Source organism: Ornithorhynchus anatinus, chromosome 3 (genome assembly GCF_004115215.2).
Source record: "Ornithorhynchus anatinus isolate Pmale09 chromosome 3, mOrnAna1.pri.v4, whole genome shotgun sequence".
Lineage (NCBI taxonomy): Eukaryota > Metazoa > Chordata > Mammalia > Monotremata > Ornithorhynchidae > Ornithorhynchus > Ornithorhynchus anatinus.
This window is the reverse complement of record NC_041730.1, coordinates 112284517-112428695: the sequence shown is the minus strand read 5'-3', so window position 1 is coordinate 112428695 and position 144179 is coordinate 112284517. Positions and strand designations below refer to the sequence as shown.

Sequence of the window (144179 nt, the reverse complement as noted above, 5' to 3'; positions counted from 1 at the left end):
AACTCCATATTTGCTGACTTGGTGCTACAAGCAACCAAGGAGCTGGTTCAGAACCAGTGATGGGACCTGCAGAGAGAAGTAAAGAAGCTTCCCTTCTTTAAAGAGCCCTCCACCTCAGCTCCCAAATGTTTGTCTCCTGGGTTAATATGGCCCTGAAGTTAGGCATTTTGTATTTGCAGAAGAAAAAGGATTTCCACTGCTGGATGTAAATAGGGAGCCATGCCTTTGTTTAAAGGAGGAGAGCATAAGGCCATAGAAGAAAGAAAAGTGTATAGCCTAGTGTAAAGAGCATAGGCCTGGGAGTCAGAGGATCTGGGTTCTAATTCTGGTCCTAACACTTATCTGTGGTGTGATGTTGGGCAGGTCATTTCACTTCTCTGTGCCTCAGTTTCCTCATATGTAAAATGGGGTTTCCAAACCTGTTTTCCCTCTTACTTTGACTGTGAGCCCACATGAGATTCTGTCCAGCATGATTTTTTGTATCTACTCCAGTGCTTAGTATAGTGCTTGACACATAGTAAGAGCTTCTTCCCAGCCTAAGCCACCCCCGTCATTTCTTCTCCCACTCCCTTCTTCATCACCAGACTCACTCCCTTTGTTCTCCCCCCTTCCCAGCCCCACAGCACTTATCTGTAATTTATATATTTGTATTGATGTCTATCTTTCCCATTTCTAGACTGTACGCTTGTTGTGGGCAGGAAATGTGTCATTTATTGTTGTGTTGTACTTTACCAAGTGCTTAGTACAATGCTCTGCACACAGTAAGCGCTCAGTTAATATGACTGAATGAATGAATACCATAGTTATTCTTATCACTCCACAAGTCAGATGAGTTCGAATCCCAGCTCTGCCACTTGTCGGTTGTGTGACTGTGGGCAAGTCACTTAACTTCTCTGTGCCTCAGTTCCCTCATCTGTAAAATGGGGATTAAGACTGTGAGCCCCACGTGGGACAACCTGATTCCCCTCTGTCTACCCCAGCGCTTAGAACAGTGCTCGGCACATAGTAAGCGCTTAACAAATACCAACATTATTATTATTATTGAGTCTGCAGTTCAAAGTTGGAGAGAGATAAAGGGCCTTGCTACTTCTCTACTCTCCCCAGCACTTATTGCAGTGCTTAGTACTCAGTAAGCGCTCAATACATGCCACTGATTGATTTTCTGGTTGAGAGATTTGGGACAATAAAGTGGTGCTATGGGTAGGGAGTACAGAGAAGCTGCATGGCTTAGGGGAAAGAACCCGGGCTTGGGAGTCAGAGGTGGTGGGTTCCAATCCAGTCTCTACCACTCACCAGCTGTGAGACTTTGGGCAAGTCACTCCACTTCTCTGTGCCTCAGTTCCCTCATCTGTAAAATGGGGATTAAGTCTGTGAGTCCCACTTGGGACAACCTAATTACATTGTATCTACCCCAGGGGTTAGAACAGTGCATGGCACATAGTAAGCACTGAAGAAATGCCATCATTATTTTATTTATTTATAACGCATTATCATCCTATGTGTAATTACCCAGGTCCCTCAGCAAGATACCGTAGTTGGAAGGAAGGAGAAGGTGAACCAGGTGCAGAAAGCTGATATGAGATACAAAGGCTGAGACTCAGACTCAGAGGCAGGATGAGTTTCCAGTCCTCCAACATCATTCAGGTTACGAAGGCAAACCGCACCCCACAGACAAGGTTGGTTTTATGTAGCAATGCTGACTAAAGCATCTAGATCTGTGGAAAAATTCAGTGGGGTGTAGGTCACCAGACCCATCCTGTTTTCAGGGAGCCCCTTCCTTTCTCCCTTGTCCCACTGCCCCAGCTTCCTTAAGTTGACAATAAGACGGTAGTCATTTTCTGCCGAGATGGCTTCTGCCCACCCAACTGGTCCCTTTCTCTGCTGAGTCAGGCCCTTTGGCAATGGAACATCCTGCCAGTGATTTCCTCAGGTACTGACTGACTCAGCAGAGCCAAGGAGAGGAGAAGCGTAGGCACAGCAGAAGTGCCTGCTTTTAAGATGATTACATTTTCAAAAAGACATTTGGTGGAGGCATTCACTCACAAGCCAGGAAAAACCGATGCCAGGTGCAGAAAGAGTGTGTATTCTGAAAATGTCGCATTTGATCAATTACTGGGGAAAATCAGTCCCCTCCATGCCATCCCCTTTGGTGAAACAGATGCCGGAATCCTCTCAAACTGCATGATTTATCTCCTTGGGTTATTTCAGCTGCCAATCACTGGATTTTCGTCACTGGACTCTTGGGTCTCAAAACATTTCTGAAACTCCAACAGCAATGCTATTTCAAAGATGTCAGCAGCCCCGGCGGAACTCACAAGATTTGAAGGAAGGAAGACTCTTTGTATTTGGAACCTTTCTATCGGTTTGGGCCTAGCGTCTGTTCCTCTTAGCACCAGGCTGGAGACACCTCCTCATCCCCTCCCATGTGGGACTCCTCGTTCTAAGGGAACAGAACATTTCCAGGGACTGTTGATTCAGAGCTCGGAGCTGCCAAATGGGGCGTTGTCTGAGCATAAGCCTTTTTCTTTTATTAATTTGACATTTTTTTCAAAACCATTTGGGTGATTAGAAAAGCCATTAACACTTCAAAAAAAAACAACAAGTTGTTCCAAGGTTGAAAACATTCTGTTCGTTTTGTATCACACCCAGCCAGTTTAAATTTAAAATGTGACATTTCTGAAAGCATTTGCTCCAAAGAGCCCTTAAAAGTCCAGGGAATGAATGGTTGACTTTTTTTTTATCAACTTTAAATCATTTTTTAATGTTAAGAGACCATCACAGGCAGAAAGTTCAAAGCTTTTATGCCTTTTATTGAACGGTCTATTTTCTTTTACAACTAACATTACTAAACTGAGGATATTTGGCACAATAGGAAGTACAGAATACTCTAAGAGGCTGAAACACAACAATTTCCAGTGCCAGAGGGGGCGAAACTTAGGAGCCCACTCTGTCAGGAAGGAGCAGTGAGACAAGGTCCTGGGAGCCAAACCAAGTTTTTGATGGTCTTTTTGGCATTATCCTCAACTCATCTCTCTCATTCAACCCACTTAGTCTGTGACCAGATCCTGTCAATTCTACCTTTGTAAAATCTCTAAAATCTGCGCTTTCTTCCTCTCCATCCAATCTGCTACCAGGGTGTTTCACATGCTTATCGTATCCAACCCTGATTACTGCATCAGTCTCCTCACCCACCTCCTGGCCTCCTGTGTCTTCCCCTCTCCAGTTCATGCTTCACTCTGCAATCCAGCTCATTTTTCTAAAACAACTTTCAGTCCATGTTTCCCTGTTCCTCAAGAACCTTTAGTGGTTGCCCATCCACTTCTGCATCAAACAGAAACTTCTTACCGAAACGTTTAAAGCGTTCAATCTCTTCCCCCCTCTTACCTTACCTCACTGATTTCCTACCCCCCAACACCAACCTGTACCTCAATCTAGTGTATCTCACCACCGATCCCTTATCCATGTCCTCCCTCTGGCCTGGAACTACCTCCCCCTTCATTGTTGACAGAGCATCACTCTCCCCACCTTCAAAGCCTTATTAAAATGTCATCTCCTCCAAAAGGCCTTCCCTGGTTAAGTCCTCATTTCCCTTATTCCCTCTCCTTTCTGCTTCACCCTTGCATATGGATTTGTACCCTTTAAACACTTCATATTCACCCTACCCGCAGCCCCACCACACTTATGTTCATACCGGTGATTCATTTTAATATCTGTCTCTCTCTCTAGACTCCTTATGGGCAGGGAATGTGTCAGTTATATTGTTGCATTGTGATTATAATTAATTTTGGTACTTGTTAAGCGCTTACTATCTGCCAAGTGATGTTCTAAGTGCAGGGGTGCATGCAAGTTAATAAAGTTGGACACAGTCCCTATCCCACTTGGGGCTCAAACTCTTAATCCCCATCTTACAGATGAGGTAACTGAGGCCCAGAGAAGTTAAGTGACTTGCCCAGGGTCACTCGGCAGACATGTGGTGGAGCCAGGCTTAGAACCCAAGTCCTTCTGACTCCCAGGCCTGTACTCTATCCACTAGGCCAGGCTGCTTCCTAAGTGCTCAGTACAGTCCTCTGCACACAGTAAATAAATTAATACTACTGATTCGTTGAGTGAGTGAGGGAGTGAGTGGAAAGCCATAAATTGGGTTTTCATATATGCTTCATTCTCTGATGTTGGGAGCTCTGTGCCTGAAGGGCATTTTGAGGTGGTCAGAGGATCACATGAGACCTTTCCTAATTAATTAATTAATTAATGTTGGTATTTGTAAAGCGCTTACTATGTGCAGAGCACTGTTCTAAGCACTGGGGTAGATACAGGGTCATCAGGTTGTCCCAAGTGAGGCTCACAGTTAATCCCTATTTTCCAGATGAGGTAACTGAGGCACAGAGGAGTGAAGTGACTTGCCCACAGTCACACAGCTGACAAGTGGCAGAGCCAGGAGTTGAACCCATGACCTCTGACTCCGAAGCCCAGGCTCTTTCCACTGAGCCATGCTGCTTCCCCTTAAATGAGCCACGCTGCTTTCTGCTTTCTAGACAAAATAACCCCTGGAGCCACCTGTAAGAGATTGGATGCCTAGAAGGGGTCCAGGGATTTAGCACCCTCAGCTCTCCCTGCCAATTTCACCTCTTAAATTACCACCAATTTCCTCCAACTTTCATCAATCAGTGGTATTTATTCAGCTCTTACTATGTGCAGAGTACAGTGCAATAGAGTTGTGGTGGACATGATCCCTTCCCTCATGGAGCTCACAGTCTAGTGGACTATAACTCAAATGTCATGATGAGTATCTGGGGTCCAGGGAACCCATCTTCCCACTCCCTTCTGTCTTGCCTGGACTTATTCCATTTATTCATCCCCACTCCCCAGTCCCACAGAATTTATGTACAAATCTGTAATTTATTTATTTATAGTAAGGTTGGTCTCCCCCTCTGGACTCTAAGCCTGTGGGCAGAAAATGTGTCTGTTTATTGTTATCTCGTACTCTCCCAAACGTTTAGAATAGTGTTCTGCACATAGTAAGCTCTCAGTGACTGACTGACTGACTGACATAAGGAGGCACCTTTACCCTAATTAGGACAAAGAGATAGAAAAGGTGTTTTTTGTTCATTGTTGTTCATTGTGGAAGAGAGACTGGCTCTTCACCCATACTCTTATCCATGAATAAAGTCCACACCTAGATCTCTTGTAAGCTGTAAGCTTCCCAAGGACAGAAATCATGACTACTGACTCTATTGTACTAGTGCTATGCACAGATTAAGCACTCAATGTTATTGTTGTCTTATGCTGTTGAATCTTGTCTAACCCATAGCGACGCCATGGTCACATCTCTCCCAGAATGCCCGACCTTCATCTGCAATAGTACTGGTAATTTATCTATAGAGTTTTCTTGGTCAAAATCTGGAAGCGGTTTACCACTGCCTCCTTCCACTCACTAAACCTAAGTCTCTGCTCTTGACTCTCTCCCACGCTGCTGTTGCCCAGCACAAGTGAGTTTTGACTTGTAGCAGATTGCCTTCCACTTGCTAGCCACTGCCTAAACTAGAAAGGAATGCCTCTGCTTGACTCTTCCTTCCATAGTTGAGACTGGTAGAGTACTGGACCTGCTCCAGGTAGGACCTTGAGAGGTGAAGCACTCAATATGTACTATTAATTGTTTGATTGACCATCCTTCAAAACAAAAGACAGTTTATTTTCTTTCTCTCCCTCTCCAAATCCTCCTCCCCTCCCCACGTACACACCCACACACACACACAAACACTACAAAGAGACATTCTGGTGATGTCCAGTCAAACCTGGACAAAATAACCAAAACAGTTAAATAGGAAGAAACCCATTTGTGGCTAATATCCGTAACCTTTGCATCTATTACAAGTAACAAAAAGCCTACAATGGAATACCCAAACACACAAATAATCCAGTTGAGATTCCATAAGGAACAGGAAAGACCAAATTAATGCAGTAAGGGCATTAGTAGGAGAAGATGAATGTAAACCTTAGATTGAAATGCAAATTCAAACCTCTTGGTTCTTTTGAAGCTGTCTCCTTAAGGGGAAGAAAAATGACATGTTGAAATGGTTCATTTTTCAATTGAGTCCCCTTTTGACCCGTATCTAGAGGCTATGAATAAGTCCCAATGTAGAATTCAAGAAAACCGTATTTGCAGCTTAGCAAGTCAATGGCTCATTTATTATTAGAAGATTGGATTGATGAAATGATCTGAATTTCCGACCCGCTCCTCCTACATATGATCTCTTGAAGGCACAGGGGTGTATGTAGATGTCAAGTCTTTATGGTGTAATTTTTAATCATTACATCTTGGATCACTCTGGTTTAGCCCATTGGACCATACTCAGTGTATGTGCATGGTATGTGTCATGCAATCTAATAAACTACTAATATGTAATATATTAATACCCTGCCAATTTTTCAACTAGATAATTGGGCCGATATTATCAAATAAGGCAGTTTACTCACTGTTTGGAAAATATGGTTTCTGAAGAGCATCACTCCCCAGTAGCATTTTGGAGTTCTGATATTTGCTAATAGCCTTACAGATGATTGTCTTCTTTTCCTCACGACATCTGATATGAACTCTGTCTCTGTGCAGTCCTCTGTATTCTTTTATGGAGATGCATCATTAATTCTCACAGGCTCTTTCACAGCATGGCTGAAACAGATATATTCTTATTAGTAGCCTAATATCAGGAGGAAATTAAGCACAGTTGTTCAGCATCAATTGAATGCTTTCAATTTTGGTTCCAAATTTATGGACACAGACAAGGAAAAGGAGAGGGTGGGGTTTTAATACTAGGAGAGCCTATGAATGCTCAAAAGAGAAGAGGGAAATCAAATGGCCCCATGCTTGGGCATGCTCTTTGCCTCAGGCTAGAAATGGTCCTGATTCCAAATAGGCTGAATTTTTGCTAATGCTCAGAGAGTTAGATTTGGATCTCTTTAAGCTAATGGAAGAACTACCTTTCCCTCATGAATAGTCCTGTTTCTGGACATTAATTTCCCTCACTCTTTGATTTCCATGTAATTTAAATCCCTACATTCCTTAACCTGGAAGGGACTTCTGGGAAGTCATCAGGTCCAGTCCCCTGCCTACAGTTGATTCTGTACTTCAAACACCCTAAACTGATAGCTTATAGGCCTTAACATTTCTCAGGTAAAGCAATTTCATTAAGTTTCTTCATTCCCTTATATTCAACGTGATTTCTTCTCATCTCTGCCTGGAACTTTCCAAATTTATTGCCTATCTTGGAACTTGAAACCTGGATCAGAGATGGCATCGGGACAATGATCAGGTTTGGGGTTTATGAACCATCTCTCTTGGGGTAATAATAATACTAACTGTGGTATTTGCAAAGTGCTTACTATATACCAGGCACTGTACTAAGCACTGGGTTGGATACAAGCAAATCGGGTTGGACACAGTCGTGTCCCACATCAGGTTCCCAGTCTTAATCCCCATTTTACAGATGAAGTAGCTGAGACACGGAGAAATGAAGTGTCTTTCCCAAGGTCATAGAGCAGACAAACAAAGGAGCAGGGATTAGAAGCCATGATCTTCAGATTCCCAGGCCCCTGCTCTATCCACTAGGCCATGCTGCTTTTCTGGAGAAAGTGGGAAGTGAATGCTGCTTCTCTTGCAGGAAGTGAGCCAGGAGTTAAGGGGCTGCCCCTGACATTTTTCTCTACAACCTTCTCCGGATACATTCCATTTGAGATGTTTTTTCCTGCCTTTCCTAATTTTTTTTCTTTATCCTAAGGCACTTCACATTTCTAATCCAGGGGGCTAATTTTCATAATGTCAGAGTACTGTCACTTCCTTATTTCCCACTCTGAGCCCCAGAACTGTTTTGCTGTACATGTCACCTTCTCTCAACACTTAGAACCTCATTAGTATGCAGTGTAAGTGTGGTGCCTCTATATAACCTCGATAAATTAAAAATTGGCTTATCAATATTCAATCAACCTACCACATTTGTCCAAATGCCTGAGTTCCTTTCTGGCAGATTTGAGTTAAACAGGCATTGCATAAGTAAATGGAATTAAAATTACATATTCTCCCCTTAAACAGAAATTAAATCAGTCTGTCCCTAATGTCAGTTTAAACCCTATAGTTGGGTAATGTGGAAATAATGTATGGTGGCAGATGCTGTATAAAAAAGTGTTCATTTTCATTAGCTGTCTTCTCCTCGGCATCCATCGAATAACTAATTCAATATTTCACTTGGAAATTGTGGATATGGCAAATTCAATCCGAATGTGCCTTTTGGTATTAAAATTAATTTGTGCTGAGTTTGCTGCTTCCTACCGGCATTTTATTTATAGGTTTACAAGACATTCAAATGAGATTGTTTCAGGAATCCACCACAGCATACACCAGTGCCTGGCATTTTTCCCGGTTCCCTCTTCATACTTATATTCCTTTCCTCTGAAGTATTTCGGAATCCTATCCTCACCCAAGGACCTATTCTCCAACAGTTTCAAACAAATGGAAAACAGCCTTTCTCAGTTTATAGTTCGGCTCTGCTCACAGTCACACAGACATCCTCCAGTTGGCTGTGCATCGCAACGTCGGCTCTTTGCTAAACGCAGGCTTCACCGGTGTTTCCAACTCTAGGCTTTTTAAATGAAGATATTAATTATTCAGAAGGCTCATGGGCCTTAACCATGTTACTTCCCTTGCCATAATAGCAGAGGGGGATAACCCATCAGCTGAAAAGATTGTCTTTGCTTCCAGCTGTTTCAGGTGGGGCTGAAGTGTAACTGGGATTTCAGGATTTTATGGGTAAACTCTCAGGGATCTTTCTCACCACCTAAAAGGTGAAGGTACTAAATATTATGGTCTTAGTTTTTTTAATGTTGTATCTACCATCATTGAACCCTCCTCTTCATTCCTTCATCTTCCACTGGAGTGAACAAAAAGCCCTGCTCACCTCTGCTTAATCATAAATAACAATTATATCTCACAGAGGCCACCTCAGTACTTCTGTACCAACCATGCACTTATGTACCCACTATACTCTGTAGAATTTCTGCACCTATTAACTTCCATTCTCTGTTAAATGAACTCGTACACATCCACTTCCTTCTTCATCCTATGTGTAAATTGCTTCTGCATGGATTTTCCCTTATCAATCAATAGTATTTATTGTGCAGAGGATTTACTGTGTGCAGATCACCTAGGAAAGTACAATATAAGAAGCTTGGTCAACACGTTCCCTGCCCAAAAGGAGCTTATAGTCTAGAGGAGGAGACAGACATTAATATTAATGAAACCATTGCAGATAATAATGATGGCATTTGTAAGCGCTTACTATGTGCCAAGCACTGTACCTAAGTGCTGTGGGACTGCGGATGGGGTGGATATCAAGTGCTCTAAGGGTACAGATCCAAATGCAAGGGTGACACAGAAGGGAGAGGGAGTCCTCTAGACTGTGAGCTCTTTGTGGACAGGGATTCTCACTCTTCACTGTTGTACTGTACTCTCCCAAGCACTTAGTACAGTTCTGTTTCGGGCATGTTTACTCTGAGACATCCAGGTGTGAGATGTCCTAAATGCAGGAGAAAATATGAGGCTGCTGCAAAGAAGGAGAGAGGTCAGGGTTGAAGAGGTAGATTTGGGAAGAGGTAGATTAGGGAAGCATCTACAAAAAGATGGTAGTTGAAGCTAAGGGAGCTAATGAATTCTCCAAGGGAGTGTGTGCAGATGGAGAATAGAAAGAGACCCATAACTGGGTCGGAAGATGGGCGGCACAAGACAAGTCTGCAAAAGACACTGAGGAGGAGAGGAGTGGCTGGAGTGACAGGAAGAGAAGCAGGAGAGGACAGTGTTAGTGTCTTGCTTTAATTCTGCCCTCTCCTCTGCCTGGCAAAACTATTTCTCTTCCCTTATCGACACCCACGCCCATCACCCTGGCCAGTTGTTCCAGACAGACCTTTAACTCCCTCCTCAGGCCCTCCTCAGGCCCCTTGTGCCCCCGTCTCCCTCATCTGTTGCACCCAATGATCTGGCCATCTACTTTATTAAGAAAATTAACACTATGAGGTATGAGCTCCCTAAAATCACCCCTTCCCCTCCTCAATCCCCCCTCCTGCTGGCCTTCTCTTCAACTTTCCCATCCTTCCCAACAGTTTCTACAGAGGAGATCTCCTGTATCCTCTCAAATGCCACTCCCTCCACATGTGCATTGGACCCCATTCCTTCCCATCTTATAAAAACTCTCGCCCCTTTCCTCTTTCCTCCTTAACAACCATGTTCAACCGTTCACTCTCTGGTGACTTCTTCCCCTCTGCCTTCAAATATCCCACGTTTTCCCCATCGTAAAAAAACCCTCCCTTGACCCCTCGGCTCCCTCCAGTTATCGCCCCATCTCCCTTCTACCTTTCATCCCCAATTCCTTGAGCGAGTCATCTACATCCGCTGTCTCAAATTCCTCTCCTCCAACTCTTTGCTGGACCCTCTCCAATCTGGCTTTTGTCCCTTTCACTCCACTGAAACTGCCCTCTCAAAGGTCACCAAAGATCTCCTTCTTGCCAAATCCAAAGGCTCCTACACCATCCTAATCCTCCTCGGCCTGTCAGCTGCCTTTGACACTGTGGACCATCCCTTTCTCCTGGGTATGTTTTCCAAGCTTGGCTTCACTGACTCTATCCTCTCCTGGTTCTCCTCATCTCTCTGGCCATTCGTTCTTAGTCTCCTTCACAGGCTCTTCCTCCTGCTCCCATCCCCTATCTGTGGAGGTCCCTCAAGGTTCAGTTCTCAGTCCCCTTCTGTTTTCATCTACCCTCATTAACTTGGAGAAATCATTTGCTCCCATGGCTTCAACTACCAGCTCTACACAAATCATACCCAAATCTCCATCTCTTACCCTATTCTCTCTCCCTCTCTCCAGGCTTGCATCTCCTCCTGCCTTCAAGACGTCTCTACTTGGATGTCCGCCCATAATCTCAAATATAACATGTCCAAAACAGAGCTCCTATCATTCAACCCACATAGCCAATCTGTCACCAAATCCTGTCGGTCTCACTTTCACAACATCGTTAAAATCTGCCCTTTCCACTCCAACCAAACTACTACCACATTAGTCCAATCATTCATCCTACCTCACCTAGATTACTATGTCAGCCTCCCTTCTGACTTCCCAACCTTCTCTCTCTCCCCTCTTCTGTCCATAATTCACTCTGCTGCCCCGATTATCTTTCTACAGAAACGTTCAAGCAGCGTGGCTCAGTGGAAAGAGTCCGGGCTTGGGAGTCAGAGTTCATGGGTTCGAATCCTGACTCTGCCACTTGTCAGCTGTGTGACTGTGGGCAAGTCACTTCACTTCTCTGGGCCTCAGTTCACTCATCTGTAAAATGGGGATTAACTGTGACCCTCACGTGGGACAACCTGATTCCCCTGTATCTACCCCAGCGCTTAGAACAGTGCTCTGCACATAGGAAGAGCTTAACAAATACCAACATTATTATTATTATGTCATCCCCCTCCTCAAAAATCTCCAGTGGTTGCTTATCCATCTCTATAGCAAACAAAAACTCCTCACCACTGGCTTTAAAGCACTCCATCACCTTGCCCCCTCTTACCTCAACTTGCTTCTCTCCTTCTACAACCCAGCCCACACACTTCGCTGCTCTAGTACTAACCTTCTCACTGTGCCTCACTCTCGCCTGTCTCGCTGCCAATCCCTGGCCCACATCCTATCTCTGGCCTGGAATGCCCTCTTTCCTTAACTCCTCCAGAAAATTATTCTTCACCCTTCACAGCCTTACTGAAGGCACATCTCCTCCAAGAGACTAAACCCTAATTTTCCTCATCTCCCACTCCCTTCCACATCACCCTACTTGCTCCCTTTGCTCTTCCCCCTGCTCCCAGTCTTATAGCACTTATGTATATATCTGTAATCATATTTATTTATATTGAAGTCTGTCTCCTCTGGCCCAGACTGTGAGCTTGATGTGGGAAGGAATTGTCTCTATTGCTGTATTGTACTTTCCCAAGTGCTTAGTACAGGGCTCTGCACACAGTAAGTGCCCAATAAATATGATTGAATAAATGAATGAAAGAAGCAAAGGTTGGGTAATGTTTCAAGGAGAAGGGGCTGGTCCACAGTGTTGAAGGCAGCTGAGAGGTCTTGGAGGATTAGGATGGGGTAGGGGCTATCGCATTTGACAAGAAGAAGGTCACTGATGGCCTTAGAGAGAGCAATTTCCATGGAGTGAATGGGGTGGATACCAAATTGGAGGGGATCAAGGAGAGAACTGGAGGAGAGGCAAGAAGTTTGGAGAGGGATGGGAGAAGGGAGAGAGAGCAATAACTGGAGGGAGCCAAGAGGCTAAAGGTTCTTTTAACATAGGGGATACAGGAGCAATGTTTAAAAGTAGTGGTGAAGAAGACATTGGAAAGTGTAGAGCTGAATATATAGGTCAGGGAGGAAAGCAGAGAGAGGGAAAGTGTTTTTAAAAGGTATGAAGGGAGGGGTTCAGAGGCACAGGTGGAGAGGGTAGATTTTGATAGAAGAAAGATGCCATTTAGAGATATTGTTGGGAAAATTGGGTGAGTCGAAGTGTAGGAGGAGAGGGAGGGACTGGAGAGGAGCAGTGGAGATTTTAGGAGCTGAAGCCTGATGGTTTCAATTTTAGTGATAAAGTACATGATGAGGTCATTAGGAGAACAAGGTAGGGGTTTTAGGGGACAGGAGTTTTGAGGATGGAGTCAAATGTCTGGAATAGCTGACAAGGATAATGGGTGTGAAATCAATAAGGATAAAGTAATATTGACATAGTCCCTGTCCCTTCAGGGGGCTTACAATGTGCTGTTAAGCTTGCTCTCTGTGAGCTTAGATGGAAACCAGCGCCTGGCAGTTCTCTCTCTGATGGATTTTCAGTTGCATTACCTGTCTCATTATAAGTCATTTCCTGATTTGGACTTCAGGGTGCATGGAGTCGGCTCCCTCAAATCCCCTCCTTGCCTCCCATCCTTCCACCCCACAGCAGATCAGCTTGCAGGGAGATTAAGTTTCCTGTTGAATTAATTTGCTCGAATTTGCTATTATTATTTCATTGCTCTGCTCCCTCTTATATTTCAGAGTCTGCTGGCCATTCCACAACCAGGTTTTGTATCCAGAGGAATTTATAACTGGCCTCCAAAATGAGATGGTATGAAAGATAGCGCACATTATTTTGCAATCTTCACTTTGAAAGCATACAGCTTCTAGGTGTCTATACTACGCCTTTTTGTTTATACTTAATGAAATATCAAGCCAAATTCTGTGTATAAGAGTATAGTTGCCAGTGTGAAATAGATGTTAAGAAAGGGAGCTTCATCAATTAAATATCAATCAATTATATTTATAGTAATGTTAGTATTTGTTAAGTGCTTACTAAGTGCTGAGCACTGTTCTAAGCACTGGGGTAGATACAGGGTTATCAGGTTGTCCCACGTGAGGCTCACAGTTAATCCCCATTTTACAGGTGATGTAACTGAGGCACAGAGAAGTTAAGTGACTTGCCCACAGTCACACAGCTGACAAGTGGCAGAGCCAGGATTTAAACCCATGACCTCTGACTCCCAAGCCCGGGCTCTTTCCACTGAGCCAAGCACCCAAGCATGGTATCATGGAGTTGGTATATGTAGGCGCCTACTCACAAATCCCTTTCCGTCTAGCAGGAAAAACAGATATGAAAGCAAATTAGGCATATCTAGCAGGGAAAACAGATATGAAAGCAAATTAGGCATATGTACATAAATGCTGAGAAGTGAAGGTTGGAATAGATATCATGTGCTTAAAGGGTACTGATCCGGATTCATAGGAGTTGCAAAAGGAAGAGCAAGTAGGGGAAATGAGGGCTTGGGGAAGGCCTCTTCATGGGTTTCACCATCATCATCATCATCATCATCATCATCATCATCGTCATAATGATTTGGGGTATTTGTTTAACACTTACTATGTGCCAGGCACTGTATTAAGCCCTGGGGTGGTTACAAGCAAATCAGATTGGACGCAGTCCCTGTCCCACATGGGACTCACACTCTTAATCCCCATTTTACAGATGAGGTAGCTGAGGCACAGAGAAGTGAAGTGACTTGCTCAAGGTCACACAGCAGACAAGTGACAGAGTAGGGGTTAGAACCCATGACCTTCTGATTCCCAGGCCCATGCTGAATCCACTATGGCACTTTTTCACTTTCTTCTAGGAAATACAGAAATATAACTCTTGTAATCACGATGGACTGACTTTCCCGGCAAGTAAGCTGTTCATTGGATAAAAGTTTGGAAACTTCCTTAAACTCCACCAGGCCACTGAGGAAGTTCCTACAGCAACCTCAGAGGTTCCTTTGTGTTAGACCAAAGCACCTAGTGTGACTTGGACATCATCCTGCATTGGTGACTCCATTTCATTTCAAAGCAGTGCCATATTTTATCATTATAATAATATAATTATTATTAATAATTTGTTTAGCACTTCTCTAAGCACTGGGGTAGTTACAAGTCAATCGGGTCAGAGGGAGTTCATATCCCACATGGGGGTTACAGTCTAAATAAGAGGGAGAATAGATATTGGATCCCTATTTTACAGATGAGGTAGCTGAGGCACAGAAAAGTTAAGTGACTTGACCAAGCTCACTCAGTAGGCAACTGGCAGAACTCGGATTAAAACTCAGATCCTCTGACTCCCTGGACCACACTCTTTCCACTGGGACACACTGCTTCTCTTTGTTATGCCTCCTTTCCCTGAGAGGGCAAGCTTTCAAGCCAGGAAGTTGGCCTGTGGGAGAGCTAAGAAATCCAAGATGGCAGAACCCTGATTTGGGTTCTTCCTGCTTCAGTATTCTAATCAATCAATCAGTGTTATTTATTAAGCACTTACTGTGTGCAGAGCATCACACTAAGCACTTGGGAAAGTACAGTGCTGTATAGTTGATCAACATGAAATTAGAGGCCTCACTGCTACATAGAAAACACAGCTCTACTGTAATAATAATGTTAATAAGGTTGGTATTTGTTAAGCGCTTACTATATGGAGAGCACTGTTCTAAGTGCTGGGGTGGATATAGGGTAATCAGGTTGTCCCACGTGAGGCTCACAGTCTTCATCCCCATTTTACAGATGAGGGAACTGAGGCACAGAGAAGTAAAGTGACTTGCCCACAGTCACACAGCTGACAAGTGGTAGAGCTGGGATTCGATCCCATGACCTCTAACTCCCAAACCCGTGCTCTTTCCACTGAGCTGCGCTACTGCACTCTCCTAAGTGCTTAGAGCAGTACTCTGCACAAAGTAAACACTCAGTGAATACTACTGATTGATTGATTCTATTTTATGGTATTTGTTAAGTGCTTCCTATGTGTCAGCCACTGGGATAGATACAGGTTAATTAGGTTGAATATAGTCCATGTCCCATATGGGGCTCCCAGCCTTAATCCCCATTTTCTTGTCTTGTCTTATGACGAGTCGTTTCCGACCCAAAGTGACACCACGAACACATCTCTCCCAGAATGCCCCCCTCTCCATCTACAATTGTTCTGGTAGCGTATCCATAGAATTTTCTTGGTAAAAACATGGAAGTGGTTTACCATGGTAGCCTTCTGCGCAGTAATTTTGTTGTCTGTCTCCCCCCCTTTTAGACTGTGAGCTCGTTATTGGATAAGGATTATCTCTATCTGTTGTCGAATTGTACTTTCCAAGCTCTTAATACAGTGCTCTGCACACAGTAAGCATTCAATAAATATGATTGAATGAATAAACTTGAGTCTCCACCCTCAACTCTCTCCCATGCCACTGCAGCCCAGCATGAGTGACTTTTGACTTGTAGCAGATTGACTTCCACTCGCTAACCACTGCCCAAGCTAGGAATGGAATGGATAAGCGTCTGCTTGACTCTCCTTCCAGTAGCCAAGACTGTAGACTACTGGAAACTCTCCAGGTGTGACACTGAGAGGGGAATCCCCATTTTACAGATGAGGTAATGGCCCAGTGAGGTGACTTCCCGAAGATCACACAGCAAACAAGTGGCAGAGCCAGGATTAGAACCCTGGTCCTTTTGATTCCCAGGCCCGAGCTCTAATCATGCTGCTTGGTTGTTTGATTAGAAAGACCAGTCTGGGAACACTCACCTTCTCCTGTGCCCTACAGATTTTTTCAGGCAAAGAGATAGGGTTAGGCTTCTTAGCCTGAGTTTTTGTGTCTCCAATCCAGGGAAGAAGCCCAGACTAGTGGATAGAGTACAGGACTGGAAGTCAGAAGGGTCTGGGTTCTAATACCGGCTCTGACACTTGTCTGTTATGTCATCTAGGGTTAGTCACTTAACTGCTCTGGGCCTGAGTTCCCTTATCTGTAAAATGAGGATTAAGACTGAAAAGCCCCATGAGGGACAGTGAGAGGATGTCCAACCTGATTAGCTTGTATCTACCCCAGGGCTTAGAAGAGTGCTTGACACATAGTCAGTGGTTAACAAATACCATTATTATTATTAGGTAAAAGCAGTACATTTGGTGACCCAAAGAAATGAAGGCCGTGTTCAAGAATGCCTACTTCCTCCCTGACAGTTCCCTACATACTGGGATAATTTGGCTCACTGCAGATTTAATTAAGCATCTTCTCATTTCTATTTGCTATTTTGACTAACCCATGGTTGTTTGTCAGACTCAAACTTCTCTTTTGAAAACAGGCTGGTGACATATTTCAAAGGTCAGTGTGAGCTTTATTAAATATATCACTGCTATTTATTGGACTCTTTCTTTGTCCAGAGCACTGTACTAAACACTTGATCCCTGCTCACGAGGAGCATTTAGTGCTTCAGCACTTAGTACAGCACCTGGCACATACTAAGCACTTAACAAATACCATTATGATTATTATTATTAGAGGGTGAGCAGGCATTAAAACAAATTAGACAGGGAAAATGGCAGGGTATATGTTTATGTAAGACTGTAAGCTCTTTGTAAGCTGGGTATCTGTCTACCAACTCTGTTATATTGCACTATCCCAACAACTTAGTACAGTGCTCTGGACAACATAAGCTCTCAATAAATACGATTACATAGGTGCTCAGAGCTGAGGAAGGGGTGACTGTTAAGTTCTTAAGGGGTACAGATCTGAGTGCATAGATGATCCAGAGGGGCGGCCCCATAGGAGAAATGATGGAAGGCCTCTTGAAGAAGATGTGATTTTAGCATGTCTTTGAAAGTGGGCAGAGTGGTTGTCTGTTTCAGTAGACAGATTTTCACACAACGGATAAGACATTCCAAGGAGGAACAACCTGAATAAACATAGCCTGGGTTCCTTTGTGATCAGACTCAAGGAGGGAGAATAATGTGAATGGAAGGATGATCACTCTGGAGACAAATGGCCTCAAAACCACTTGTTTTTGTAAAACAGTCAAGGCAGTGTCACTTGTCAGCTTACAGACTGATTAGCTATAAGGAAAGGGTATGAAGGCTAAACAATTTAGTCAGGAAATCAACAGAGAAATATTTTTCTGAGCCAAACTAGGTGGTCTGAAGATCACCCCAGTTTGCAGTCTTCATTCCTCTCAAAGGAAACTTTCTCTGTGTCTTGTTCTCATCTCTCCCCCCCTCAACCCCTTATTCATGTCCTCCTGCTGACTGTGTTTGCTGACTCAATCGTACTCTCAGAAATGTTTAGTGCTCTACGCAGAATAAGTGTACAATAAATACCATTCGCTGGAATTTCTTTTCCTTCCATGTTTGACAGCCAGAGCAATCTTCAGGGCCTCCAAGGAGGCAGGAGGCTTAATCAATCAATCAATTGGATTTTATCGAGCACTTTTTGCATGCAGAGCATTATACTGAGCAATTGAGAAGGTATAAAAGAATAAGTAGAAACAATCCCTGCCCTCAAGTATCTTACAATCTTCAATTTATAATCTTCCTACTTCACATACCTTAACTACTATTTAGCACTTTCAGGCCACCTAGGTCCCTAAGTTCTCCCACCTTCACAGGAACATTTATGTAAGTATCTTATATATTGCATATACTGTATTGATTCTTCTAATCTGTAATTTATTTGTGTGTATTTTTCCCCTTCTTGATTGTAAATACCTTGAGTGTACTGTGCCTCCTATTATCACTTCTGTCCTTTCCCAGGAGTTTAGTAGTTGTAAAAGTAGAAATCCCCTTTCAGGACCGTACCTGGAGACTTTCCAGTACTCTACCAGTCTCAGCTGTGAGAGGGAGAGTCAAGCAGAGGCATACCCCTTCCATTCCTAGCTTGGGCAGTGGCTAGCGAGTGGAAGGCAACCTGCTTCAAGTCAGAACTCCCCTGTGCTGGGCAGCAGGGACATGGGAGAGAGCTGAGGGCAGAGACTCACGGAGTTTACTGCACGGAGGGAGGCGATGGTAAACCACTTCCAGATTTTTACCGAGAAAACTCTATGGATCCACTACCAGAACGATTGCAAGATAGAGGTGGGGTGTTCGGGGGTGATATGTCTTGGAGTCACTGTGGGTCGGGGATGACTTGACAGCATAAGACAAGACAAAAAAAATAGTGGTAGTGATAGTAGTAGTAGATGAGAAGCAGCTTGGTCTAGTAGATAGACCACAGGTCTGGAAGTCAGAAGGTCATGGGTTCTAAATCTCGCTCCACCACTTATCTGCTATGTGATCTTGGGCAAGTCATTTCACCTCTCGGGGCCTCAGTTACCTCATCTGTAAAATGGGGATTAAGACTGTGAGCCCCACATGGGACAGGATTGTGTCAAATCTTATTTGCTTGTACCTTCTTTAGTGCTTAGAACAGTGCTTGGCACATAGTAAGTGCTTATCAAATACCATCATCATTATTATTATTGGGAAAGAATATATAGGTGAGAATTAGACATGGTGACTGACTATCAGGGGTGCTCATATCAAAAAATATAAAGGGAGTGAGTGGACTGGTGACAGACATGTAACGGATGATGAAACAAAGCACTAAGGTGACAATCAATCAATCATATTTATTAAGCCCTTACTTTGTGTAGAACACTGTAATAAGCAGTTGGGAGAGTACAGTGGTGGGAGAGCAGAATTTCTGGCTCCTCAGCTCAGAGTCCTCCTTCACAACTGTGCCCACAGTGCCAATACAGTGTCAATCGCCACGATCTTCCCAAGGTTTTGTGGAGACGACATTCCAGTGAGTCACTATGGGAAGACAGCAGGTTTCTGGAGTAATCACTTGGTAGTTTGGGAGAGGGCGAGGCCTGGAAAGCCTTCTTTATCAGCTTAGATTCATTCATTCAGTTGTATTTTTTGAGCACTTACTGTGTGCAGAGCACTGTACTAAGCACTTGAAAAGTGCAATTCTGCAGCAAAGAGAAGCAGTCCCTGCCCACAACGTGCTCACAGTCTAGAAGGGGGGAGATAGACATCAAAACAAGTAAACAGGCTTCAGTAGCATCAAATTAAATAAATGAAATTATTGATATGTATACATCAAAACAAGTAAATAGGCATTCATATAAATAAATAGAATTATAGATATGTACATATGTACACATAGATATATACACATAGATGTCTACATTTATACCCAGACTGAGCCTTCCCTTTCCCTCTGCCCCTCCTCCCCTCCCCATTGCCCCTACTCCCTTCCTCTGCTTTATCCCCTTCCCCTACCCACAACACTATTTTATTAATGATGTGTATATATCTATGATTCTGTTTATTTTGATGGTATTAATGCCTGTCTACTTGTTTTGTTGTATTGTCTGTCTCCCCTTTCTAGACTGTGAGCCTGTTGTTGGGTAAGGATTGTCTCTGTTGACAAATTGTACTTTCCAAGCGCTTAGTACAGTGTTCTGCACACAGTAAGTGCTCAGTAAATACAATTGAATGAATGAATGAATGAATACAAGTGCTGTGGGGTGGGGAGGAAGAGTAGAGCAGAGGGAGTGAGTTGGGGTGAAAGGGAGGGGAGGGGGAGCTGAGGAAAAGAGGAGCCTAATCAGGGAAGGTCTCATGGAGGAGGTGAGCCTTCAGTAGGGTTTTGAAGGGGGAAGAAGTATGATTGCTCGATCCTCGCGGCCCAGTGTGTACAGGGCATTTGGGGAGCTGGGGCCAAAGGAGTCATGATAGGAAAGCAGTAGTTACCAGTTGTTTTGCTCAGGTATCCGTTAGAGGGAGAGGCCAAAAGGGATGGGGGGAGGGGGAGGGGGCATGCCCTGCAGCAGCTGAGATCCTCTTGACCTTGTTTACCCAGGGCATGTCAGGAGCTGGGACCCTGAGAATTGTGATTGGAAAGTCAGCATTTACCTTATGTTTCACTTCCCAGACTGAGTTTCCCCTTTTCCCTCTGCTCCCTCTGTTGCCCCTCTACCCCCACTTCACCTTCCCTCAGCTAAGCCCCCTTTTCCCCCCTTTCCTTCTGCTTCTCCCCCTCTCCCTTCCCCTCCCCTCAGCGCTGTGCTCGTCCGCTCATTTGTATCTATTTTTTATTACCCTATTTTGTTAATGAGATGTTCTTCCCCTTGATTCTATTTATTGCTATTGTTTTTGTCTGTCTGTCTCCCCCGATTAGACTGTAAGCCCGTCAATGGACAGGGATTGTCTCTATCTGTTACCAAATTGTACATTCCGAGCGCTTAGTACAGTGCTCTGGACATAGTAAGTGCTCAATAAATACTACTGAATGAATGAACTTGACCATTTAGTACAGTGCTCTGCCCTCCGTGGGCACTCAATAGATAAGATTGATTGACTGATTGATTGATTAGGGGAACAGCCCCCCTCCCTTGGACTAACCCTCCTGAGAGAGAGAGAGAAGTAAGCTAACTGGTATTGCTCAAGAGATAGATGGTAAGGATTGAAGCTGTTGGAGCATTTCACAAATTCCACTTAATTGCTTCATTCCTGCAAATAGTGTGCTGCCATCATAGGCTTGATGTCCTTCTGACAGTTTTTGTTGTTGAGTTGTCCCACTTTCCCATTCTGCAGGATTAATCCTGTGTTCTTGTCATCAGGGACAACCTTTCTTCAAAATAATTTATAATAATATCCACAGACGGAACTCTCAGCTGTGAAACCATATTTTGCCCAATGGAACCTTGAAGAATAAGAGTTTATAAATCCCAAACCAAAGGTGTTAGTCATCCCAATCAATCAGTGGTATTTACTGAGTAATTACTGTTTGTAGAGCACTGTAATAAGCACTTGAGACAGAAAAATTGATAGACATGATCCCTTCTTTTAATGAGTTTACAATTTATTTGGAATCTTATAATATAGTTTTGACAGCAAAGGGAACAAGTATTTTAACTCCTTATTGTTTTCTCAAAAATTAGCACCCCCAAAGTAGTACTAATGCTAGTGGCATTTACTCAATACCTAGAGACTGTGACACTGTACTAGGCGGTTGTGGATTAACCATATTAATCCAAACATTTATCCAACCCCACCTCCGTTACTGCATCAATCTCCTTGCTAACCTCCCTGCCTTCTGTCTCTCCCCATTCCAGTCCATACTTTACGCTGCTGCCTGGATCATTTTTTGACAAAAACATTCAGGACATGGTTCCCCGCTCCTCAAGAACCTCCAGTGGTTGCCCACCCACCTCAATCGCCTTGCCCCCTCCTACCTTACCTCTCTGATTTCCTGATTTCCTACTCTAACCCAGCTCTCACACTTTGCTCAGCTAATGCCACCCTATTCACTATACCTCCGTCTCATTAATAAAACCAACAACCTCTCTCCCACATCCTGCAATTGGTCTGGAATGCTCTCCCTCTTCATATCTGCCAGAAGATCACTCTCCCCACCTTCAAAACCTTAGTACATCTCTTATGAGATGCCTCCCTTAACTAAGCTTTCATTTCCTCTTCCCCACTCCATCAGCCTTTCAGCACTTATACAAATATCCATAATTCATTTATTTATATTGATGCCTCTCTCCTCCTCTAGACTGGAAGCTCATGTGGGCAGAGAACGTGTCTACCAACTCTCTTGTACTCTCCCAAGAATTTAGTACAGCACTCTGTAATCATAAATGCTTAATAAACATGACTGAGTGACTGAATGATTGATTGGGAAGTACAATCAGAGCAAAAGGCACATTTCTAGCCTACCCACACAGATTGTTAATGAAATTAAGGGAAGAATTAATTTTTTAAAGGTGGAATCAAAATGATTCCTATGCAGGGACATCTCAAGAATAGAACATCGTTTTGGACTTTTAAATGTTTTTCACCATTAGCAGAACTTGGTTGGACTTCTGTTCCTTTTCCCTCCATATTTCTCACTTGCATGGAAAGTTGCCATTTCCCAAACATAGATTAGAACTGAGGAATCTGATGACAAAACCAAATCAGGATGTTGCTAACAGATCTCAATGCTTTCTGATTGCTGGGTTAAGAGCATGAGCCCCATGAGATCAACATGTATCTGCCCTGGTATTTAGAAGAGTGCTCTGCACATAGTAAGTGCTTAACAAGTACCATACTTATTATTCTTGTTATTAAGGATATACAAATGTTTACTGATGCTTTAAATTGGAAAATGCCCCAGGAAAAGTAAAATATTTTGACATTATCTCTTGTTATGACGTTTGAGTGTTCTTTCGGAAGCACACCAAGGTCGATAAAATCTCCTCAGTAAAACTTAATTGATTACGTACGTAAGGGTGCTGTGTATGTATTTGAAGAGATGTGGAGTTCCATTTGACCTCCTTGTCTCTTGTTCCTTTTGAAGCTTTTGCTTGATGATAGCACCTCTTTTCTTGTTAGCAGTAGATCATGGTTTTCAATCCTCAGCAGCTGACTCTCAGTTTTCAGCTGGATTGCAACAATGTCTGAGATTTTTATTTTGCCCTGTCTTTAAACCATTTCCTCTGTCCTCCTTGCTTTTGGTTTCCCAATTTCACTTCTCCATACTGCAGCTGCTTGGGCATTCTGCTGTCACTCATTTTCTTCACACGTCCCTTAGACTTTGAGCCTCATGTGGGATAGGGACTGTGTCTGACTTTATTTATATTAATGTCTCTCTCCCCTTCTAAACCTTAAGTTCATGTGGACAGGGAATTTGTTATATTAAACTCTCCTGAATACTTAGTACAGTGCTCTGTCCACAACAAGTGTTCAATTAATATCAAAGATTGGTAGATGAATTAACTTCTGTCTACTTCAGCACTTTGAACAGGGCTTGACACATAGTAAACACTTTACAAATGCCATAATAAAAACGACCCACCCACCATGGCTGTATTAAGTTGAGCAAAGCCTACTTATGCTCATAGCTTATTCCAACACACAGTATTGAACCAAACTCTCCTAGGTGGCTCTTCTCTGTCTTTCTCAGGCTCTCCCCCTTGAAGGGAGAAAGGGATAAATTTATTTGATATTAATAGTAATAATAATGTTGGTATTTAGTAAGCGCTTACTATGTGCAGAGCACTGTTCACACTTTTTGCTCTTCCCCAAACCTCCTAATTGTACCTCCCACAATTCTGGCTCATTTTTCTTGTGTGTGAAATCATTTGCCTCTCAAATTAACCAAATCATGTCACTACATTTAAAACCCTCTTAAAAAGCTACCTCTTCCAAGAGCTGCTCACTGACTAATCCCCCACCTTTCTGGCCATGCCCCCCAGCAGCCACCCTGTTCATGGTCCTGAGAAGCAGAGTGGTCTAGTACAAAGAGCACGGGCCAGGATGTCAAAGGACCTGCATTCTAACCCTGGTTCTGCCCTTTGTCTTTTGTGTAATCTAGGACAAGTCATATAGCTTTTTTGTGCCTCATTTTCCTGTAAAATAGGAATACACACTACCTGTTCTTCCTCCTAGTTAAACTGTGAGCCCCAAGTGTTTGACCCGTTTATCTTGTACAGTGCCTTGCACATAGTAAGCACTTAACAAATACCATTATGATTAGTGCATACAGTGCTTGGCACATAGAAAGTGCTAATTAGTGCTTATCAGTGCTCATTATTATTAGTTTTGTTATTACTAGTAGTAATATTATATATGGTTGATTAGAATGCACTGTGTTAGAACTATTCCTCATATTAATCAATCAATAATTATATTTATTGAGTGTTTATTATGTGTAGAATATTGGATTAAGTGCCTGGGAGAGTACAGTGCAATATAGTGCTATGCACACAATTCCCACCCTCAAGCAAATTAAATATTGGATTGTTCTCTAACCCATTTCCATTGACTGGCTGGTGGCACTACCGGGATTCTGGGCTCAGCTATAGCACGGTTTGGGACAGGGCGAATTAGTAGCAAAACCGGAATCAACCTGGCCTTCCCTTCCTCTCAGAAATTTATTTTCCCCAAGCTCAACAAAATTCTGCCTTGCTTTGCTGTGGTGACAGCTCCCATTTCACTTAATTCTACTGCCCATTTCCAGAGCCACGATTTCTGTCTGAAACATGAACATGGTGTGGTGTATTTTCCAAGCTGCATGTGATTGGGCTAAACCTCCTAGGAAGTAGGAATGACAAAAACTATAATAATAAAAAAATGTGTCTCTGAATCCCACACAGTTAAGAGATTCTGGAAAGATTCCCTTCAACTCCAACTACATCAAAGTCTTCTTTTTTAGAAAACACTCAGCAGTCCCTTTCCTCTCTGACTTGTGCCCTTTTCAACTTTGATGTGCTCCCAATTCCTTCATTCAATCTATTTATTGAGCACTTACTGTGCGTAGAACACTGTACTAAGCACTGGAATGTACAATTCCTAATGTCACTCCACCAGAAGGACAGAACTTGGTAGGGAACCTGAGAGTCATCGGCTAGTGGGAAACAAGGGAGAAGAAGGCTGTACAGTCCTCGAGGGCCGGAAATGTTGCCTACCAACTTTGTTATATTGTATTCTCCCAAGCAGTGCTCTGCACACAGTAAGCACTCAATAAATACGACTATCTGACTGAGAAGGACTGAAGCGGGCAGCATTGTCTGGCTACTACTGCTAATAATAATTGTGGTATTTGTTCAACACTTATTATGTTCCAGGCAATGTTCTACACACTGGGATAGATATAAACTAAATAGCTCGGACACAGTCCCTGTCCCACAGATGACTCACAGTCTTAATTCCCATTTTCAGATGAGGGTACTGAGGCACAGAGAAGAGAAGCCACTTGCCCAAGGTCACCCAGCAGACAAGTGGCAGAGGAGGGATTAGGACGCAGGCCCATACTCGATCCATTAGGCAACACTGCTTCTACTGTTTATCAATCAAACCTATTTTTAAATAATTGTGGTATTTGTTAAGCACTTACTATGTGTCAAGCACCGTACTAAGAACTGGAGTAGATACAAGATAAGCAGTCCCACATGAGGTTCATAGTCTTAGGAGGGAGAACAGGTATTGAATCCCCATTTTGCAAGATGAAGGAATTGAGGCACAGAGAAGTTAAGTGACTCACCCAAGGTCACACAACATACAAGTGGTGGAGTCAGGATTAGAACCCAGGTCTTCTGACTGATAATAATAATAATGGTGGCATTTGTTAAGCGCTTACTATGTGCCAAGCACTGTTCTAAGCACTGGAATAGATACAAGGTAATCAGGTTGTCCCACCTAGGGCTCATAGTCTTCATCCCCATTTGACAGATGAGGTAACTGAGGCTCAGAAAAGATAGGTGACTTGCCCAAGGTCACACAGCTGACAAGTATCAGAGCTGGTATTAGAACCCATGATCCTCTGACTCCCAAGCCTATGGTCTCTCCACTCTTCCAGGCTGTTTCTCCCATGCTCTTTCCATTTATAATAATAATTATAATGGTATTTGTTAAGCACTTACTATGTGCCAAGCACTGTACTAAACGCTGGGGTGGGAATAAGCAAGTTAGGTTGGACACAGTCCCTGTCCCCCATGGGGCTCTCCATCTCAATCCCCATTTTACAAATGAGGTAACAGGCCCAGAGAAGTTAAGTAATAATGATGGTATTTGTTAAGCGTTTACTATGTGCCAAGCACTGTTCTAAGTGCTGGGGGAGATACAAGGTAATCAGGTAGTCCCACTTGGGGCTCACAGTCTTAATCCCCATTTTAAGGCACGGGAAAGTTAAGTGACTTGCCCAAAGTCACACAGCTGACAAGTGGCGGAGCCAGGATTAGAACCTATGACCTCTGACTCCCAAGCCCCCGCTCTTTCCGCCTAGCCACGCTGCTTAAGTGACTTGCCCAAGGTCACACAGCGGGCATGTGGCAGAGCCGGGATCTAAACCCATGACTCTCTGCTTCTCAGGCGTAGGCTCTATTCACTAGGCCAGGCTACTTCTCTATTTATTGAACGTTTTCTCTGTGCAGTACAGTACAACAGAGTCAGTAGCCACTTTCCCTGTACTTGTACACCCCTCAGCAATTGCCTTAGTATACCAGCTGTAAGGCTGCAGGCTAGAGAAAGGGGAAGAGGAAGCTGGGAATGGATCTCTGATTCAAGCGCCCTGGGCTCCTTGGAGATATGGACCCTGGTGGAGTTGAACTGGCTGAATCAGCATGTTATTATTACAGTTCTTCCTCCCCGCCATAACAAGAAATTCACAGAACAATAGTATTTTTGACTGATTAGGGAGAGATGCGAGAACCATCACCCTATATTGACAACTTAATAGCAAGGTTATTCCCGTCGCCTGTGTACTGTATAAGAGGCTGAAATATGTGGTCAATACTGTTTCATAACAGTAGAGAATTCTTTCTGTAGAAGACACAAATAAAGAATGGCTCATTCTTTCATTTCTGAGAGATATGAAATTTTTTTGAATTTTATTTTAGTTTCCCAGTCATGGGATTTCAGCCCCATTTGGACACAGACAGAAGATACATATCTTTGCTGACCTCCATCTGATTTGTGCTGGTGCAACTCCTGAAATCAGCCTTTGAGGCATTTACATAATTGAGATACCAGATGATAAAATCTCCAGAGATAGCTTGTGAGCCAGTCCGGACACACAGAAGGACCATTTAGGGCTCCAAGCACAGAAGAGCGGGGAAGAGGGAAGGGGGCGGTGGAAAAAAGGGTGTCTAAATCCCTAGATTTACTGGGAGTTTGGGAAACTGTACCAAAACTGTAGGCTTTGTTTGCATTCTATGTAAATAGATGGAAGATCTGTTTTCCTCTATTTTCCTTTGCTTTTTCTACGTGTGGTATTCTTCAGAGTCTATTACCCTGCGTATTCAAGAGCTAACACCAGTAATAATAATAATAGTAATGATGGCATTTGTCAAGCGCTTACTATGTGCAAAGCACTGTTCTAAGTGCTAGTAGCCATGGCCTGTTCATTCTCCCCCCATTAGTGGGTATGATTTTTTTTTTTTTGACAGTATTTGTTACTGTCTCTCTCTCTCTCTCTCTCTCTCTCTCTCGGCCGCTGGCCGCTTAACTTTGAGTCTGATCGGGTAGGGTCGGCTCGTCCCCCGACCCCGGTCATCGCCTGCTTATTAACACTATTGTATTGTGTCTTACTGTACCATGTTGCTATATTAGCGATTTCCCTTGTTATTGTTTATTGTCATCAGTGCTCCCACCCACCTCTCTGGCCTCACCAGCCGCCTGACTCTGAGTTTGATCAGGTCGCTCCTTAATCGAGCCTACCCCCGACCCTGGTCATCGCTCGCTTATTAACACTACTATATTGTATCATACTGTATCGTGTTGCTATATTAGCACTACCGTATTGTATCATACTGTATCATGTTGCTATATTACCGATTTCGTTTGTTACTGTTTATTGTTGTCAGTGCTGCCACCCACCTCTCTGGCCTCGCCATGTCCCTCCTCTCCCCCTCCCCCCTCCCACCCCTTCCTATCCTCCCCTTCCCCTTCCCCTCTCTCGCTCAGCTCTTTCCCGCTCTCTCCTCTGTCTCCTCCCCCCTTCCCCTCCCCCGCCCTAGAACCCCACTTTAACTAGCGCTACCCCTCTTCCCCCTCCCCCTACTCTTCCCCCCACCAAACCCCCTCCTCACCCCCTCCCCCCTTCTCTCTTCCCCACCCACGCCCCATCCCAGTCCTCCTGTCCCACCGCTACCCCTCATCCCCCTCTCCCCATCCAGGCCCCCATCACCTCCTTCCCATCCAAACCTTCCCCTCCCCCCGCCCTTCCCCCCTCTCCCCCTTGCACCCACAGCTACTTTCAAGTGTGGCCTCTGGAACCCCCGCTCTATTACAGGTAAGCTACCTTTCATCCATGACCTTTTCCTCTCCCGCTCTCTCCACCTCCTCGCCCTTTAGGAAACGTGGCTCTCTCCCGAAGACACGGTCTCCGCCGCCGCTCTCTCCGGCAGAGGCCTCTCCTTCTCCCACTCCCCCAGACTCACCGGTAAGGGTGGAGGCGTCGGCTTCCTCCTCTCGCCCCGTTGCCGCTTCCGCACTATCCCTCCTCCCCCCTCCCTCTCCTTCCCCTCCTTCGAAGCCCATATCATTCGCCTCTACCACCCCCTCCAGATACTTGTCGCCGTCATCTACCACCCTCCCGGTCCCACCTTCGACTTCTTCAACCACCTTGACCCCTTTCGCACCTTCCTTCTCTCTTTCTCTCTGCCCACTCTGATCCTCGGAGACTTCAACATCCATATGGATGTACCCGACGACTCCTCTGCCGCCCGCCTGCTATCCCTCCTCGACTCTGCCGACCTCCTCCTCCACCATACCGCGCCCACTCACCGACTCGGTCGCACCCTCGATCTCGTCATCTCCTACCGCTGCACTATCTCCTCCCTCACCGACTCTGAAATCCCTCTCTCTGACCATAACCTTCTCACCTGCCTCATCTCTCACACTCCCTCCCCCTGCAAATCTTCGCTACTGCCCCACAGAGACCTCCGCTCTCTCGATCCCATCCGTCTCTCCAAAAGCATCTCTCCTCACCTTGCCGCCCTGTCCTCACTTCCCACTCTCGACGATCAGGTCTCCGCTCTCAACTCCACCCTCTCTACTCATCTCGACTCTCTCGCCCCCCTTCCCCTCCGCCGCTCGTGCTCCACTAACCCACGGCCCTGGATCACCTCCTCTGTCCGCCTCCTACGCTCCTATGCTCGAGCTGCCTAGCGCTGCCCTCTCCTCCGCCAGGCAAAACTTCTTCTCCTCCCTCATCGACACCCATGCCCGTCACCCCCGCCGATTGTTCCGGACCTTTAACTCTCTCCTTAGGCCCCCTGTTCCTCCCCCTACCCCATCTCTCACCCCCAATGATCTGGCCACCTATTTCCTCACGAAAATCAACACGATCAGGTCTGAGCTCCCCAAAGTCACCCCTCCGCCTCTCCCCTCCCCCCCACCAACCCTCTCCCCTACTTTCCCATCCTTCCCTGCAGTATCCTCAGAGGAGATCTCCTCCCTCCTCGCAAGTGCCACCCCCTCCACCTGCGCCTCGGACCCCATTCCCTCTCACCTTATTAAAACCATCACCCCTGCCCTCCTCCCTTCCTTAACTTCTATTTTTAACCACTCAATCTCCAATGGCTCCTTCCCCACTGCCTTCAAACATGCCCACGTCTCCCCCATCCTAAAAAAACCCGCTCTTGACCCCACTTCCCCCTCCAGCTATTGCCCTATCTCCCTACTACCCTTCCTTTCCAAAATCCTAGAACGAGTCATCTACAATCGATGCTTAGAATTCCTTAACTCCCATTCTCTCCTAGACCCCCTCCAATCTGGCTTCCGTCCCCTCCACTCTACTGAGACTGCTCTCTCTAAGGTCACCCGTGACCTCCTTCTTGCCAAATCCAATGGCTCCTACTCCATTCTGATCCTCCTCGACCTCTCTGCTGCCTTTGACACTGTTGACCATCCCCTCCTCCTCCATACCTTATCTCACCTTGGCTTCACGGACTCCGTCCTCTCCCGGTTCTCCTCTTACCTCTCTGGCCGGTCATTCTCGGTCTCCTTCGCTGGAGCGTCCTCCTCCTCCCATACTTTAACTGTTGGAGTTCCTCAAGGGTCAGTTCTTGGCCCTCTTCTGTTCTCCATTTACACTCACTCCCTCGGTGAACTCATTCACTCTCACGGCTCTGACTACCATCTCTACGCAGATGACAAGCAGATCTACATCTCCGCCCCATCCTCTCCCCCTCCCTTCGGGCTCGCATCTCCTCCCGCCTCCGGGACGTCTCCACCTGGATGTCGGCCCGCCACCTAAAACTCAACATGAGCAAGACTGAGCTCCTCATCTTCCCTCCCGTACCCGGTCCTCTCCCAGACTTCTCTATCACCGTGGATGGCACGACCATCCTTCCCGTCTCTCGGGCCCGCGATCTCGGTGTCATCGTTGACTCGTCTCTCTCATTCACCCTACACATCCTATCCGTTACCGAGACCTGCCGGTTTCACCTTTACAATATCGCCAAGATCCGCCCTTTCCTCTCCACCCAAATGGCTACCTTACTGCTACGGGCTCTCATTATATCCCGGCTAGACTACTGTGTCAGCCTTCTCTCTGACCTCCTTTCCTCCTCTCTCGCCCCGCTCCAGTCTATTCTTCACTCCGCTGCCGGCTCATCTTCCTGCAGAAACGATCTGGACATGTCACTCCCCTTCTTAAACAACTCCAGTGGTTGCCTATCGACCTCCGCTCCAAACAAAAACTCCTCATTCTAGGCTTTGAGGCTCTCCATCACCTTGCCCCTTCCTACCTCTCCTCCCTTCTCTCTTTCTACCGCCCACCCCGCACGCTCCGCTCCTCTGCCGCCCACCTCCTCACCGTCCCTCGGTCTCGCCCATCCCGCCGTCGACCCCCGGGCCACGCCCTCCCACGGTCCCGGAACGCCCTCCCTCCTCAACTCTGCCAAACTGATTCTCTTCCCCTCTTCAAAACCCTACTTAAAACTCACCTCCTCCAAGAGGCCTTCCCAGACTGAGCGCCCCTTCTCCCTCTACTCCCTTTACCACCCCCCCTTCACCTCTCCGCAGCTTAACCCTCTTTTCCCCCCATCTCCCTCTGCTCCTCCCCCTCTCCCTTCCCATCCCCTCAGCACTGTACTCGTCCGCTCAACTGTATATATTTCCATTACCCTATTTATTTTGTTAATGAATTGTACATTGCCTTGATTCTATTTAGTTGCCATTGTTTTTACGAGATGTTCTTCCCCTCCACTCTATTTATTGCCATTGTTCTCATCTGTCTATCTCCCCCGATCAGACCGTAAGCCCGTCAAACGGCAGGGACTGTCTCTATCTGTTGCCGACTTGTTCATTCCAAGCTCTTAGTACAGTGCTCTGCACATAGTAAGCGCTCAATAAATACTATTGAATGTTAAGCTCTTACTATGTGCCAGTCACTGTACTAAGTGCTGGGAATAGAATACACATCTTCTGATTCTCAGGTCTGTGCTTTATCCACTAGACTACACTGCTTCCCCACAATTGAGCACTTAGTACAGTGCTTTGCACACAGTGAGCACTCAATAAATATGATTAATTAATAATGATTGTATGCAGAAGTGCTGTACATATCCTACTGTCATGAGCATTATGGGAATAGGTGTCAGGTTGCTTGTCATTAATAAAGCAATCAATCAATCAGTGGTATTTTCTGAGGGGTTACTATGTGCAGAATACTGTACTAAGTGCTTGGGAGAATAAAGTACAACAAAGTAATGTTTTTAATGGCATTTGTTAAGCACTTACTATGTGCTAGGCACTGTACTAAGCACTGGAGTAGATGCAAGAAAATCAGATTGGATTTAGTCCCTGTCTCACATGAGGCTCCGAGTCTTAATCTCCACTTTACAAATGAGGTAAATGAAGCACAGGGAAGTTAAGTGACGCAGCAGACAAGCGGTGGAGTCGGGGTTAGAACTTGTATATATTTATTCACCCTATTTATTTTGTTAATGAGGTGTACATCCCCTTGATTCTATTTATCGTGATTAAGTTGTCTTGTTTTTTGTCCATCTGTCTCCCCCAGTTAGACTGTAAACCCGTCAATGCGTAGGGATTGTCTCTATCTGTTGCCAAATTGTACATTCCAAGGACTTAGTACAGTGCTCTGCACATAGTAAGTGCTCAATAAATACTATTGAATGAATGAATGAATGAATGAATGAATGAATGAACCCAGGACCTCTGACTCCCAGGCTTATACTCTTTCCTCTAGGCCATGCTGCTTCTCGATAGGGTTGACAGACATGTGGGACAGGGACTGTGTCCAAACTGATTAATTTGTTTCTACCCCAGGGCTTAGTACAGTGTCTGGCACATAGTAAGTGCTTAACAAATAGCATAAAAACTATATCAAATGTTTAAAGAGTAAAGATCCAAGTGCATGGGTGATGTAGAAGGGAGAGAGAATGGGGAAAATGAGAGCCTTATATTAGAAAATAGAATTCTGGATACTACCGGGTTTCCTGATACTTGAACTGACGGGATCCTAATGGATTCTAAATTCTCTCAGTGACTTTCACTGGACCCATGAATGATGAGCCCTAGGGGCGTCAATGGAACAGAATCTCAGAACCAGCACTGTCTTCTGATTTCTTGACTTGTTTGGCTAGAGGAGAAGAGACACCGGACTACTGTATGATCACTTGTATGTAAGCAAGTCACTTCACCTCTCTGTGCCACAGTTCCTTCATCTGTAAAATGGGCATAAAACAGCTCTTCAGTCAAGAGCTTACTTAGTGCAGAGTGCTATACTAAGTGTTTGGGAAAATACAATAGAATACAGCCCACAAGGAGCTTTCAGTGGGAGACAGACATCAAAATAAATCATGAATAGGATAAATAGTAGAGTATAAGTATATGGATGTAAGTACTGTAGGGCTTGGGAGAGCCCTAAAGTTCTTAAGGGGTACACAGCTAAGTGCATAGTTAATATAGATGGTGGGTGCATAGGGGAAATGAGGGCTTAGTTAAGGAAGGCCTCTTAGGGGAGGTGTGATTTGGGAGTTAGAGGTCGTGGGTTCTAATCCCAGCTCCGCCACTTGTCAGCTGTGTGACTTTGGGCAAGTCACTTAGCTTCTCTGTGCCTCAGTTACCTCCTCTGTAAAATGGGGATTAAGACTGTGAGCCCCACTTGGAACAACCTGATTACCTTGTATCTCCCCAGTGCTTAGAACAGTGTCTGGCACATAGCAAGCGCTTAACAAATACCATCACTTTTTTATTATTATTATTTTATAAGGGCTTTGAAGGTGAGGAGAGTAAGGGATTGTTAGATATGAAGGGGTAGGGAATTCCAGGCCAGAGGGAGAACATGGGGAAGGGATCAGTAATGAGAGATACAAGATCAAGGTACAGAGACTAAGTAGGTGGTTGACAGAAAAGTGAAGTGTGAGGATTAGGTTTTTGTAGATCAGTGAGGTAAGGTAGGAGGGAGAGAGCTAATGAAATGCCTTAAAGCCAACGGTAAGGACTTTCTGTTTGATGAGGAGGTGGATGGGCAATGATAGAGGTTTTTGAAGAGTACAGAGATATGGACTGACCATTTTTTCAGAAAAATGATGCAGCTATCAGAATGAAGTATTGATTGGACAATGGTAGTCAAAGCATGATAGGATAAATTCACAAGCAGCATGCCTAATGGAAAGTGCAAGGTTCTGGGAGGCAGAGGACCTGGATTCTAATCTTGGCTTTGCCACTTGACTACTGTGTGACCTTGAGCAAGTCATTTAACTTCTCTGTGCATAAGTTACCTCATCTGGTATGTAGAACTCTATGTGGGACAGGGACTGTGTCCAACCTGATAATCTTATATCTACTCCAGTGCTTGATAATATAATAATAATTATTACTATTATGTGCCAAGCACTGTTCTAAGTGCTGAAGTAGATAATAGTCTAGTAGGTTGGGCACAGTCCCTGTTCCACACATGGAGCCCAACCTATTAAATCCCATTTTATAGATGAGATAACTGAAGCACAGAGAAGTGAGAAGGAGCGAGGCTTAGGGGCAAGCCCATGCTTGGTAGTCAGAGGACATAGGTTCTAATCCCTGCTCAGCCACTTGTCTGTTATCTGACCTTGACAGACTGCTTAACTTCTCTGTGCCTCAGTTACCTCATCTGTAAAATGGGATTTAAGAGTGTGAGCCCCACGTGGGACAACCTGATTACCTTGTATCTCTCCCAGCACTTAGAACAGTGCTTGGCTCATAGTATGCGCTTAACAAATAACATTATTATTATTATTATTATTATTACTTGCCCAAGGTCACACAGAAGACAAGTGGCAGAGATGGGATTAGAACCCACGTCTTCTCTTTCTTACTCCCAGGCCCCTGCTCTATCCACAAAGCCACACTGCTTAATGCGGTGCCATACCATTAAAAAAAATGGGTCCTTGGATTAGCCTGGTAGCAGTTTGGATGGAGAGAAAGGGGCAGATTCTAGAAGTGTTGCGGAAGTAGAATCAACATGCTTTTTGGACAGATTGAATGTGTCTTTTGAATAAGAGAGTTGAACCGAGAAGAATACCAAGTTTGTAAGTTTGTAAACAGGAGAATGATGTTGTTATTTACAGTGATGAGATAGTCTGGGGAGGAGAAGATTAGGTGGGAAGACAAGGAAGTCTGTTTTGGACATGTTAAGTTTAAAGTGTTGGTGTTAGATCCAGGTAGAGATGCCCCGAAATCAGGAGGAATCGTGAAACTGCAGAAAAGGGAAGGGGTTGGACTGGAGAGGTAAATTTGATAGTGAGGGATGAGTCTGTTCTGATCTGATGATAATAATAATAATAATGATGATGATAGCTACAATAATAATAATAAAAAGAAGATTTGCTAAATACTCACTGTGTGCCAAGCACTGTACTGAGTACTGGGGTAGATGCAAGATCATCAGGTCCCACATGGGGCTTACATTCAAAGTAGCAGGGAGCAAAGGTATTGAATGCCCATTTTACAGATGAGGGAACTAAGGCACAGAGAAGTTAAATGATTTGCCCAAAGTCACACAGCAGACAAGTGGCAGACCCAGGAATAGAAACCAGATTCTCTGACTCCCAGGCCCATGCTCTTTCCACTAGGCCACGCTCCTTCCCATTTTATCTTTTACTATCCCAGAACTTATCCTGGTACTGAGCAAAAAGTAAGCATTTATTAATATCATAACTAGGAACCTGACCCTAAAAAGATGTGGAACTGGGCTCCTTTTTTGCCAACAAAACTCTGTAGCATAGTTATACCTAGCTTGCATATAGTAAAAATGGCAGTGGTATAGGTTGGAGAACTCAAGAGAAAGAACCAAGACCCAAGGACCTCAGCCTCTTTGTACTGAAGGGGGACTTCGCTCAGCTCACGCTACTCAAGGATAAGTACAAGCATCAGAGCTTCCTTGTGAGGAAAAATTAAATGCTATTTGTGAAGGTAAGCTGATCTTCTGAGAGAAAAGCATAACTACAATAGAGAATTGTTTTCCCTAGGCAAGGGAGTTCTCACAGGTTCATCTTCATTAATAATAAAAACCGCAATAACAATAATTATGATAATAATGATAGTGGAATTTCTTAAGCATTCACTCTATGCCAAACTCTCTACCTAAGCACTGGGGTAGATATGAGATAATCAGGTTGTATATATTTCCTGTCACACGTGGGGCTCACAGTCTATGTAGATGGGAAAATGTCTGTCTCCCCCCTTCTAGACTGTAAGCACATTGTGGGAATGGATTGTCTCTTTTGCTGAGGTGTACTTCCCAAGTGCTTAGTACGGTGCTCAGCACACTGTAAGCACTCAATAAACACGACTGAGTTAGTGAATAAAAAACAAATATTAAATTCCCATTTTTCAGGTGAGGAAATCAAGGCATAGAGAAGTTAAGAGACTAGCCCAAAATCACACAGAACGCAAATGTAGGAGACGGCATTAGATCCCAGATCCTTCTGACAGCCAGGCCCAGGATCTTTCTACTGGACAACCCTGCCCAGTATTTTTTGAGTATCTACTGTATATAGAGCACAGGGACTGTGTCCATTATGGGTTATTTGTATCTACCCCAGTGCTTAATAGAGTGCTTGGTATATAGTAAGCAACTAACAAATACCATAAAGTAGAAAAGAAAGCTTAGAAAAGTACAAGAATTAGGAGAATTAGTAACACAAAGTAGACATCAGAAATTTGGTTTCCAAACCTGGCTCCACTACTTGCCTACAAAATGACCTTGGGCAAAGACACAATTTCTCTATACCTCTGTTTCCTCATCTGTAAAATGGGAATTAAATACCCGTTTTCTCCCTTTCATAGATGCTGAGCCCCATGTTGGACAAGGACCATATTCTTTCCACTAAGCTGAGTAGCTTCTTAGGTTTCAGCGTCTAAGTGCTTAGCAAGTATTGTTCAAATTCTTATTCTTAATTTTGTTTTTATTATTATTTCCCCTGCCCTCAAGGAACTACTTTTTTTATGAAGGGAATTAGGACAATTCATCAGTCATCAGTCCTTTGCAAAGATAGACTTGAAAGTTCTGTTTTGGGCTACTGTTGCTTCACCTCTCAGTCACATCCCACATGATGAAGAGCTTGGGGACTGTCCTATCTATAAGTTTCCTGGATCCTCAACTGGCTTACTCAACTACTGTGCCCTTCTGTTCATGGAGGGAAGTGGAGAAGAGAATGAGAGTTGATTGAGCTATCTCTCCAACTCCAGTGTGTTATGAGTCGACGAGTGTCGGGGTGAAATCGGCAGTGGATAGGATTTCCTGGTGATATTTCGGAAGGCACATCGACAGGTAGACAAATATATTTGTTCCCAATTATATAATGCTTCCCAAAACAGGTCCACTGCAATTAGGTTTTATATTTCTGTTTCCAAAATATCCTTTGCAGTGCTCGGTAGCCCATGGCAACCAGCTACTTGCTTCAAACTCTCACCACAACTCGGGTGGTGGATGCAGCCTTTCGGCCGTGGGTTAGGAGAGTTAGTCATCTTTGCAGCCATTTGGTTCTGTGTTCCTTCAGAGGTGCAAATTATGCAATCTTTCTAGGGAATATTAAAGATCGCAACGGCCCAGTGCTTTCCATTAAATTAATTTCAGATTGTCCTTGGCCCCCGCACCCCTCTACGAGTGGCTGAGCTCTGGGTCTCTTGAGGCAAGGAGAGATCAGAACCAATTCTGCCCGGGCTAAGGATGATTTCTTTGTTGACATTCAGAATGGGTTCTCTCTGAGAAAAGGGAAAAGCTTGTGGCAGCTTGACAGAGCTTCTGGGCTGGTGGGTTGGGAGAAGGAAAACACATTCAACTGAATGAGGAAAATGAAGGAGTGTGGCCTAGTGGATAGAGCATGGTCCTGGGAGACAGAAGGACCTGGAATCTAATAATAATAATGATGGCATTTTCTAAGAGCTAACTATGTGCCAAACACTGTACTGAAAACTGGGGTGAATACAAACAAATCGAGTTAGACACAGCAGCCCCTGTCCTACATGGTGCTCACACTCAACCCCCATTTTACAGATAAGGTAACTGAGGCCCAGAGAAGTGAAATGACTTGACCAAGGTCACACAGTAGACAAGTGGCAGAGATGGGATTAGAACCCATAACCTTCCAACTCCCAGGCCCAACTTCTTATCCTGGCTCTGCCACTCCTCTTCTTTGTGACCTTGGGCAAGACCCGGGTGGGACAGGTGCCATGTTCTTTCCATTAAGCCAGGTGGCTTCTTAGGCCTCATTGCTTAGCACCTAGTAAGCACTTAACAAATATCATTCTAATTCTTATTCTAAGTCTTGTTTAAATTTTTATTACCCTGCTCTCAGGGAAAGCTTTTATTTTAGAGAAGCAGCGTGGCTTAGTGGAAAGAGCATGGTCTTGGGAGTCAGAGGATGTGGGTTCTAATCCCAACTGTGCCATTTGTCTGCTGTGTGACCTTGGGCAAGCCACTTCCCTGTGCCTCAGTTTCCTCATCTCTAAAATGAGGACGAAGACTGTGAGCCCCATATGGGACAACCTGTTTACCTTATATCTACCCCAGAGCTTAGAACAGTGCTTGGCACACAGTAAGCACTTAACAAATATGATTGTTGTTATTTTTTTAAGAGAATTAGGACAACTCATCAGTCATCAGCCTTTTGCAAAGATGGGCTTTCAAGCCCCTGTTGCTTCATCCCTCAGTCACTCCCTGCATGAGGAAGAGCTTGGGGACTTAACTTTCATTCATTCATTCATTCAATCATATTTATTGAGCATTTACTGTGTGCAGAGCACTGTATTAAGTACTTGGAGAGTACAGCTCGGCAACAAATACAGACAATTCCTACCTCAGCTACCTCAGTTGTAAAATGAGGATTAACACTATGAGCCCCATGTGGGAGATGAACTGTGTCCAAATTGATTAGTTTGTATCTGCTTTAATGCTTAATATAATGCCTGACACATAGTGAACACCTAATAAATTCCATCACAAAAATGATTAAAAGGAAAAGCTGCCCCAGAAGCCTCTGGAGTTATTGTCTTTGGCATTGACTTCTGTTCCAAATTATCCCCAAGGAAAAATAAGCCACAGCTGCCTTCTGCAGAGAGAGATTGTCATTCCTCTTGGCCCTCCCGCTAGACTGTGAGCTCCTTGTGGGCAAGGAATGTGTCTACCAACTCTGCTATATTGTATTCTCCCAAGTGTTTAAGACAGTGTTCCACACACAGTAAGCACTCAATAAATATGATTGATTGATAGCCCGAAGTAGAAAAACTCTCCCCACCTTGATCACCAAATGAAAACCTATTCTTCCAAGGGGCTTTCTTTGTCATCCTAGTAGAGGGTGAACAGTTTGATTTTATATCAGACAGTCCAGTTTTCAATTGGATTCTCCCCTGTCTGGTACCAGTCTGGACCTGGACAATTTTCTATCTGTACTGTTACGGTCAGAGCTTCCCTCCACCGCAGCTCTTGTCCCTGATTTCCACAGCTCGGAGGTGGAGCCAGATGTTACACTGGCCTGGAAGGAGAGTGCAAGGACTCTGGAGAAAGTGTGGAGGATATGTAGACCCCCTGGGAGAACACTCTAGGATCACATGAAGCTCATATATTTCTAGAAATTGGTGCCCACGATAACATCACATTATGCTCCAACCCGATTAGCCTGTATCTACCCCAGCTCTTAGTACAATGCCTGGTACATAGTAAGCACTTCAGAGAAGTATCCTGGATTAGTGGATAGAACACGGGCTGGGGAGTCAGAAAAGGACCTGGGCCCTAATCCCAGTTCCACCACGTGTCTGCTGGATGACCTTGGGCAAGTCACTTCACTTCCTCTGTGCTTCATTTACCTCATCTGCAAAATGGGAATTAAGACTGTGAATCCCATGTGGGACAGGGACTGTGTCCAACCTTATTTAATTGTATCCACCTGGCACTTAGTGTCTGGCACAGACTAAGTGCTTAACGAATACCACAATTATTATTATTTATGCTGCACATTTGACAGTATGACACGTGATACATATTTCATGCTTGTCCTATCCGGAGGGGTTGGAGGGGGCAGGGAAGAGTCTGTGACTCATAAGCTATATCTCATTTTGGGTAAGGAACATTTCTACTAATTCTGTTGGATAGTTCTCATCCAGATGCTTAGTGTCACTCTGCATACAGTCAGTGCTCAATAAATAGCACTGAATGACATCTAGCTCTTCTCTACAGAACCAAGCACCATAGTCCCCCATTCTGTAGTTGGACTCATCACAGAGAGGGAAAAAACATTAGGTCTCCCAGCTTTCTGGTCAGGAAGTAACTGGACTGTTCTGCTCCTATGAGCTGGAAAGTCAAGGGGAATTCAAGATGGTAGCTCCCCTCCTTGCACTCTATCCACGATCCTCACCTCAATAAGTGCTTAGGACAGTGCTCTGCAAACATTAAGTGCTCAATAAATACGATTGAATTGAATGAATGGCAGAATAAGCTCGTGCTCCCTTTTTTAATGGTATTTAAGTGCTTAATATGTGCCAGGCACTGTACTAAGCACTGGGGTAGATACAAGCTAATCAGGTTGAACACAGTCCATATCCCACTCAAGGGTAACAGTCTTAATCCCCATTTCATGGATGATGTAACTGTGGCATAGGGAAGTGAAGTGATTTGCCCAAGGTCATAGAGCAGACAAATGTCAGAGCTGGGATTAGAACCCAGGTCCTTCTGTCTTCCAGGCCCGTGCTCTATCCACTAAGCCACTCTGCTTGCCTCCATCCTTCTCTGCCCAGGCAAGAGCAGCCCCACACCCCAACTGGTGTGACTCTAGTGAGGCAGCAGTGAGTTAGCTGCTGGGCATGGAAATCCTGGATCAGGGCTAAAGGGAAGCCCGACTGTCAGTCACCACACTCCCCATTGGGGCTGGAAGAAATCATTCACCTTCCACGGGCGCCACGTCTGGAGTGACAAGAAACAGTGACCCAGAAGAAAGTAGGAGTAAGTAAAATGTAACAAAATGGGCAAAGTGCTTTGTATATTCCAAGCGCTTAGTACAGTGCTCTGCACACAGTAAGCGCTCAATAAATACGATTGAATGAATGAATGAATGCAACTCTGGAATTCCCCCATCTTCTTCCCAAATTAAAGGAACTAGAGGTAAAAGAACAGGCCTGGAAAGTCAGGAGATCTGGATTCTAATATGAGCTCCACCTCTTGCCTCTGTGTGACTTCACTTCTTCAGACTCCAGTTTCTAGACCTGAAAAATGGGGATTCAATACCTGTCCTCCCTCCCCTTTAGACTGTGAGCTCCTTGTGGAACTCAAACTGTGTTCACCCTGATGACATTTTATTTACCCTGGCACTTAGTACAGCACTTGGCTCAGAATAAATGCTTAATAAATACCACTATTATTATCATTTCTAACCAAAAATATTTGTTTTCTCTCTCCCTATTTTTCACATCTCCTCCAAGAGGACTTCCTCAAATTAGTCTTCATTTCCCCTACTCCTTTTCCCTCTACATTGCCTATGCACTTAGATCTGTAGTCTTTAAAGCACTTGATATTCAAGCCACCCCACCCTGAGCCCCCAAACACTTATATACGTATCCATAATTTCTGTCTCATTCATTCAACTGTCTTTGTTAAGTCTATTGTGTGCAGAGCACTGTGCTAAATGCTTGGGAGAGTACAATACAACAAAAAACAGACACATTCCCTGCCCACAACAGGCTTACAGTCTAGAGGAGGGGAGACAGACATCAATACAAATAAATAAATTACAGATATGTACATAAGTGCTGTGGGGCTGGGAGGGGGGAAGAGCAAAAGGAGCAAGTCAGCATGATACAGAAATAAGTGGGAGAAGAGGAACGGGGGTGCTTAGTCTGGGAAGGTCTCTTGGAGGAGATGTGCCTTCATTAAGGCTTTGAAGGTGGGGAGAATAATTGTCTGTCGAATTTGAGGAGAGAGGGCGTTCCAGGCCAGAGGCAGGAAGTGGGCAAGGGACACAGAAGTTTAGCATTAGAGGAGCAAAGTGTGTGGCCTGGTTTGTAAAAGGAGAGTAGCAAGGTGAGGTAGGAGGGGACATGGTGGTGGAGGGAAAACTCCGTATGGTCAGGGAATTGTCTACCAACTCTGTGGTATTGTACTCTTCCAGATGCTTAGTAATCTGTTCTCTGCACACAATAAGTGCTAAAAAAACCATTAATTTATTGATTGATCAAAAGATTGAGTGATTGTTCTCATTCTCTTTTTCTCATTTCATTTGTTTCCCTCTCCCCACTTGTCCTTTCCTCCTCTCCTCCCCTTCCCCTCAGCTGCTTAAAACATGTGACTGCATGTTTGCATACTAACTGCTCAAAGATTTCATTTTGTCTTTGTGATGTAACTGGAAGTGTTCAGCACTAAGCCCAGGTAGAAGGAAAGCCCCAGACTCACTTTGGGAGTGTTTGAACTCTGCCTCATAAAATCTTCCAGTTTTTCTGCTCTTCTAAAGCATGTTTGGGGGAAAGCTACTCACTGCTCCCCAGGTTCCTGGCAGTTCCTGGAAGTCTATCACTTCCACCACTCTCTGGATCAAACCCAGGTGTCTCCCCAAAGGTCTAGAGGTCTTCAGGGACTAGCCTCCCACCGCCTCCCACGGCTGGCTGTGGAAAGGCCATAGAGAGCTCCTTCCCACACCTGGGACTCCCCCAGTCCAAATGACTCTCTGAATCCTGGAGCTTGTCCCCTGAGCCCCTACCCCAGACAGACACCAAGATCTGAGATCTCAATAGTTCAAATCGCTTTTCCCTGAGTCACTCCGGTCTGACTCAAGACCCTCCTTCCTACCTGGTAGATGCCCCGGGACTTACATTCTTCTCCTTCTCAAGGCCAGAAGCCTGGCTCCTCCAGAATCCTAGCCACTGGACTTTGAACCTCCTGGAACACCTTCTCTCTTCGTATCTGGCAGCAACTACTCTTAGCCCCTTCAAAGTCTTATTGAAATCACATCTCTTCCAAGAGGCCTTCCCTGAATAAGCTTTCCTTTCATCTTCTCCCACTCCTTTCTGCATCACTCTGACTTGCTGCCTCCACTCATGCCTCCTCCCAGCCCCAGAGCACTTATGTACATAACTGTGATTTATTTATTTATATTGTCTTTCTTTCCCATCTCAGGGTGTAAGCTTGTTGTGGTCAGGGAATGTGTCTTTTTATTGTTATATTGCACTCTCCCAAGCACTTAAAACAGTGCTCTGCACACAGTAAGTACTCAATAAATACAATTGATTGACTGACTGACTCAGTTCCCCTCTGATCCCTCCCTGTTCCCTGTGTCCAGCCAGGGTCCACAGCATGAGCCATCCTCATGCCCTACTCTCCCTGGTACACAACTCACTAAACTTTCACCTCAAAATAATAATAATTATTATTATTATAATTATGGTATTTGTTAAGCACTTTCTCTGAGCTAGAAACAGCTGGGGTAAATACAAGCAAATCAAATTGGACACAGTTCCTGTCCCATGTGGGGCTCACAGTCTCAATCCCCATTTTACAAATGAGGTAACTGAGGCACAGGGAAGTGAAGAGGCTTGTCCAAGGTCACACAACAAACAAGTTGTGGAGCGGCCTTCCAGGCTCGTGCTCTATGCACTAAGCCACACTGCTTGAATGACTGACTTGACTATGGATTTTTGGGCTGCTAAGGACTGACATCACGGGCTCAACATTCACACTCACTATTTCACTCACTCGCTTGGTGAACTCATTCACTCTCACGGCTTTGACTACCATCTCTACGCAGATGACACACAGATCTACATCTCCGCCCCTGTCCTCTCCCCCTCCCTTCAGGTTCACATCTCCTCCTGCCTCCGGGATGTCTCCACCGGGATGTCGGCACGCAACCTAAAACTCAACATGAGCAAGACTGAGCTCCTCATCTTCCCTCCCAAGCCCGGTCCTCTCCCAGACTTCTCTATCACCGTGGATGGCACGACCATCCTTCCCGTCTCTCGGGCCTGCAATCTCGGTGTCATCTTTGACTCATCTCTCTCGTTCACCCCACACATCCTATCCGTTACCGAGACCTGCCGGTTTCACCTTTACAATATCGCCAAGATCCGCCCTCTCCTCTCCACCCAAATGGCTACCTGACTGCTACGGGCTCTTGTTATATCCCAGCTAGACTACTGTATCAGCCTTCTCTCTGATCTCCCTTCCTCCTCTCTCGCCCCACTCCGGTCTATTCTTCACTCTGCTGCCCGGCTCATCTTCCTGCAGAAACGATCTGGGCATGTCACTCCCCTTCTTAAACCCCTCCAGTGGTTGCCTATCAACCTCTGCTCCAAACAAAAACTCCTCAATCTAGGCTTCAAGGCTCTCCATCACCTCGCGCCTTCCTACCTCTCCTCCCTTCTCTCTTTCTACCGCCCACCCCGCACGCTCCGCTTCTCCGCCGCCCACCTCCTCACCGTCCCTCGGTCTCGCCTATCCCGCCGTCGAGCCCCAGGCCACGTCCTCCCACAGTCCTGGAGTGCCCTCCCTCCTCACCTCCGCCAAACTGATTCTCTTCCCCTCTTCAAAACCCTATTTAAAACTCACCTCCTCCAAGAGGCCTTCCCAGACTGAGCTCCCCTTCTCCCTCTACTCCCTCTACCGCCCCCCCCTTCACCTCTCCGCAGCTTAACCCTCTTTTCTCCCCATCTCCCTCTGCTCCTCCCCCTCTCCCTTCCCATCCCCTCAGCACTGTACTCGTCTGCTCAACTGTATATATTTTCATTACCCTATTTATTTTGTTAATGAATTGTACATCGCCTTGATTCTATTTAGTTGCCATTGTTTCTACGAGATGTTCTTCCCCTTGACTCTATTTATTGCCATTGTTCTCGTCTGTCCGTCTCCCCCGATTAGACCGTAAGCCAGTCAAATGGCAGAGACTGTCTCTATCTGTTGCCGACTTGTTCATTCCAAGCGCTTAGTACAGTGCTCTGCACATAGTAAGCGCACAATAAATACTATTGAATGAATGAACATTCATTCATTCTTTCATTCAATCACAATTATTGAGTACTTATAGTGTGCAAAGCACTCACTTAGGAGAGTTCAATATAACAATAGACACATTATCTGCCCCTGATGAGCTGCTCACCACCTCCCCTCACACTCTGAGTCACAATTGTTTATTTGTTCACAAAGACATGCATTAGAAATAGAGGAAAACTTTCTTAGGGGACATTTCTTAAGGTTCTGGAGAGAAAAACGTTGACAGCTGGAAGCAAACTATGAAGGAAGACCGAGGGAACAAATCCTTTATGGAGCAACTCCAATTTCTAGCAACCACAGATTCATACTTCAAACTCCAGCCCTATGTGTTTTTATTTGGATTCTGAAACAGAAAGACCACTGAATGTGTTGTGTGTGGTATTTCTGATGCTATTGCAGTTTATAGCGTCCCTTCAGCTAGGCACTGTTTACAGTAAGCATTACATTGGAAGGTACTTTTGAAATCATTCTAGCTCCAAATTACTTTTCAAGAGAGGGGGTTTAAAAAAAGCTGCATATTTTCTCTGCTGAAAATGAATGCACAATCTACTTTCCTGCTCCATTCCAAACCATGTTCAGGGACATTGTTTCAGCCTTGGTGGTGGTGTTTACTTTTTTATGCTGCCATCAGGGATTGCAAGATGGATGTGGGAGAGAGAGTGATTAGAGCCCTGCCAGTGACACAAAGGCTGTTGACCCTGTCTTGGCCTCTTTCATAGCTCACTGCATCTCAAGCTTCGCCAACTTGCTTTCTCTTTCAGGGGTTGCGGGGGCTGACTTGAGAAGAGGAGTGGGCTGGTACTGATTGGGTGATTTCAAAGGGTTCAGGTTCCTTCTCACCACAAACCCCATTTTCATTGAGATGTAAACCAATTTTCTTCCCTCGGCTTCAGGTTGTAACTTTGAACCTCCAAATGGAAGACCGAACATGGAGGAGTCCAGGGTTAAGGAGGGCACTTTCACCAGACGTGGCTGGGTGAATGCATTTCTCAGTGCCGTATCCATCATGGAAACGACACATGAAGACCATGGAAGGAATCTCCTAGACAAGTCAGAAATGCCCAGCCAGAAGCCGGATGACCTCTTAAAGGACTCAGCTGTAGGAAATTAATCTCCTCAGGGCAGGCTGAGGGGCAGCGATGTGCTGCAGCTGACTTTTCGGATTACAGCAAACTTTTATTTTCTCTCTAAGGCAATCTCTCCCCTGGACCTCTTCATTAAGGGCAGACGGAGCAGGAAGTTGAGAGATCTGAGTAAACCCACGGAGTACAAAGAGACTAGCATTCCCAGGCTGCTACTTTTCATGAAATGTAGATTAATCTCTCCTGTTGAAGGACATGTGGGCTTTTGATTGGTTTAGGGGCTTATTAACAATAAGGTTTCCTTCAGCTTTATTGAGAGAGGGGTTTCTGAATCCAATATAAAGACTTAAGCTATTACTTTGCTCCTAAGAACTTGCAAATATTGAGTGTGATGCTGCAGGCAGCTCTACCCATCCTTTGGTAGACATTTGTTATTTCAGGGTCCCTGGTTACATTATTGCTTAAGAAGAGGTAGTTTGCTTCCAATCCCAGGGACAGAAGGGCTTAGCAAACCACCAGTAACCCACATATAGAGTGACCTGCTCTTCCGCAGTCAGGGTTTCTGAGATGGGAATTTCTAGTAGTTGGAGTTGTAATAGCTTATCACACTTAGTGGAGAACACTATACTAAGAGACTGGATTAGAATACCAGACTTGGAGTCAGAAAAACCTGGATTCTAATCCCAGCTCTGCCACTTGTCTGTTGTGTGACCTTGGGCAAGTGACTTCACTTCAGTGCTGAGAATAGTGCTTTGCACATATTAAGGGCTTAACAAATACCATTATTATTATAATTATTATTCTCTATGCCTCATTGACCTCAGCTGTAAAGTGGGGGTTGTGATTGTGAGTCTCATGCGGGACAGTGACTGTGTCCAACCTGATTAACTTGTATCTACCCCAGTGCTTATTACAGTTACTGGCACATAGTAAGTACTTAACAAATACCACAGTTATTATTATTATCAAGTACAGAATTACAAAGTGGCACATTCCCTGCCTCACATGGAGTTTAGTCATTAACAGGGAGGATAAACAAAAATATTTACAACATTGTCAAAATAAATTCACTGAGCAGAGGTGTGTACACATGAGTGCTAGGGAGGGTGTAAATAAGCTTTTATGTGCCACAGTTGGTTGAAAGGCTGATATGGCATAAGGTAGGGGAAAATTAATTGGGAAAAACTTGGAGGAGGTAGGACTTGATGAGAGATATGAATGTGGGGAAAGTTGTGGTCTGTCTGAAGTAGAAAGGGAGGGAATTCCAAGCTGGGGGAACAGCCTGAATGGGGAGACAGAGGTGAGAGAGCAGAAGGGGAAATCAGAGAGAAGTTTGGATTAAGAAGAGATGGGGAACAGCAGGCAGAAAAAGCAAGTAAGTAAGGTCAGATGTGGAGAGGCTTGAAGCTGATTGTGAGGACTTTTCATTTGTTACAGAGTGAGACAGAAAGCCAAGGGAGGGTTTTGAAGAGAAGATAGATGTGAGTCAAATGACACTTCAGGAAGATGACCTCGAGAAGCAGTGTGGCCTAGCGGATAGACCACGGGCCTGGAAGTCAAAAGGACTGAGTTTTAATCCCTGCTCTGCCACTTGTTTGCTGTGTGACTTGATTATAACAATAATGATTATGGTATTGCTAAGCACGTACTATATGCCAGGCACTGTATTAAGCACAAGTCACTTAACTTCTCTGTGCCCCAGTAAGCTCATCTGTAAATTGGAGGCTAAGACTGTGAGTCCCAAGTGGGACATGGACTGTATCCAACCTGATTAGTTTGTATCTACTCCAACATTTAGCACAAAATCTGGCACATAATTAACATTTAACAAATACCATTAAAAAAAGATACAGGCACCAGCATGGAGTATATCTCCCTCTAGAATGTGAGTTAATTGTAGACATGGAACATATCTATGATGCTGTTGTACTGAACTCTCCCAAATGTTTCTTATAAGTGCTCTACATGCAATAAGTGCTCAATAAATACCATTAATTATTTATTGATTGACTGATCAGAGTCGGGAGAGATGAGATTGGAGGACTGGCAAGGAGGCTAATGCAATAGTCTAGGCAAGGGAATGCCAGAGTCTAGATCAGGGTGGTAGCTATTTGTGGGGAGAGGAAGGGGCAGATCTGAGAAATGTTGTGTAGAAGGCAGGATCTGGCAATAGAATGACTATGTTAATTTCAGGAGAGCAAAACATTGAGGATGGCACCAAGGTTATGGACTTCTGGGATGAAGAAGATGGTGGTGCTGTCAGTTAAGCTGGAAAAGATAGGGGGAGGAAGGGGTTAAGGGGAAAACATGAGGAGATGTGGTTTAGCCATATTGACTGGGAGGGGCTGACAAGATATCCAAGTGGAAATGTCCTAGAGTCAAGAAGAGATGTGGGATTCCAGGTCAAGTGAGAGGTCAGTGTTTAAAGGAGAGATTTGAAAGTTACAAACATAGAGAGGGAAGCTGAAACCACATGAGCAGATGTGCTTCCTGAGAAAATGAGCTTGAAGAGAGATAAATGGAACAGAGCTTTGGGAAGTGCCCACAGTAAAAGGATGAGAAACAGAGGAAGAACTAGTAAAAGAAAATGAGAAGGAGCAGCCGGAGAGGTAGGAGGAGAACCAGATTGATACCATAAGTCTCAGGTGGCCCAAGGGACTCTGTTCAATTTGATTATCTTGAATCAATTCCCAGTACTTAGTACAATGCTTAATACATTGTAAGCCTTTAACAAATAGTGCAATTTTTAATACTATGTCAGTAAAGCTGAGTCCTGCTGGTGTTTTGAGGAGGAGAGAGTGGCCTATGATTTCATAATCAGGAAGATATCAAGGAGGATCACACTGGAGTAAGAAAGTACATCATAAGGATCAGGAAGCAGCATGGCTTAGTGGAAAAAGCATGGACCTGGAAATCAGAGGACCTGGTTTTAATTCTGGTTCTGCCACATGTCTGCTGGATGACCTTGGGTAAGTCACTTAACTTCTCTGTACCTCAGTTCCCTCACCTGCAAAATGGGAATTCAATACCTGTTTGTCCACCTACTTTAGACTGTGAGCCCCCTGATTGTCAAGAATCTACCTTAGTGCTCACTACCATTTTTGGCACATAAGCACTTGAAAATAACACAATCATTGTTATTATTATTATTATTGAGTAGAGCCATTGGGACTTAGGTATAAGGAGATCATTGGTGACCTTGGGAAGAGCAGTCATACCGGAGCAAATGAGTTGAAAGCCAAACTACAAAAGATTGAAAAAAGAGTTGGTGATGAGGAAATGAAGGCAACGGGCAGGTCATCATGGCAGGAGATGCATCTTTTGTAATATCACTAGGGAACATGGCTAGTTAAAAGTTTGCCAAGTTTGATGAGTGAGCCAAGAGCACTACTCCACAGGAGTAATGGCAAAAAGCTCACCTAATTTTCTTAGGTGGACTCCCAGATTTGCCCAACCCAAGCCTCTGACAAGACCTGAGCATTTCTGATCAGGGCTGAAAAGACCCAAAGTGGCAGAGGGGCTTCTCCCCCAGCTAACTAGCCCTCCTCCTTTCCAGTCCTTTAAATTGATTGGCTGTGTTCCTGGTGGAGGCTTTCTCATTCACCCCACACATCCAATCCATCACCAACACCTGCCTGTCTCACCTTCACAATATCACCAAGATCCTCCCTTTTCTCTCCATCCAAACTGCTATCATGTTGGTACAAGCTCTCATAATATCCAGACTGTATTACTGTGTCAGCCTCCTCTCGGATCTCCTCTCCTCCTGTCTCTCCCCACTCCAGTCTATTCTTCATTCTGCTGCCTGGATCATCTTCCTACAGAAACGCTCAGGGCATGTCACTCCCCTCCTCAAAAACCTCCAGTGGTTGCCTATCAACCTTCACACGAATCGAAAACTTCTCACACTTGGCTTCAAAGCTCTCCATCACTTTGCCCCCTCCTACCTCACCTCCCTTCTCTCTTTCTACTGGCCACCCCGTACACTCCGCTTCTCTGTCGCTCACTTCTTCATGGTCCCCCCTTCGCACCTGTCCCACCATTGATCCCGGTCCACATCCGACCGCTGTCCTGGAATGCCCTCCCTCCTCATATCTGACAAACTAACTTTCTTCCCCTCTTCAAAGCCCTACTGAAAGCTCATCTCCTTCAGGAGGCTTTCCCAGACTGAGCCCCCCTTTCCCTCTGCATACCCTCCCCACCCCTTCCCCCACCCTCTGCTCTTCCCCCTTCCCCTCCCCTCAGCACTGTGCTCATTTGTATATATTACTTATTACTCTATTTATTTTGTTAATGAGGTGTATATCTCCTTGATTCTATTTATCTTGATGTTGTCTTGTTTTGTTTGTTCTGTTTTGCTTTGCTGTCTGTCTCCCCCTTTTAGACTGTGACCCCATCATTGAGCAGGGATTGTCTCTATCTGTTGCTGAATTGTACATTACAAATGCTTAGTACAGTGTTCTGCACATAGCAAGTGCTCAATAAATACTATTTAATGAATGAATGGAGGCACCTGACCAGAACCTCGTTCTTAATCCAATTCACCTTTCATCACAGATGGTCTCATTAGGAGCAAGTTTCCTCTCTTTTAAGCAGCTTCTAAACCTTCTCCTTCTCCCTTGTCTGGCTGTGAGGCTAAGTTGGGTGATTGTCCTAGGGATAAAAAATGAATGGAAGTTAATTGTCTGGAATGGCTCCAGGTAAGTCATGGGATAATTTTAATCCCCCTTTTAAATTCACCTTTAGGAAATTAAATTCCACCTTGCTACTGTAAGTAAATCTTCAAACTTTTGCTCTGTCAGATTCAGGCAGAACTTTCTTGGGTAGAAATGAGACCAGCTGGTTTTTATTTTGAATTTGGAGAAGAAATCCTTGAAGAGAAAGGAGTTTGGTGTTTAGAAGGTGAGGAGAGTTCTCTGTTCAAGAACAGTAGTAGGAGCTGTGCTTTTCTCAGGCCTCCTCCTTTTCTTCTCACCCCTTGCTGGTTCTCATGTCCCTTCTAGTTTATCTTCTTTTCCCCATTTCTAGTGTTTCTCTCTCTCCTAATTTGTCAGCAAAAGTGCTGTCAGCACACTCCAGAAGGTAGCAGATGTGCTGCCTGTTTATGGGTCAGTTACTGGTTCTACTCAGGGGATTAACAATTTTCATTCTCCATGTCTCTGAAGGCTCAACCTTTTGCCTCTTGATGTTTTGGGATTCCATGGTTTTCAACTGTCAATCCAAGTATTTATGGAGTGCTTACTGTGAGAAAATTACTGCACTAAGCACTTGGGAGAATACAGTATAATGGACACATTCCCTTTCCACATCAAGTTTAGAGTCTAGAGGGGGAGATAAATGTTAATATAAATAAAATTACAGATTTATGTATAAATGCTGTGGGGCTGGGAGGGGGGATAAATAAAGGGAGCTACACAGAGTGTTGCAGAAGTGAGTGGGAGAAGAAGAAATGAGGATTTAATCAGGGAAGGCCTCTTGGAGGAGAAATGCCTTCCAAAAGGCTTTGAAAATGGGGAGAGTAATTGTCTGTGAGCTAGGATAAGGGAGGCTGTTCCAGGGCAGAAGAAGGATGTGGGCCAGGGGTCCAAAATAGTACTACCACAGGAGACTTTCTATAATTCCCTGTAAGAAGTATGTTCTATGTATTTTAAATACCCCAAATCTGACCCTCATTATTTCTGGGGTTGGTAAGAGATGAATGGCATATAGGAGGATATTGCTTCTGAGAGACTTTATATGCCTGCCCATTTTCTTTGTTTCTTTCAAATCCAGGTTTTTAGGAAGTCCACATAGATAAAATGAAGCAGAGTTTACAAATTGGATATTTGTTGCATGAATGTTGAAAATAAGCCTGGTTTTAATTCTAGTGTCTATTACTTGATATCATGTTCTGTCTGCTTAAAGTTCACTTGTAAGAGTTAATAATGGTATTTAAGTGCTTACTTGGAGAAGAAGCGGGGCGTAGCAGTTACAGCCCAGGTCTGGGAGTAAGAAGGACCTGGGTTCTAATTCCGGCTCTGCCACTTGTCTTCTATGGGACCTTGGGCATGTCACCTCATTTATCTGGGCCTCAGTTCCCTCATCTGTATAATGGGCATTAAGAATGTGAACCCCATGTGAGACAGGGACTGTATCCAACCTGATTAACTTGTATCTACCCAAGTGCTTAGAACAGTGCTTGGCACATAGTGCTTAACAAGCACCATAATTATGTGTCAGACACTGTACTAAGTGTTGGGGTAGGTACAATTAAATCAAGTTGGACACAGTCCTTGTCCCATGTGGGGCTCATAGTCTTAATCCTATTTTACAGATGAGGGAACTGAGGACCAGAGGCAGAAAATGCCTTGCCCAAATACCATTTAAAAAAAGCTTTGGGGGAAGACCTGTCCTATAAGAGAGGATAGTGATAGGACTATGGAGATGGAGGGGTGGAGGAAGCCTGTTTGGGGCTTCATTTAAGAAATCTGCAATGCATTTTGGCAGACTGTACCTATTTCCCAATAAGGCCAATCAAAAAACTCCCTAATAAGGTAAGACCCTTTGACATAGAAATACATGAATTGAGAAGAAACATGACAGAAGTCCACAGATTGGGAAGCAATGTGAGCTAGTGGATAAAGCATGGACCTGGAAGTCAGAGGACCTGAGTTGTAATCCCACCCCTGCCACTTGCCTGATCTGTGATGATGGGCAGGTCACTTAACTTCTCTGTGCCTCAGTTTTCTCAACTGCCAAATGGGGATTCAATATCTGTTCTCCCTCCTACTTAAATTTAGCCCTGTGTGAGACAAGGAGTAATAATAATAATGATATTTAAGTGTTTACTAGGTATCAAGCACTGTTCTAAACAATGGGCTAGATACAAGTCTACTTCCCATATGGGGCACACAGTCTTAATCCTTGTTTTATAGATGAGATAACTGAAGCACAGTGAAGTTAAGTGAATTGCCCAAGTGGCAGAGGAGGAATTAGAGCCCAGGTCCTTCTGACTCTCAGGCCCATGCTCTATTCACTAAACCATACCAGATTAATTTTTATCTACCCAGAGTTTAGAACAGTGCTTGACACTTAGTGAACACTTATCAAATACCATAAAAAGAAAAAAATCATGAAAGGTGATCACAGAATTTGATTTTTACCAAATCCCATAAAGCACGAGTCTCCACCCTCAACTCTCTCCCATGCCGCCAGTGCCCAGTATGGGTGAGTTTTGACTTGTTGCAGATAGCCTTCCACTGCCCAAGCTAGGAATGAAATGGTTAGCTACTGCTTGACTCTCCCTCCCACACCCGAGACTGATAGAATACTGGAAACTCTCCAGATGCGACCCTGAGAAGGGTCGTATGGAATCAGTGACCACAAAATACCAGTAGGGTTTGGATATATGCCCAAATAGTCCATAATGAGTTAATAGAGGAGAAAGTTAGGGATGGAGAGGGGAATGGTTGTGGATGATAAATGGGTCATCCCTAAATGTTAAAATGGATGCCATGGAGGAAATCCCTTGTGCTCTTGAGTTCTAAGAGTTTTGAGTCACTTCTCACTCCCCTCCTAGAACAAACCCCATGGCACACAGCTATAAGTAGAAAAGCTCAACAGAAGGCAACTTGCAGGATCCACTGACCTCCAACAGTCCACACTTACTCTTGATCTTGAAATGTAACTTTCTTTGAACAGATCTGCATTAGATAACGTTTGAGCTGCTTGAGTCCGATTGGTCAAAACTCTCCCAGTTGTTGAATATTCCTGGCAGTAAAACTGGGAGATCAGATAGTAATAATGGAGACCTTGGAGTGCTTAAATCCTATTTGCACTAAGTTTATTCTACAAGCCATAAAGCCTGCCAAATGGTCAATTCTTTTCTAGCCAGGCTGCCTACAGATAAGGGTATTCCTACACTGTCTTGAACCTTGAACCTTGGAGAGGAAAAAGAATAGTTTGGAGTCCTTTAATACAAGAAGCTAATTTCTATATGGCTTTAGGTCTGGCATAATTCAGTTTCTTAAATATACACCACAGATTTTGGCCAACATATGTTCTTTTACTGGTAAATTCACTTTTATCAGAGAGAAATTTCTACCAGTCCCTAAAGTCGGGAGTTGGAGTCGGGAAGAGCTGCCCAAAATGTTGATCCTACCAATGTTTCAGGCAAATACAACGACCGCTCATATGCCCGGAAAAGGGACTTAGATTCAAAAAAGTAAGAGAAGTAGGCAGATCGTAGTAAGAGTAATTGGTGATAGAAGGGAGGCTTTTAGAATGTAGTAATGATATTCAGTGAGTGAAATATATTTCACTATATTAAGCATTTAAGGTGAGCAACAAGGTGCTTACACCCTGCCTACAAGGCACTCACTGTAAAAGTGAGCTCATTTTGGGCAGGGAACATGTCTATCAATTCTGTTATATTGTACTCTCTCAAGTCCTTAGAACAGTGCTCTGCACACAGTAAGCACTCAAGAAATATGATTGATTGAGTAATAATGAGGAACTCTGCCACTCGGATCTCAACAATGTACTCTTGGTTATTCCAAAAACCACATCTGCCCCAGAACCAGCAAGCTAAAGCAGTTTTCAGTCTTAAAATAATGATATTTACTGAGCGCTTATGGTGTGTGGACTACTTTACCAACTACTTAGAATGCGGTAGAGTTGGTGGATGTGATCCCTTCCCTCAAGGGGCTTACAATCTAGTCGGCAGTTTACAGTGTAGTGGGTAGTTAGTAATCTAGTGGGGATTTACAATTTGACTTTTCAGGACCCTGTGGAACAAAGTTGTACACACTGCTGGATGCCAGATGCAGACCAGCATGACACATTCTAATTGAGAGGGAGTATTTCTCTTTGAGCCAATGTTTTGTGTGGACAAAATAGAAACAAGGAGGCAAATGCTACAAGCATTCAGTACAACAAAGTACCAAGAGACATCTTTTTTTGTGTGTCCAATGTGCTTAGAATTGTGGGTTCAAAATTAAACTTTTTACCCACACCCACACTCATAATTGAACTTCACCAACAGTGGGCCTCTTCGAATACGAAGGACAACTATATACAATCTAAATTGGGGTACAAATAGTGTTTTTTATTTTATTGTATGGTATCTGTTAAATGCTTACTATGTGCCAAGCACTGGGTAAATACAAGGTAATCAGGTTGGATGTAATCCCTGTCCCATATGGGACTCAGTCTTAGTCCCCGTTTTACAAACAGGGTAACTAAGGCACAGAGAAGTGAAGTGACTTGCCCAAGGTTACACAGCAGATGAGTGGCAGAGCTGGGATTAGAACCCAGGTGTTTTTGACTCTTATATTCATGTCCTACCCACTAGTCTATACTGCTTCTAGTTGTTTTGTCCTATTCTTCCACCTTTTATTTTAAGATCTCACAGTAGCAGTTCTTTCAATAGCTGTCAAAAGTTCTCAAGGATAATACCTTTCTTTGACATCCAGCAAGGAGGAGGTGAGAAATTTCCCAGGAAAAACAGGAACAAATGTGGATCTGGGACAGAACATAATCCCAGAATTCCTAAAGTTTCTGGCAGAAATGAAAGATGGAAAAGAGATCATTTGTCAGTTATTTCCATTCTGGATGCACATGTTTGATCTGAACAGTATTTGATACAAGACACATAATTTAGAGCAGAGGAATAATTATTAATAATAATTGTGGTATTCGTTAAGTGCTTACTGTGTGCCAGGCACTGCTGGGATGGATAGAAGCAAATCAAGTTGGACACAGTCTCTGTCCCACATAGGTCTCACAATTTCAATCCCCATTTTACAGATGAGGAAATTGAGTTCCATTGAAGGTAAATGGCTTGCCCAAGGTCACACCACAGACAAGTGGTGGAGCCCGGATTAGAACTCGGGGCCTTCTGACTCTCAGGTACCCTATTCATTAGGCCACACTGCTTCTCTCTTTAGTTTAGCCATTGAACGTAGTGCTGTTTTTTATTTTCTTTCACAGGAACAATACTGACATGGACAGATTAGAGCTTGCCATTGTGAGGAGAAGTTTGACCAAACAGTGCTATTTTGGGGTTCTCTGCCCAACCTTAGCATAGCTCAAGGCTGGTGCAATACCAATCTTTTTCGCCACTGCAGGTGCCCAGCTGAATCAGAAAAATACCTCTTCATTTGCTTAATAATTTGTGTCGGTATCCCCGGACCCTCTGTCAAGTCTGGAAACGGGACAACTTATCACCGTCATCCCTGCCTCAGCAGCCTCCAGCTGTTCTCTGGTTGTGCCTGCTGAAGCGACAAGAGTGGTAAGGCAAGCAGTGAGTCTGCTCTGCACAGAATCTGGTCCACATAGCCCACGTGGGGCATTCTATAGAAGAACAAGGAGAGCAGATGGTAGGGTCAGGAACAGCAGCTTGGCACGAAACTTGTGAGGATATCGATCAAAAAGACAAGCAGGGCAGCTGCCCTAAGATGACCCCTTCAAAACCTGTAATGACCCCAAACCCTTAAATCTAGCTTACCTGTATAGTCAAGAGTTTGGATTTGTGTGGGCACAGCCCCTGTGTTTGTCCACTGACTGGGTGATGCACACGTGTTTTGGGTTTTTTGGTGTTTTTTTTTAAGGTAGACTGGATTCCCGAAGAGTGGTAGCAAATCCCCAGTAAGTTATTAAACAAGAAACAAATTTCTTGCAGAGAAATATTTAGCAGAATGATTGGTTTCTCCACTCCTCTGGAAATCCATCTGGAGGGTGTAGAGTCAGGCAGTGTCATATTTTATTTTATCTCAGCAAACTGGCAGCTTCCAGCAACTCTAACTGCAAGGAATAGGACCTGTGTCTCCAATCCCCTCCCCTCGAACAATCCATCTCTAGCGTTCTTTTCCTATACCCTCCTTTATCCCCTTCTAGTCAACCCCTCCTCTCCTCCCACATTGCCACCCCAGTCTTAGCCAAGTGCAGCCTGGTGGAACCTCCACTCCATCATGGAAAAGCTTCCCTTCATCTTTTACCTGCTCCTGACCCAGTCCCATGCCTCCTCACCATTACTAAAACCTGGTTCTCCCCAGATGACACTATCTTCCCTGCTGCTCTCTATAGAGGGGGCTTCATCCTCTCCCACTCCCCAAGACTCACTGGGAAAGGGGAGGATTTGGCTTCCTTCTTGCTCCCTAGTGCTGCTTTCACATCATTCATCATATCACCTCCCCCCATCCTTCCCTGTCCCTTCCTTTGAAGCCCATATCATCTGCCTCTACGACCCACTCCCGTTACTTGTCATAGTCATCTATTGCCCCGTGCCCCCCAGCCCGTCTTCAAACTTTCTGAACCATTTTAATTCCTTTCTCATATTACTTCTGTCCTCCATCCCTACATTGATCTTAGGGACTTCAATATCCAGGTCGATATTGCCACTGATTCTTCCACTGTACACTTCCTTTCACCCGTTAACACCACTGGCTTCTTGCTCCACCCCACCTCACCCAAGTCGGATACTTTCATTCAGTCGTATTTATGTGCTTAAAGTCATTAGAATGTAAAATACCTTTTTAGAGAGTGAGCTCCTTGTGGGCAGGGTGTAAGCACCTTGTTGTTCACCATAAGTGCTTAATACAGTATATTGCATTCAATGAATATCATTATTACATTCAAATAAATTCAACCTCATCATCTCTAATCACTATACAATCTCTAGCAACACTGAAATCTCCCTATATGACCAAAACCTCCTCACCTTCCTTCTGTCCCGTTCCTCCACAGTTGCTTCCAATCTTTTGACCCCCTCCAACTTTCTTAAGTCATCCTCCCCCACTAATAATCCAAACTACTTTCTCTTAAAGCACAAATCAACACCCTCAACACTGTCTTCTCTACTGAACTCAACTCCTTTTCTCCCCTGTCCCTCCTCCAAACTCATACCACTAACCCACAATCCTGTGTACCCTCCACAATACACTTCTTCCATTCCACACACGAGCTATAGAGCACTGCTGGTGAAAATCCTGACACCAGGCTCCCCTCCTTGGTATCAAATTCATCAACTGCTTCAACCCTGCTCTCTACCCCACCTAATAACCCGCTGTGGGCAGAGATTGCCTCTATTGCTGAATTATACTTTCTAAGCACTTAGTACAGTGCTCTGCACACAGTAAGTGCTCAATAAATGTAACTGAATGAATGGACAGTACTACTGCAGCCATTTCAGACTTATAATTCCTTCCTCAAAATTCCTTACTCCCACAACCCATCTCTTGCCCCTAGGGACTTGGCCACATACTTTATCACTAAAATGAAATCCAATTCTCTTTTTTACCCCCTTCTATCTGGTTTCTGTCCCCTTCACTCCAGAGAAACTGCCCTCTCAAAGGTCATAGATGATCTCCTTCTTGCCAAATGGTCTCTATGCCATCTTAATCCTCCGTGACCTCTCAGCTGCCTTTGACACGAATGACCACCCTCTTCTCCTGGAAACATTATCAACCTTGGCTTCACTGACACTGTCCTTTGCTGTTTCTCCTATCTCTCTGGCTGATCATTCTCAGTCTCTTGTCCAGGTTTCTCCTCTGCCTCGCACTCCCTAACTGTGGGCATCCCTCAAGGTTCAGTTCTGGATCCCTGTCTAGTCTCCATCCACCCACTCCCATGGAAAACTTATTTCTCTCCCATGGCCTCAGCTACCTCAACTATGCGCTGATTATCTCTCCTTCTCTTCACTCTTGCATTTCCTCCTGATTTCAAGACATCGCCCCTTCAAATTTAACATCTCCAAAACAGAGCTCCTTAACTCTCCGCCCGAAACCTGTCCTCCCTGTGACTTTCCCATCACTGTAGACAACACCACGATCATTTACTGAGCTCTTACTGTGTGCATAGCACTGTACTAAGGGTTTGGGGAAAGTATAATAGAGCAGTAGAGACAATAATAATGTTGGTATTTAAGCTCTTACTATGTGTCAAGCACTGCTCTAAGCACTGGGGTAGATACAGGGTAATCAGGTTGTCTCACATAGGGCTCTCAGTATTCAATCCCTACCCATGATGAGCTCACAGTCTAGAGGGAGTGAAACAGACATCAATACAATTAAGCAGAACCAATACAAATAAATAAAATTACAGATATATACGTAAGTGCTGTAGAGACAACACACATATTCAGTCTATCACTAAATCCTGTCGGTTCAAGTTTCACACAATTGTGAAAATCCATCCAAACTGCTATCACGTTAATCCAAGCACTTCTCTTATCCTCCCTCGATTACTGTATCAGCCTCTTTGCTGATCTCCCAGCCTCCTGTCTCTCCCCACTCCAGTCCATACTTCAGTCTGCTGCTTGGATCATTTTTCTACAAAAATACTAAGTCCATGTTTCCCCACTCCTTCAAGAAACTACAGTGGTTGCCCATCCACCTCCACATCAAACAAAAACTCCTTATCTTTGGCATTAAAGCACTCAATCAGCTCACCCCCTCTTATGAACCTTTCTGATTTCCAACTGTACCCAAACTACACACTTCATTGCTCTAACCTGCTCACTATATTTTGATCTCATGTATTTTGCTACTGACACTGTCCACATCCTCTATCCGGCGTGGAACTGCCTCCCCCTTCATAAATGACAGACCACTGATCTCCCCATCTTTAAAGTTTTATCAAATTCACACCTCCTCCAAGAGGCCTTTTCTGACAAAGCCCTCATTTCCCATACTCCCTCGCCTTTCTGGCTGTACCCTATAAGCACTTGATATTCAGTCATAGTTTCTTTGAATGTTGGTCTGTCTCCCCCTCCAGACTATAACATCACTGTGGGCAGGGAATATGTCTACCAACTGGGTTTTATTGTACTCTCGCCAGTGCTTGGTATAGCGATCTATAGCACTGATTGATAGGTCACATTTACATCACATTACTCTCTATATTGCATTAAGCAATTGGTAAAATATTTTGCTTTTGATTAATGTTGTACTAGTACTAGTATTTCCCTGATTCAGAATGCATATTCCTCATACCCTGTGAAACTGTGCAATATTGCCATGCACTTTTATTTCAATTTGGGTGATGTGAAATTAGTTTTCTTTTATAAACCTGGAAATGAAGCCTTGGAGACCACATTTAATACAATCATTCATCCTATCCTGACTGGATTACTGCATCAGCATCCTTTCTGACCTCCCAACAGCCTTTCTCTCCCTGCTTCAATCTATGCTTCACTCTGCTGCCTGGTTTATAATTTATACATAAATTATGTATAAATATATAAATTATTATATATTTATACATAAATGTTCTGGCCATGTCACCCTCCCACCTCAAAAATCTCCTGTGGTTGCCTATCAATGTCCGTATCTAGCAAAAACTCCTCACTAGTGGCTTCAAAGCTCTCCATCACCTTGCCCCCTCCTACCTCACCTCCTTTCTCTCCTGCTACATCCCAGTCCACACGCTCCACTCCTCTGGTGCTAACCCTTCTTACTGTGCCTCATTCTCGCCTGTTCCACCATCGACTCCTGGCCTTCATCCTACCCCTGGCCTGGAATGCAATCCATCCTCAAATCTGCCGCCACATTTCCCCCCCTTCGAAGCCCTACTGAAGGCTCACCTCCTCCAAGGGGCCTTCCCAGCCTAAGCCCCCCTTTTCCTCAGTGCTCCTCGCTCTATCCATCACCCCAACTCTCTCCCTTTGCTCTACCCACCTCCCTACCCTACAGCACTTGTTTATATATGTACATATCTATAATGCTATATATTTACATTAATGCCTGTTTACTTTTGATGTGTATGTATCTATAATTCTACTTATTTATATTGATGCTATTGATACCTGTTTATTGTTTTCATGTCTGTCTCCCCCACCTTCTCGGCTGTAAATCTGTTGTGGGAGGGATTGTCTCTCTCTTGCTGAGTTGTACTTTCCAAGTGCTTAGTACAGTGCTCTGCACACAGTAAGCACTCAACAAATATAATTGAATGAATTACTGGAGGTGTTTGAATCATTGTATGTGAGCAGTAAACTTGTCCTCTAGACTTTAAGCTTGTTGCCTTGTATTATACTCTCCAAGTGCTTAGTACAGTGCTCCGCACACAGTAAGCACTCAGTAAATACAGTGTAATGAAGTTCACTGCTAGGCTTTGTATGGGCCTTTGCAGAACACTGAGCCCTCAAGTTGGAGGGAAATGAGGGCACGAGGTTCAGTTTGAAGTTCAGGCAAATCTCAGCTTGTGGAAGTGGCCGTTACCTAAGAAGTGATATGTGCTGGTGTTTTCTTTCAGCTTTGAGTGACCAAAGGGGCGACAGTCACAAATTGTTTTGTGCTCATTCACCTTTTAGGAAATAAGTAGGTCCCCCTATTTCTTTCTGTCCCATCTCGCTATCTCTTTCTCCCTTTCTCAGGATTAACAAGAAGTCACATCATCTAAGGCACAGACTTTGTTTCACAAATCCACGGCCAGATCCTCGGTGTATCGATTTTAGAACCCTTATGGACCAGTTTTCCTGAGAGAAAGTTATGTTTACAACACTTGACTTTTGATCCCATGTCCATCACAGGAACATCTGCAGTGAACTGGTTCCTTGGAAGGGAAAGATAAAGGGGACCCACGTTATTGCTACCTGTATCTTTTGATGTTTTCTCAGCTCTGCCTTTAGGTTTCTTGTGAGAATTTAGGGGAGGCCTATCACACTCATCTTGCCTCCCTGACCTCCATCCTCAATCATTCCCTATCTATTGGCTCCTTCCCCTCTGCTTTTAAACACAACTGAATTGCCTCTGTCCCAAAATAAACCTTCCCTTCAGTCAGTCAATCAGCAGTATTTATCGAGTGCTTACTGTGTTTAGCACACTGTACTAAATGTTTGGGAAAACACAATATAACAGAGTTGGGAAACATGATCCCTGCCCACAAGGAAGTTACAATTCTTCAGGAGGAGATGGCAGCAGCAGTATGGGAGAAAGTCAAGGGCAGAGACTCAAGTTTACTGCACGGAAGGAGGCAATGGTAAACCACTTCCGGATTTTTACTAAGAAAACTCTATGGATCCACTACCAGAATGATTGCAGATGGAGGAAGGGTGTTCTAGAAAAGATGTGCCTGTGGCATCGTTATGGGTCGGAGACGATTCAACAGCATAAGACAAGAGGGATGGGGGAATCCTCATCGGTAAAATGGGGATTAAGACTGTGAACTCTTGTGGGACATGGACTATGTCCAACCGAATTAGTTTGTATCTACTCCAGTGCACATAATAAGCATTTTACACATACCCTGAAAAAAAAAATGGAATTGGAGCCATTGTAGAGAGAGGTCTCGGGGAGGGAAGGGGCTGTGAGCTGGATCGTATGGGTCAAATAGACCATACTGTCTCTTTTGAATTCTAATAGGCTCTCCTCCATTCTTGTCCTCCTTGACTTCTTGGTTGCCTTTAACAGTGTGGACTAGCCCTATTGAGAAGTAGTGTGGCCTATTGGATAGAGCATGGGCCTGAGCAGTTAGAAGTACCTGGGTTCTAATCCCGGCTCTGCCACGTGTCTGCTGTGTGACCTTGGGCAAGTCCCTTAACTTCTCTGAGCCCCAGTTACCTCATCTGCAAAGTGGGAATTAAGATGGTGAGCCCCATGTTGGAGAGGAACTGTGTCCAATTTGATTATCTTGTATTTACCCCAGCGCTTAGAACAGTGTTTGACACATTGGCTTAGTGGAAAGAGCACAGGCTTGGTAGTCAGAAGACACGGGTTCTAATCTCGGGTCCGCCATTTGTCTGCTGTGTGACCTTGGCCAAGCCACTTAACTCCTCTGTGCCTCAGTTACCTCATCTGATTAAGACTGTGAGCCTCACGTGGGACAACCTGATTACCTTGTATTTACCGGGGAGCTTAGAACAGTACTTGGCAAATAGTAAGTGCTTAACAAATACTATTATTCTCATATCACCATCATCATCCGGAAACACTATCTGATCTTGGTGCTTCTGTCACTGTTCTCTTTCACTTTGCCTCCTTTCTGGATGATCCTTCTCAAGCTTTTGCTGGCTTTTCCTCTGCCTCCAACTCCTTAACTGCCAAAGTCCCTCAAGGCTCAGTTCCGGGTTCCCTTCTTTGCCTAATAAGCACTCACTCACTCGAATGCATCAGTCACAAGGTTTCAAAACCTCCTCTATGCGGATGACTCCTATATCTACTACACTTGCTCCAACCTCACTGTCTTAGTCTTTCATCTCCTCATGCCTCCAGTACATCTCTATATGGATGTCTCACTGGCACCTTCTGTTCCATATGTCCAAAACTAAATTCCTCATTTCCCTCCCAAATCCTGTCCTAACTTTTCCATCATTGACAACAACACCATCATCCTCCCCATCTCTCAAGCCCACAGACTTGGCATTATCCTTGGCTTCTCTCTCTTTCTTCTTCAACCCCCATATTCAGTCTGTCACTAAATCCTGTTGCTTCTTCCTCCACATCATTTGGAAAATCTGCCCCTTCCTCACTACCCGAACAGCCACCATACTCACTTAAGGACTTATCACAGCCAAAATTGACTACCACACCAGTTTTCTCACTGCCCTCCTGCTTCAATCTCTTCTCTCTTCATTCTATACTTCACAGTGTTCTCAATAAAATACCATGGACGAGTGACTTAATGTTAGTTTATCTGTCTGTTCCCTCTCCTTATTCCTATCCTGAAGAAGTACTTCCTAATTACATATGGTAAGGTCTCCTAAGGGAAACACTTGAGGGTTTTAAGCGAGCAATAAAGAATGTATTTACTTGTGAATTTTTCAAGACTTATTGAGGAAGTCCCTCTTCAGTGATCCATCCCCAAAATATAGTGTCTAATAAAACCAGAGTCCATGCCCTCCTTTGCAGGAGTTTGTTTGGGTAGCTTGTTCAATGCCCTTAGATCCCTTTACAAGAAAAGGGTATTATCTGCCTTCCTGAAAGATAGTGGCTCAATTATCCATCTACATTGGTCTCTGAAGTAGCTCCTAAAACTCATAAGATGTAATAACAGTTGATGAAACTTTGCAGTCAGATCACAGTGAATCAGACCAGACTGGCCTGAACATTGATTAATTCTGGATGATTTTTTTTTTCTGAGTCTACTGGGGCTGGTGATGATTGTATTTTTTAAGCTCTGACATGTTAAACTCTCTTCATTATCAAAAGTTCTATATCCAGCTGGAGAACTTCTTAATGATTTCTTCCTGAGTCCTGCATTTCAGTTTATCGTATTTATCAATTGTATTTATTGAGCACTTACTGTTCTAAGAGCTTGAGAGAGTACAATATGACAAGAGTTGGTAGACACAGTCCTGCATTTGAGGTGAGTGAAAAATGTAGCTAAGTCTTTTAGATGTTGTCCCCAACAAGAAATCAATTTTTACAAAACACGAAGGGAACTTTGTCAAATTCAGGCCTATCAATTTCTGCCTACCCTATAAGAAGAATTTATGTAAAGTAAGTTAAAATGTACATTACATATTCCTAACAGAAACCTAGCAACCCATTGCCCCCACCCTTTCTCATAGCAATGTGAGAAGCAGTGAAGCCTAAGGGAAAGAGTTTGGGCCTGGGAGTCGGGAGACATGAGTTCTAATCCTAACACTGTCACTTGTCAGCTATGTGACTTTGGGTAAATCATTTCACTTCTATGTACCTCAATTCTCTCACCTGCAAAATGGGGATCCAATACCTGTGCTCACTCTTACTTAGACTGTGAGCTCCATGTGGGACCTGATTATCTTGTATCTACCCTAATACTAGTACAGTGCTTGGCACAAAGTGAGCGATTATCAAAAGACAATTATTATAATACTCATGTTGGTGGTTGCCCACATTGAAAAGTTAGGAGGTTCACTGCCAAAGAATCAAATTCTGAATATGTGGTAGTCCTCAATTTCAAATAATCCCATATTTTTCCCTCAGATGGCTGGGAACGATCAAATTCTTGAATACTAGTTTTGCTATGTGGTTTGGGCTGAAGTTTTCCTGTAGTGTGATGGCAGTATAAAGAAAAGGAATTCCAGCTTTCTTTTTTGACAACTTCAGAAAATGTAAAATAAACACTGTCATGACTGCTGCTGCCGCTGCTAAAGATAAAAATCTTGATCAAAAGGAGGGAACAAGTGGTCCTACTTCATCACCGTCACCAATAGTGTTCATGGAACAATTACTTTGTGCAGAGCACTGTACTAAGCCCTTGGGAAAATACAATACAACAGAGCTAGTAGACACGTTCCCTGCCCACCTTGAGTTTCAGACACTACTTTTTAGTCCTTTCTACTTGCAGTAGTTTTACTCAATCTATCAATCATTGGTATCTATTGAGCACTTACTGTGTGCAGAGCCCATACTAAGATCCTGGGAGTGTACAATTCAACAGAATTGGTAGATATATTCCCTGCCCACAAGGAACTTACAGTCTAAAACCATTTACTGTGTGCAGAGCACATCATAGACCATTTACTGTGTGCAGAGCACATCATACAGTGCTCTGCACATAATAAGCTCTCAATAAATACCATGTATTGATTGATTAATCACTGAATTTCTTTAATCAATCCAAGCCCAAAGACTTTTAGTTCACTGCTTTGGGCTTTTTTTCTTTTTCTTTTTTTCGTGATTTGGTTTTGGGGTTATTTTTTAACAGAATTTGTTAAATCCTTGTTTGTGCGGAGCACTGCAGTAAGTTCTGGGGCAGATTCAAGATAAACAGGTTGGACACAGTACATGTCCCAGTTGAGACTCACTGTGTTTACCCCCATTCTACAGATGAGGTAAGCGAGGCACAGAGAAGGTAAATGATTTGTCCAAGATCACTCTGCAGAAAAGTGGCGGAGGCAAATTTGGAGGTTGGTCATAGCTCTTCAGTTAGCTTGGATTTTCCTACTGTTTTGTAATATTTGCATATGAACAGATCCTTGAGAATAGAATCCCACTTAATGAGCCACAGCAACTTCATCATTCATTCAGTCATATTTATTGAGGTCTTACTGCATACATCATTCTGGGTAGAGGGACCGAAAGAAATCTTGAATGTCTGATGGAGCAGCCAGGAGCACATTTTGCTTGGAACCGCTGAGGGTGGCTGAGGTAGGCCCAGGTCAGATTCCTGCAGCTAGAAACCATCAATTCTCATTGATTCCTGAGTCTGGCATGCTCAGAAGGCAAAGATTTGGCCAGGAAGCAGGCCGGTGCTTGGGAGTCATTAGAGACTTTCGCAGAAGCTGTTTCAGATGACCTGGCAGACCTGACTCCCTCCACATCACCCAACTGATATCACTGTGCCCAGTTAATGATCTTAAAACAAAACTCTTGGCTCACATTATTAATAAAATAAATCCAGGGAAGCTCTGCAGAGAGTCATTTTGTAGCCCGATGCAACCTGGGTTTCTTTGAAGAGAAAGGAGCATTAATAAAGGAAGTAAATAAACAAACAAAAAGACAAGGCATTTGGGGAACATAAGTTCCCAGCATATCACCTCTCTCAAAAATCTGTAATACTGATTAGACTGTAAGGCCATCGATTAGCCTGTAAGCCCATCAAACGTCAGGGACTGTCTCTATCTGTTGCCGACTCGTTCATTCCAAGCGCTTAGTACAGTGCTCTGCACATAGTAAGCACTCAATAAATACTATTGAATGAATTGAATGAATAATACTGTGGAGGTTCTGGATTTGAGGATCAGAAGAATGAATGTGTCCAGGGAAAACTACAGTTTAATATTGCATATGGGAATGTGTGTGAGTGAGAGAGAGAGAGCGAGTTAATCATATTTACTGAGCACTGACTGTGTGCAGAGCACTGTATTAAGTGCTTGGGAGAGTACTATACAACGAAATAACACTCATGCTCTTCCCACAATGAGCTTACAGTCTAGAGGGGGAGACAGAGATTGATATAAGCAAATAAAATTCCAGATTTGCACATAATAATGCTGATATTTGTTAAGTGCTTACTATGTGCACAGCACTGTTCTAAGCGCTGGGGGATACAAAGTGATCAGGTTGTCCCACGTGGGGCTCACAGTCTTCATCCCCATTTTACAGATGAGGGAACTGAGGCACAGAGAAGTTAAGTGACTTGCCCAAAGTCACACAGCTGACAATTGGCAGAGCTGGGATTCGAACCCATGACCTCTGATTCCCAAGCCCGGGCTCTTTCTATTGTGCCGATCCCAGCCCTACAGCTGGGATAGGGAATGCATTAAGGGAGTAAGTCAAGGTGACCCAGAAGAGAGTGAGAGAACAGGAAAGGAGGGTTTAGGAAAGGCATCTTGGAGATGTGTCTTCAATAAGACTTTGAAGGTGGGAGATTAATTTTCTGCTGGATACAAACAGGGAGGGTGAAGTGCGAGAGAGAGAGAGAGAGAGAGAGAGAGTGTGTGTGTGTGTGTGTGTGTGTGTGTGTGTGTGTGAGAAATTCCTCTGTGCTTAGCACTGAAAGAATTCAAAGGATATATGAAATTCTCTTTTGGAAAGGCACAGTCTAAACACTAGTTCAAAAGTCTATCCCATCAGGATCTGTAGCAGTAGACTGGTAGTCTTATGAGAATACATTTCTCTCATCGGAAGAAACTGTTTTTTTAAGTCAGCCTATTCTTTTGTGGGCCAGAAGTCTGAAAAGTTACAATCAGTCTCATGGAGACCTGACTTGACTCCCAGAGGGATCTGGCTCAACCTTTTACTATAGCAAGGCATACTCTGTTTCGTTCTAAGTCATACTGGCAAGCTGAAGGCATTCAACGACAGGAATTTGAGGCAGAGAGAAATGCCACACAATCTTGATATGAGATTTTGAATAAGCTGCTCAGCCATGAAGCCCAAAACTGGAGGAAATGAGGTTTTGTTCATTGGTCTTCCAGAATTACCAGTTTAATACGGCACTTTAATTGGAAATCTCATTTTGCAGTATGGCAGTTTTCCTCCTACTTGGGTCTCTGATTGCCAATGTCCCCCTCCTGACGAAGTCTGGGCCTAAATTTACAATGCAGAGATAATTTTCTTTTGCAAGCTAGTGGGTTAAAAGTTGCAGCCACTTTCTCTTCCTCTTAAGACTTCCTAGGATTGGGGATTGCTCACTTGGGTACTTCAGTGTCAGTCTCATTTTTTCTTATCTTTGTCTCTCTCTCCCCACCCCTCTTCCCAACCTGTGGTGTTTCAAATGGAATGCTGATGAGAATACTTGGCCAATCATATGTGCCCCATTTTGGATATGATGCAGTATTTTTAGACCTGGGATTTCCTGCCCATGAGGATCAAGCCCGTGGAGGAATGGAAGACTACAGAGGATAGTTTCTGGAAAACATGTTCTTGTTCTATCCTGGTTGCACCTGTTGGGATCATTCTTTGGAAGGTCAAAGGGTTACTATTCTTGTTTAATATGGATAAATGTCCAGCTTATTTCTAGCCTGGTTTCTGACCTTTAGCCACTTGGATTATTAAAGCAGAGTCTCTCCCTATTCCTCTCCCTCTCTCTTTCTCTCCCTCTCTCTCTTTCTCTCTCTCACACATATTCTCACACACACATACTCCTCCCACCTCCAATTGCGCAAGTTATGTTAATCATTCTAGGTGTTAAAATTTAGCTAAATAAGGGCTCAGGCAATTGCCTAAGGGACTATGAGCCAGGTGAGAAGGCTTTAAGGATGGAGATATTCAATTTTAATCCATAGTTTTAAAGAAGAGATGAGATGTGGGTTGCCTAAGGAGAAAAGAGAAGAGTTTTATGATCAAAACGATCCATGAGGAAGATATTTGCTGTCCGATGATCACTAAAGAAAATATCACCACCCTCCCTATCTCACGGGCCTGCAACCTCATCATTACCTTTGACTCAGCTCTTTCTTTCAACCCTCATATTCAGTGGGTGAAATTCTGTTCTACCTTCACAGTATCTCTGGAATCTGCTACTTCCTTGTCATCCGAGGAAGTACCCCTTTCCCCCAGTGTTACCTCCACTAGTCCAAGCATTTATATCCCACTTTGACTACTGCATCAGCTTCCTTGCAGGTTTCCCTGCCTCCAGGTTCTCCCCTCCCCACTCCACAATTCACCCCATTGCCTGTATCATATTTCTCAAATACTGGTCTCAGTACATCTCCTTAGAAACCTCCAATGGTTGACCATCTCCTTCCACCTCAAAAAGAAACCCCTCACCATTGGCTTCATGACACTTAACTGACTCCCTCACCCTCCTACCTATCCTCACTCCTCCCCCACTACATCGCAGCCCATCCATTTTGCTCCTTTAACAGTGATAATAATAATGATGGTATTTGTTAAGCGCTTACTATGTGCCAAGCACTATTTTAAGCACTGGGATAGATACAAGGTTATCTGGTTGTCCCGCGAGGGGCTCACCATCTTAATCCCCATTTAACAGATGAGGTAAGTGAGGCACAGAGAAGTTCAGTGACTTGCCCAAAGTCACACATCTGACAGATGATGGAACCAGGATTAGAACCCATGACCTGTGATGCCCAAGCACATGCTCTTTTAACTAAGCCATGCTGATGGTATTTGTTAAGCACTTACTATGTGCCAGGTACTGTACTGCCAGCTGAGGTGGATACAAACAAATCAGGTTGGCCATGTGGAGCTCACAGTCTTACAGATGAGGTCACTGAGGCACAGAGAAGTGAAGTGACTTGTCCAAGGTCACTGAGCAGACAAGTGGCGGAGCTGGGATTAGAACCCATGACTTTCTGACTCCCAGGCACATACTCTATCCACTATTCCATGCTGCTTCTGTTACACATTAAGCACTCTGATACTCACCCCAGCACTAGACCCACAATATCTAGGTACAGTGTATCTCCTTATACACTTCCACTTGCCCTATCTGTAAGCATATTTTACTGTCTGTCTTCCCCACTAGATTGTAAGCTTCTTGGAGGCAGGTATTGTGTCTACCAACTCAATTACATTCTCCCAAGCATAAGTACTCAATAAATACCACTGACTTATCAGTTGATTGAGTGGAAAGGAGCTGAAAGTAGGCTTTCTAGAAGGCAGAAACTTACCTTAGGTTATTTCATCAAACTTCCTGTTTCTCATCAGGTTAAAAATTTCAGGTTGGATTATGAGAGTCAAGATGTGACTCTAAGATATTAACTTTGGCACATTCAACTCCTCTTCATCACAGAAGAGATAATTACCTTACAGCTTCTCTGCACCTATCTTTATAGCTCTTAGAGGGCTCTACAGATTTATTGAAAAATCCAGTACTATACTTTTCATTCCATCCTTCCTAAATAGGCAACAATTATCCCGATTTTACAAATGGACAGCTTGAGGTCCCAAGAGGTAAGGTGACTTACTAAAGGTCACACAGCAAAAGCAAAGCTGGAACTCAAGTCCCTCAATCAATCATATTTATTGAGCACTTACCGTATGCAGAGCACCGTACTAAACACTTGGGAGAATACAATATAATGATGTAATAGAGTTGGTAGACACATCCCCTTCCCATAACCAGTTTACAGCCTAGAAGGGGAATTAGACATTAATATAAATAAATTATGGATATGTATATAAGTGCTGTGGGGCTGAGGGAGAGGTGAATAAAGAGTAAATCCAAGAGTGAGGTCACAAAAAGAAATGAGGAAGAGGAAGTGAGGGCCTAGTCAGGGAAAACCTCTTGGACAAGATGTTCCTTCAATAAGGCTTTGAAAGTGGGGACAATGGACAACTGTTGCATTTGAAGAGGAAGGGTGTTCCGGGCCAGAAGCAGGACACAGGTGAGAGGTCGGTGGCATGATAGATGAAATGGAGGTACAATAAATAGGTAAGTATTAGAGGAATAAAGTGTGCAGGTGAGCTTGTAGTGGGAAATTAGGGAGGTCAGGTAGGAGAAGAAGTGATTGAGTGCTTTAAAGCCAATGGAAGTAGTGTCTGTTTGATAAGGAGGTAGATGAGGAACCACTGGAAGATCTTGAGGAGTCGGAAGGTGTGGACTGAATGTTTTTGTACAAAAATGATCCAGACAGCAGAGTGAAGTATGGACTGGAGTAGGGAGAGATAGGAGGCTGGGAGGTCAGGGTTATACAATAATCAAGGCAGGATTGGATAAGTGTGTGGATTAACATGGTAGCTGTTTGGATGGAAATTAAAGGGCAGATTTGAGCGATGTTCTGAAGGTTGAATTGTCAGGATTTGGTGACATTAAATATGTGGGTTGTATGAGAGAGATGAGTCAAGGATAATTCCACGGTTACAGGCTTGTGAAACAGGAAGGATGGTGGTGCTGTCTACAGTGATGGAAAGTCAGAGGGAGTACAGGGTTTGAGTAGGAAGATAAGGAGTTCTGCTTCGGACACCTAGGTTTGAGATTTTGGTGGGATTTCCAAGTAGAGATATCCTGAAAGCAGGGGGAAACATGAGATTGCAGAGAAGGAGAGAAATCAGGGCTGAAGATGTAGATTTGAAAATAATCAACATGGAGATAGTAGTTGAAGTCATGGGAGTGAAAGATTTCTCCAAGGGTGTGGGTATAGATGGAGAATAGGAGGGAACCAGAACTGAGCTCTGAGGGTCTCCCACAGTTAGAGGGTGGGAGACAGAGGAGGAGCCACAAAAGAGATCGAGAATGAGCATCCAGAGACATAGGAGAAGAACCAGGAGAGGAGAGTGTCAGTGCAGCTGAGGTTGGATAATATTTCCAGTAGAAGGTGGTGGTCCAAAGAGTCCAAGGCAGCCGACAGGTCAAGGAGGACTGGATGGAGAAGAGACTGTTTCAGAACATTCATTCAATTCATTCAATAGTATTTATTGAGCGCTTACTATGTGCAGAGCACTGTACTAAGTGCTTGGAATGTACAAATTGGTAACAGCTAGAGACAGTGCCTGCCCTTTGACGGGCTTACAGTCTAATCGGGGGAGACAGACAGACAAGAACAATGGCAGTAAATAGAATTAAGGGGAAGAACATCTCATTAAAACAATAGCAAGGTGATGTACATCTCATTAACAAAATAAATAGGGTAATGAAGATATATACAGTTGAGCAGACAAGTACAGTGCTGAGGGGATGGGACGGGAGGGGGGAGGAGCAGAGGGAAAGGGGGGAGAAGAGGGTTTAGCTGCAGAAAGTTGAAGGGGGGTTTGAGGGAGCAGAGGGAATAGGGGAGCTCAATTTGGGAAGACCTCTTGGAGGAGGTGAGCTTTAAGTAGGGTTTTGAAGAGGGGAAGAGAATTAGTTTGGTGGAGGTGAGGAGGGAGGGCATTCCAGGACTGCGGGAGGATGTGGCCCAGGGGTCGATGGCGGGATAGGCGAAAACGGGAGACGGTGAGGAGGTGGGTGGCAGAGGAGCGGAGCGTGCGGAATGGGCAGTGGAAAGAGAGAAGGGAAGAGAGGTAGGAAGGGGCAAAGTGATGGAGAGCCTTGAAACCTAGAGTGAGAAGTTTTTGTTTTGTGCAGAGGTTGATAGGGAACCACTGGAGGTTTTTAAGAAGGGGAGTGACATGCCCAGAACGTTTCTGCAGGAAGATGAGCCGGGCAGCAGAGTGAAGAATAGACTGGAGTGAGGAGAAAGAGGAGGAAAGGAGATCAGAGAGAAGGCTGACACAGTAATCTAGCTGGGATATTACGAGAGCCTGTAGCAGTAAGATAGCCATTTGGGTGGAGAGGAAAGGGTGGATCTTGGCGATATTATAAAGGTAAGACCGGCAGGTCTTGGTGACAGATTGGATGTGTGGGGTGAATGAGAGAGCCCAGTCAAAGATGACACCGAGGTTGCGGGTCTGAGAGACGGGAAGGATGGTCGTACCAGCCACGGTGATAGGGAAGTCAGGGAGAGGACCGGGCTTGGGAGGGAAGATGAGGGGCTCAGTTTTGGTCATGTTGAGCTTTAGGTGGTGGGCAGACATCCAGGTAGAAACATCTTGGAGGCAGGAGGAGATACGAGCCTGTAGGGAGGGGGAGAGGACAGGGCAGAGATGTAGATCTGTGTGTCATCTGCATAGAGATGATAGTTGAAGCTGTGAGAGCGGATGAGTTCACTGAGGGAGTGAGTGGAGAACAGAAGAGGTCCAAGGACTGACCCTTGAGGAACTCCAACAGTTAGAGGATGGGAGGGGGAGGAGGAGACTGAGAATGACTGGCCAGAGAGATAAGAGGAGAACCAGGAGAGGACAGAGTCCGTGAAGCCAAGGTGAGATAAGATGTGGAGGAGAAGGGGATGGTCGGCAGTGTCAAAGGCAGCTAAGAGGTCAAGGAGGATTAGAATAGGGTAGGAGCCATTAGATTTGGCAAGAAGGAGGTCATGGGTGACCTTAGAGAGAGCAGTCTCGGTAGAGAACAGCAGAAACAAGTGACATATAACAATAATATTAATAACAATTATAATTGTGGTGTTTCATTGTTTACTATAGTGCTGAGCACTCTACTAAGCACTAGAGTAGTTAGAAGTTAATCAGTTCCCATATGGCCCTCACTGCCTAAGTAGGAGGGAGGACAGCTATTGAATCCCCATTTTACAGGTGAGGAAAGTGAAGTACTGAGAAGTTAAGTGATTTACCCAAGGTCCCACAGCAGATATGTGCCAGAGCTGGGATTAGAGCCCAGTTTCTCTGATTCCTAGTTCTGATGGAAAGCAAGATGGATGGGGTTTCCTCGATGGGAACCAGTGCCAGGCATGGATGGTGGAGAGGGAAGGCAGTTTGTCCGTGGTAAAGGAGGTGAGGCTACAAATGCCAGATGTTTAGTTCAACTCTAGGGGTGAAGTGGGGTCTAGAAAGGAGAACAGCAGCTTCTATTCCTGGTCTGGCACACGCAAAGCACATAGAGGGCGGGCAGAGCTGCCGTGGGATAGCTGAGGGCACATAGGAAGCATATTTCAGCCCGCTGCTATCGAAGCAAGGCCATGAAGAACTAAAATTGCCTTTTTTTTTAATAGTTCTAATTAAGTGCTTATTATGCGCCAACACTGTACTGAGCCCGGGGGTATATACACAAGATATACATAAGACATAGTCCCTGTCCCACATGGTGCTCATGGAGCTAGGTTTGAGGGAAGAGAATACTCTGTGCATTCCAGGCCAGGAATTGAAGTCACAGTCTGCCTTCTATGCCCTTCACCTTTAGAGTGAAATGAAAAGTCCGGCATCTCCAACCTCACCTCCTTCACTGCAGTCAAGCAACAGCCTTCCCATATCGTCATCCATTCCTGACACTTCCTCCCCTCGGCACCATCAAGGAGACCCTGTCTATCCTACTTTCCACTGCCCTGGTGGAAATGAGAATGGAAACTGCAGCATGAGGCTTCAGAGAATCTTGGGAAAGCTAGTGGCTGCTTAGCCATCTTTGTGGCCTCTGATTAATGATGTAAATTCTGTTTTAACTTCTAACCACAGGTCCCTTCTGACTTTACTTTCTACTTTGTGTGCTTTATATTGCTCCTTGTCCCTAGTGCAATTTTAATGTTTTAGTGATCCACTGTTCCAAATATGACTGGCTCCAGTCCCCAACCCCACAGTCTATTATTTATAGACTTTGAGCCTCTTGAGGGACAAATTCCTGCTTGAAAACTCTTTCCCAGTGTTTAGTACAGTGTTCTACATACGTTGGCCTAGTCGATAGAGCATCGGCCTGAGAGTCAGATGGACCCGGGTTCTAATCTTGGCTCTGCCACTTGTCTGTTGTGTGATCTTGGGCTAGTCACTCAACTTCTCTGTGCCTCAGTTACCTTACTTGTAAAATGGGAATTAAGCCCTCTGTGGGACATGGACTGCGTCCAATGTGATTACCTTATCTCTACCCCAGTGGTTACTACAGCATCTGGCACATAATAAGTGCTTAACAAATATCACAATTATTATTATTATTACTATTGCTGCTGCGGCTGGTGTTACTATTACCACTAGTAGTACTATTAAGCATTCCCATCCTGGCTAGGATCTGTCCCATTTACTTTAATCTCCCTAATCACTCTGTTTTGAGACTTGTTCTTGTTGTCTTATGCTGTTGAGTCATGTCCGACCTAGAGCGACACCATAGAAACACCTCTCCCAGAACGCCCCACTTGCATCTACAATCGTTCTGGTAGTGTACCCACAGAGTTTTCTTGGTAAAAATCCGGAAACAGTTTACCACTGCCTCCTTCCGCAAAGTAAACTTGAGTCTCTGTCCTCAACTCTCTCCATGCCACCACTGCCCAGCACAGGCAAGTTTTGACTTCAAGCAGATGGCCTTCCACTCGCTAGCCACTGCCCAAGCTAGGAATGGAATGAGTAGGTCTCTGTCTGATTCTTCCTCCTCTAATCAAGACTGGTAGAGTACTGGAAACTCTCCAGGTGTGATCCTGAGAGGGGGTTTTGAGACTAAGCTCCCCAAATTTCTTTCCAGCTCACTGTCTCCTCAGGAGGTGACACTGACTCTGAAATGAAGGAAAGCAGCAAGTCCTTTATTCATCTGCCGTTCTTTCACACTTGCTCTTGTTGAGTGAGTAAGTAACTATTTCCAAGGTTTGAATAGCTGATGAAGTTTGCCTGACTTAATGGTTCTTGTCTACTGTCAACTTCGTCCTTTCAACTCCTCCCTTTCAACACCTGTCATGTGGTTCCAATTTTTGGACACTTCATTTTAGTACTGGAATCAAGTTGCTGACATGCTAAATGCAACAATATAATTTTAGTGACACTCAGACTTCCCTGCCTGTGCATTTATGAACTATGGATTCAGTTTACAATCCCATTCTTGGAGCCCCGCCAGTCCTCAAAATGTGCTTCCTGTAATGCCTGAAGTTAGAAATTTTCTTTGTCAGCATTCCCACCTAGAAGGGGTGTGTGTGTGTGTGTGTGTGTCTTAGTTTCTTTTCCATTTATTCAATCAAAATAAATTTTACTGAGCACCATTCTGTCATGGCCAACTTGAGAAAATTTAATGCATTTATATAATAAATTTATATAATAAATTTTCATAGTTGTCAATACAATCCAGATGTATTTGACCTTCTGACTCCCAGGCCTGAGCTCTATCAACTATGCACCCTGCTAGAATAGTTGCAAGGTATTCAGGTTGAACACAGTCCCTGTCCCACGTGGGGCACACAACCTATTTTATGCTTATTTTACAGTTGAAGAAACTGAGGTCCAGAGAGGTTAAATGATTTGTCCATGGTCACAAAGGCTAGTGGCAGAACTAAGATTAGAACCTGGGTCTCTTGATTCCTACTACCATGGCCTTTCCATATTTAAATTCATCATATTTTCTTTTAAAGAATTCCCTTTCCATTCTAAAGAATCTTGACTTTCCTTGGGCATCTGGCATGCTTGGTCAGTTTTTATTTCTCTCTTGTGTCCAAATCAATCTATCAATCATGTTTATTGAGCACTTACTGTGAAAACAGAAATGGTAGACACCTTCCTGGCCCACAGGAATCTTATGGTGTAGAGACAGAAAATTGCATTAATTTAAATAAATAAATTACAAATATGATAACTAAATTACTAATATGATTTATCATCAGATTGACACCAGATTCCAACTCCTTAAACTAAGGAAGATCATCTCAACATGGCCATAAATGCCAACAGGTAGCTGTGATCTCAAGAGTTCTGAGTTATTTGCTCTGATTGCAATCATTGGTAAGGAGTCATATTCCCAAAGAAACACCGTACAGATTTCGTACATGAATCATAAAAATTAAAAAGTTACAATCAAAGCTGATTTTGAAAAAAGTAAACTTCATTGTCAATCCAATTTTAAAATCCTCAAATTACCCCTAAATTACGCCCACCCCCAAATCCATATTCCAATTATGGCTGGCTAGCTTGATTTTCTTGAGAAACAGCATGGCCTAGTGGATTGAGCATGGGCCCGGTAGTCAGAAGGATCTGGGTTATAATCCCAGCTCTTTTATCTGTCTTGGGCAAGTCACTTCACATCTCTGCGCCTTGGTTACCTCAGTGGGGATTAAGACTGTGAGCTCCATATGGGATGTGGACTGTGTCTAACCTAATTTGTTTGTATCCACCTATTTAGTACAGTGCCTGGCCCATTGTAAACACTTAATAAATACTACAATTATTATTCTCATTATTATTATGTGGGGAGAACACCTAAGGGCTCTTGATTCTTTAGGGGGGCTAAAAATCAGAAGTCTGGCCCAATCTTGTTCAATTCACCCCAGGAATGACTCGACAAATATGGGCACTAAATAAATAAAAAAATAAGGTATTTAAGTGCTTACTATGTGCCAGGCATTGTACTAAACACTGGGGTAAATACAAGCCAATGTGTTGGATGCGGTCGCTGGCCCACGTGGGGCTCACAGTCTCAATTCCCATTTTACAGATGAGGTAACTAAGGCACAGAGAAATAAAGTGATTTGCCCAAGGTCACACAGCAGACAAGTGGCAGAGTCAGGATTAGAACCCACGACTTCATGACTCCCAGGCCCACTACGCCATGCTGCTCCCACTGACCAGGCTAAAGGTCAGTGGTATCACAGAATTCCAGACATTCCTTTATTCCATCATCCCCATTCTCCACAGTACCGGGCAGGGGACAGCCCAACTGAAAACAGGATTAATGTCTTCTCTCCTCCAGAAGGACAGGGAGGTGCAGTTCTCTTGGGCGTCACCTCCCCAAATGTGCTCATGGTAGTTGGGTGACCTAAGTCACATGACCTAAAAGCTCCATTTGCAGGGCAGAGGCTGTGAGGGGATTCACCTCAAATATTCAGGAGAACGAATCATTTTTTTAATAGTATTTGTTAAGCACTTATATGTGCTGGACACTGTACTAAGCACTGGGGTAGATACAAGCTATTCAGGTTGGACACAGTCCATGCCCTATAGAGGGCTCATAATCTTAATCCCCGCTGCACAGGTGAGATAACCGATGCACAGAGATATTAAAGTGACTTCTGGAAGGTCACACACCATAGATATGTCAGAGCTGGGATTAAAACCCAGGTCCTCTGACAGAAGAACAGAATGCTGCACCCTCTTTGAGGGTATCATTTAGCTTAGGAACCCTACACCACTCCGAGGGAGGTTGACAAAAAGTGAAAATTAACTGCTCCGAGGACGCTGGGTGACAGAAATAGATGACAAATTTCCTGTTCCAGCCTGTCAAAATATTTAAATTCTTAGGCTCCACCTAGTGACCAACTGCCTATTTATCCTTGCAGCTAGAAGCATGTATTCAGGCAAAAAAAAAAAAAAAAAAATTCCATCCACTAGTAGTTGCATACACACCTTAGTGTCCTGGTCCCTCTTGTTCTCTCCCAAGACCTTTTATCTGGGATCAGAGAGGGGGGTGAGGGAAAGGAAGACTCAGCTTCAGTCCTCCCAGACAGTCTCTGTTTGTTCCGGCCAGTATCTGTGCTAAACACACAATGTGGAATCTTAAAGAAAACAAAAACACTGAGATTAGGGAAAGTTCACAATCTTCCATTGTTCAAGGAACAGTAAAAATGAAGCAGCAGCCGCTGCAAGGCTTCATTAACTCCTAAGCGAGGCCTCAATCAAGGCCTGGTAAATCATCTGGATAGTTGATAGAGCACGGGCCTGCGTTCTAATCCCAGTTCCGTCACCTGTCTGCTATGTGACCTTGGGTAAGTCACTTCACTCTCATTTCCTTCATCTGCAAAACGATAAAGACTGTGATATGCGTGAGAGACAGGGACTGTAACCAACTTGGTTAACTTATATCTACCCCAGAGTTTAGAACAATTCTTGGCACATAGAACAATGCTTAACAAGTACCACAATAATAATCATTATTATTATTATTACCTGTTCTACCTCCTACTTGGACAGTGAGTCCCAAGTGTGACCTGATTATATATCTCCCCCTGCCCTTACTGCTTGGCAAATACTAAGTGTTTAACACGCGAGAATTATCATGGCCTATTGGAAAGAGCATAGGCCTGGGAGTCAGGAGGTCATGCGTTCTCATCCTGGCTCTGCTGTTTGACTGCTGGGTGACCTAGGGCAAGTCACTTCACTTATCTGTGCTTCAGTTACCTCATCCATAAAGTGGGGCTTGAGACTGTGAGCCCCACATGGGACTGTGTCCAGCTCGATTTGCTTGTATCCACCCCAGCACCTAATACAGTGCCTGGCACAGAGTAAGTGCTTAAATTTAGTACAGTGCTCTGGACACTGTAAGCACTTAATATGACTGAATGAATGAACAAATATTATGATCATCATTATTATTAATAATACTAAATCCCCTCTCTCCTCCCTCTTTGAAAGGTGCTCTTGATGGATCATTGTTTGGCCTGGGCTTTGGAGAGCAGTCCACGTTTGGCACTGTACAGTCAAGAGTGCCAAAATTAATCAGATCCACCACTCACTGTCTCAAAAGGGACAAACCCCTCCTGCATCCTTGGTCCACTAACCATCTCCTTGTCCTCAGGCACTGATGCTACATTCTAAGATGCTAGTACTTACTAAACATCTACTCTATGCAAAGCACAGTATTAACTGCCAAGGTCATGAGCTTGGGAGATCGAAAGGATAGTGGTGTTGCTTACAGTGTTGGGGAAGGCAGGGTTTGTGTGGGGAAATGAGGAGTTCTGATTGGAATATGTTTGATTTGAGGTGTCGAGGTATTCTCTGCTCTGCTGCCTGGGTCATTTTTCTAAAACAAAAATTGAGTCCATGTCTCCCTGCTTCGTGAGAACTTCCAATGGTTGTCCATTCATTCAATCATATTTACTGAGTGCTTACTGTGTGCAGAGCACTGTAATAAATGCTCAGAATGTACAATTAAGCAACAGATATCCATCCATCCATCCATCCATCCATCCATCCATCCATCCATCCATCCATCCATTCATCACTGCATCAAACAGAAACTCCTTACTATCAGCTTTAAAGCACTCATTTGGCTCACCCCCTCCTCACTGTTCTACTACAGTTCAGACTATACACACTTCACATCTCTAGCCCCAGCTTGCTCCCTGTGCCCAATCTAATCTACCTCACCACTGACCCCTTTCCCACATCCTACATCTGGCTTTAGCCTCTCTCCCCCTCCGTATATTCCTGACCACTACTCTCCCCACCTTCAAAGCCTTATTCAGGTCACAAGTCCTCCTAGAGGCCTTCTCTGATTAAGCCATTTCTTCCCCATTTCTCTTTCCCTTCTGTGTCATCTATGCACTTGCATCTGTCCCCTGTGGGCATTGGTGTTCACCCCACCCTCAGCTCCAGGGGCCTTGTGAACATATCTAAAATTATTTTTTTATATTAATGTCTGTCTCCCCCTGTAGACTTTAAGCTAATTGTGGACAGGGAATATGACTACTAACTGTGCTGTAGTAAACTCTCCTAAGTGCTTAATACAGTGCTCTGCACAGGGTAAACACTCTATTGATACTACTGCTTGTTTATTTGCAAAAATACCCATTAAATATTGGATTGTGCTGGTAACTTGGAAAAAAGGTATAAAAAATTAGGGAAAGTTACCTGGAGAGAACTTGGATGGCTCCAGTTTGTATTCTTCTCCCTCCTAAAACTCTCCCCAATCTTAATGATGCCTTGAATAATTCATAAAGTGTATGCGCTTAGTACAGTGCTCTGCACATAGTAAGCATTCAATAAATATGATTGATTGAATGATCTCACAAATACTTAGTACAGTATTCTGTTGTCCCACCTTTTGCTTTGAATGTTTTTGCCTTCTTCCTCCTAAGTTACTTTTCAGCATCTTCCCTCCCTCCATATCTTTCTCCTTATCTGCTTCCTTGTTGATTTCTTTCCCTGGCCACCCCAAATCTCACAAAGTCTCTTCTCTCTCTTATCTGGGCCAAAGTCAGCTAAGATCCTAGGAATCTGGAACCCCTTAGAGACAAACTTTCCACCTATTCTGACAGACCACCAGAATATACAGCCCTACTCTGGGCTGCAGAGACTGTACATTCTCTGAGAAAGGAGAATTTATAGGTCACTGCTGAGCTTTGTATAATAGCTTTCTATGTTTTGTGCTCTTTCTCTTTCTCTCTCTCCCTTCACTCCCTCCTTCTCTTTTTTGTTCTTTCTCAATCTGAAGAAGAAGACTGTTGTAAATATGTTATTGTTACATTCCCCATACTGTGTGACCTTAGGCAAAACACTTGATACTGTTGATGGTGATTGGTAAATCATGGTATTTGTTAAGTGCTTACTCTGTGCCAAGCACTGTATTAAAAATACTGGGATAAATAAAGGATAATCAGTTTGGACAGAACCCCTATCCCACAAGGCACTCGTAGTCTCAACAGGAAGGAGTACAGGTACCTAATCCCCATTTAAAAAATGAGAAAACTGAGGAACAGTTCATTGACTTGTCCAAGACCTCACACAGCAGGTAAGTGGTAGAAGAAGAATTAAAACCTAGGTTCTCTAACTCCCAACTCTAGCATCTCTATGTCTCAGTTTTCTCATGTGTACAATGGAGATGAAATACCTATACTCCCCTTTTGACTGCAAGCAACATATAGGACAGGAACTGTATCTAATTGATTATCTTGTATCTACCCAGTGATTGATTAAGTGCTTGAGGAATAGGAAGTACCTAACAAATACCACAATTATCATAATTATAACTATCATCATCATTTTTATGCTATATTTTATTTTCACTCATTAGGAGCTGCTCTATGGATACTCTTAAGATAACCAGCTTTGTTACCTAAATTGGGTGAGTCCTTCCATCTTCGAGTGGATTTATCCAAAGGATGTGACCATTTCCGAGGACTTGCTCAAGGGGTCCTTTGTAAAAGAAAATGGTAGTGAGAGAAAAAGAAACTTTAAGCAGTAGCACTAACAAAAAAGGAATCAAACCAAAGCAAAAACACTCAAACATTCCAGGCTTACTAGTCCATTTATGGCTCTCTAAAGGTAATATGCAACACGAATACTTAGCATTTCATAATGTAATTCATAATGATGACTGATGAACCTACTGAGAATTACAGAATTCTGCAAATTAACAAGGAAGCAAAACACATACACAAATCAACGAGGCGGGACGAGACAAATGGACTTTGTGAATTTATTTTGACAACCGCAGTTAAGGATTTGCTTGGTATAATAAATGTCTCATATCGGCTTTTACATAATAAACATAGTTTGGCTAGTGTACAGCCTGTCTGCTACTGCTTCAGTTACTAAAACTTTAGAGAAAAGTGGAGACGTGTTCAAGTTGTTCTTTATGTTTGAGTCATTGGTACCTATTTTACTGGCACGAGTCCAGCAGGTCTGTCTTCCAAAAAACATTGTTAATGACATATTTCCTGAACTGCAGTGTGGCACAGGAGACTCAATCTTTGTACATAAGATTCAGGAAAAAATATCAAGATCTTTATATAACAAACTTTTCAAAAATATTTGCCATCATCAGTCAACCTTAACTTTAGTACTTATATTTTATCATATTTGTAAAGTGTTTCCTATGTTCCAGGCATTGTACTTAAGTAATGGGGTAGACACAAGATAGGTTGGAAAAAGTCAGTGTCCCACATGGGACTCACAGTCTTAATCCCTGTTATACAGATGAGGTAACTGAGGCACAGAGATGTGAAGTGACTTGCCCAAGGTCACAGAGTAGACAAGTGGTGGAGTCAGGATTAGGACTCAAGTCCTTCTGACTCCCAAGCCTGTGCTTTTTTCACTAGGTTATGCTGCTTCTCTTCTCTTAGTTAATAAGGATGTTTATGTGCTGAGAAGAGTATCAAGCTCCTATAATTATTATTATTATTGTATTTCTTAAGCATCTACATTGTGCCAAGCACTGTACTAAGCTCTGGGATGGATACAAGCAACTCGTAATACAAGCAAGTTAGACACAGTCCCTATCCCACGAAGTATTCGCAGTCACCATCCCCATTTTACAGATGAAGTAACTGAAGCACAGAGAAGTGATGTGACTTGTCCCAAGGCCACACAGCAGACAAGTGGCAGAGTCTTGATTAGAACCCATGACCTTCTGACTCCTACGCCCATGCTCTACCCACCATTCCATGCTGCTCCTAAAGCCATCACTCCGTTTAACACCTTAACAGTATGAAACAGAGTTGTCTAGTAGATGTAGTCTTACTCTATCTAGTCTTAGAAGCTACGCAACTCTGAGTGTACAAGAAACTCTTTTCATGATACAAGCTAGAAAGACCTTGAATCAATCATTGCGAAGATACTATATGCTGATGTGGCAGGAAACATGCACCCAAGAAAGCTTGCGGATAATTATGATCTATTTTGTATTCAAAAACACGTTCAATCTGTCACAAAACCTTGTGGGTTCTAAATTCACAGCATCGTTAGAATCCGCCCTTTCTTTTCCATCCAGACAACTACCAGGCTGATCCAAGCACTCATCAAGTCTTTCCTTGGCTACTGCACCAGTTGACTTGCTGACCTCTGTCTCTCCCCTCTCCAGTCTATACTTCACTCCGTTGCCTGGACCGTTTTTCTGAAAAATCATTCAGTCCGTACCTCTTCACTCATCAAAACTTCCAGTGATTTGTCCATCCATCTCTGCATTAAAAAGAAACTCCTAATTTTCAGCTTTAAGACACTCAATCAGCTCTCTCCATCATCTCTAACCACACTGATTTCCTATACACTCCATTCCTCCAACAATCTCCCTCAGGTCTGGAACTTCCTCCCATTGATATCTGACTGTCCAGCAGTCTCCAGCCTTCAAAACCCTCCTAAAATCACATTTCCTCCAAGAAGCCTTCTCAGATTAGGCCCTTTAGTTCCACTCTCTGCCCCCTTCTCTACGTCAACTCTGAACTTAGCTATGTATCCCTTAAACACTTGGATACCCCAGCCCTATCATGTCTTGTATTATGCTGTCGAGTCGTCTCTGACCCATAATGACTCTATGGACATATCTTTCCCAGAATGCAATAGTACTGGTAGTGTATCCATAGAGTTTTCTTGGCAAAAATAAGGAAGTTGTTTACCACTGCCTTCTTCCATGCAGTAAACTTGAGCCTCTGCCCTCGACTCTCTCCCATGCTGCTCCTGACCAATACAGGTGAGATTTGACTTATAGCAGATGGCCTTCCACTCGCTAGCCTCTGCCCAAGCTAGGAATTGAATGGGTCTGCCTCTGCTTGACTCTCCCTCCCATAGCCAAGACAGGTATAGTACTAGAAACTCTCCAGGTGCAATCCTGAGAGGGAAGCCCCATCATAATTATGCAAATATTTGCATACATCATTTCCCCTTCTTTCCCATCTCTAATCTATTTTAATGTCTGTCTCTCCCTGTAGACTGCAAGCTCTTTGTGGGCGGAGATCCTGTCCACCAACTCTGTTGTATTGTACATAGCCTAGTGGAGAGAGCAGGGGCCTAGGAATCAGAAGGTCATGGGTTCTAGTCTTGGCTCCACTATTTTTCTGCTGTGTGACCTTGGGCAAGTCACTTCACTTCTCTGGGTCTCAGTTACTTCATCGGTAAAGTGGGGATTGAGACTGTGAGCCCCACATGGGACACAGACTGTGTTCAACTCGATTTGCTTGCATCCACCCCAGCACTTAGGTACAGTGCCTGACACGTGGTAAACACTTAACAAATATCAACATTATCATTATTATTACTTTCTCAAGAGCATAGAACAATATGTGTCATTGATTGATTAATTGAATTGCAAAATCTCTAGGAATTAACAAGAAGTCCTAAAAAGTCCAAAGTTATGAGCTAACCCATAGTAGGGAAACAAGTCAATCAATCATTCTGCCTACATGGTTTATCGAGCACTTACTCTCTACAGAGTACTGTACTAAATACTTGAGAGAGTAAAATAGAGTAGACAGGATCCCTGCCCTCATTGAATTTACAATCCAGCAGGGTAGGCAAACACTAAAGTACGTTACAAGTAGCAGGAAGCAACAGAGTTTAAAGAAATGTACAAAATCACTACAGGGGTGGGTTTGGGGTTGGGCACCCAAGTGCCTAGGTGGTGCTGCAGTGAAATGAAGAGGGGGAAATAAGGTGGAGAGATGAGAGATTAGTCAGGGAAGGCCTCCTGGAGGAGATGTGATTTCAGAAGAGATTGAAGTAGGGAGAGCAGAGGTCTGCTGGATATGAAGAGGGAGAGAGGAGGAAAAAAAGGAGGGCATGAGCAAGAGTTCGGTGGTGAAAGAAACTAGAATGAGACACAATGAGTAGGTTGGCTTTAAGGAAATGAAACATGATGTACTGGGAGAAGAATGAAGAAAAAGAGAGGGAAGAGAGATGAAGGATGCCATTAGCTAGTGAACAGGAACTTATGCATGATGTGGAATGGAATAGACAAAGATGTGAGGTCTTTTAGGAATGGGGAAATGGGCATACAATTATGTTTTAGAAAATTGATCTGAGTGAAGTATGGACTGGAAAAAAGAGAGGCTATAGGCAGGGAGGTCTGCCAAGAAGTTGATGCAGTAGTTGAGCTGGGATGGGACAAGTTCTTGGATCAGTGTGGTGACAGTTCTACATAGGATCCAAGATCTTCATTTAGGATGCAGAAGTAAAAGCTGTCTGAACATGACTGTCCAACCAGAACCCTGTCCACTGATGCATAGATATGTGCAAAAGTAGAAAATAGCATCAAGAAACCCAGCAGGTCCTTTGGGAAACTAACACTGGGTGTGGTGTCTGAAGCTTCATCCCCAAGTGGAGGCTGACAGAGAACAGCTGTAAGGCATGGACCTACCACAGACAAGCATCTGACTTTTAAAACAGTCTCATCAGCAATGTCTTTGAGCCATCAAAAATCAAATGGCAAAACAGAATTACAAACACAGTCAGTTTTTGTGAGGCAATGTTTAGCATAACACAACTTCACCGGAAGGACACCCTAAGAAGAATACATTTCCATTTTTTATCACATTTTATTATTTCAAATTTGTTTCACTTCATTTAGCATTGTGAGGTTTGGAGAAACAAGTAATATCTACAAAGATATGGGTAAGTGACCCAACCAAGGTAACAGCTGGTTAAAGGTAGGTTGGATTAGCACTCAGATCTCCTGGCCACCAGATTGAAGCTCTTTCTACAAGAGTGCATGGCAGCAGCACATGCAGCCAGCTGCAAGTGCTTAGTTGAAGTTTGGCAACAGCATCCAGAGAGAACAGAAGAAATATTTTAAAGGTATAAAGCGGCATAAGAAGCATCACAGTATAATGCTGGGAGGAGGTAAGAGCCAGACAGGCCAGCTAAGCATAGGAAGTCTGAAATGGGATAGTTTTTAAATCAGAAACTTTAAGAAGATTGTGAATTTTAGAATCAGAAATGAAGACAGTGCCTATGTTGCCAAGAGTAAATCCAACATCTCAGTCAACCTCTCCCTCACCCCCAAAATTAGGGTGTAAGATGGGAATGACTGTCAGTACCACAGAAGAAGTCAATCAATCGATCGCATTTAATCAACACTTACCGTGCGCAGAGTACAGTAGTAAATGCTTGGGAGAGAATAATATAGGCACATTCCCTGCCCACACGAGTTTACAGTCTAGACGGGGAGACACACACATATACAAGCACAAAGAGTTCACTTCAAACACAAAGAGCATTTATCAATTAAAGAGTGTTATCAACATCCTAGGCCAGGCACTTGTCCAATTGAGCAGAAGAAAATTGGAAAAGTTTTCTTGGGTGTAATAATAATAATGATGGGATTTGTTAAGCACTTACTATGCGTCAAGCACTGCTCTAAGCACTGGGGTAAAATACAAGCTAATCATGATGGACATGGTCCCTGTCCCACATGGCCTCACAAGTGATTGTGGGCAAGTCACTTCACTTCTCTGTGCCACAGTTACCTCATCTGTAAAATGGGGATTAACTGTGAGCCTCACGTGGGACAACCTGATTACCCTGGATCTACCCCAGCGCTTAGAACAGTGCTCTGCACATAATAAGCGCTTAACAAATACTAACATTATTATTATTATTACAAGGTGTCTCATATAAGAAGGGATAAGGATGTTGTAAGTGTGTGGCGAGGTAGAAAGGGAAGCCTTAAAATGACTAATTATCTATAGAAAATTGACAGTGTTTGGGAATAAAATACTGGGAAGTGAATTGGTTTTGATCAGGAAATAACAGTTTCAAACCTCTCTTGGTTAAGGCAGCAGCTTGGCCTAGTGGGAATCAATCAATCAGTGACATTTATCGAGTGCTTACTGAGTGCAGAGCACTGCTCTGAGTATTTGGAAAGTGTACCGTGCTACTGAGTTCGTAGACATGTACCCTGTCCAAAAGGATCTCTATGTCTAGAGGAAAGAACATGGACATGGGAGACAGAAGACCTGGTTTCTGATCCCAGATTTGCCACTTGTCTGCTGTGTGACCTTGGGCAAGTTATTTAACTTACCTGTGCTTCAGTTTCCTTATCTATAAACTGGGGATTCAAGACCTAGTCTCCCTCCTGCTTAGATTGGGAACCCTGTAGAAGACAGGCATTGTTTCCAATCTGATAATTTTTGAATCAACACGCACACACGTTTAATTAATAGAAATGCCTCACGATGTTTACTGGCAGGTTTGCTTAATTGAAACATCATCTCCTTTAATGTAATACTATCTGCTGAAACGCAAAATACACCACCATCCCCTGGTCATGGGAAAATTGTCCAAGAATTTCATGGTCAGTAGAAGAAAATAAAGAAAAGGAACTTTTCACCTTTCACCATCCTTTCCTAACCCTTCTGAAATAATAGTCAGAAGGGCTTATATTCTAATCCCAGTTCTGCCACTTGTCTGCTGTGTGACTTTGGGCAAATTACTTAACTTCTTTGTGCCTCAGTTACCTCATCTGTAAAATGGGTATTAAGGCTGTGAGCCCCATGTGGGGCATGGACTGTGTCCAACCTGATTAGTTTGTACCTAGCCCTGCACTTAGTACTGTGTCTGGCATATAGAAGCATTTAACAAATTCCTCAAAAAAAATGTGATAAAAAGGAATTTAGGACTTGGTTCACAGCCAATCTAAGGTGCTTTCCCTTGCCTGCTTTCCCTGAGACCTCAAGCCATCACTTTCCACTTCAATACATCCCATTTGGAAATCCTTAGTGAGGCTTAGGTTTGAAAACTTCATAACGGAGGCGGCAAGTATGACCATGGGCTGTCTGCCTGCCTATTTTGGTTCGAGGACTTGGTCGAAGGACGAAAGTCCGGCTTTATTTTACCGCCAGGAAAGAGCTTGCTGGGGAAGAGGACCCCATCCCTTTTGGTTAAGCTTGTCATTGTTGTAACCCTAATGTTAGCCTCCTCTTCACTCTCCCACCCCTTCCTCCAATAGCTCAACTGAAGAGGTATACATTTACCACACTGGCAGAATCTCCAGACTCAAAATGCTTGGCTCTGAGGAAGTGGAGTTTTAATGTTCCTTACATAAATTTTAAGCCCTGCCTGGGCCTCTTGCCAAACCGAGGGTGGGCTCATAAACTGCTGAAATCTCTGGAAGCCATCTGCTCTGCTTTAGCAATGTAGTAACTCTGTGTTTACTATCTTAAACTAGTAAATTGTCTAGATGTTTGGAGGAAAGTTGGATGTTTAAGTGTTCGGATTCAAAGCCCAGGTCTGACCTAGACTATCCAGAACACAGAGAAATAGTTCTTTGAATCCCTGCCTTTTTCCATTCCTTTCAACATTACAGGCATATACATGCCTTATATGTGCATGTTTGGTGCCTTAGAGGTCTTATCCAGCCTTGTTTCCAGCCAAAAGCAGTAGAGATTGGAGATGCCCCTTCAAGCATCGAAGCAGACTAAGGTCTAAAAGGATGGAAATGCAAACCAATTCTTCCATACGGGGAAACTCCCCAAGGACACGTTTCAAATTAGGAGATAGGTTAGTCCGTCACTAAGGGGAAAGGGAGATGTGTCTTCTAGGAAAGCTTTCGGGGTTCCTTTAGAGATGGCCTGATTGAGGGAAAGGAAGGGGAGAAGGGCAGCAGAGTCATTTTCCCACTGGATGATTACTTGGCTGCTGAACTGGATATTTTATGTGTTCTGTACAGAACAAGCCATACATTTCCTGGGTGAATCATCATTCTCTTGTAATGTCAAAGAAAGGCAAGCCTAAATGAAGATGGGTTCTGGATTGCATTTCATGAGAATTGTCATTTGGAATCCAAAGCTACCATTGTTCAAGAGAAAATGGGACAGTAGAGAGAAATATAGTGAAAGAAAGGCAAGGGAGGACAACCTTCTTGCATTGTCCAAGAGTACGTTTGTCTGAATGCTTGTTACCATGGTGATATGTGCCCTGGATTTGTACTCCGAGCTGGATCTCAGGAAAATGTTGATTCTGTGGAAAAGAACTGAAGGAATTTCATTCATCCTGCCAATATCCCACTATCACCCTCTTTTCTCTTAAATGTAAAGGGGAGACCAGCAAGATAAGAATCAGTTATCTAGCATATATACATATATATATATATTTATTTATTTACTTACAATTTCACTGCAAGAGCCATGGTGCTGATACTTCCTGGGAACATATAGAATCCCTCAGCTGAAATGTTACAGTCTCAGAATCACTGATTTACATATACATAGTGCACATAATTAACTGATAATTATAGACAATCTCCAATAAATCTTTGAATATTTGTGCAGTGTTTCCTAGATTTATCTCTGGAAAACAAAATCATAATAGCTTTGTCAATTACTGCAGCTTTTGATCTTACAAGATGCCATACAGAAAAGACTGAAGTGTGAATAAGCGTGGATCAGTGAGTTTCACTGCTGAGGGAAAGCAGCAATTGATGACCAAGATGTTTGCCATTCCTCAGTGCCTTATCTGCTATTTATTGCACGGGAACCTCAATTTAAGTTTTTCTCTTAGATAAAAGATATTTTTATTTGTTTTTCTGCAATGGGGCCTTTTGGGATGATATTCTTTAACTCATATATTTCAGCAGTAATTAGGTACAGAAGATAGGTTTCAAAAATGTGTCAAAATTTCAAGAATAACCAATCTAACTTCCATGTTCCAGAGCTTTAGAAAGCAACTGTCTCTTTCCACTAATTCATGGTAAGGAAACTGAGGGATGAACTGGGAATTAGAGTGCCTTGAATTTCCTTTCTAGACTGTAAGCTCCCTGTGCTCAGGGATCTTGTCTACTGACTTTGTTATATTGTACTCTCCCAAGAGCTATTTACAGTGCTCTGCACACAGATAATAAATAACACTGGTAGATTCTTGATTTTCTTTCTGTCTCTTTTACTGTTTTATGATTTTGGAAAAGGCATACCCAAATTTGTCTGTCAGCTAACCATTCATGTTGGGCATCCAGTGGCAAAAGGCACCATACTAAATGAATCGTAAAAGAAAAAAAGTCACGATCAACACTCTAACTCAAAATAATTTAGATTTGAAACTAGACATAGCTAATATTTGTCAATAGGGATCTCTGAGGACTCAGGGGGGAAAACCCATCAACGAGGCATTTGGAGTAGAAATTTTAAGTACTAGGCATTAAATTTCCCTTGATCCTTCATTGTTATAAAAGTAATGAAGATACAAACAATACAGTTGAATCCAAACTAGCAGAAGTGTTTCAAAAATTAAGAACAACAAATAACTGACCCCCACTCTTTGATTTGGGAAATTGTCTTGGGAAAAGCAAGGGACAAAATCCTCCTTAACCAAAACAGGCATAAATGCTTCTTTTTTGTTCCCAATCAATGGCTATAACACATCATCCTGTGGAGAAGTAGAAGGCAGTTTGCAAAGAGGTGCTAAATTGAAATTGCCACTTTGATTAAGTTTGGAATAGAAAAATACTTCTGAAGCAAATTAAAGGGGAGTAACCTTTCTCTTTCAGCTATAAAAAATTATAATAGTATTTGTTAAGGGCTTACTATGTGCCAAGCACTGTTCTAAGCACTGAGGTATTATTATTATTATTAAGTGCCGAGTCATTTCTGAATCAGTGACTCCAAGGATATACTTTCTCCAGAACGTCATGTCCTCTGCCATAATCTGCAACCTTTCTAATAGTTCTTCTAATGGTTATGGTCTCTATCCATCTAGCTGCTGGTCTGTCTCTTCCATGTTTTCCTTGGACTTTTCCTAGCATTAGTGTCTTCTCCAGAGAATTAGTCCTCCTGATTATGTCTCCAAAATATGCTAATCTAACTAGAGTCATTTGGCCTTACAAAGATCACTTTAGTTTAATTTGCTCTAAAATCTATTTGTCTTTCAGGCAGTCCATGATATTTGCAAAAGCCTTCCCCAACACCACGCTTCAAAAAGGTAGATGTTCTTTCTATCCTGTTTTTTCACTGTCCAGCTTTTGGATCCATACACTATCACTGGAAACACCGTAGACCCGACAATTTGTATTTTTGTGGCAACTGTTACATTAGCACATTTCATGACTCTTCATAGCAAGTCTTCCTAACATTAATCTTCGGTGTATTTCTTGGCTACTATTTCATTTATTATTGATAATCGATTTGGTAATCAGGTTGTCCCATGTGGGGCTCACAGTCTTAATCCCCATTTTACAAAAGAGGTAACTGAAGCAGAGAGAAGTGAAGTGACTTGCCCAGGGTCACACAGCAGACAAGTAGCAGAGCCGGGATTAGACCCACATCCTCTGACTCCCAAGCCTCTGCTGTTTCCACTAAGCCACGGTGCTTCTAAAAAGTATAGAAACAACAGATGAGAGTAGAGCTCTCCCTGAAATAATGATTTTAGAGTGACAGTCTGCATTTGGATTAGTGGCCTTTGGGCCTTCGATATTCATCCCATCTTCTGTCCCATGGAATTTATGTACATATCTATAAATTATACTTTATAAATTATTTATTTATATGAATGTTGTCTCCCTCTCTAAACTTTAAGCTCTCAGTGGGCAGGGAATGTATATACCAACTCTGTTGACTTGAATCTCCTTATCAAAGACTTTAAAGGGCTCAATCACTTTGTACTCTCCTACCTTACCTCTTGAATTTCTTGCTACAACCCAGACCACACACTTCGCTCCTTTAATGCCAACTTACTCACTGTACCTCAACTCCTCGCCCATGTTCTGTCTCTGGTCTGGATCACCCTCACTCTGCATATCTGACAGATGATCACTTTCCCCACCTTCAAAGCCTGATTAAAAGCACATCTCCTCCAAGAAGTCTTCTCTGACTAAGCCCTCATTTCCTCTTCTCTGAGTCCCTTCTGCATCCACCTTGCAGTTGGATTTGCATCTTTAACTCACCCCTCTCTCAGCCCTACGGAGCTTATGTTCACATCATTAATTAACTAATTTATATTAATGTTTGTCTTCCCATCTAGACTCTAAGATCCTGGTGGGCAGGGAATGTGTCTACCGATTTTGTTATATTGTACCCTCCCAAACATTAGTTCAGTGTTCTGCACACAGTAAGTGCTCAATAAATATAATTGATTGATTAATACTCTTCCAAGTCCTCAGTACAGTGCAGTGCACACAGAAAGTGCTCAATAAATACCACTGATGATGATTCCTCAGTGGTGAATTAAGTCCCCACAATAAACACCCGCACAACCTAAATGTTTCCTTCAGGAATGCGTACATATACTTCTGAGATTATTTCTCGGAGGCTCTGGCGGGGAGAAACAAATACTGAATCTTAATCATGTTAAGCTACTTAAAACAGGACAAGGCCAAAGCCCCAATTTCCCTGCTTCATCAGTGGAAGAACTAATGAAAAAGAGTGAACTAATGACATAGGTGCAGCCTCCTAGCTCTAAATCCATTCCGGCAAGCTAAGCAAATTCCTCTAGCCCAAGCCCCATCTCTGTGGACTCACGGAAAATTCTAATTGTGAGGGACAACAAATCATCCATCACCCGGAAGAATCCGCCACCTCTTCCTGAAGGCAGAATTAAAGTTTGTTAGCCAATTTAAAAACCATTTTGTCTTTCCCAGCTAAAGGAGCAAAGTCAGCTTTAGTAGTTCTAGGACTTTGAAGATATTTTGGCCAGTGAATTCCTGACTGAATGGCTTGTAATGACAAAATCCTAGACATGGAGTGAGGTTCAAAATCCTGCCTCTAGTCAGATCTACACTTATATGTATATAATATAAATATATGTATATATGCACACACCTATATATATGATTTATATATGAGAGAATTGGAAGAGAGGAAGTGGAGGCAGCAGGTGTAAACAATTCTGTCTAGGAGTTTAGAAAAGAATGTTAGGAGGGAGGTGGAGTGGGTTGAAAGGAGGTTTTTTTTTTAGGATGGGGAGACATGAACAAGTTTGGAGGCATTGGGGAAGAACCCATTGGAAAGGGAATGGTTGAAGATGATGCTCAGGGAGGGAAGAAGAGGGAATGAGTGAGAGTGTGATATGTAAAAGATGTTTTGCCCCATCTCTTTCCCTTAATGAACTGGCTACCAGGTGTAATCTCCCTAAATTCACCTCCTGCCCACTCTTTGACCCTCCCACCTTTCCCAGGAGTACCTCGAAAGGAGAATTCCAACCTCCTCTCTAAATCCACTCCCTCCACCTGTGCCTCCAAACTCATCCCTTTGCACTTGATCAAATCACTTGTACTCACCCTGCTTCCCTTCCTGATGACCATCTTCAGCCATTCTTTTTCCATTGGTTTCTTCCTCACTGCTTTCAAGCATGCTTATGAATCCCCTATTCTAAAACAAACCCTCCCCTGACCCCTCAGCTTGCTCCAGTTATCACCCCATCTCCCTCCTACCATTCTTCTCCAAACTCTTCAAGAGAATTGTCCGCACCTGCTATCTCCACTCCTCTCGTCCAATTCTCCCCACAGTCCTCTGAATTCTGACTTCCGCTATCTCCATTTATCTGATACATAATATCTGGGGCATCTCAAAGAGGAACAGTTGTTGGTTGGTGTTCAAGAAAGAGATAGAGAGTGTGTGTGTGTTGAGGTCTCCAGGGGCAGTGCAAGGACTGAAAAGTAAGACTGAGTGAGAGAGAGAATCAGATTTAGAGGGAGAAATGGGGAAACAAAAGGAGATGGCAAATAGAGATATAAACACACAGGTTCTCAACCACCCTCACTCACTGATTCAGCCCTGAGGACTGAGTGGGTGAAGGCCGTGGCAGCAAAGCCAAATCCTGTAACCTGCAGGTTTATGATGCTGCCAGAACTGGTTCGAAACAGACATAGCAGAAAAATCCAGAAAATGGTGTAGGAATCAGCCAGGGAAACCCCAGCAATGGTAGAGTAAGGCTGGGGGGGGAGGTGAGAGAAAAAGGAGGAGGAAGACGAGGAGCTGGAGGAGGAGGATTACTACAGCTGTTCTAGCCCCTCCAACACCCAAACCAAATCAGAAGTCCAACTGGAAGATTTTCATGTGGCAGAGCAGGATCCCAAAATATAGAATATATGGGCAGTTTGGACCATAAGAACTTGACGAAACATACCTTGTCGGCCTAGATTCTAATTCAGTCTTTTTTTGACGGGATGTTCAAATGATGGGAGTTAATTTTGGGTCAAAGCCTGGATCCCTCCCTTTGGACTCTCCTGTCTCTTTTCCACTGTTCTTGTAATTCCCTCAGATCCACAAGATCACAGCTCTCCTCATCTTCAAAACCCAAAACCACATTTCCTCCAGGAAGACTTCCTGATTAAATCCCACTACCCCAGGTTGTGCCAAACTTAGTGTTTATATATTTGCATCTGTCTTCGGGGAGGGAGTGTGGGGTGTGTGTGTATCTATTTCACTTGTGTATCTATTTCACTTATTTGAATACTTCCTCCTACCATTTTTCCGCTTGTTCTTCCCCCAGCTCCTACTACTAGTAAATAATGTTGCCTCTGAGTCCCTCCCATAAAACTCCTTAAGGACAGGGACCGTGTTTTTTTACCTTTGGTATCTTCTCCCAAGTGCTTAGCACAGTGCTTTGTACTCAGAAGGTGCTCAGAGCATACCCTCGATTGATGATTGCCCAGGACTAAGACTGTCTGAAACCAAATGACCCCCTCCCTCCATAAAACCCAACTAAGATGCCATAAGAATAGCTGAGCATTTTGGCCTCATCTTCATTGAGTGACAGAAATAAGGCTTGAAACCCATCTGGTGTTTGTGTTTTACCACTATATAACACTTTCTAAGTACCGTGTGGCCTGGTGGAAAGAGCATGAGCATGGGATCCAGGAGACTTGAATTCTAATCCTGGCTCCACTGCTTACCTGCTCTAGGATCCTGGACAAATCACTTAATTTCTCTTGGCTCAGTTTCCTCATTTGTAACAAAAGAATTTGTTATATTGTGTAATATTCTTCCAAGCACTTAGTACAGTGCTCTGACTGATTGGGATTAAATACCTGTTCTGCCTACCTCTTTAAGACCTGAGTCCCACGTGAGACAGGGATTATATCTACCCTGATTATCTTGTATCTACCCGAGTGCTTAGTCCAGTTCTTGGCACATAGTGAATTCTTAACAAATATCAAAATTATGAATCAATCAATCAACCGTATTTATTGAGACTTACTATGTGCAGAATGCTGTACTGAGCACATTTCCTGCTCTTAAGCTCACAGTCTAAAGGAGGAGACAGATATTGATATAAATAAAATACAGATATGTGCATAATTACTGTGGGGATTGAGGGAAGGGTGAATAAAGGGTGAAAATACCAGGGGCGCTATTATTATTATCATTATTATTACTATCCAATTCATGCAGCTCATTCATTCATTCATCCATTTATTCGTTAATTTAGTTGTATTTGTTGAACTTCAAATTGTGCATCTGCTTGTACAGTATGCTTGAATGAGTAGGGTAAAAGTCAAAGACAAGGAATCTGCCTTCGAGAAGCTGACATTCCATTGAGGAACTATGCAATATTAATTTATTGCAAAGAATTTATATATGATGCGTGAACTACCTCAGTGAAGTTTTTTTTAAAAGAGCAGTCGCAACACGTGGGATAATTTCAGAGAGAACCTCTCAGAAACTTGTTTTCAATTCTGCCGATCAGCAGTGGCTCATGTGAAGATAGCACAGATTTTTTTGGTTGGGTTTTCTTTGTTGGGGTTTGTTTCTTGTTGATAAATTTTCCTTCGCTTGGCCTCTTTATCTGAAAGGGCTCCACAGTTCGGAAATTTTCTTCGGAAGGGCTGGGCTCCCTGATTGTGTTGTGTTGTTCTTTCTCTCCGCCTGCAGCAGCAGTCTCCGTTCCCACCAATGGTGAGGTTGCCCCCTTTTCCTTTGGCCCCCGGAGAAGCATTTATCTCAGAGCATTTTCAGTTTCCCAGCTCTCAGAAAAGCCAGCTTCCTCTCAAGGACGGCTTGGCTTTTCTCCTGGCTGAGCTGCTGTCCTTGATTGGATCAAGACCTGAGCACATTCCGGGTTCTTCGGGTGTGGATTAACTCTTTATGAGTGGCAGGAATGAAAAGTAATCATGATTTCTTCACTCGAAGTCTGTGGTGAACCAAAATTCCAAGAGTGCAATGAGGACATAACAATAATAACAATAATTTCTGTATTTGTTAAGAATACTGAATTCAAGTGTATTAAGCGCTTGGGTAGTTACAAGTGAATCAGATTGGACAGAGTCCCTGTCCCACATGGGGCTCTCAATCTTAATCCCCATTTTACAAATGAGGAAATTTAGGTAGAGAGAAGTGAAGTGACTTGCCCAAGATCACACAGCAAACAAGTGGTAGAGCCGGGATTAGAACTCAGATTCTCTTATACTCCCAGGCACATGCTCTTTCCTCTAGGCCATGCTGCTTCTGTAACACAATGACTTGTCCCTGGAGTTTTCTTTTTTTTCCCACTTAATAATTTTCTTCTTCATTTTCTCCTCTAAGGCCTTTCAAGCCAAGATCGCAGGGACTTTTTCAAACATTAATCTCGTCTTTATCTTCCTTCCCCCTAGATGGAACAATCAGAAAGGTGTTCTCATTTGCTTTTACTGAGACACAGTGAAGTGATCACAAAAGTCATTCATTCATTTATTCAATTGTATTTATTGAGAGCTTAGTGTGTTCAGAGCACTGTACTAACTGCTTGGGAAAGTACAATCCAGCAATAGAGACAATCCCTGTCCACAGCAAGCTCACAGTCCAGGGTGGGGGAGACAGACATCAATACAAGTAAACAGACATCATTGTAAATTAATAAAAATACAGATGTATACATAAGTAGTGTAGGGTGGGGAGAGGGGGAAAGTGCAAATGGAGCAAATCAGAGTGATGCAGAAAGGAGTGGGAGATGAGGAAAAGTGGGGCTTAGTTTGGGAAGGTCTCTTGGAGGAGATGTGCCCTCATTATGACTTTGAAATGGGGAAGAGTTATTGTCTGGTGGATTTGAGAAGGGAGGGTATTTCAGGCCAGAGGTAGCACGTGGGCCAGGTGTCGGTGACAAGACAGGAAAGGTTGAGGCACAGTGAGGTTAGCCCCAGAGGAGCAAATTGTGCAGACTGGGTTGTAGAAGGAGAGGAATGAGGTGAGCTCAGCAGGGTAAAACGATGGGGTACTTTAAAGCCAATGGTGAGGAGTTTTGTTTGATATCACGGTCGATTGGCAAGAATCAGTTCAAAGGCTAAAAGAAGAGACCCACATCGGTAATGTTCTGTGGAGTGAGGAAGCACTGGAGAGAGTTGTGTTCTGTTGCCGACTTGTTCATTCCAAGTGCTTAGTACAGTGCTCTGCACATAGTAAGCGCTCAATAAATACTATTGAATGAATGAAAGAGAGACTCGGTAGTGGCCTATGGGAAATCATCATGCTGTTTTTTTTCTTGCTTTTTTAATGGTATCTGTTAAGCATTTCCTATGTGCTGAGCATTGAACTAAGTGTATAAACTCATTGTGGGCAGAGATTGTCTCTCTTTATTTCTGTATTGTACTTTCCCAAGAGCTTAGTACAGTGCTCTGCACATAATAATCGCTCAACAAATACGATTGGATGAATGAATGAATACAGGCTAATGAGGTTGGACACAGACCTGTCTCATGTGGGGCTAACGGTCTTAATCACCATTTTACAAATGAGGTGAAGTGAAGTGAAGTGATTTTCCCACGGGAACGCAGCAGGCCACCTCTCAGAGTCACACTGGAGTTTCCAGTCCTCTACCAGCTTCGACTATGGTAGGGAGAGTCAAGCAGATGCCTATCCATTCCTAGCTTGGGCAGTGGCTAGGGAGTGGAAAGCAGTCTGCTACAAGTCCAAACTCCCCTGTGCTGGGCAGCAGCGGCATGGGAGAGAGTCGAGGGCGGAGACTTAGGTTTAGTGTGAGGAAGGAGGCAACGGTAAATCGCTTCTGTATTTTTACCAAGAAAAGTTTATGGATAAACTACCAGAATGTTTGCAGATGGAGGTGAGGTGTTCTAGAAGAGATGTGTCCCTGGCGTCGCTATGGGTCAGACACGACTCAACAGCATAAGAGAGCAACAAAAACAACACAGCAGACAAGTGGCAGAGTTGAGATTAGAATCCAGGTCCTCTGACTCCCAGGCCTGTGCTTGTTCCAGTAGACCATCCTGCTTCTCCTGCTTGCTGGCTCTGGCTCCTGCAACACCCCAAGAAGAGGAGGGAGCTCACTGTAGGTAGGGAACATGTTTACCAATTCTGTTATATTGTTCTCTTCCAAGTGGCTTAGTAATGTGCTCTGCATATAGTAATTGTTCAATAAATATGATTGATTAATTGATTGATACTCTCCGCACCCCCATCCCTATCCCCTGTCCATGCAGCAAGTTATGTCCCCAAATTGCACACTGACCGGGCAGTCCTGAAATCAAGTAAAGCCGGTGAAACCACCACTCCATCGTGGGAAAGTTTCCCATCGTCCTGGACGTATTTCTGGCCCAGTCACTGCTCCTCCTCACCAGCTTTGTTTGTGATGATGATGATGGCATTTGTTAAGCCCTCGCTAGGTGCCAAGCACTGTTCTAAGCGCTGAGGCAGATACAAGGTAATCAGGTTGTCCCATGTGGGGCTCACAGTCTTCATCCCCATTTTACAGATGAGGTAACTGAGGCACAGAAAAGTGATGTGACTTGCCCAAAGTCACACAGCTGACGAGTGGCGGAGCTGGGATTAGAACCCACGACCTCCGACTCCCAGGCCCGGGCTCTTTCCACTAAATCACTCTGCTTCTCTATTGCGTTTGTGGCATATAGGTAGGTGCTAAGTGTTGAAATGGATAGATTAACAGATTTACTGAGCCTCGAGATTTTACGACATCAATATTGTTTTGCCAGTTATTGACATGCTTAACCAACATCACACTGTTACAACTGAGAGGTGGGTTATTCGTCTTTGCGTCCCCACTGAACACTGCTGCTGAGAAATATTTCTCCTCAGTTACACTGGACTGAAGCTATTGCGGCCCACTGAAGAATGGAAACTTGGCTAACTGTTATGAACATCACTTCTGGGAAATAATAATAATAATGATGGCATTTGTTAAGCGCTTCCTATGTGCCAAGCACTGTTTTAAGCACTGGGGGGATACAAGGTGATCAGGTTGTCCCACATGAGGCTCACAGTCTTGATCCCATTTTACAGAAGAGGTAATTGAGGCTCAGAGAAATGAAGTGACTTGCCCAAAGTCACACAGCTGATAAGTGGTGGGGTCGGGATTAGAACCCATGACTTCTGACTCCCAAGTCCGTGCTCTCTCCACTAAGCCACACTGCTTCTCTGTGCAAGTCTAATAATAGTTGCAGACAATAAATATGTCTACCAACTCTGTTGTATTCTTCCAAGTGCTTAGTACAGTGTTCTGCACCCAATAAGTTCTCAGTAAAGAGCACTGATTGATTGATCAATAGGAGAGTAGTAAAAAGGAGTCAGAAGATCATGAGTTCAAATCCCGGCTCCGCCACTTGTCTGCTGTGCAACCTGGGAATGTTGCTTTATTTCTCTGTGCCTCAGTTACCTCTTCTGTAAAATGGGGTTTGAGACTGTGAGCCCCACATGGGACAGGGACCGTGTCCAACCTGTTTGCTGGTATCCACTCCAGCACTCATTACAATGCCTGACACATAGTAAGTACTTAACAAATGGCAAAATTATTATTATTATTATTATTATATCAGTTCAGTGAGTACCTACTGAGTGTAGGGCACTGCCCAAGGCCTTTGGGGAAGGAGAAGCAGGAAACAAGCTCCCTTTCCTAGAAGATTGAGAAGCAGCGTGGCTCAGTGGAAAGACCCCGGGCTGAGGAGTTAGAGGTCATGGGTTCTAATCCCGGCTTTGCCACCTGTCAGCTGTGTGACTTTGGGCAAGTCACTTAACTTCTCGTTTCCTCAGTTATCTCACCTGTAAAATGGGGATTAAGACCGTGAGCCTCATGTGGGACAACCTGATTACCTGTATCTACCCCAGCACTTAGAACAGTGCTCGGTATATAGTAAGCGCTAAACAAATGCCAACATTATTATTATTACTATTAGTGGAAAGAGCACAGGCTTGGGAGTCAGAGACATGGGTTCTGATCCCGGTCTGCCAATTGTCTTCTGTGTGGCTTTGGGAAAGTCACTTAACTGCTCTGTGCTTCAGTTACATCATCTGGAAACTGGGGATTAAAAGTGTGAGCCCCTCGTGGGACAACCTGATTACCCTATATCTACCCTAGTGCTTAAAACAGTGCTTAACACATAGTAAGCACTTAACAAGTACCATAATTATCATTATTATTATTGTTATTGTTGCAGTGAGGGCCGTGAAGGAAGAGGGCTACTTAAAGGGGAAGACCAGGTTCATATAAGCCAACTGATCCACCTATTTACCTCCCTCTCTGGGGCTACAGGAACCACAAACCAAGGTATATTTTGGAAAGGTCTGGGAAAATTTTCCTATTCTGTCCTGAAGTGGCAAAGGGCAAATCCAAGTTTCAGCACCAAGCTAAAATGAATGAGGATCAGGTGATGGATCAATCAATAGAATTGAACACTTACTGTGTGCAGAGCACTATCCTAAGCACTTGAGCGAGTACCAGACCACAGAGTTGGTAGACATGTTCCCAGCCCACAATAAATTTATGGTCTAGAGGGATGCAGGAAAGGCCGGTGTTCCCAATCCACTAGCTGCCCTGACTTTATCATGGCCTCCCAATCTTCTCCCTCTATTTATCCCATCCCTGTCTCTCTTTTCTGTAGCACTCATCCCCCTGTATCAGCCCCCTTCAGGTTACTCCTATTTGACACCTCTTTAACCTGGGCATGCTCCCTTCCCTGACAGCTTCAGTCATGTACTTGTGCAGAACCCCAACTCCATCGTGGGAAAACTCCCCTTCGTCCTCCTCACCATCGCTGAAATCTGGTTCTCCCCAGAGGACCCTGCCTCCGCTGCTGCTCTCTCCAGAGGGAGCCTTAGTTTTTCCAACACCCTAAACCCCTCTGGGAAAGGAGAGGGGAGGGATTCGGTTCCCACAATGGGCCCCACAATTTCCATTTTTTTAAGGTATTTTTTCAGCACTTACTATGTACCAGGTACTGCACTAGGTGCTGGGGTGGACATAAGCTAAACAGGTTGGGCAAGGTCCATGTCCCACATGGGGCTCATAGTCTTAATCGTCATTTGAAAGATGAGGTAACTGAGGTCCAGAGATGTTAAGTGACTTGTCCAAGGTCAATAAACAAACAAGTCAGAAGGACCTGGGTTCTGGTCCTGGTTCGGCCACTTGACTTCTGGGTGACCTTGAGCGAGTCATTTCAATTCTCTGTGCCTAATTTACCTCAGCTATAAAATGGGGATTAAGAGCCCCATATGGGACCTGGACTGTGTCCAATCTGATTACTTTGTATCTGAACCAGCACTCAGTTCCTAGCACGTAATGACTGCTTAACAAATACTATTTAAAAAAAAGTGGCAGAGCCAGGACTGGAACCCACGCCCATGCTCTACCCATTAAGCCAAACTGCTTCTGCTCCTCTTTCCTTTCACACCATCCCAACCCATATCCCTCTACCTTCCTGTGAAGCCCATACCATCCAACTCTACCACCCACTCCAGCTACTTGTCGCCATCATCTACCATCGTCCAGGCCCAACCTACAATTTTCTGAACCATTTTGATCCTGTCCTCACATTTCTCTTCGATTCCTCTGTCCCTAAACCAATCCTCAGGGACTACAATATGCATGTGAATGTTCCTGATTACTTTTCTCTGGCCCACTTCCTCTCACCACCCCAACTCCACCTTCCTCCTGCTCCACTCCACCTCACCCACACCACCAACCCAGCTACACACTCCATCTCATCATCTCTAGTTACAGTTTGATCGCTAACCTCACCATCTCTGAAATTCTACTCCCTAACCCTAGTCAATCAATCCATCAATTAACGGTATTTATTGAGTGCTATGTGCAGAGCTCTGTACTTAATGCTGGGGAGAGTACAACATATTCCCTGTCCAAAATGAACTTACAGCCTAGAGGACAAGCGTAGTAAGCACTTGGGAGAGTACAATACAACAGATTTTGTATACTCTTTCCCTGCCCATAAGGACTTGTGGTCTAGAGGGGAAGATAACCATAAATTACAGATATGAATGATATATATGTATGGTGGAGTGAATATCAAGTGCCCAAAGGGAAGAGAACCACAGACATAAGGTGATGCAGAAGGAAGGAGAAGTAGGAAGGAAAAGGAGATATGAATTTAATAAGACTTTAAGGGTGAGGAGAGTGGTGATCTGTCACATTTGGAGAGGGAGGGAGTTCCAGGCCATAGGGAGGATATGGGTGAGAGGTCAGCAGTGAGACAGATGAAATCAAGCTACAGTGAGTAGGCTGGCATTTGAAGAGTGAAGCGTGCAGTAGGAAATTAATAAGGTAAGATCAGAGGAGGGGGCGAGCTGATTGAGTGCCTTAAAGCAGATAGTAAAAAGTTTCTTATTGATGTGGAAGTGGATGAACAATCACTGGAGCTTTTTGAGGAGTTGGGAGCGTGGGCTGACCCTGGGTGACCCCAAGGTCAAATCTTTTTTCACAGTCTCAGCTTCCTCATATGTACATGAGAGTGATGGAATAATGCCTTGCTCCAGACGCCAGGAATGTCAAGGCTGGTAAAGTGCCTTACTTTAGCATGCTTCAAGAGCCATCTATTAAAAGCCACTTTATTTGTCAGATTAAACCCTTCAAAAGCATCATCAGGGATGCGGAGGAGGAGTAAGGGACTGTGTTTTGGAATCCCAAAAGGGAGAGAGCAAAGGCAAGCCCTAATCAGAGTCAGAGCAGAGAACGATGGGGAACTTAATTTTGGTGTGCCCTGAGAGTGAACCTTGTTTATATTAATAGTACATAATTCCAATGGTGTAAATTAACAATTCCCAATCAGAAGGATCACATCTACATTACTCCACTTCCAAAATAAAGTGATCATCTTTCCCTAAGTAATCCTCTACCAAGAACACATGTGGATATAGAGGATTATTAACTACCTTTTTCTATTGTTTGGGAATGGGTTGAGCCAAAAGAAGAAACATAGCAGCATGGGCCTGGGAGATGGATTCTAATCCTTGTTCCATCAATGCATTCATTCATTCAATAGTATTTATTGAGTGCTTACTCAGTGCCGAGCACTGTACTAATCTCTTGTCTGCTGAGTAACCCTGAGCAGAACACTTAAGTTCTCTGTGCCTCAGTGACCTCATCAGAAAAATGGAGATGAAGACTGTGAGCCCCATGTGGATCAGGAACTGCATCCAATCTGATTATCTTTTATCTACCCCAGCACTTAGTACAGTACCTGGCACATAATCTGTGCTTAATAAATGCCATTTTTTAAAAAAGAGGAGTTGGAGTGTACACATGTATGCATCTGTAATTCATTTATTTATAATAATAATGGTGATATTTGTTAAGTGCTTACTATGTGCAAGGCATTGTACTAAGCGCTGGGGGATACAAGCTGATCAGGTTGTCCCACGTGGGGCTCACAGTTTTAATCCCCATTTTACAGATGAGGGAACTGAGGCACAGAGAAGTGAAGTGACTTGCCCAAAGTCACACAGCTGACAAGCGGCAGAGCTTTATTAATGTCCACCTTTCCCTCTAGACTGTAGGCTCGTTGTGGACAAGGGGAGTGTCTATCCACTTTGTTATACTGTACTCACCCAAGTGCTTAATATAGTGCTCGGCATACAATAAGCTCTCGATAAATATGGCTGATTGATCAATTGAGGTAAGGAGGGAGAGCAAAGTAGAAATGGAACAGACATCCTCTACTTAGAGTGGCTACTGATGATCCTCAAAGATACTGGACACAACTATGTTACCTGCTGTCCTACTCCATTCTGATCCTCCTTGACCTCTCTGCTGCCTTTGACACTGTCGACCATCCCCTCCTCCTCCATACCTTATCTCACCTTGGCTTCACGGACTCTGTCCTCTCCTGGTTCTCCTCTTACCTCTCTGGCCGATCATTCTCGGTCTCCTACGCTGGAGCCTCCTCCCCCTCCCATCCTTTAACTGCTGGAGTTCCTCAAGGGTCAGTTCTTGGCCCTCTTCTGTTCTCCATTTACACTCACTCCCTCGGTGAACTCATCCGCTCTCACGGCTTTGACTACCATCTCTACGCAGATGACACGCAGATCTACATCTCCGCCCCTGTCCTCTCCCCCTCCCTTCAGGCTCGTATCTCCTCCTGCCTCCGGGACGTCTCCACCTGGATGTCGGCCCGCCACCTAAAACTCAACATGAGCAAGACTGAGCTCCTCATCTTCCCTCCCAAGCCCGGTCCGCTCCCAGACTTCTCCATCACCGTGGATGGCACGACCATCCTTCCCGTCTCTCAGGCCCGCAATCTCGGTGTCATCCTTGACTCGTCCCTCTCGTTCACCCCACACATCCTATCCGTTACCGAGACCTGCCGGTTTCACCTCTACAATATCGCCAAGATCCGCCCTTTCCTCTCCACCCAAACGGCTACCTTACTATTACGGGCTCTCGTTATATCCTGGCTAGACTACTGTGTCAGCCTTCTCTCTGACCTCCCTTCCTCCTCTCTCGCCCCGCTCCGGTCTATTCTTCACTCCGCTGCCCGGCTCATCTTCCTGCAGAAACGATCTGGGCATGTCACTCCCCTTCTTAAACAACTCCAGTGGTTGCCTATCGACCTCCGCTCCAAACAAAAACTCCTCACTCTAGGCTTCGAGGCTCTCCATCACCTTGCCCCTTCCTACCTCTCCTCCATTCTCTCTTTCTACCGCCCACCCCGCACGCTCCGCTCCTCCGCTGCCCGCCTCCTCACCGTCCCTCGGTCTCGCCTATCCCACCGTCGACCCCCGGGTCACGTCCTCCCGCGGTCCCGGAACGCCCTCCCTCCTCACCTCCGCCAAACTGATTCTCTTTCCCTCTTCAAAACCCTACTTAAAAATCACCTCCTCCAAGAGGCGTTCCCAGACTGAGCTCCTCTTCTCCCTCTACTCCCTCTGCCATCCCCCCTTTACCTCTCCGCAGCTAAAGCCTCATTTTCCCCTTTTCCCTCTGCTCCTCCACCTCTCCCTTCCCATCCCCACAGCACCGTACTCGTCCGCTCAACTGTATATATTTTCGTTACCCTATTTATTTTGTTAATGAATTGTACATCGCCTTGATTCTATTTAGTTGCCATTGTTTTTACGAGATGTTCTTCCCCTTGACGCTGTTTAGTGCCATTGTTCTTGTCTGTCCGTCTCCCCCGATTAGACTGTAAGCCCGTCAAACGGCAGGGACTGTCTCTATCTGTTGCCGACCTGTTCATCCCAAGCGCTTAGTACAGTGCTCTGCACATAGTAAGCGCTCAATAAATACTATTGAATGAATGAATGAATGAATGTGTTACATGAATTTTGCGCAGGACTCCTTTCAGGTGGTAATCTTTGCCTCAGGGAGCCATGGGTAAGGGACAGCCACTTGGAAATTTCCAGTTCACCAACCAGCTTCTTTTATAGATGGCCCCCAAATGGCAGTTCGCAAAGATGGCCACATTTAATGCCCTTCATCTCTCCCATAAAGATGATCCCTCAAAGATGACTCCAACCTTCACAGAGATGATGGCAGGGAAGAGGTGAGCTGCTCATCAGGCTTAAGTCCGGATCGCTGAAGTGAACAACTCAGAACACTCAGTTTCAAGCTTGGTGAAGGTGATAGCGGGCGGCGGCAATGCAGCAGCCGAGAATCGCTTCCCTCCAAAACATTTAGATGACATCCACATGTTATGTTGCAGGCACGGGCAGCGTGATGGGATGGCTTCTGACAGAATGTGGATGGCAGCCCCTTCGGCCCTGCCTCGGGCCAGTGGGATGTCTGAAGCCAGCTCTGGCCATGTAAGTTTTCTGAAAAGATGTAATGGCACGTGGGATCTTGCACAGACATCCACAGAATCTAGAATGTTTCACTGAGTTAGGCCCTGTCCCTGTCCCTCACTCCAGAGCCATTGTTTTCCCCTTTCAGGCCCTTGTAAACAGGTGCTATTTCCAAACCATGGGATTATGTGACGGAAACTGAAGCAGGGGGTGACTGGACACTGTCCTCTGTCCTTTATGTACAGTATATTTATTTCAATGTCCAGTCTGCCCATTGAAATAAAAATACTGTACATAATGGCAACTGAGCCACATCACTAGCAGACAGAGGACAACACTCTACATACAGTAAGTGTTCCAAAAATACCATCAGTAGATTGAGATTGGCTGAAAACTGAACTGACCGGTATAAAATGAGGCAAATGGCCACCTTACCTGAACCCCCTCTCCCAGTGGGACAGGAAGTGAGAATAGCTAGGCAAGATGCTGCTTCATTTGCACCCTCGCGAGAGGCAGTTCTGTGGGGGGAAGGAGTTGGGGGCAGAGAGGGCTCACAGATGAGAAAACCTGACAGCCATGACTGATTCAGACTTGGGAATCACTGGAATTACCTGGACTCCTAACCACTGCTTTTTCCTGGTCCAGCATGCCCTGTAACCTCCCCTCTCCCAAAATCCCCAGCATGCAGAAGGAATGGGACAGCTCCTTCCTGACCCCTGGTTCTCATGCCGGTGTAGGTTAGAGTTCCACTAGATAGTGTCGTAAGGGCAGGGACCGCATCCTTTACTCTCCATCCAAACTGCTACCAAGGCTACCTTCTTAATGCAATCACTTCTCCTCTACAGCCTTGATTACGGTATCAGCCTCTTTGCTGACCTAGACTCTCTCCCCTCTCCAATCAATACTTGACTCTGCTGCCCAGAGCATTTTTCTATAAAAATGTTCAGGACACATTTCCCCACTCCTCAAGAAACTCTAGTGGTTGCCCATCCGCCTCTGTATCAAACAAAAACTCCTTACCATTGACTTTAAAGCAATTGCCCCTTCCTACCTCACCTTGGTACTCTCCGACTGTAACCCAGCCCACACACTTTACTAACCTTCTCACTGTACTTCAGTCTCATCTATCTTGCTGCCAACGTCCACATCCACCCTCAGGGGTTCCTCCTCAAATCTGATAGACAATTACTCTCCCCCACTTCAAAAGCCTTATTGAAGACACATTTTCTTCAAGAGGCCTTCCCTGACTAAGCCCCCCTTTCCTCTTCTTCCACTCTCTTCTGCATCATCCCGACTTGCTCCCTTTATCCATCCCCCCTCCCAGCCATAAAGCATTTGCATACATATTGGTAAATGATTTATTTATATTAATTGCCTGCCTCCCCCTTAGAATGTAAGCACGTTGTGGATAATGAACGTGTTTGTTTATCGTTTTATTGTACTCTCCCAAATGCTTTGTACTGAGCTCTGCCCACAGTAAGCGCTCAATGAATATGATTGAATGAATGAATGAATTTACTAAATCCTTTCAGGTGTCTACTACAATACTCTGTAAACACAGTGGGTGCTCCTTAAGTACTAACAGATGAATGAATGTTTAGAGGGACTGAGGCAACAAGGAGAGAGCCGATCAACATCAAGCAGTGGTATTGATTGAGCACTTGCCATGGGCAGAGCACTAAACTAAGCACTTGGGAGAGTCCAGTACAGTAATGGTCTATGACTTGCCCGGAAGGAGCTTATAATCTTCCCAGACCTCAAAACCACTCAACCACCCACCCACACCTCAAGGAATGGGGTAGGAAGGAAGGATTAGAAAAATAGAGCAATCCATGTTTAGTTTACCTCTTCTTTGGATGTCACTGCTTTAGAAAAGAGCCGGTGGTCATTTCAGAAAAGATCAGGCAAACGCATAATTCAAGATTCTCTTTCTAGCTTGGCCAAGCAGCTGCATTAAGCATTCGACCAGAGCAAAATTATAGTAGGGTCTTTTAAAATTCTAATTCACACCAACCCCCAGTATTCTTATATTTTATTATTAACTTTATGGAATAATTATGTTAATGAAAAAATCAAAAAGGCTCACCAGGCATCGTATTCACAGCCTGATTGCTTTTAAAATTGTTTTTATCTTTACATAAAGGATTTCTGATGGAATTTGTTAGTGCTCTGGGAATTTAATGCAGCTGAGATGTACCAGCCTGTCCTCTGGGGCCACTGAGCAATGCTATTAATGAGACTGCATTAAGTGAAAGGTTTTGCCTCCGTAAATCTGTTAGAGTTGCTCAAGGCCTCTCTGGTGCACTTGAAAATCTGGGACTTAATCTCATCTCATGAGAAGGTGAGGCGCAAAGGATTAACAAAGCCAAAAATCAATTAATCAATCGATTAATAGTATTTATTAGGGACTAACTGTGTACAGAGAAATGTGCTGAGTGCTTGGGAGAGTACATTATAACAGAATCTGTAGACATAATCCCCACCCACAAGGAATTTGCAGCTTAGAAAAGGCCCAATAAAGAGTTTGGAGGGAAAGATCTGTAAATAACATATGGAAGACATTAGAATCCTACCTTGATCCCTTTACCATTTGACAAACTTTGGCAGATATGAGTTTTGGCTACTTGGGCAACCTAAAGCTACTGCATGCTGGAATGACTAGGTTTTCATCCAGACCCAATGAGAATCAGACTTGCCTAGTAGAAAGAACATGGTCCTGGGAGTCAGAAGACCTGGGTTTTAATCTTGACTCTCCCACTTGTCTGCTGTGTGATCCTGGGTAACTCACTTAACTTCTCTGGGTCTCAGTTACAACATCTGTAAAATGGGAATTAAGACTGAGAGTCCCACGTGGGACACCTGATTACCTTGTATCTAGCCCCCGCGCATAGTACAGTGCCTGACACATAGTAAATGCTGAATAAAATGTCTTTAATCCCAGCTCTGCCACTTGTCAGCTGTGTGACTGTGGGCAAGTCACTTCACTTCTCTGTGCCTCAGTTACCTCATCTGTAAAATGGGGGTTAACTGTGAGCCTCACGTGGGACAACCTGATTACCCTGTATCTACCCCAGCACTTAGAACAGTGCTCTGCACATAGTAAGCGCTTAACCAATACCAACATTATTATTTTTAAAAATAACAAAACAGAAAACCAGTTCCTATCAGGGTTTTGAAGGCCAGCCTGGAGAAGTCTTAAGAAGAAAAGTTAGAGAGTCAGAATGGACTTGTCCCAAACTCAGAGGAACATGAAGTATTTTTGACAGAAATTTCCCAGAAGGGATGGAGTCACTCTCTTCTATTTTTGGACCATCTAAAACCTGCTGAACAGGCTGTGGAGAGAGGCCCCAAGAGGTTTAATCTGTAACCCAAAAATACTTCCCAAATCTCCCTCAATGCCACTTAAATGAATTTCATACTCGCAAAGGCCTAGTTCAACGCTGTGCCAGGAATATGCCTTGTGAAACTTTTTCAAATTGCTTGTTGATTTCTTGATCAAATATACCAAGGTGAGTCCAGATCTTTCTATTCCGCTGCCTCCTAAACCTGTGTCGAAGGGGCCAAGCAAGTCTGTGAAAGGAAATGCGGGGAATCAGACAAGGGAAAGGATGGGTGGAATAGAAAACATACCTTTAGGAAACATACCTTTGAGCAGATCTCCTAGAGTTGCGTGGCTTCCTTTGGGTGGATTTAAATGGAAAAATTGAATCAGGATGTTGCTTAACCTATTCTATGACTGTGAGAGGTCACAAACTTCCCAAGATGCTGCATCTGACTCCTTTAGCAGTTTCTTCAGCGGCACTTCATTCATTAGTTCAATTATATTTCTTGAGCCTTATACTAAGTGCTTGGAAGAGTATATTACAAAAATGAACAGTCACATTCCCTGCCCACAACGAGTTTACAGACAATATCAAATATCAAGATCACAAGCAATGAAGTCTTGGAATGGAGTCATTATGCTAGTATTGAGAAGCAGCGTGGTTCAGTGGAAAGAGCTCGGACTTGGAAGTCAGAGGTCATGGGTTCGAATCCCGGCTCTGCCACTTGGCAGCTGTGTGACTGTGGGCAAGTCACTTCATTTCTCTTTGCCTCATTTCCCTCATCTGTAAAATGGGGATGAAGATTGTGACCCTCATGTAGGACAACCTGATTACCCTGTATCTACCCCAGCGCTTAGAACAGTGCTCTGCACATAGTAAGTGCTTAACAAATACCAACATTATAGTATTGAAACTATGCTAATTGCAATGTGTCTGTTAATTGTTATATCGTACTCTCCCAAGCACCTAGTACAGTGGGGGAAGAGGCATGGCGTACTGGATAGAGCAGAGGCCTAGGAATCAGAAGGACCTGCGTTCTAATCTCGGCTCCACCAGTGGAAAGAACCCGGGCTTGGGAGTCAGAGGTCATGGGTTCAAATTCCGGCTCAGCCACTTGTCAGCTGTGTGACTTTGGGCAAGTCACTTCACTTCTCTGTGCCTCACTTACCTCATCTGTAAAATGGGGATTAAGACTGTGAGCCCAGATGGGATAACCTGATCACCTTGTATCCTCCCCAATGCTTGGAACAGTGCTTTGCACATAGTAAGTGCTTAACAAATGCCATCATTATTATCATTATTATTACTGATTATGATATTTTATTAAGCGCTTACTATGTGCCAGTCACTGTGCTAAATGATGGGATAGATACAAGCAAATGGAGTCGTGTATTTATCTATAACTCTCTTTTGATGGTATTGATGCCTGTCTACTTGTTTTGTTGTCTGTCTTCCCCTTCTAGACTGTGAACCCATTGTAGGGTAGGGATTGTCTCTATCTGTTGCTGAATTGTACTTTCCAAGCAAGTAGTACAGTGTTCTGCACCCAGTAAGCGCTCAATTGATATGATTGAGGGAATAAATGAATGAATGAGTTAGACACAGTCCCTGCCCCGTGTGGGGCTCAGTCTCAATCCTCATTTTACGGATGCGGTATCTGAGGCACAGAAAAATGTAGTGACTTGCCCAAAGTCACACAGACAAGTAGAAGAGTCAGAATTAGAACCCATGACCTTCTGACTACCAGGCCCGCACTCTATCCATTACGCCATGCCACTTCTCTTGTCTTAAGTATGACCTTGAGCAAGTCACTTCACTTCTCTGTGTCTCATTTACCTCTTCTGTAAAGTGGGGATTAAGACTGTGAGCCCCACATGGGACAGGAGCTATGTCCAACCCGATTTGCTTGTATCCAACCCAGTGCTTAGTACAGTACCTGGCACATAGTAAGTGCTTAACAAATACTACAATTCTTATGAAAGCAAGAGTCATTGATGTCCTTCTGTACTGCAGGTGCTTACAGCATGGGGAGAGGGAAATCCCTGGATTTTCAAATTCTGAGACATTTCCACTGATGATTTTTTTCTTCTGAAGATAGTTAAAGCTTGTCAAAAAATTCAAAGACTATTTATCCAATCTGAAGAGGACCCCTGCTTGTTTTGAAGTAATGCTAAGGGATTCTGTTACCTTTAGGTTATAGGAGTTTACCCATAAAATTGCAATCCTAGAATTTTAATTGCTCTTTTTAAAAAGCGGCAGATCATCCAAACTCTAGAAATCTCTGGGTTTAACTGTGAAGAAAAGTAATATGGAAGCATTAAGGACTTTTGAAGAGCTTCAGTTTGAGCCCTCCTAGGAATAGTTAACTCTCGGTGGAGGCTTTCTCAAACCAGGATATTGGAACATGAGTTCCATTCACTTCCTCCTGGGAAAATATGGGTTCTCAATCATTCGTTCATTCATTCAATCCTATATATTGAGCTCTTACTATGTGCAGAGCACTGTACTAAGCTCTTGGAATGTACAATTTGGCAACAGATAGAGACAGTCCCTGCCCAACAATGGGCTCACAGTCTAAATGGGGGAGAGAGACAACAAAACAGAACAGAACAAAATAAAACAAGTAGTCTGGTATCAATATCATCAAGATAAATAGAGTCATAGATATATACACATCATTAACAAAATAAATAGAGTCATAAATAGTATATACAAATATGCACAAATGCTGTGGGGAGGGGAAGGGGGAAGAGCAGAGGGCAGGAGAAGGGGGAATGGGGAGGGGAGGAGGAGGAAAGGGGGGCTCAGTCTAGGAAGGCCTCCTAGAGGAGATGAGCTCTCAGTAGGACTTTGAAGAGGGGAAGAGAGTTAGTTTGACAGATGTGAGGAGGGAGGGCATTCCAGGTCAGTGGTAGGATGTGGGCCAGGGGTCGACAGCGGGACAGACGCGAACGAGACCGTGAGGAGGTTAGTGGCAGAGGAGCAGAGTGTACAGGATAGGCAGTAGAAGAAGAGAAGGGAAGTGAGGTAGGAGGGAGCAAGGTGATGGACAGCTTTGAAGCCAAGAGTGAGGAGTTGTTGTTTCATGCGAAGGTTGATAGGCAACCACTGGAGATTTTTGAGGAGTCGGGGGGGAGGGGGATAACTGATCCATGCGAGGGCAAAATGAGCAAATACTATTGACCAATCAATCATATTTATTGAAGGCTTACTGTGGGCAGAGCACTGTGCTAAGCACTTGGCAGAGTACAATATAACAAAGTTACTGAGATGGTTACCCACAGCGAACTTACAGTGTACAAGGAACTTATGGTATTATCGAGCAAAATCACTTCTTTCATTCCAACGCAGTGCAAGCTTGCATATCCGGATTGATTTTTGGTTCCCTGTATTCTGTATAGTGGAAACCCCTTATTGGCCTCCTGTTAGGCAATCAAAAACAAACATCTGTGGGTCCTCCATTTTCAACTCCAAGCTGGATCACCTAGAACTATTCAAATGAGCCCATAAACAAAGAAAATACCTCAAGTTTCCTGCAAGTGAGCTATGAGAATGCTTGAGCAATGGGAGCTCAGATTACGGTTGAGGTAGGATATAAGAGAGAGTTTGCCTGTGGGCCGGTCCACGCGGGAAAGATTCCTGTGGATCACTGGGAATTATACAGTAAGTGTCCCCATCTCTCTTTGAAAAACATTATTATTCTTTCATTATTTTATGGTTCATTTTCCCTGGAGTTATGTGTGCATTCACTGTACAGTCTTAGTTTCAGGTCTCTGACATTGTCTGTATCATGAAGAGTAAGCATGCTATTCCTTATTCCTCCAGCTTTTCATTTCTGTGGCTTTCACAGTTCCCTGGTACTTGATTTCTTGCTAAACCTTTTCTGAGTGATGATCTGTGCTTTTAATGCCTTGTATGTTGGAAATTGGCTCTGTGTTCAGTGATTCTGCACAATGAAATTAGAGTTCCAGCCCCACTACCTTGTATGGTATTAGCTAAGCATTTACTATGTGGCAAACATTGTTCTAAGCACTGGGGTAGATACAAGTTAATTAGGTTGGACACAGTCCCTGTCCCATATGGGGCTCACAGTCTAAGTAGAAGAGAGGACAGGAAAACTGAGGCACTGAGAAGTTGTGACTTGCCCAAGGTCAAACAGCAAGCGATTGGCAGAGCTGGGATTAGAACCCATGTCCTCTGATTCCCAGATGTGTGCTCTTTCCTTTAGGCCATGCTGCTTCTCTGACATGTTTCTGCCTTTAGCCTTTGAAAGGTTAATGAAAGAGGGCACATGCCAATGTAATAGAAATAATCCTGTGTTCTATCGATCGAGGACATAGGGCAAATATTGGCCAAGGAAATAGGAAAAAGGTCATATTCTGAATATTCCAGTGGGTGAATTATGCCAGTGTTTGAGTTGAGGGTATTAAAATATTTTCTCAGAGTAGATTTATTGGGTGCTGAAAAAGTCCTAGGTCCTGTGGGAAATTTGCTGGTCATTGAGCAGCAAACCCAACTGGACCAGTTTTAATGATGAATTCATCATTCTATGTATGCAAATGCATAAGATAGTTTCATGAGGAGCAGACCTCCATCTGACATTGAAGTTACATGTTTAGTTGAGAGCAGTTCCAAAATCTCTAGGTGAAACAGTGTTTAAGAACCACAGGCCTGGGATTCAGAAGGACCTGGATTCTAATCCATGTTCCACAACAAGTCTGCTATGTGACCTTAGACAAGTCACTTAACTGTTCTGTGCCTCAGTTACCTCATCTGTAAGATGGGAAGTAAGACTACGAGCCCCATGTGGGACAGGGACTGTGGACTGTGTCCAAACCTATTAATTTACCTCAACCTCGGCGCTTAGAACAGTGCCTGGCAGGTAGCAAGTGCTTAACAAATACCATAAAAAAGCCAAAAACAAACTCACCACCCCAATTCTGGGTGGCAAGGGTAATGTTTTTCAGAGGAAACGGGGATTGAAGTTGATATTGTGCCTGTGTATGTAGATATGTAGATTAGACAGGGAGGCAGTGATATAAGGTATATGGAGAATGGTGAATTTATCGCTGTCAATTTTCAGTAAGTTTAGAAATACCCCAGATGATATAATGGGCAAGGGAAAGCTCTAGCAAACCCATAATTTAACACACTTTTACAACACTGTTGGTAATCATCAACTCTTTATAATTGGTCCTATCCCCAGCATATACTGAATCCACATTTAGAAATAAATATGTATCAGGCTAGAATTGAGTGGGGGAAACAGTTTGGCCTAGTGGGAAAAGCACAGACCCGGGAGTCAAAGGACCTGGGTTCTAATTTCAGTTCCACCATTTATCTGCTGAATGACTTTGGGTAAGTCACTTCTCTCCTCAGTGCCTCAGGTCTGCCCTCTGCAATTGAGGATTCAATACATATTCTTCCTCCTGCTTAGAATGTGAGCCCCATGTGGGACCGGATCATCTCATTTATACCCCAGAGCTAAGTACAGTGCTTGGCACAGAGTAAGAGCTTAATAAATACCAAACATTATTATTCCTAACAAATCATGTTTGCTTCTTCCCATTTGCAACTATGGCTGCCACTGCCAATGCCCGTGAGGATCTAGACTATGGAGAAGGTAAGTAGAAGACAGTGAGAAGGTATGGGAAGCAACAGAGTGAGTAGGAATTGGTGTGGGAGGGCAACATTCATTCATTCAGTCATATTTATTGAGCACTTACTGTGTGCAGAACACTGTACTAAGGGCTTGGGAAAATATAATAGAACAATAAACAGTGACATTCCCTGCCCATAACAAGATTGCAGTCTAGGGTAGGGGAGACAGATATCAATACAAGTCAATAAAATTACTGATAGATCCATAAGTGTGCTGGGGCTGGGAGGGTGGAAGAGCAAAGGGATAAATAAAATTACAGCTATATATAAGTACTTTGGAGCTGGGGGGGGGGGGAGCAAAGGGAGCAAGTCAGAGCAGTGCAGAAGGGAGTGGGAGATGAGGCAAAGTGGGGCTAAGTCTGGGAAGGCCTCTTGGAGGAGATGTGCCTTCAGTAAGGCTTATTAATCACATCTGATGTCCAAGTTAGAACATACTCAGTAATGTCCATAAAATTGATTTCTAGAACGAATAATGAATATGAATATAGAAAAGTATCCATCATCAAAGGAGAACCCTAGGATTGGTAGAGTTTTTTCCTCTCAATTGAATTTCCTCTAACTGCTTCTTGTTTTACATCACTTCATTAATGCAATAGATTTTGAGGTGCTCCAAGACCATTTCTCAATCTCACAGTTCACTGCTTCATCCATGCCCACTTAGACAACATTCAACATATTCAAGTACTCCCTGTAAATTTAGAATTCATTTTATATATTTCTTTTTCTCCTTTTCAAAATAAGTGGGGAGGTTACTTCTCCATGTATTAACTTTGGCTTATAAAACAATATTTGTGTGGGTGGCTCACTGATGATCAAGGAATGAAATTTGGGGGGCATTGAAGGACTGTTTACTGCACTTTACAAGGCATTTTAGAAGACATTAGACATTCTCTCCCTCCATTTCCACTTCCCCCTTTCTATTTTGCAAAATGTTCACCAACCAAAAGCAAAATCTTAGCATGGAAATCTCCATGGTCCACTGCTCTGAATTTTAGGTTTTTCATAAAGGCTCAGAGTGTGATTATCTTTTTTCCAGGGAGAAAACCCAGAATATACAGTCTTCTGCCATATCTTCAGTCTCTACCAGCTAACATCCCCAGAATCTCAGCACTTACATACGTAACTCTATATTCTTCCATTCTCCCATCAGCAATTCATTTTAATGTCTGTCTCCCTATCTAGACAGTGAGCAATTGGGATCAGGGAACAAATCTTCTGTACTGTTCTCTCCCAGGCAGTTAGTATAGTGCTCTACTCAGAGGAAACGCTCAATAATTCCCTTTGATTGAATGATTGATTGGTTGATTAACCAGTAATCCCACAACATATTCCAGCAAGCTCTCTACCTTCCCTTCAGAAACTTTCTTTGGACAGGGAGTCTTCTGGCTTTCCCTACAGCAGAGAAGAACAATGGGATGAATAGAGTTTTCCTAACAAGCAACAAAGAGGAAGGTGAAGAGATTAAGGATTCAAAATCTTCAGCATTGACTGATGTGCTGGTATTTTATATCAACAGCTAATTTGGGCTTCCTTAAAATAGTGTGGGGGGAGTCTTTCTTTCAGGACCACAAGAACATTCAGAAGGTTCATCACCCTATGAAAGAAATCCACCCAAAGAGAATGGTTTCTTGGGTGTCATTTTACTTAGGAGGTTGTAATCATTCGAATACACCTGTCTTTTCAGGCAAAATGCTGTGGGCCTAACTCTCTTGACGACCAATCACAGACAAGAAGCTGGCATGATGCTACTTCTCTCTCTTTCTATGCTTGTCCTGCTCACCCGCCTTACAGTGACCGTTGGTACCGAAATGAAAGCCCATGTAAAAAGAGCAGCTCCTGATGCCTGTGCCTTGATCATGTGTGGACCTGTTGAAAATGGATTACCGGGACGGGATGGACGAGATGGGAGAGAAGGCCCCAGAGGAGAAAAGGGAGAGCCAGGTAGTGAAATTGTGTTTGAAGTCACCAAGTGAACTTTTGTACCTACTGTGCTTGACCTACTCTAGCATCAAGTAGTCTTAGCCATTATGGAAAATATTCTCGAATTCTCTCCCCTCCTTGAAAGGAGCATCACCCTTCCTCAGATAATAATGATAATGATAACTGTGAATTTGTTAAGCATTTACTATATGGCAAGCCACTATACTAAGCATGGGCAGATGCATGATAATCACCTCCACCCCAGTCCTATACCCACATGGGCTTCTTAATCTAGTGAGGTTGGAAAGCAGGTAGTCAATCCCCATTTTACAGATAAGGAAACTGTGGTACAGAGAAATGAAGTGACTTGCATATGGTCATTCAGCAGGCAGGTGGAAGAGCCAAGACTAAAATCCAAGTCCTTTGACCCTCAGGCCATGTGGGTTTAGAAGCTTAGGGAGGAGCCTGCAGATTTCCATTTTTCCCCCCTTGGAATTAAAGTTGTTTCCATTGATGTTTCTAAATTTTATGTTTCTTGTCTGGGATTGTCTTCGTTAAGGACAGTTCCCCAGGGAAAATCCCTGAGTAGAAATATAATTTAGAAAAAGCAGTGGTAAGCTGCAGTTTTTATTCTTCTACTGCTTCCTCCCTCCACAATTCACCACCATCTTACCCTGATGGTGACAATAAAGTGCTGATCACTCTTGAGTCACTAGGACTCCTTCTCTGACCTAAGTGGGGTAGAGGCTCCTTAATCTTTTGACATGGTTGAGTAGTTGTGTTTTTCTTGGTAATGAGGGCTATGGAGAATAAAGATGAGGAGAGGGGTGCATTGAAGAGGGGTTACTACCCCCTGCTCTCCCTTCTTACAGACCCACAGGGCAAAAACAGCCAGATTTTCCTTCTTTAACAGCCACAGGTACCAATCAATCAGTGATATTTATTGAGAGTTTATTGTGAACAGAGCACAATAACTGGGGAGGGTACAATAGAGTTTCATTCATTCTTTCAACTGTATTGATTAAGTGCTTACTGTGTGCAGAGCACTGTACTAAGCATCGAAAAGCACAATACAGCAATAGAGACAATTCCTTCCCCCAGTGGGCTCACAGTCCAGAGTGGGGGAGACACCCATCAACATAAGTAGACACAGTACCTAGCCTCAAGGATCTTAAAATCTAGCAGATGCCTCCCTAGCTGTTGACTACAGTTCAAAGGGGAAGTTTTCTTTCCCCAGTTATGCCCAGTCATGGCCCAGACCCTCTTCTGCATCTCAAAAGATACCATATCTATGTCCAGATCCATTGCCCACCCCTTGAGTGCTTGTCATGTTGACCAAGGGAAATTTGTGGGCTTTGGCTTCCGGGGGAGCAAGTTAATTTACAAGGACAGGTTGTCCTAGTTTGTGGTCCAAGCCTTAGGATATTTACTGTCCTGGAGATTCCACCTGAGGCAACTTCCTTGTCCCCCATCAGCAATATGCCTGAAAGCTGGCCCAGAACTGAAGTTTCTATTCCAATATGTTGAATGTTGTTGTGCAACCAGCAGAATGAAAAGACCTTGAACTCCTTTTCCTCCATGTAGTTCTGGCCTGTTTCCAGGGACGGTCCCAGCATGTGATTGGCAGAAGGGCTGACCCATGTTTGGGCCAGAGGGCGTGGGGGTGGGGAGGGAGGGAAATGGGTGACGGGAAAGTGAGTGTGCAAAGTGGGTATGGAATTGGGAGGAGAGGGGGTGACATCTCTTGAGAAAGAGACAGTCCACATCCCATCCAACCTGAGGGAGTGGGACTCCCAGGATGCCTCCTGGAGCCACTTCAAGCTTTCCTCCTTGCCCTTCAGTAGCACCTACTTTTGTCAGTCAGTTGGTCAGTCATATTTATTGAGCACTTACTGTGTGCAGAGCACTTTACTAAGAACTTGGGCGAGTACAATACAACAATAAACAGAGACATTCCCTGCCCACAATGAGTTTACAGTCTAGGAGGGGAGACAGGCATTAATATAAATAAATAAATCACAAATATATGCATTACTGCAGTAAGGCTGGGGGGTTGAATAAATGGAGCAAGTTTGGGTGATGCAAAAGGGAATGGAAAAAGAGGTAAGGAGGACTTAATCAGAGAAGACCTCTTGGAGGAGATGCTCTCTCTTTGTCTCTTGTAGCACAATTGTCTCCAATACTACTGTCTCAGGGGACATCTCCAAATTCCATATTCAAAGAAAAGGAAACAAGAGAAAGCTTGTCTTCTTTTGTCTTATCTTATGTTGTCGAGTTGTTTCAGACCCATAGCGACTCCATGGACACATCTCTCCCAGAATGACCCACTTCCAGTTGCAATTGTTCTGGTAGTGTATCCATAGAGTTTTCTTGGTAAAAATATGGATGTGGTTTACCATCCTCCACACAGTAAACTTGAGTCTCTGCCCCTCAGCCTTCCATTCACTAGCCACTGCTCAAGCTAGGAATGGAGTGGGTATGCCTCTGCTTGACCCTCCCTCCCATCCCGAGACCGGTAGAGTACTGGAAACTCTCCTGGTGCAATCCTAAGAGGGCAAGAGAAAGCTAGGGAAAAAAAAAATCTGTTTGCCCTACTTGGAGGTCTTTGAGTAGCTACACACTCAGCTATCAACGAACAGAGCTGCTCCCTTCAGTGCCTGGCTGCTTGGCCAGGGGAGACAGAGGAGAATATGTCAGGGCTAAAGGTGCTGCAAGAGGAACCTAGAATGCCCACTGATATCCTACGGGTCTCTCCGTATCACATTCCAGTATAATCTAAGTGGAAGGTACAGTATCAGGAGAGCCTTTAGATTTTAGGGGAACTCTCTCTCTCTCTCTCTGTTTCTGTTTCTTTCTCTCTCTCTCTGTCTTTCTCCCTGTCTCTCTCCCCATCTCTCCCTTTCTCCTGTCTCAGCTCAATGACCTCATCCTACATTGTACATCATCATGTTACATCACATGGGGCCCTCACAAAATTGATTATTCTCAGGCATGGTAGGAGTTGATGCAGCTCTAATGAAAGTTTTGATGAAGCTTAAAGCTCTACAGACCAGAGAGCTGGGAGCATTCTCTCTCTGGATATCACTCAGGTCTTTAGTTTCTTGGGGAGATGTCAAATGTACAACAAAAAAGTTCAGAAATGGACAGTGCCAAATTCTGTGACCACAGTTGAGTTGGCGGTCACTCTTATGAAATTCAGAGAAACCTGGAAGGTGGGTGAACTTTTTTATCTTTTTTCAAGATTAGAACTATTATTATTATTAGGGAAGTGGCATGGCTTATTGGATAGGGCACGGGCCTGGGAGTCAGATGGTCATGGGTTCTAACCCTAGCTCCGCCACTTTTCTGCCGTGTGACCTTAGGCAGGTCATTTCACTTCTCTGGGCCTCAGTTCCCTTATCTGCAAAATAGGGATTGAGTCTGTGAGCCCGACATGGGACAGGGACTGTATCCAACCCCATTTGCTTGTATGCACCCCAGTGTTCAGTACAGTGCCTGTCATAGTAAGTGCTTAACAAATACCATAATAATAATTATTATTACTAAATGTGCCTCTTGCCATCAATTAATTGTATGAAGTGGAATTTCATAGGTGGGAGCTAGGAGAGCTATGACCCAGCTTGAAGTACCATTAACATTATTTGTGAGCGTAACAACGATGTTCAAAATACAGCAAAATTATACAGCACTGAGCTGTTCCCTCAGTGTAACTGATACACGGAGAGGGAATAAGAACTCTTTCTAAGGGAGAAGGAACCATTTAGTCCTAGGGAATCCCAACAGTGAATTTACCCTCCATTCTTCACAGTCTCCCACTCCCCAGTCCAAAGCACCTTGCTCCAGGGAGTGGCTCACCCACTGAGGGGAGCACTGGGTAATAAGTGCTTAGTGGTATTTGTTAAGAACTTATTATGTCCCAGGCACTGTACTGAGTTAATGTACAAGGTAAAGGGATTGGATTTACCCCTGTACCACACAGGGATCACAGTCTTAATTCCCATTTTACAGATGAGGTAATTGAGGCACAGAGGAGAGAAGTAACTTGCCTAAGGTCACAGAGCAGTCAAGTGGCGGAGCTGGGATTAGAATCCTGGCTTCTGCCTCCCAGGCCCATGCTCCATCCACTAGGCCATGCTGCTTCTGTCATCTTAGTGTGTTAAAAACCTTTGGACAAATACCATTAAAGGCAGTCCTGTTGTGAAGTCAGCATAGACTGAGCTGTATTGAAATTATGTTTCTGCTGTCCCTGGAAAATATAAACTCCTCACCTGACACTACCCTGTACGTTGGAAAAGGAGAATAGAAAATGAGTAAGTACTAACAAAGGAATCTAACTGTTAACCATCTACTATTGTGCTTTATAGATTTATGAGTGAGGGGGCAGTTTCAGATACCTAGGCTCTCTGCCTCAGAGCCAGTTAATTTGTATTTTTAAGACCTGCTTCATTTGTTTTTCAGGATTGCCAGGAGCTCAGGGGCCAGCAGGATTGCCTGGATTGGATGGCTCCATGGGCCCCAAAGGGGAAAATGGCTCCGTTGGTGATAGAGGACCCAAGGGAGACCCCGGAGAAAAGGGTAAGTAGGTCATGATCTGGAGGATGGCATCAGGGTGTACTGGTGCTGCTGGGATGCAGGAACACTGTTTTTTGTTGATCATCTGGCTTGGACAGGCAATGAGACAGAAATAGTTTGATCTAAACATTTGTACTTTGTGATTATTTTCACAAACTCGCTTTGCCAAGCTTCTCTAAACCACTGCTCTTAAAACTGTCTCTTGTACTCTTTCACTGTACAGCTGCTGTTTTCAGTACTCAGAAGCCCAGACTAGTTTGGGCAGATATGTGTCAGGGATGCCTAAGAGGCCTTTGTTTTGGCATTCTATCAAATTTAGAGACCCTAGTAGAAGTGGTTGAATGAAGACCGAACGTGGTGCCGTGTCCCCTGCGATCAAGCATCTATTGGATCCCGCCCCCACCGCCCCCGTCCATCCCCTTGTCAGATCTGAGAAAGAGGAAGCATCCCCTTCCACCCACACAGTACCTCCCGGAGCTCCCTCCCCTCACCTCCTCTCTGTCCCACAGAGGAGCAGAGAAGCAGCTTAGCCTAGTGGCAAGACCCCCGTCTTGGAATCAAAGGAAGAGGGTTCTAATGTCGATTCTGCCACTTGTCTGCTATGCGACCTTGGGCAAGCCACTTACTGAACTTCTCTATGCCTCAGTTACCTTACCTATAAAATGGGGATTAAGACTGTGAACCCCACCTGGGGCAACCTGATTACCTTGTATCTACCCAGAGCTTAGAATGGTACTTGACACATTCTAAGAGCTTAACAAATACCATAATCATTATTATTATTATTATTATTATTATTGTTAACCCCAGAGCCTAGAAATACAGGGGAATGCTCCAGGTGGGCACGATCCCTCCCAACTCACTTCAGCTTTTCCTCAGCCAGCCAAGAGGACCCCGGCTCCCACCCTTCCCACAGAGGCCTCTTAGTCCTGACTACCCACTCTGCTCCCCAAGGGGCCAGGGTAGCTGCAGCTTCAGCTTTTTGTCCTGCTCCTCCCCACTTCTCAGGGCAACTGTGGTGTCCCAGACAGTGATCAGTTCAGGGGGATACCACGCATCAGACACTTTGCCCTCCTGTCCCTACCGTAGAGGTCAGCTGTAGGGAAAATTCCCACGGTCCTCTGCAGCCCCACGGTTGCAAGATCCGGGTACTTCGTCATTTAAACTTCGAAGACGATTGATCGGGAGCTGTTATAAACCACTCATTTACTGGATCATCTTGAAGGATTTCACCTGATTAACGTGTCGTAGCTCAAAATGTGCCAATCTTATCATGGAATCGATTGGATGGGATCTCTCCCCACAGGACCCGCTGGACCTGCAGGTGTTCCGGGTCAGATTGGGAAAGAGGGACCCCCAGGACTCCAGGGGAATGGAGGACCCCGAGGTGAACAAGGACCAAAGGGAGAATCTGGTGTCAAAGGTATGTGTCTTGGTTTTGTTAGATTTTCACTCTTTGCCTCGCCGAAGGTCTGCCTCAAGTTTTAATATAAGGAAGAGAGGAGAAATACACAGAATATTATACAAAGGGACATTCTGGACTCCAGCTACCCATCATTCTATCAATAATATCAGTATTTATTGAGCGTTTACTGTGTGCAGAGCACTGTACTAAGCCGTGGGGAATGATCATTGCATTATGGGGAATGATCATTATTCAACCTAAAATAATTCCCACATCCTGCATTTCAGGTGCCTTGCCTTTAACCATGTTTGTTCTTGTTTTCTTGGTGTCCTCAAATTCCTCCACATTCCCTTTATGTGATGGTTTTGTGGAAGGTTTCAACCTCACAATATCTTGTTGTTGGATTCACAAATGGTAATCATTTTGTTTCTGGAATTTGTTTAGCATCTAGAGAACCAGTGTGGCTTAGTGGATAGAGTGTGGGCCTGGGAGTCAGAAGGTCATGGGTTATAATCTCAGCTCCACCACTTAGCTGCTATGTGGCCTTGAGCAAGTCACTTTAATTCTCTGGGCCTCAGTTACCTCATCTGTAAAATGGGGATTATGACTGTGAGTCCCTTGTGGGACAAGGCCTGTGTCCAACCCAATTTGCTTGTAAGGGCCCCAGTGCTTAGTACAGTACCTAAAGTGTTGTAAGCACTTAGAAAATACCATTATTATTATTATTATTATTACATGCCAGACATTGTATGAAACGCTGATATCAATACACGCTAATCAGGTTGGACACAGTCCGTGTCCCAATTGAGGCTCACAGTATTAGCCCCCATTTTACAGATGAGGTAATTGAGGCACCGATAATTTAAGTGACTTGCCCAAAGTCACATATCAAACAAGTGGCAGAGCTGGGATTAGAACCCAGGTCCTTCTGACTCCCTTCTCCATGATGCACCAGCCAACGGTTATGCCATGAAATGTAATGTTGACTTGAGAAATTTTTTTAATGTTTTCTCAACCAATATAATTTACTAGTCTTCCTGCTAGCTTCAAGATGATTAGTGTCGTATCAAAATTAATGAAACCAACAGCCATCTTTACCTCAGATGACATAAATTCTAGCTCACCCACAATGAGTCTCTGCACCCTTGGGGTGATGTTCAGCTAAAGGGCTCTCCAGAGAGAGTTTGCTGTGAGGTGGGTCAAACCCCCTAATCAAGACCTTCCTCCTTGCGATGAAAAGAAAGTCTGTAAATAATTTTGCTTTTTTCACTCCATCCCTAGGTCCAGCTGGAAATCCCGGTGCTCAGGGGCCACCCGGAGCAAGAGGAACACCGGGGCCAAAGGGAGATAAAGGGCCCCCAGGTGATAAAGGAAACCCAGGAAGTCCCGGAACCCCAGGTAAATGACAATCGGGAAAGGTCCCGGAACACCCACGTCATTATTCATCCATTCGTTCAATCATTCATTCATCAGAATTTCTTCAGCGGCTACTGCATTCTAGGCATTGGTAGAATAAAAATGTTGGAATTTGTTAAGCGCTTACTGTGTGCAGAGCACTGTTCTAAACCCTGGGGTAGATACAGGGGAATCAGGTTGTCCCACGTGAGGCTCACAGTTAATCCCCATTTTACAGATGAGGTAACTGAGGCACCGAGAAGTGAAGTGACTTACCCACAGTCACACAGCTGACAAGTGGCAGAGCCTGGATTCGAACCCATGACCTCTGACTCCCAAGCCCGGGCTCTTTCCACTGAGCCACGCTGCTTCTCTGAGCCACAAAGAGTAATCGATTGATGGTATTTATTGAGCACAAATCATGTGTACACCTCTGTATTAAGCTCTTGGGAGAGTACTCCATGACAGAGTTGATAGACACGTTTTTCTGCCCACAATGAGCTTACAATCTGGAAACATGACTATGTCTGCTAAAAGAAAAGCCCTTGCCCATGAGGAGCTTACGATCCAGAGAGGGAAATGGACATATGTGAATTGTATACATACAGGAAGGAGTGAAGAAAAAGCATAGATGCTAACTATTAATAGAAATAAGTCTAGTGGAAAGAACACAGGCCTGGAAATCAGGAAACTTGAGTTCTAATTCTAGAACCCAACTTGTCTGCTCTGTGACCTTGGGCAGGTCACTTAACTTCTCTGTGCTTGAGTTACCTCATCCATAAAATGGGGATTTAGATTGTGAGCCGCATGTGGGAAAGGGATTGTGTCCAACCTAGTTATCTTGCATCTATCCCAACACTTAGTGTGCTGCCAGGCACATATTAAGCACTTAACAAATACCATTAAAAATCAGATGGGAAATTGAATATTCTAAATATGATAGCTAAATATTCCAAATGACAGAATATGAGGAACTAATCAATTAAGGTATCATAAGTAAGCTCGTGGTGGGCAGAGAAAGTGTTGGCCAAGTCTGTTTTGTTTTTTAAAAAATGGTATTTAAGCATGTATAATGTGCCAAGCACTGTACTGAGCTCTGGGGTAGATAAAAGATAATCAGGATGGACACATTCAGTGACCCACATGGGACTCACAGTCTCAATCCCCATTTCATAAATGAGGTAACTGAGGCATAGAGAAGTGAAGTGACTTGCCCAAATGACTTGCCCAAGCAGAAAAGTGGTGGAGCCAGAATTAGAACCGAGGTCGTCCTAACTCCTAGGCCTGTGCTCTATCCAGTTGGCCACTAAGTCACACTGTTTCTCTTTTGTTCTCTGTGGTATTGTATTCTCTAATATATATAGTGCTCAGCACATAGCAAGCGCTCAATAAATACCATTGATGATGATGATGGTAAGAGTGGCTTTTGGGAAAACATGACCTGGGAAGATGGGGATTCGTTCGTTTATTCTATCGTATTTATTGAGCACTTACTGTGTGCAGAGCGTTTAGGGGAGTACAATACAACAATAAATGGACACATTCCCAGCCCACAACGAGCTAACAGGCTAGAGGATGAGTTGGGGAGGGCTTCCTAGAGGAGGTGGGATTTCAGAAGATGTTTTTAAATGTAGCAGGAAATGGTTTGGTAGATTTGAAGTGGGAAGGAGCTACTGGCAGTAAGAGGACATTTTGCTTTATGGCCTAGAGATGGCAGAAATGACAGCAAGATTATTTTGATGGCTGTCTGACTGGCTAGACTATCAGATCCTTGAAAGAAAAAAATCACGATGACTTTACTGAATTCTCCCAGGTGCTTAGTTCAGCTTTTGATAAATACTATTGATTGATGCCCACTGATTTACCCCTTTCACTCCTTTGGAAGCAGTGTGGCCTAGTGGAAAGAGCATGGGCCTGGGTGTCAGAAGACCTGGGTTCTAATCCCTACTCCACCACTTGTTTGCTGTGTGACCTTGGGTAAGTCACTTGACTTCTCTATACCTCAGTCATCTCATCCGTAAAATAGGGATGTGTTCCATCCCTAAATGGAACAGGGACTGTGTCCAACGTGATTATCTTAGCGCTTAGTACAGTAAGAGGTACTGGTACACAGTAAGAGTTTTTTGGTAATGGTATTTGTTAAGTGTTTACTATGTGTCAAATGCTGTTCTAAGCACTGGGATACATGCAAGGTTCATGCATCCTAGTTGAGAATGGTTGAGAATAATGGGCCACAGTTCCTCTCCCATATGGGACTCATAGTCAAGGAGGAGGAAGAACAAATGCCATTAAAAATCAAGTCTTAACTACCTTTAGCCCTATATTCCTCTGCCCTGTTGGGGTGAAGGTTGGAGGCCAGGACTGTTTTTTTTTTTTTGTTTTTATGGTATTTGTTAAGCACTTACTATGTTCCAGACACTGTTCTAAGCTCTGGGGTAGAGACAAGCTAATCAAGTTGGACACAGTCTCTGTCCCACATGGGGCTCGCAGTCTTAATCCCCATTTTACAGATGAGGTAACTGAGGCCCAGAGAAATAATTTGCCCTACATCACACAGCAGACAAGTGGTGGAGCCGGGATTAGAACGCAGGTCCTTCTGACTCCTAGGCTCGTGCTCTATCCACTGTGCCATGCTGGCAATTGGTAAATCACCTAGCAAGGGACCAAATTCAGATCGCAAATGCCTCTCTTTCATATGTGTCTGTTTCTCTTTACCCAACCTTAGGTCCAGCTGGTGCCATGGGTCCCCAGGGGTCCGCGGGGGCCAGGGGCCCTCCTGGGCTGAAGGGAGAAAGAGGATTGCCGGGGGAGAAAGGAGTCAAGGGAGACAGCGGGCTCTCTGGTAAGGTGCCCTGCATTCCCAAAAGTCACCCTACCCCTGGGTCTGCATGCTACTCTGTGTCTTCCCCCATCTTCCAAGACTGGGTGAAATGGAATTCCTTTCCTGGATTCAAAGCAGCTATTCTCTGGGGGAGCATCTAAGGGAGTTAGAGAAACAGAGTTATGAAGCTCGGAACATCGTTTGGAAGATGCAGCAACCAATCGTGAGCTTCCTGGGTGGGATGACTCAAACCGCCTCCCCTCCCTTCTAGAATCTGGCTCCCATTCTTTCTTCCAGTTCCCGGCCTTTAGGAATGCTGGAATGCCAAGAAGGAAATAAACCAGGGATTTCCTTTGGAGCTGGTGGGACAGAATGGGCTATGAATATGTCTATTTAAATTCCTGAAATTAATAGGGTTGACAATGACTTGCTTAGTGCAAGTTCCTATTTAGTTCCCGTTAATGATGTGATAGCATCCTGTTATTGCTTCGTTAATGGTGGTCCAATCCCTTTAATGCTCCTGGTTCTCACCTCACACCTCCTTCTTCTTTTTCCCTGGAGAAATGGGCCTTAAGTCAGAGAGAAGCAGCATGGCTAGAGAAGCAGCATGGCTCAGTGGAAAGAGCATGGGCTTGGGAGTCAGAGGTCATGGGTTCAAATCCTGCCTCTGCCCCTTGTCAGCTGTGTGACTTTGGACAAGTCACTTAACTTCTCTGTGTCTCAGTTACCTCATCTGTAAAATGGGGATCAAGACTGTGAACCTCACGTGGGACAACCTGATTACCCTGTATCTACCCCAGCGCTTAGAACAGTGCTGGGCACATAGTAAGCACTTAACAAATAGCAACATTATTATTATTATAACTAGCCACAAGCTACATAGTCATTCATTCAATCATATTTATCAAGTTCTTCCTGTGGGCAGAACATTGTATGTAGCGCTTGGGAGAGTACAGTGTAACAATAGTCCATTTCATCTCGAGCTTGTGAGTGTTTTGTTCCCTAACACACAGGACAAAACAAGGCTTTGTCCTCTCTGCATCTCATTCACTTCACCTCCCCGAAATGAACAGAGGATTAGGGCCAGGCATGTAAAGTTAGCGATTATCACAGCGGTTGTGATCACTGTAAGACCTGTGAGCTATTTCTTTCTTCCCTTCTCCTCCCCCTCTATACTGTAAACTCGTTATGGACTGGAAACATGTCTGCTTATTCTCTTGTGTTGTACTCTCCCAACAGCTTAGAACGGTGCTCCGCACTTAGTAAGCACTCAGTAAATACCACTGATTGATGTGGGCAAGATGAAGACCTGATGGTGGAAGGTAGTTGTGAGATAAGTGATTTCTAGACCAACCTGAAGCTCTGAACACATAGGGAGGACACCACTCTATAGACAGATGTAATTGAGACTCATAAAAGTTTCATTCTCTTTCACTCGGCCCAGCGTAAGGGCTTCCAGATCATGCCTGCTGAAACAGTGCTCATTCCATATCTGATACGAACAGTTCTCCTCTTCATTCCTACATGGCACATCTAATAAATGACATTCCGATCTGTCCTATCCCCTCAGAAAGACTGTAGGAAATTCTTGTTTCCCTGAGAATCCATGATGGCTTCTTTATAGCTGGGACTTTTACAGTCCAGCCCGAAAAATGATGATCAGCACTTTGGCAGCTCATACGGCTGAGGCGATTCCTTGGTCAGACTCTCGAACTGAGTCTCTGTCTAAGTCACACCAAGTCTAAGGATGCCAAAGACTTAGGGATAGGGTGGCTGCTATTTGCTGAACGGACTAGGTGGTGTTACGTTATGCAACTTATCCCTCGATAGTGCCATTTGAATGGCGTAGTGGATAGAGCAAGGTCCTGGGAGTCAAAAGGTCATGGGTTCTAATCCCTTCTCCACCACTTGTCTGCTGTGTGACCTTGGACAAGTCACTTAACTTCTCTGAGCCTCAGGAACTTCATCTGGAAAATGGGAAACGAGACTGTGAGCCCCAAGCGGACTGTATTCAACCCAATTTTCTTGCATCCACCCCAGTCCTTAATATAGTGCTTGGTACATCGTAAACCCTTAACAAATACCGTTATTATCATTATTATTATTAGTTATCATTTTACCCTGCCAGTTGACATATATTTCCATGGATGTGTTTGCTGTGTAGTCATTCTCTCCTCATGTCTGCTAGCCTTGTTCCGCCCCAAAAGTAGTCAATCAGTATATTTAATGAGCACTTACTGTGTGCAGAGTACTGTACTAAGCAGGAGGAAGAGTACAATATACCAATAAATTGACACATTCTCTGCCCACAATGAGCTTACAGTCTAGCGGGGGAGGCAGACATTAATGGAAATAAATAAATTACAAAGATATACATAAGTGTTTTGGGGCTGGGTTGGGGGATGAATAAAGGCAGCAAGTCACGGTGATGCAGAAGAGAGGGGGAGAAAAGAAAAGGGGGGCTTAGTAAGGGAAGGCCTTTTGGAGATGTGCCTTCAATAAGGCTTTGAAGAGGGGGAGAGTAATTGTTTGTCGGATATGAGGAGGGATGGCCTTCCAGGCCATAGGCAGGATGTGGGAGAGAGGTCAATGGCAAGATAGATGAGATTGATACAGTTGAAAACTGATACTGCTTTCTGCTTGCAGAAGTCAATACTCTGAAGCAACAACTGACGGCTCTACAGGAACAAGTAAAGATCTTGCAAGCCAGTGTCTCCAAGTTTAAGAAAGGTAAGTGATTTGGAGGCTCTGGTTTCTGGCCCTTCCCTGTTAGCACCAATCCTTCTTGCCTGAGAATAACCCCGGGATTTCATCTTCTTTTAGTATTTTATTGCTTTAGCGAGGCTCTGGAAATTCATTTCAGCCAATTGAGAAAAAAACGAGCTGGGCCTCTTTGTTAGGATGAAGAAGAAGTATCAGTATTCTAAAGGGCTGTGGGAAAGCTCTTACATGGGAAGGAAGAAACGATAAAGGGTTTTTGGAGGCCCTGAAATTTTCCTTCAAGTTTCCTTCAGCCCTCGGCTTGCATCAAAACATCCCTACCTGTGCATCAAAGTGAAGGATGGAAAATAGGGAAATTCTGTTTACTTTGATGCCTGTCTTCCAAGACATGAAATTATGCTAATTCGTAGTAATGCTATTGCAGCCGCCAGAGATAGTAAAGCATTCTGCTTTCTCAATAAAAACCAAATATGTAAGGGGAAACCCAGGGCAAATTGCAACAGCTTGATCTTGCCGTGATGGGCCTTAGGCTTGATTTAGACCTGAGCCAGGCAGTGTGACTATCTGTGACTTTCTGAATAGCCTAGTCTCAGGCCTCCTCTGGCCCTGATGAAGTTTGGTAAAATTTTCTTTCAGTATACAAACTACTGCACTGAGAGATGGAAAACTTGGCTCAGCTTTCAGTTTGCCGCCTTAAATCCACTGTAATAGCAATGTGCTTTACATTTCCATGCATTGGTGTTTCAAAAATACCCTGGTTATGTTGTTACTTGATATCTCTTTTTTCTTGAGTGACTTTTTTGGGATTCTCTCTTCTTCCTGGGAACTTTTAAAATGGGAAGTTAAGAAAGTAAATAAAATCTTCCAGGAGAATCCACATTTTTAGGGTTTTAACCATGACTGCAGGCTTGGAAGGAAAGGCAGATGAAACCCTGGAGTGAGAGGCAAATGGGGGAAAAAAGGGAGACAGGTGGGAATGGGGAAACTGAGGCATAGAGCAGTCTTCCTCCTGATCCATTGTGGAAGGAGTTAGAAGAGTCAACATCCATGGTACTAGTAATAATAATAATGATGGTATTTGTTAAGTGTTTCTATGTGCCAAGCACCATTCTAAGCGCCAGGGTAGGTAAAATGTAGTCAGATTGTCCTAAGTGGGGCTCACAGTCTTAATCCCCATTTTACAGGTGAGTTAACTGAGGCACAGGGAAGTTAAATGGTTTGCCCAAAGTCACACAATAGACTAGTGTCAGAGCCAGGATTAGAAACCACAACCTCTGACTCCCAAGCCCATGCTCTTTCTGCTAAGCCACCCTGCTTCGCTGCTTCACCAAGCAGTTGAGTGTCTTGCCCAAGATCACCAGGAAGCTAGTGTCAGAAGTGAGTTCTGGTTTCCATTTTGCCTAGTCAAAAGAGAACCAGCCTGAGAGTCAGAGAACCCGAGTCCTAATCCCAGCTCCACTACTTGTCTGCTGTGTGACTTTGTGCAAGTCACTTAACTTCTCTATGCCTTACTTTCCTCACCTGTAAAATGGGGATGCCATACCTGTTCTCCCTCCTCCTTAGACTGTGAGTTCCCTATGAGGCTGGGACTCATCTGAAATGATTATCTTGTTGGCACAGAGTGAGCGCTTAACAAATATCACCTTGATTATCATTATTATTAGCCCCACCCCCAGTACTTATCTGCCTCCTCGAATCTTCTCTAATACTTAAGGATTTTGGTCCCAACTTCTCTTTTCTTAGTGGAACTCTTCCCAGGGGGCAAAGAAGTCGGAGAAAAGATATTCAAGACCAACAACTTGGAAGGCAACTTCGAGAGAGCCAGACGGGCCTGCGAGCTAGCTGGTGGGCAGATGGCCTCCCCTAGGAACGCGGTAGAGAACACCGCCGTGCAGCAGATCTTGGCTGAGTACAACAAGTCAGCCTTCCTCAGCATGACTGACGTAAAGACCGAGGGCAAGTTTGTGTATCCCTCTGGGGAGCCGCTGGGTTATGCCAACTGGGCCCCGGGAGAGCCAAACAACGACCACGGCGGGGAGAACTGCGTAGAGATATTCACCAATGGCAAATGGAATGACAAGTCCTGTGCAGAGCTGCGCCTCATCATTTGTGAATTTTGAGCCTCTGTAGTAGGAATGTGTGTGTGTGTGTGTTTGTGTGTGTTGTTTTGGGAGATGGGCAGTGGATGAGGTGCTTGTCTTGACTAGTGAGAGCCAGACCTGGCTGGGCTAAGCTTGGGCAGGGCCTCTCTGGTGATGGTACCAGGGTGAGCCAGAGCCAAAGGTATTTCCAACTCTTGGTGCTGGGGAGTGTTGGACCCCCGTGATTAAAAGGTGAACGGAAGATTAATTCCATGCTGGACCTGTGATTTTTGGAAAGACTTGGCATTCATTACCACTCAAGGGTGTGAAGGATTTTGCCTCTTCTTGTCCCAGTCGAATAATAGGTCCTTCTCTTTCCCATCCCAGCAAATGATTTACCGGGTTCCAGGGCCTACTGGCCACGAGAGGTGGCCTTTGGGCCTCAGATGAGGTCTATCAGTTAATCAATCAATCCATGGTATTTATTGAGTTCTTTCTGTGTGCAGAGCATTGTACTAAGCAATTGGGAGCCCACAACATAGCAATACAACAGAGCTGGAAGAGATGGATTTAAGTGAAGCCATTATTAGCTCCCTTAGCTAATGGACTTTTCCCTTTCCTACAGTTTCCACATGGGCAAGATAAGCACCGTGGACACTTTCTTTCTTTCTTTCTTTCTTTCTTTCTTTCTTTCTTTCTTTCTTTCTTTCTTTCTTTCTTTCTTCTTTCTTCTTTCTTTCTTTCATTCTTTCTTTTCTTTCTTTCTCTCTCTCTTTCTCTCTTTCTTTCTTTCTCTCTCTTTCTTCTTTCTTTCTCTCTTTCTCTCTTTCTTTCTCTCTTTCTCTCTTCTCTCTCTCTTTCTCTCTTTCTTCTCTCTCTCTTTCTCTCTCTCTTTCTCTCTTTCTTTCTCTCTCTCTTTCTCTCTTTCTCTCTCTCTTTCTCTCTCTCTCTTTCTTTCTCTCTCTCTCTCTTTCTCTTTTTCCTTTCTTCCTTTCTTCCTTTCTTTCCTATTTATTGAGCACTTACTGTGTGCACAGCACTGTACTAAGCGCTTGGAAAGTGCAATTCAGCAATTAAGAAAGACAATACCTGTCCACATCAATCCCAGCTGAGAGTCAAGGGCCTCCCTGTGCATTCAAAAACTATCAATTTCCAGAGCAATGATATTTGGAGGGTTTGGAGATAAAGTGTGACCCAGGCATCCCTGCATTCCAGAAAGGAATGGAAATTCTAAATTTCCCTCTACCCACACCATCCCTATGTGATTTTTCCATTCAGGCTCTGAGCCTGCAAGTTCATGCAGACAGTCTCCCTGAAGTGCATTAGGTGGGCCCTCTAATTGGAAACTATGCGGAAACTTGTAGACAGATGGATGGGTTGATTTAGAAAGAATTGAACCCTCCTGTGTGGGAATGACTGGAGAATGACTTGGATCCTCCAAGAACATTTTGGATCTCTTGTGTTTGTCTTTTATCTGTTGAACCTGAGGAAGATGGGGATGTGATTATCTCCAAAAGTGGCCCGGAAGCAAACCAGCCCTGAAGGACTTTCAGGGGATGATGCCTCCTAGATGTTCTTCAACCCACTAATTCACCTCTACTGGGAACTTATTTAGATTATCTTAGATACCTTTGCCACCTCCCTTCACAGCTCCTCTGGCCCAACCTTCTGGCAAATATTGATCTCTGAGATCACACTCCTCTTCCCCTATTTTTAAATTTTTACGCAATCTTTAATTCCTGGCTGCTTTAGCAATCCAGCAACAGTATGCAATGAGAAACAAATGTCATAAATCAAACAACTGAAAACACACACTCCAAAGGCAGGGACGCAGTAACTTCCCCATGCTTTATTTAACTATATATCTTTGATTGAGCTTCTAGTTGATCCATGGTGACAGTAGGCAGTCTTATAGGAAATAAGGAGAAAGCCCTGTAGATTTTTCCCAAGATTTGACTCTGAAAGAAGTAGTGTGGCCAAGTGGAAGGAGAATGGAAGTCAGAAGGATCTGAGTTCTAAACCTGCTGCAATGTCAGCTGTGTGACCTTGGGGTGTCACTTCACTTCACTTCTCTGTGTCATAGTTACCTCATCTGTAAAATGGGTATTAAGACTTTGAGCCCCATGTGGGACATGGATTGTGTCCAGGCTGATTAGCTTGTATCTACCCCAGCGCTTAGTACAGTGCCTGGCACATAACAAATATCGTTAAAAAATAAAATCTTCAGTTTTCACCTATAAGCTTATACATTTCAGTAGGAATCTGAAGACAGCTCTAGTTGTCACTGCTATGTGAAGAGGAAAATCAGAGCATCCCAGTGGTCTAGTGGCAAGAGCATGGATTTGAGAGTCAGATGTGGGTTCTAATACTGGATCCACCACTTGTCTGCTGTGTGATCTTGGGCAAGTGACTTAATTTCTCTGCGCTTCAGTTACCTTGTCTGAAAAATGGGGATTAAGACTGTGAGCCTCACATGGGACAACCTGATTACCTTGTATCTACCCCAGTGCTTAGAATAGTTCTTGGTACATAGTAATTGCTCAATAAATACCATAATTATTATTATTATTACTGTGAGCCCCATGTGGGATGGAGAGTGTATCTAATCTGATTGAACTGAATTGACCCCAGGCCTTAGCCCAGTGACACCCCACACTAGAGCAGTCAGTACCCTGATAAGTAAACACATCCTCATGTCACTCCTGCTCTTTGGACACTTTTGAATTTTTTATGATATTTGTTAAATGCTTATAAGCAGTGTCCAACCCTGTTCTAAATGGTAGGGTAGAAAAAGTTAATTAGGTTGGACACAGTCGCTGCCCTGCATGGGGCTAACGGTCTAAGTAGAAGTGAGAACAGGAAGACTGAAGCACAGAGAAGTTAAATTGTTTGCCCAAGGTCACACAGAAGACAAGTGGCAGAAGTGGGATTAGAACCCAAGCCCTCTGACTCCCAGGCCTCTCCTCTTGCCATTAGGCAATGCTGTTCTCTCTTGACTTGACTCGCAATTCCCATCAAATCCTTAGACTGTCCCCTTAGCTGATTATCTTGGATATACCCCACTTCTTGACACATAGCAAACTCTTAAAAAATACCATGATTATTATTATTATTATTATCATTGCCCTTTTCCTCCTCTAGACTGTAAGCTCCTAGTGGGCTGGGAACATGTCCACCAGTTCTGTTGTACTCTCCAAGTGCCAAGAACAGTGTCCTTCACAGAGTAAGTACTCAAAAAATACGATTGACTGATTGACTGACTGATCTTCACGACATAAATAAAAGTACCACTGAACATCCAGCCTAGTGATTAGATAGAGGAAGATGTCAACAATGTTTACTAGTTTGGGGGGATAAATCAAATCAATCAGTTAATCAGTGGGGTTTAGACTGTGAGCCCGTGGCTGGGCAGGGATTGTCTCTATCGGTTTTGTGCATTCCAAGTGCTTAGTACAGTGCTCTGCACATAGAATGCGATCAATAAATACGATTGAATGAATGAATTTATTGAATGCTTACCGCGTGCAGAGCACTATACTAAATGCTTGGGAAAGTACAATGAAGAGAGTTGGAAGACACGTTCTCTGCCCCACAAGGAGCTTACAGTCTATAGGGGAAGACACACATTAATCTAGTTCAGGTAAACTAGATTGGGAATAGGGGAAATAGCAGAATATAATGACCTGGGTTCTAATCCTGACTCCTCCACTTACCTGCTGTGTGACCTTGGGCAAGTCAAAAAAGTTCTCTGTGCCTCATCTGCAAAATGTGGATTCTCCTTGCTTCTCAGAGAGTGAGCCCCATGTGGGACCTGATTATCTTGCATCTCCTCCAGCACTTAGTACAGTGCTTAGCACATAGTAAACAATAAATAGTAGTAGTAGTAGTGTATTCACATAAGCATTGTGGGACAGTAAGTATGGAGTATCAAAGAGAAGCAGCGTGGCTTAGTGGAAAGAGCACGGGAATGGGAGTCTGAGGTCGTGGGTTCTAATCCTGACTCCTCCACTTACCTGCTGTGTGACCTTGGACAAGTCACATATCTTCTTTGTGCCTTTTTCATCTGTAAAAATGAGGATTTAACAAAAAAATGAGTGAGCCCCATGTGGGACAATCTGATTGCCCTGTTTCTACCCCAGTGCTTAGAACACTGCTCAGCACATAGTAAGTGCTTAACAAATACCATAATTATCTTTATTATTATTAAGGCGTACACAGCAATCTGGGCAGTATACATCTGCCATATGCATGTGGGCATATATATTCACACAGATATATGTGTGGTTCCATAAAGAATGAGTGACCCGCCCTCCTTTGAAGAAAATACTGCTGCCAGGAAGAGCACAGCTGTATCTAGAAAGTCTTACTGATTCTCTACACACAATAGAGTAGAGAATATATTCTATCCCATTGTCCTGTTAGGTGATCACTGTGTCCCTTTGTAGGACTGCTAATACACTAGATCATCTCTAAACTGTAAGCTCATTGTGGGCAGGGAACGTGTCTGCCAACTGTGTAATATTGTACTCTTCCAAATGCTTAGTCCTGTGCTCTGCTCATAGTAAGCACTCAATAATAATAATAATAATGTTGGTATTTGTTAAGCGCTTACTATGTGCAGAGCACTGTTCTAAGCGCTGGGGTAGATATAGGGTAATCAGGCTGTCCTATTTGAGGCTCACAGTTAATCCCCATTTTACAGATGAAGTAACTGAGGCACAGAGAAGTGAAGTGACTTGCCCATATTCACACAGCTGACAAGTGGCGGAGCCGGGATTTGAACACATGACCTCAGACTCCCAAGCCCGGGCTCTTTCCACTGAGCCACGCTGCTTCTCTATAAATTCTCAATAAATACCATGGATGATAATGATGATAAGTTCTCAGTAAATACTATTAATGATGATACTGGTGAATGGCACTGCTCTATCTTCAGCCACCCATCTTGAGAAGCAGTGTGCCTAGTGGATAGATCAGGGGCCAGGAAGGACCTGAGTTCTAATCCCAGCTCCACCACTTTTCTGCTGTGTGACATTGGGCAAAGTCACAACTTCTCTGTTGTCTCAATTACCTCATCTGTAAAATGGGGTTTAAGACTGTGGACCCCGTGTGGGATAGAGAAGCAGCGTGGCTCAGTGGAAAGAGCATGGGCTTTGGAGTCAGGGCTCATGAGTTCGAATCCCAGCTCTGCCACTTGTCGGCTGTGTGACTGTGGGCAAGTCACTTAACTTCTCTGTGCCTCAGTTCCCTCATCTGTAAAATGGGGATTAAGACTGTGAGCCCCACGTGGGACAACCTGATTCCCCTATGTCTACCCCAGCGCTTAGAACAGTGCTCGGCACATAGTAAGCACTTAACAAATACCAACATTATTATTATTATTAGAGACTGTGTTCAACCTCATTAACTTGTACTTACCTCAGCAGTGCCTGGCACATAGCAAGTGCTTAACAAATACCACAATCATTATTATTATAGAACTTTGTTACAGTTAGAGGGGGAAGGAATCAATCAATCAGTGCTATTTACTGAGCACTCTACAGAGCTCTTTTCTGTGATATTTGTCAAGCGTTTACTATGTGTCTAGGACTGTTTCTAATGCACTGGGGTAAATACAAGTTTATCAGGTTGGACATAGACCCTGTCCCACCTGGGGCTCACAGTGTAAATTGGAAGAAGGATTTAATCCCCAGTTTACAGATGAGGTAAGTGAGGCACAGAGAAGTGAAGTGACTTGCCCAAAGTCAAATGGCAAGCAATTGGCAGAGCTAGGATTAGAAGCCAGGTCCTTCTGACTTCCAGGCCTATGATCTATCCACTATGCCATGCAGGTTTTCTGAGTGTGAAGGTGCCTATGTTTGCGTGATTGTTGCCATCCTTCATATTCATATTTAAAGATGGTATGATTTCATCTGTGTGAATGATACTGAAGTACAATTTCTTCTCTACTCTGCCCATAAAACTGATATTAATAGTACTTATTGAAGTGCTTACTATGCACAAAGAACTGTACTAAATACTGGGGAAAAAAATGAGATATAGAGATAGTTTTCTAGCCCCCAAGAGACTCACAATCTAAGATTAGAGCACATTTTCGAGATTCCTATGCCACTGAGATAAGCCTCTGCTATTCAGTTGTCTCAGATAGTAATAACAATATTTTTTGAAGGCCCACTGGCTGCAATGTGCTGTACTAAGCAGTAGGCAAGTACGGAACAAATGAATGATACATTCCCTTCCTATAGAGGGCTTATACCCTAATGGGAGAGGTAGACAAAAAAAAATATCACTTAGAGAATATTCAAAATAAATAATGAATGTAGAGTTGAATAAAGCTATACAAAAGTGTTGTGGAACAATATAAACAAATACATCAGTGCTAGAAATTGCCGATGGATTTATATGACCTGGATTCTGAGACTGAATTAAGGAAGACTTGTTGGTAGAGGTGGAGGAGGAAGTGGAAGGCTGACAAATAGCACTGTTAAATCTTCAGCCAAGTCACTAACCATAGCTGTTGGGATATCTGCCTCTTGACTCTAAGTTTGTCCTCTAGACTGTGATGAGCAGGGAATTTGTCATATTGTTGTGTTGTACTCTTCCAAGCACCTAGTACAGTGCCCTGCACTTACTAAGTGCTCAATAAATATGATCGATTGATTGATCTGCCCTAATCCTTAACTGAACAGAGCCAGAGACTCCTGTCTCTGATCAGATAGTCTCATTTAATAATGTTGGTATTTGTTAAGCGCTTACTATGTGCCGAGCACTGTTCTAACCGCTGGGGTAGATACAGGGTAATCAGGTTGTCCCACGTGAGGCTCACAGTTAATCCCCATTTTACAGATGAGGTAACTGAGGCACAGAGAAGTTAAGTGACTTGCCCACAGTCACACAGCTGACAAGTGGCAGAGCAGGGATTTGAACTCATGACCTCTGACTCCCCTCCCAAGCCCGGGCTCTTTCCACTGAGCTAGGTCCTGATTAGCTCTGGCCCTTTGCTATTGCTCTTCTGTGTAGAAGCAGCATGGCTTAGTGGACAGAGCACAGACTCGAGGGTCAGAAGGATGTGGGTTCTAATCCTTGCTCCATCTCTTGTCTGCTGTGTGACCTTGGGCAAGTCACTTCACTTCTCTGGGCCTCAGCTACCTCATCTGTAAAATAGGGTTTAAGAGTGTGCGGCCCATGTGGGACAGGGACTGTGTCCAACTTGATTAATTTGTATCAATCCCAGCACTTAAACTTAGCACATAGTAAGGGCTTAGCAAATACCATTATTATTATTATTATTATTATTACTGGTACGGTCAGAGTATAAAATAAACTGGGGTATACCAAGGAACCCACCGCATGTTCATTCCAAGGGAAACATATACCAAATCCATTCAGGTGCCTTTCACCCAAATCACATCACTGATATTTCAAAGGGAAACATTAACCCTTACTAAGCAGCAAACAGACTTTTGGTGTAAGAGGTGGTTTTCCAGTTTGATCCCGAGGGAAACTGCCAGCTCGTAGCTACTAAAAAAATGAAAGAATAATCTCATTCAAGCTATCCAAATGAATGAGTTCCCAGACCCCTTGTGTGGCTAATAGCAACTGTTGTATTTGGTAAGTGCTCAGTGTGGGCCAAGCATTGGGAGGAGATCCAGTCTAAGCAGGTCAGACACAATCCCAGTCCCTCACAGGTCACACTTACAGAAAAAGGGGGGAAGAGAACAGATATCGATCTCCAGTTTACCAGCTGAGGAAACTGAAACACTGACAAGTGAAGTGATTGCTCAAGGTCATAAGTGGCAGATCCAGGCTTAAAAACCTAGGCCTCCTGACTCCCAGGCTTGTACTTTTTCCCCAAGGCCACGTTGTTTCTCGGGCTGGCTGCTTCTCAAGGCTAGCTGGCTCTCAAGTCCTGTGACCCCAGACCCGCCTTCATCTTTGAACTTTTGCCAGACTGCTCTGACCCAGAAATGAACACAGTTTCCTTTCCAGGGAGAGCAAAATGATCTTTGCACTCTGGATTTCCACCTGGTGGTTCCAGTTTCGAGTGCCTGAGGACAGTTTACTATTCCTCTTTCCTGACAGCTAGTCCATTTCCTGGCATTACAGGCAGTGGGAGTGAAGGACTCACCTCCTGCAGGAAAAGAAAGGCTGGAGAGGAAGCAATTGAGCGAAGCTAATTTCCACATTGCTAACAAAAAAAAAAAGTAACAAGCAAAGCCCAGATTTCACTAAACAAGGTAGATTTCAGACACCTTGTCTGACCTTCCCTTTCTTTCCTTTGCCTATTGTTCTGAATTGGTTTGTTAAATCGTGCTGGGCTGTTGGCAGGGAGTGGTCCAGAGAGGATGGCATTTTCATGTTCCTCAAGATGAAAGGTGATCCTTTTCATAAACCAAATGTCCTAAGCTGTTAGTGATTATGATCGAAGTTTCTACCAAATAGATAAAATCAGACAAGAAAGACAGGAGGTGAAGTGATGAGGAGAAGAGAGGATGTAAGAATTAAAAGGGATGTCAGAGTATAGCAACAAACTGAGACTCTGAGGATTAAGGTTCTTAGTTGCAATCAGCATAGAGACACAGAAAGAGACTGTTTGGAATGGCTTCTTTTTTTGAATGGTTTTTGTTAAACACTTACTGTTTGCCACGTACCGTACTCAGGGCTGGGGTAGATGAACGTTAACCCGCTTGGACACAATCCATATCCCATGTGGGGCTCACAGCCTAGTGGAAAGAGCAAGGACCTGGAAATCACAGGACCTGACCTCAAATCCCATTTCTATCACTTGTGGACCATGTGACCCTGGACAAGTCACTTAGTTTCTCTGTGCCTCAGTTGCCTCATCTGTAAAATAGGGATTATGACTGTGAGCCCCATGTAAGTCAGGGATTGTGCCCAATCTGATTATTTTGTATCTACCCCCAGCATTTAGTACAGTCTCTGGCATATAGTAAGTGCTTAAATTCCATTAAGGAAAATAAAAGTAGGTAGGATAACCAGAGCAATAACGAAAGATATTTCTTAAAATAATCTAGACAGAGGTGGTATAAAATGAATTTCACAGTAGTATTTATAAATTCCTGGAGGGCAGCGATCATGCTTATTAATTCTGCTGGACTTTCCCAAGATCTTAGTACAGTGCAGAAAATAATACAGAACCAATAAATTCTACTGATTGATATATCAGTTCAACCAATCAATCAATGGCATTTACTGAGTTCTAACTGTGTTCCCACCACTGTTCTAAGAGCTTGGGAGAGTACAGTACAACAGAGTCGGTCGACCCTCAGAGTTTATTGTTTATAAACTGTTTATTGTTATAGTATGCTCTTCCAAGAGCTTAGTACAGTGCTCTGCACATTAAGTATTCAATAAATATGATTGAATGAATGAGCCTTCGATCTAGAGGAAGTGACATCACTCATCATCAAGTGCAATCGTATTTACTGAAAACTTACTGTGTGTAGACCACTGTATTAAGTGCTTGGGAGAGTCGGAAATGGGAGAGTTTGAAGATATGTACATAAGTGCTGTGGGGCTGAGGGTGGGGTGATTATCAAGTGCTTAAGAGGTACAGATCAAGGTGTGTAAGTGATGCAGAAGGGAGGGTGAGTGGGCCCTCAGTGGGACACAGTGAGATGAAGTATCCGGGAATGAGTGAACCTGCACCATTTAGCTCAAAAAATCAGCTTCATCCAGCAGTTCATAGCTCAAATCAGTGCCTGATCCAATCCTGAAGGATGAAGCACATTGTAAAAGACCCAAGAAACTAGAGCAGAACTAAAAGTGAGAGTTGGATTCTCTCTTGAGTTTGAGCCCTGTGCTTCTACTCCTAACTTTGTCTCGAATTTTCTTTTCCACAGCTCCTTAAATTGAAATAATTTTCAATTATAATAATAATAATAATTCCTGTGTGCCAAACACTGGCCTAAATTTGGGGATGAATATAAGAAAATCAGGTTGGATACAGTCCCTGATCGTTATGGGGCTCAGGGTATAAGGATGAAGGAGAAGAGGTATTGCATTCCAATTTTATAGTTGAGGAAACTGAGGCACAGGAAAGTGAAATGACATGCCCAGCAGACAAGTGGCAGAGCTGGGAATAGAAGTCAAAGGTCCTAGATTCTCTGGCTCTCAGACCCAAGCTCTTCCCTCTAGGCCACAGTTGGCAACTGAAAGTGGACAGTAGCCAAGGACCTTCAGGTAAGAATCCAGGTGACTGTAACTGAGCCCTTCTGTCCTGGTGATACAATTCCTGGGGAATTGTGAGAGGTTCGGGAGAGCAGTTGAGCTTGTGAGAAGCAGAATGAGAAGCAGCTTGTGAGAAGCAGGGTGGTGTAAAGGATAGAGCAAAGGCCTGGGAGTCTGAAGGTCATGGGTTTTAACTCCAGCTCCACCACTTGTCCTCTGTGTGACCTTGAACAAGTCACTTCACTTCTCTGGGCTTCAGTTATCTCATCTGTAAAATGGGGATTGAGGCTGCAAGCCTCATATGGGGCAGGGACTGTGTCCTACTCAATTTGTTTGTATCAATCCCAGCACTTAGTACAGTGCTTTGTACATAGTAAGTGCTTAACAAATACTATTATTATTATCATTATAATATCTTCTCACTCACCGTCTCATTAGCTGAACTGTTGGAGAGGCACGAGACAACTGTCATATGGGCAGCAGTGACCTCTCACCTCATCTTTGGATAAATGACCCTGAGATTGGACATCCTCTCTCCTGCCCTCCACAATGCAGTGAATTTCAAACATCAAAGGCAGCTCCAGGGAGGAGGATCCGAGAAACATGACCTACCTTTAGCTCCTGGCGAGCTTGACAGTTTTTGCTGGTGGAAGGGCGGGTAGAGGAACAATAAATTTGCTCACCCCATGCCGGATGTCACTGTTTAACATGGGTCATTTCCCCTGCTTCGTTCTTATAGGGCCTGGCTTATCGGAAGAATTTCTCTGTGTACATAGTTCCCTGACCTCTCTAAGTGTGGACATTAACTTTTCTCAGAAATCAACCCTTTACAAAGAAAAGCAAGGCAAACATTGAGCAACGGTTACTCCAGTGGCTCTTTGGCTTTTGATGATCAGGCATCCAACTGGAAACAGACATAATATGCCCCTCAACCTAGAGGAAACACCTATTTTTTAATGGTATTTGTTCATCATTTACTATGTGCTAGGCACTGTACTAAGCACTGGGGTAGATAGAGCTAATCAGGTTTGACACAGTCCCTGTCCCACATACAGCTCACAGTCTTAATCTCCATTTTACAGAAGAGTTAACCTGGGGCCAGAAAAGTTAAGTGACTTGCCCAAGGTCACTCAGCAAACACGTGGTGGAGCAGGGATTAGAACCCAGGTCTCTCTGACTCCCAAGCCCTTGTTCTGATCTGTGCTTCCAAACACACCAACAGAAAAAGGATTCTTCTAAGGAGTGAGACAGTGAAGAGTGAAACCAGTTATGGTTTGATAACTTTGGCCCGACTGACGTTCTGTGAAAGCAATCTGGAATAGCAATTCTGTAGTCTAGAGGCAGAGTTTAGTCAGCTGTGTGACTTTGGGCAAGTCACTTAACTTCTCTGTGCCTCAGTTACCCTGTCTGTAAAATGGGGATTAAGACTGTGAGCTCCACATGGGACAACCTGATCACCTTGTGTCCTCCCCAGCGCTTAGAACAGTGCTCTTTGCACATAGTAAGGGCTTAACAAATGCCATTATTATTATTATTATTATACTCTAAGCCAAATTGCTGCTCAAAAAGTAGTTAATGGATTTAGTTCATATATTCGAATATTTTTTGATTAATGTTTTCATCTCTTTTTCATTAGGATTTTCTCCATAAAGAAAGGTACTTGATTGGATTTTCACCCTCTGGGTTTATTCTCACATTCCTTCACCTTTCTAAAAATCTGGGTCACTGTGCCCAGCTGGCTTCACTGTGACACAAGTGACTGAGAAATACAGATACCATATTGCTTTGCTCTACCCAAGACCCACAGAAAACATCTTATCCAACCCGAGCTTTTGCCGCCTAGGATAAAACCCTTGGAAATTCTGGTTGAGCTACCAAGATCCGGTGATTTCCATTCGTAAATTAAAATTTCGCTTTGATTAGCTATTCCAAATGGCCTACTAGCTAGACTTTGGAGAGAAGGAAATTATTGGCATGAATGTAGTTTTGAGTTCTAAAGCTGTCTTCCCTCCTCCATCTTCGTTTATCTGACACTGTCATTTTGGAAATGAGGGGGTCTGTCCAGGGAGAGCACTCCCTTAAAACCTTCAGCTTTTAAAGCAAGGATCACCAGTGGCACCCTTATAAGTGTCTCGAGGGTTTCGAGATGAAAGATGCTGAATGACCCTGACTCTGGTTTTCGTCTGAGAACACACCACAGCACTTTTGGTAACACTTCCTTTCTTCTGTTCTCTGGGACTCGCAGATGAACCTTCTTCAGCCTCTCCAGGCCCTCCTGGTGGGGGTTTTTCTGGCGGTGTCTTCCAGCCAAAATACTTGCAGCTGTGAACAGAAAGGGAACTCCTGCGTGGTTGTTTCCTGTGGACTGCCTGGAAGAAATGGGTTACCGGGAAGAGAAGGGTTACAAGGCAGAGATGGAAAGGAGGGATGAAAAGGAGAAAAAGGTGACCAAGGTAAGAGATTGAGACTTTCTCACTATCATTTAGTAATTTATATCAATAGCTCACTATTGATCAGTTATACATGGCGTAGCGGATAGACCAAAGGCCTGGGAGTCAGAAAG

The 144179-nt window shown here is 43.9% G+C and overlaps 1 protein-coding gene and 2 non-coding genes across 4 annotated transcripts; 2 read left to right on the top strand and 1 right to left on the bottom strand.

The window, feature by feature from the left end:
• Window positions 1-18147: 18147 nt before the first annotated feature.
• Window positions 18148-18285, top strand: LOC114810901. Its single transcript, XR_003758591.1, has one exon. It is a non-coding gene; the product is annotated as a small nucleolar RNA SNORA7 (small nucleolar RNA).
• A 31725-nt stretch (window positions 18286-50010) lies between these two features.
• On the top strand, window positions 50011-131698 carry SFTPD (surfactant protein D). 2 transcript variants are annotated; one of them, XM_029060840.2, is made up of 8 exons: window positions 50011-50102; window positions 116302-116451; window positions 120889-121005; window positions 122309-122425; window positions 123689-123805; window positions 126528-126644; window positions 129270-129353; window positions 131088-131698. In XM_029060840.2, exons 1-8 carry the CDS (start codon window positions 50093-50095, stop codon window positions 131462-131464), a joined length of 1089 nt encoding a protein of 362 aa, XP_028916673.1. In that variant the 5' UTR covers window positions 50011-50092; the 3' UTR covers window positions 131465-131698. The 2 variants fall into 2 exon arrangements, with proteins under 2 accessions (XP_028916673.1, XP_028916671.1); XM_029060838.2 differs by lacking the exon at window positions 50011-50102 and having other exon boundaries at window positions 116201-116451.
• LOC114810846 lies at window positions 74535-74672 on the bottom strand. Its single transcript, XR_003758537.1, has one exon. It is a non-coding gene; the product is annotated as a small nucleolar RNA SNORA7 (small nucleolar RNA).
• Window positions 131699-144179: the final 12481 nt, after the last annotated feature.

What these genes read in the sequence shown, in the direction of transcription:
- SFTPD (XM_029060838.2), top strand. Translation starts at nt 116,250, where the DNA reads ATGATGCTACTTCTCTCTCTTTCTATGCTTGTCCTGCTCACCCGCCTT. An exon ending in GGGAGAATCTGGTGTCAAAG is followed by an intron (nt 122,426 to 123,688) that starts GTATGTGTCTTG and finishes CTCCATCCCTAG; the next exon opens with GTCCAGCTGGAAATCCCGGT. An exon ending in TGTCTCCAAGTTTAAGAAAG is followed by an intron (nt 129,354 to 131,087) that starts GTAAGTGATTTG and finishes CTCTTTTCTTAG; the next exon opens with TGGAACTCTTCCCAGGGGGC.